This window comes from Oncorhynchus nerka, linkage group LG25 (genome assembly GCF_034236695.1).
Source record: "Oncorhynchus nerka isolate Pitt River linkage group LG25, Oner_Uvic_2.0, whole genome shotgun sequence".
In the NCBI taxonomy this organism is placed as follows: domain Eukaryota; kingdom Metazoa; phylum Chordata; class Actinopteri; order Salmoniformes; family Salmonidae; genus Oncorhynchus; species Oncorhynchus nerka.
This window is the reverse complement of record NC_088420.1, coordinates 44786405-44930583: the sequence shown is the minus strand read 5'-3', so window position 1 is coordinate 44930583 and position 144179 is coordinate 44786405. Positions and strand designations below refer to the sequence as shown.

Sequence of the window (144179 nt, the reverse complement as noted above, 5' to 3'; positions counted from 1 at the left end):
CATTTGAAAATGAGTGGTTAAACATATCACGCAATGGCTCAAGGATCAGTCCATGGAATTCTTTATAGAACTCACTACAAAACCCGTCTGGTCCTGGGGCCTTACCATTTTGCAGATTCTTAATTGCGAACATTATCTCTTCCTTGGTAATAGGGGTATTAAGGAGAGACCTCTGTTCTTCGGAGATAGTAGGGAGCTCAATCTTACAAAATAAGTTATCCATTAATTTGGGTGCATCCTTTGGCAGTTCTGAGGCATAAAGGTTTGGTTATGATTGGGAAACCAGCTATACATTTTAAAACCTACATGGGAATTTGCATAGGAGGAACTACCATGTGGGTATAACATTTAAAATGACATAGAATAATTATATTTTAAAAAATGTAAAAGGAAGGAAGACGTTCCTAATTAAACACTGTTGTTTGTATGTTTGTGTTTGAGTGTGTGTGTATAGCGGAGTTTCACAATGGGAGCCATGAGCAGCAAGAGATAACCTTGCCTGCCCGATCCAGTAGCCAGACCAGTGAAGGTCATGGCGGATAAATGGGGCAGGGATATTCTGGAACAGGCACCACTGTGGCACAAAGTAGAAGATTTCCCATTGAGTGAAATTGTATTGGCAGAATATAGAAAGAAATTAGAAACGTTTGAGGAAACCAAGAAAGGCATGACATGTCTAATAGACTGAGAGTAAGTTTAGAAAGTGGGAGAGGGAAGCCAAAAGACAGTCAGACAGGAAAGTTAAAGGAATAATGGTGAAAGAAAGTTAGAAGGAGAAACAGGGATGATGATGACTTTCCACTCCCCTATTATACCCCTGTATCCACTGTACCAGCACCAGCCCTGGTTGTCCGAGAGCAGCTCGCTCAGCCGTCTACCATGAAATCTACCAGCAGACCCTCAAATGGTGGCCCATTGAGATCCCAAACTGCATGCAGCCCACATTGAGTGCCGTCTCTGGTGTTAATGGACTCTGGGAATATAGTCCACCATCAACGTAACCCCTACTACAGCTATCTTTGAACAGTCACGAACAGAACAGGTGAAAGATTTCTCCAGGCACCTCTGGTAATGTTCTCAAAAACCTAAGGTGAGCAGGACCTTGAGAATGGCACCCACTTGCCAACATCCAGAAGACTTGGAGACAGGACGAAATGAAGGACATTGCTAAAGAACTTCCAGATTCTACAAAGGACGCTGGTGATTTTACCACACAGCTACTTAAGAGAGCCGAGGTAGCCTGTACAAACTCACCACTCATAGGGAAAAAGTTACTGGGTGGTTGGGGCTTCTCAGAGGTGGCAGGCTACCTATGAGCTAACTCCCTGATTTGCTCCATAATAGCCTTAAACCCTTGGTCATGGCGTTCAGTCAGGGAACGCAGCCCTTCCAGAAGGTCCTGTAGTAGCTCCTCATGTCTCTCAATGGTGGCTCCCTGCAGGGAGACAGTGTGGCTGAGCTGGTCCAGGTCTGCTGGGTCTGTTATAGCCAGTTCGTACTATAAGGATACAAGGCCAGACCCAGATGCAGACATGGGAGGCAGATGGTTTGAGTCTTTGATATTTATTGTATTCCAAAAGGGTAGGCAGGGGAATGGTCGTGGACAGGCAAAAGGTCAAAACCAATTCAGAGTCCAGGAGGTACAGTGTGGCAGGCAGGCTCGAGTTCAGGCCATCAGAATGGTCAGGCAGGTGGGTACAGAGTCCAGAAACATGCAATGGTCAAAACCAGGAGGACAAGACGAACTGGCACAGAGAAACAGGAACTGGGAAAACTGGGAAAATAAGCGACACCTGGAGGCGGTGGAGACAATCACAAGAACAGGTGAAACAGATCAAGGCATGACACAAATAGGGTTCTGAGGCGTCTCCTTCGGGGGACAGTAATGGCATGGCAAGAATAGTCTCAATGTCTTTGCTGTACAATTTCTTAACACAAGTTATAATAAACACTATAGTAAAAAAAAAGCCATAAATCAACCAATGAAATATATTGTAGCTCCCATAGCACCAAATAATGACTGAACCCATCCAAACAGATTCCAATCATTGTCTAGTTGGTGTTTGTTTGCAAGATCACCGCTGAGCTCTTTCAGATGTTCCACTACCATAGTCAAGTTATCGTCACCCCTGGGTGTGAATGTATAGCAATGGTCACCTATCATTTTGCACGCTCCCCCCTCCCGTGCTAGCAACATGTCAAGCGCTACCCTAATCTGTATGGCCGTGTGGCTTGCTATTCTGTTTTATTATCGAAAATCCTCAAGTGGTTCAATTTACCAGTGATTCTAAATGATATCCTAATCGATCTAAACCATGGGCATTTTCCGATGCTCCATACCAAGGAATTAATATGCGCGTATCTGGAAACCACAGTGAGTCAATTCAGCTCTTCCTCATTAAGTCCTCCCACATACCTGATGTTTTGGGTTTTTCTTGGCTCCAAAAACACGACCCAGATAATGACTGGACTACGGGTTCCATTCTGGGTTGGAGCTCATTTTGCCATTCACACTGCCTAAAGGCGGCACAGCCATCTCCGAAACGTCTGTCTCCAGGATTAAGTATGGCCTCGGATCTCTCTGCCATGCCCGCAGAGTATCATGACCCCCTGGAGGTTTTCAGCAATACTCGTGCTACCTCCCTTCCTCCACACCGTCCTTACGATTGTGCTATTGATCACCACACCGCCTCGAGGCCAGCTATATTCCCTGTCCGGTCCTGAGACCAAGGCTGTTGGGAGCATTCGCCCCTTTGCCTCTCCTGCCGGCGCAGGATGCTTCTTTGTGGGGAAAAAGGACAATACCCTGCGTCCATGTATTGATTACCGGGTCCTCAATGATATTACGATTAAAAATCGGTACCCTCTACCACTCCTCTCCTCAGCTTTTGAACCTCTCCAGGGGGCTACTATCTTTTCAAAATTGGACCTTCGGAATGCCTACCACCTTGTGCAGATACGCGAAGGAGACAAGTGGAAGACAGCTTTCAACACTGCCAGTGGACACAATGAGTATCTGGTTATTCCATTTGGACTCACGCGCCTGCTGTCTTCCAGGCACTGGTCAATGATGTGCTCCGGGACATGTTGAATTGTTTTGTTTTTGTCTACCTCGACGACATTCTTCATTTTCTCTCGTTCTGCCCAGGAACACGTTGTCCATGTTCGACAGGTCATTCAGCGCCTCTTGGAGAGGCTGCGAAGTGCGAGTTCCACCACTCAACTATCTCCTTTCTGGGATACATTATTGCTGAGGGGAATGTACAGATGGATTCGGAGAAGGAGTGGTGGTGGATTGGCCCCAGCCCACGTCCAAGGTGCAGCTCCAATGGTTTCTGGGTTTTGCAAACTTCTACTGCTGTTTCATTCAGGGATCAGCAACCTGGCGGCTCCCCTCTCTGCACTCACCTCTCCTAAGGTACTGTTCACATGGTCCCGAGCAGCGGACAAGGCTTTTGGGGATCCAAAGCAGAGATTTACTACTACTCCCATCCTAATCCATCCGGACCCAACTCGTCAGTTTGTGGTGGAGGTTGATGCTTCCGACGTGGGAGTAGGGTCCGTTCTTTCCCAGTGATCCGTCCAGGACCAAAAGCTTCATCCCTGTGCTTTCATGTCCCATCGTCTCAACTCTGCTGAGAGGAATTATGATGTTGGGAACCGGGAATTCCTAGCAGTTAAGATGGCTCTGGAGGAGCGGAGACACTGGCTGAAAGGGGCGGAACATCCATTTCTGGTATGGACTGATCATAAGAATTTACAATACCTCCGCACTGCCAATTTCACCATCTCCTACGGCCCAGGGTAAAAAAAAAGTGAAGCCAGACGCTCTATCCCGTCTGTACAGTTCCACTGCCACTACCTCTGAATCTGAGACCATCCTCCCTACCTCTTGTTTGGTGGCTTCTGTTGTTTGGGAAATTGAGGCTCTGGTCTGCAAGGCACAGCATTCCCAGTTGGACCATGAGGTGGGGCCGGCTAACCAGCTGTTCGTTCCTGATTCGGTCCGGCCTCAGGTCCTGGAATGGGCTCACTCTTCCAGGCTTACCTCTCGTCCTGGCACTCGTCGAACTCTCGGGCTTTCCTTCGTCAATGCTTCTGGTGGCCCACCATGGTTCCTGACATCTCGGCCTTCGTCGCAGCCTGCATGGTGTGCGCACAAAGCAAGACTCCGTGGCAAGCTCCGTCTGGCCTCCTACAGTCACTCCCTGTCCCTCATCGCCCCTGGTCCCATATTTCCCTGGATTTTGTCACTGGGCTTCCTCCGTCAGATGGCAACACCACCATCCTGACGGTGGTAGATCGGTTCACCAGGCCACCCATTTCATCCCTCTTCCGTAGTTACCTTCAGCCAAGGAGATGGCCCAGCTTATGGAGAAGCACGTCTTCCGAATCCATGTACTCCCGGTTGACATTGTCTCGGATCGGGGGTCCTCCAGTTCTCGTCCCAATTCTGGAAGACTTTCTGCACTCTTATCGGGTCATCAGCCAGCCTGTCATCTGGGTTTCATCCCCAATTTAACGGCCAGTCAGTGCATGCCAATCAAGATATGGAGACGGCACTCCGGTGTCTTGTTGCTAGTAACCCCAACACCTGGAGTCAGCAACTGGTCTGGGTAGAATATGCCAGGAACACTCTCCCCTGCTCAGCTACTGGACTATCCCCCTTTGAATGCTCCATGGGGTATCAGCCCCCACACTTCCTGTGTCAGAGCAAGAAAACCCAATGTTGAGGTCAACCTTGCTGAACACCTTCAGTCCAGATGTTCTGCCTGCAGGTAGGCTAGAACAAAAAACATGCACACACGGTGGCCCATCCCTAGTACCCTAGAACGTAAATGCTGGAAAATAGAACTTGTGTTCTTCTCTCTACTCCACAGGGGTTTCTGAGATTTCTGGGAGCCTCACTCATACCTAGAATGACTCGACCAGATTGTGAGTCTCCCTAGTTAGACTCTAGCTGCAGTTTGGTGTAGATGCTTTGCTCCTATTGATCTTTCCATACCTACTTTCTTTCATGATTGATTCATTATATGAATGTTTTCTGATTTATTGCTTACTTTAGTGCTTTATTATTGTAAGACTGTATTGGCATGTCTGTTTATCAAAACGTCAGTTCACTTGCCACCACACTCAACTCAAACTGCTGTGCAATGTGGTTACACCTGAGTCCACATGAGGGCGCTGTCTGACTAAAATATGCCAACAGAATACAGATAATGCCAAGCTCTTCCACCTCTACCCTGTTCAGCCTTGTTCAATGCGTTGGTAGTGGAACCCACTTGTGCTACTCATTAAGACCTCATTTGATTATATAATATAAAAATGAGCAAATCTAATGTTTTAGCTAATTTCAGTATGTGAACATGCTGCATCTATTACCATTATATAACACTTGCTACTAATGTTTGAGCTGAATATTTGATTGGATTCATTCAAGCAACAGCAGAACACATTTTTTTTAAATCCCTACTTTCAGTGAGTTGTCTTAGCTTTCAGTCACCCTCTTCTGTTAAACATTTGGGCATCTTTATCACTCAATAAGGTTCATATCCTTGACACCTAGATTAAAATTGCTCTATTAACCTGTTGGCAGCAGTAGCATCGTTGATTTCCTCTTGGCCAGCCCTCTCCAAACATGTCCAATGTGGCTAGTAGAAAGAGGAGGAAGGGAAGTGCTACTAAGGTACACAATAGTACATTTTGGTAGATAGAAGGTGCTCTTTGGTAAAAGGGGTAAATTGGTCATCAAAAAGGAGGACCAAAGCACTCTTCATATAATTAATTAAAATGCCTTTATTAGTATGGCATGTTCAATAGAAACAACGTTTTTTTTTTTTACCGGCTGCATGGCCTTCGTCAGGGAGTACAAGAAAAGGAATACAAGGTCCTCTTTTTAACAGCTTTACAATTAGCCCTAATTAGAAGAGGGAGTGGTTACAAAATTGATTGGACACACCAAGTAAGCAATACTATACACATTAAAAGGTGAAATAATGTAGCTAAGTTATCATAAAAGTATCAGAAGACTAAAAGGTAGTTCTAACCTTAAATATGACTGGGAGAAGTGTCAAGAATAAGAAAGCAATATATTCCATAGTGCACTAGAACACAGCAAAACATGAACAACAACAGTCTAACCATAGCTGAGGTCAAATTAAGCAAAATGTCCACTGGATGACAGCAAATGGACCCATCACAACCCTACAGGAAGGGTGAGAAATCCATATCTTCATTTAAACCAGGGTATTTAGTGGCCTGTAGTTGTAAATCCATATCTTCATTTAAACCAGGGTATTTAGTGGCCTGTAGTTGTAAATCCATATCTTCATTTAAACCAGGGTACTTAGTGGCCTGTAGTTGTAAATCCATATCTTCATTTAAACCAGGGTACTTAGTGGCCTGTAGTTTGTAAATCCATATCTTCATTTAAACCAGGGTACTTAGTGGCCTGTAGTTTGTAAATCCATATCTTCATTTAAACCATTTTAGTGGCCTGTAAAATCCATATCTTCATTTAAACCAGGGTATTTAGTGGCCTGTAGTTGTAAATCCATATCTTCATTTAAACCAGGGTATTTAGTGGCCTGTAGTTGTAAATCCATATCTTCATTTAAACTTATCTTCATTTAAACCAGGGTACTTTAGTGGCATTTAAACCAGGGTATTTAGTGGCCTGTAGTTGTAAATCCATATCTTCATTTAAACCAGGGTACTTAGTGGCCTGTAGTTGTAAATCCATATCTTCATTTAAACCAGGGTACTTAGTGGGGTACTGTAGTTTGTAAATCCATATCTTCATTTAAACCAGGGTACTTAGTGGCCTGTAGTTTGTAAATCCATATCTTCATTTAAACCAGGGTATTTAGTGGCCTGTAGTTGTAAATCCATATCTTCATTTAAACCAGGGTATTTAGTGGCCTGTAGTTGTAAATCCATATCTTCATTTAAACCAGGGTACTTAGTGGCCTGTAGTTTGTAAATCCATATCTTCATTTAAACCATGGTACTTAGTGGCCTGTAGTTGTAAATCCATATCTTCATTTAAACCAGGGTATTTAGTGGCCTGTAGTTGTAAATCCATATCTTCATTTAAACCAGGGTATTTAGTGGCCTGTAGTTTGTAAATCCATATCTTCATTTAAACCAGGGTACTTAGTGGCCTGAAAAAGAAGGTCGAGCATCCGATCCTCGAGTTGCTGCTCACACTGCCCTACCCTTCTGAAAAATCTCGCGTCTTGTGACCTAACAACCTGCCCGACCCTATCCCCTCCGATGTCAACAACTATCAGACCAGTATCCCTTCTTTCTTTTCTCTCCAAAACTCTTGAACGTGCCGTCCTTGGCCAGCTCTCCCGCTATCTCTCTCAGAATGACCTTCTTGATCCAAATCAGTCAGGTTTCAAGACTAGTCATTCAACTGAGACTGCTCTTCTCTGTATCACGGAGGCGCTCCGCACTGCTAAAGCTAACTCTCTCTCCTCTGCTCTCATCCTTCTAGACCTATCGGCTGCCTTCGATACTGTGAACCATCAGATCCTCCTCTCCACCCTCTCCGAGTTGGGCATCTCCGGCGCGGCCCACGCTTGGATTGCGTCCTACCTGACAGGTCGCTCCTACCAGGTGGCGTGGCGAGAATCCGTCTCCTCACCACGTGCTCTCACCACTGGTGTCCCCAGGGCTCTGTTCTAGGCCCTCTCCTATTCTCGCTATACACCAAGTCACTTGGCTCTGTCATAACCTCACATGGTCTCTCCTATCATTGCTATGCAGACGACACACAATTAATCTTCTCCTTTCCCCCTTCTGACGACCAGGTGGCGAATCGCATCTCTGCATGTCTGGCAGACATATCAGTGTGGATGACGGATCATCACCTCAAGCTGAACCTCGGCAAGACGGAGCTGCTCTTCCTCCCGGGGAAGGACTGCCCGCTCCATGATCTCGCCATCACGGTTGACAACTCCATTGTGTCCTCGTCCCAGAGCGCTAAGAACCTTGGCGTGATCCTGGACAACACCCTGTCGTTCTCAAATAACATCAAGGCGGTGGCCCGTTCCTGTAGGTTCATGCTCTACAACATCCGCAGAGTACGACCCTGCCTCACACAGGAAGCGGCGCAGGTCCTAATCCAGGCACTTGTCATCTCCCGTCTGGATTACTGCAACTCGCTGTTGGCTGGGCTCCTGCCTGTGCCATTAAACCCCTACAACTCATCCAGAACGCCGCAGCCCGTCTGGTGTTCAACCTTCCCAAGTTCTCTCACGTCACCCCGCTCCTCCGCTCTCTCCACTGGCTTCCAGTTGAAGCTCGCATCCGCTACAAGACCATGGTGCTTGCCTACGGAGCTGTGAGGGGAACGGCACCTCAGTACCTCCAGGCTCTGATCAGGCCCTACACCCAAACAAGGGCACTGCGTTCATCCACCTCTGGCCTGCTCGCCTCCCTACCACTGAGGAAGTACAGTTCCCGCTCAGCCCAGTCAAAACTGTTCGCTGCTCTGGCCCCCCAATGGTGGAACAAACTCCCTCACGACGCCAGGACAGCGGAGTCAATCACCACCTTCCGGAGACACCTGAAACCCCACCTCTTTAAGGAATACCTAGGATAGGATAAAGTAATCCTTCTCACCTCCCCCCCCTTAAAAGACCTAGATGCACTATTGTAAAGTGGCTGTTCCACTGGATGTCATAAGGTGAAAGCACCAATTTGTAAGTCGCTCTGGATAAGAGCGTCTGCTAAATGACTTAAATGTAAATGTTAAATGTTCCGCTAAGCGGTCTTGAAGGCGTCTCTTTGTCCGTCCAATGTAGAACACCTTGCACTGTGGACATTCCAATCTATAGATGACATGAGTGGTTTTACAGTTAATGAAATGCTTGACGTAATACTCCATTTTGGAAGCTGTTTCAACAAAATACTTCTTCAGTGCAATATTACTGCAATGGTTGCAATGGGTACATTTAAAGGAGCCCTTGGGATTGTGGTCAAGCCAAGTTTTTTGAGAGTCACCCGGAAGATAACTGTGTCCAATGTGGCCTTGTAACATTTAGAGTAATCACCAGTGTGGAGTGTTGGCCGGCCTGGTTTGTTTGCTCTGCCTTCATGCATCCTGGGTGAATTCCTCCTGGCCCTCGCCGCACTCTGCAATGCTGCCAAGCAGCACGGCCCCAGATACATTATGGGCCAGCCAGCCCTGTTCCCACAGCTTCGCAATAGCATAAGCAAATGTCTGAGAACCTGCCTCACCTCTCCCTGACTTCTCTTGTCTGTACCTCTCCCTTTATCTTTTTTCTACCTTTCACTCCGTGTACACCCACACTGCCCCTTCCTCCACCCACTTCCTCACTTCTCCATCTCCTGCCAACCTCTCTTTTCTTCCGCCATCCACCTCTCCCATTCTCTTTGTCACATCACATCCTTTATACCTCTTTCTCCTCCACTTCATCATCATCCATTCACTTATACATCTCCACCATATGTCCTCACCCCTCCAAACTTCCCTGATACCTCCGTCATCCACCTCAATCCTTGCCTTTAAACCACCTCCTCCACGTTTCTCCTCTATTTTGCCCTTATACCTTCCCTCCATCCCTCCCACCCACGCGTAATCTCGCTCATACCGCACCCTCTAATAATGTCTTCCTGAGGACTAGGACTTTGACTGAAGAATAGAATGTATTCTAGCAAGAGGAGATGAGTCTTGCGTGTGGGACACAGCCTTTGTCTTGCCTAGTAATTAAAGAATAATCCTCCTCAAGTAATTTCTCAATAGGCCAACATGTCCTTTTTTGATATGTGTTGATGAATGCAATGCCCCAATTTGTCTGAATAAAGACCCTTATTCAGTAGGAGGAACCAGCAATGCATTGACGAGGGCCATATTAGCATCCTAGCAACGGCCGTTGGATCAGATTTGAATGCTTGTTGTTGATGCCTTTTCAGTGTTGTTCTCATTATACCTTTGATGTTTGATACGTCAAACTATGCCTCAGTAGACATAAACCCTTAAATAGATATTAGACAAGGGGTGGGCTCCTGGGTGGCGCAGCCGTCTATGGCACTGCATCTCAGTGCTAGAGGTGTCACTACAGACCCATAGAGAGTCGCACAATTGGCCCAGCGCCGTCCAGGTTAGGGTTTGGCCAGGGTAGACCGTCATTGTAAATAAGAATTTGTTCTTAATTGACTTGCCTAGTTAAATAAAGGTTCAATTGAAAAAAAAGTAAAAACTTGAGATTTAGAAATTCAACAGAGGGCGGAGGGCCGCACAGATTTTTTGGGGATTAATTTGTTGGGCCAGGAAAAGGGCATTTATTTAAACATATATAGGTCCATTAGAATTTGTACATAGTGCATTCAGAAAGTATTTACACCCCTTGACTTTTTCCACATTTGTTGTGACAAAATAGGATTCAAATGTATTTAATTGTAATTTTCTTGTCTACGAGCTACACAAAATACTCTCATGTTGAAGTGGAAGATTTTTTGTTTGTTTACATCCCTGTTAGTGAGCATTTCTGCTGTGCAAAGATAATCCATCCACCTGACAGGTCTGACATATCAAGAAACTGATTAAACAACATGGACATTGCACAGGTTCACCTTGTGCTGGGGACAGTTAAAGGCCATTGTGCAGTTTTGTCACACAACACTGCCACAGATGTCTCAAGTTTTGAGGGAGCATGCAATTGGCATGCTGAGTGCAGGAATGTCCACCAAAGCTGTTGCCAGAGAATTTAATGTTAATTGCTCTACCATAAGCTGCCTCATCGTTGTTTTTAGAGAATTTGGCAGTATGTTCAACTGGCCTCACAACTGTAAACCGCAGACCAACTGCAGCGTAAGCTACGAACAGCGAACACATATGCATTTTATCGATGGAAATTTGAATGCACAAAGATACTATGACAAGATCCTGAGGCCCATTGTCATGCCATTCATCCGCCTCCATCTGCCATCCATCATCTTTCAGCATGATAATGCCGCAAGGGTCTGTACACAATTCCTGGAAGCTGAATATGTCCCAGTTCTTCAATGGCCTGCATACTCATCAGCCATGTCACCCATTGAGCCCGTTTGGAATGCTCTGGATCGACGTGTACAACAGCATCCAGCAACTTCGCACAGAAATTCAAGAGGAGTGGGACAACATTCCACAGGCCACAATCAACAGCCTGATCAACTCTATGCGACAGAAATGTGTCGTGCTGCACGAGGAAAATAATATGAAATCCATAGATTAGGGCCCAATGAATTTAGTTAAATTGACTGATTTCCTTATATGAACTATAACTCATTAAAATCTTAGGAATTGTTGCATGTTGCGTTTATATTTTTTGTTTAGTTTCTGAAAAATAAAACACTAATATATCTTGATTAGATAAGTATTCAACCCGCTGAGTCAATACATGTTAGAATCATCTTTGGCAGCGATTACAGCTGTGAGCTTTCAGGGTAAGTCTGGATTGTGCAACATTTTCCCATTATTCTTTAAAAAATTATTCAAGCTCTGTCAAATTGGTAGTTGATCATTGCTAGACAACTATTTTCAGATCTTGCCATAGATATTCAAGCAGATATAATTCAAAACTGTAACCCAGCCACCACTACTATATACTGTAAGTATGTCTATTTAAATGGCAAATATGTTGTTTGTTGAAGCAAATAAGCTTTAGAAATGGCCATGTTCCATTGTACATGCATTTCATAAAGCTTACAAATGGACTTCACATTTACTGTTTTTACATTTGCCATTATTGTAGTGTAAAACACAGGACAGGACATAGTTGAATAGGCTGGCATGGTTGACTCTTCACTGGTCGTCCTCAGTAGCCAATGGTTATAGCCTGCAGGGTGGGTGGTCTGGGAGGACATGCTCAGTCTCACTGGCCATCTCTCTAGAGCTCGACACAGACTATTGCTGACTCAACTTTGATCCCTCAGAATGTTAACTTGTGTCCTTCTTTTCTTATCGTGATGGTAAACGTGCATCTCACATTTTCATTACTTTAGAATTATGCCTCCGGTTCGTTCTTTTAAAGTTTGTCACTTTGTGATCTGAGATACAGCTTGCCTGTTTTATATTGCTGGGCAGTTTCAGAGTTTGTACTCATATCCCTCTGCATGTGTGTGTTACCTAGGCTCTGAAATACATTGGGAATAAAGTGCGGCGACAGCGCGTGTGAGGAGGGCCCAAGAAGACCAAGATGGAGGACGCTAGAGAGCTTCCCTCATCCTCCCTCATGTACCTGTAAGTGCTATCAGATTGACCACACCAACAACAGCTTTATACACACCTGCGCTGCCCAGTGTGGCATGGGATTTACTATGGACTATCAGCAGTATCAATGAGATAGGTGTTGGTTAAAGCACTGTGCTTACCACACCATCAGATGATTTAGTTTTGTCACCTGTACCCTTACCTATTCTTTATTAATATGGCTATATGTGTGTTAACATAGAACCGATTCCATATCATTTAGCTAGCTGGATCAACCCTCATTATTTTGTATATTGCAGTCAAAAACGTTCCTCATTGGTCCACTTAGGTTTGATCGAGTGACTCCCTACTACTACCAGGGTTGGGGTCAATTCCATGCCAATTCAGGAAGTAAACTGAAGTACAAATTCCAATTTTCCCCATTGCTTATCTGAGAAATTGTAATTTCAGTTTACTTGCTGAATTGAATTTGAAATGGAATTGAGCCTCCCCCCCCAAACCTTTCTTTTATTCCACTTCCAGGTGAAGGAGTTTAAATTACGGGCCAAGTATATTTAGCTGGCGGTGATGGTGTGCAGGGTGATCCTGGCCCAAGGAGAGAACAAGGTGGACAACAGAGACTACTATGGCAACAAGTGTCAGTTGCCAACCCAGACAGGAAGATCACGTCAGTGACTCAACCCACTCAAGTGATGCACCCCTCCTAGGGACGGCATGAAAGAGCACCAGTAAGCCAGTGACTCAGCCCCTGTAATAGGTTTAGAGGCAGAGAATCCCAGTGGAGAGAGGGGAACTCGCCAGGCAGAGACAACAAGGGCGGTTCGTTGCTCCAGAGCCTTTCCGTTTACCTTCACACTCCTGGGCCAGACTACACTCAATCATATGACCCACTGAAGAGATGAGTCTTCAGTAAAGACTTAAAGGTTGAGACAGAGTCTGCGTCTCTCACATGGGTAGGCAGACCATTCCATAAAAATGGAGCTCTATAGGAGAAAGCCCTGCCTACAGCTGTTTGCTTAGAAATTCTAGGGCCTGCGTCTTGTGACCGTAGCGTATATGTAGGTATGTACGGCAGGACCAAATCAGAGAGATAGGTAGGAGCAAGCCCATGTAATGCTTTGTAGGTTAGCAGTAAAACCTTGAAATCAGCCCTTGCCTTAACAGGAAGCTAGTGTAGGGAGGCTAGCAGTAATATGATCACATATTTTGGTTCTAGTCAGGATTCTAGCAGCCGTATTTAGCACTAACTGAAGATTATTTAGTGCTTTATACGGGTAGCCGGAAAGTAAAGCATTGCAGTAGTCTAACCTAGAAGGGGCCACAGTGTCTCCTGACCCCCCCTGTCTCAGCCTCCAGTATTTATGCTGCAGTAGTTTGTGTCGGTGGGCTAGGGTCAGTTTGTTATATCTGGAGTACTTCTCCTGTCTTATCCGGTGTCCTGTGTGAATTTAAGTATGCTCTCTCTAATTTTCTCTTTCTCTCTTTCTTTCTCTCTCTTGGAGGACCTGAGCCCTATAGGACCATGCCTCAGGACAACCTGGCCTGATGACTCCTTGCTGTCCCCAGTCCACCTGGCCATGCTGCTGCTCCAGTTTCAACTGTTCTGCCTGCGGCTATGGAACCCTGACCTGTTCACCGGACGTGCTACCTGTCCCAGACCTGCTGTTTTCAACTCTCTAGAGACAGCAGGAGTGGTAGAGATACTCTTAATGATCGGCTATGAAAAGCCAAATGACATTTACTCCTGAGGTGCTGACTTGCTGCACCCTCGATAACCACTGTGATTATTATTATTTGACCATTTATGAACATTTGAACATCTTGGCCATGTTCTGCTATAATCTCCACCTGGCACAGCCAGAAGAGGACTGGCCATCCCTCATAGCCTGGTTGCTCTCTAGGTTTCTTCCTAGGCTTTGGCCTTTCTAGGGAGTTTTTCCTAACCACCGTGCTTCTACACCTGCATTGCTTGCTGTTTGGGGTTTTAGGCTGGGTTTCTGTACAGCACTTTGAGATATCAGCTGATGTAAGAAGGGCTATATATACCGTGGGGCAAAAAAGTATTTAGTCAGCCACCAATTGTGCAAGCTCTCCCACTTAAAAAGATGAGAGAGGCCTGTAATTTTCATCATAGGTACACTTCAACTATGACAGACAAAATGAGAAAAAAAATACAGAAAATCACATTGTAGGATTTTTTATGAATTTATTTGCAAATTCATGGTGGAAAATAAGTATTTGGTCACCTACAAACAAGCAAGATTTCTGGCTCTCACAGACCTGTAACTTCTTCTTTAAGAGGCTCCTCTGTCCTCCACTCGTTACCTGTATTAATGGCTCCTGTTTATCAGTATAAAAGACACCTGTCCACAACCACAAACAGTCACACTCCAAACAGAAATCCCAGAACCAAACGGGGGGACCTAGTGAATGACCTGCAGAGAGCTGGGACCAAAGTAACAAAGCCTACCATCATTAACACACTACGCCACCAGGGACTCAAATCCTGCAGTGCCAGACGTGTCCCCCTGCTTAAGTACATGTCCAGGCCCGTCTGAAGTTTGCTAGAGAGCATTTGGATGATCCAGAAGAAGATTGGGAGAATGTCATATGGTCAGATGAAACCAAAATATAACTTTTTGGTAAAAACTCAACTCGTCGTGTTTGGAGGACAAAGAATGCTGAGTTGCATCCAAAGAACACCATACCTACTGTGAAGCATGGGGGTGGAAACATCATGCTTTGGGGCTGTTTCTCTGCAAGGGGACCAGGACGACTGATCCGTGTAAAGGAAAGAATGAATGGGGCCATGTATTGTGAGATTTTGAGTGAAACCCTCCTTCCATCAGCAAGGGCATTGAAGATGAAACGTGGCTGGGTCTTTCAGCATGACAATGATCCCAAACACACCGCCCGGGCAACGAAGGAGTGGCTTCGTAAGAAGCATTTCAAGGTCCTGGAGTGGCCTAGCCAGTCTCCAGATCTCAACCCCATAGAAAATCTTTGGAGGGAGTTGAAAGTCCGTGTTGCCCAGCAACAGCCCCAAAACATCACTGCTCTAGAGGAGATCTGCATGGAGGAATGGGCCAAAATACCAGCAACAGTGTGTGAAAACCTTGTGAAGACTTACATAAAACCATAATTTGCTAAATAAATTCATTAAAAATCCTACAATGTGATTTTCTGGATGTTTTTTTCTCATTTGTCTGTCATAGTTGAAGTGTACCTATAATGAAAATTACAGGCCTCTCATCTTTTTAAGTGGGAGAACTTGCACAATTGGTGGCTGACTAAATACTTTTTTGCCCCACTATATAAATACATTTGATTTGAAGTGTCTGGAGTTGGCTGGACAGGTAGCTCCATCTATGGAATCAGGGTCTGTTTTTCTCTATCCTAACATAACCTCTCTATCCTAATATAACTTATCTATCCTAATAGTAAAATATTACTCTTGCAAAACTCCTCTGTGTATGTTTAGTTTACCCCCTCAGTTATTAGATTCCAGCACATTGTCTATGCAGACTGCACATTGGCCTATAGAGATGCACTTTAACACATTGGGATGCACAGACTTACACTATATATACACCCCTTCAAATGAGTGGATTTGGCTATTTCAGCCACACCTGTTGCTGACAGGTGCATACAATCGAGCACACCACCATGCAATCTCCATAGACAAACATTAGCAGTATAATGGCCTTACTGAAGAGTTCAGTGACATTCAACGTGGCACCCATCATAGGATGCCACCTTTCCAACAAGTCAGTTCGTCAAATTTCTGCCCTGTCAACTTTAAGTGCTGTTATTGTGAAGTGGAAACAACTAGGAGCAACAACGGCTCAGCCGCGAAGTGGTAGGCCACACAAGCTCACAGAATGGGACCTGCGAGTGCTGAAGCGCTCAGTGCATAACAATCTTCTGTCAGTTGCAACACTCATTACCAAGTTCCAACCTGCCTCTGGAAGCAACGTCAGCACAATAACTGTTGGTCAGGAGCTTCATGAAATGGGTTTCCATGGCCAAGCAGCCACACACAAGCCTAAGATCACCATGTGCAATGCCAAGCGTCGGTTGGAGGGGTGTAAAACTTGCCGCCATTGGACTCTGGAGCAGTGGAAACGCGTTCTCTGTAGTGATGAATCAAACTTCACAATCTGGGTTTGGCAGAACGCTACCTGCCCAAAAGCATAGTGCCAACTGTAAAGTTTGGTGGAGAAGGAATAATGGTTTGGGCTGTTTTTCATGGTTCAGGCAGGACCAATTAGTTCCAGTGAAGGGAAATCTTAATGCTACAGCATATAAATACATGCCCGATCTCCCTAATACCCTTGCGGCTGAATGGAAGCAAGTCCCCACAGCAATGTTCCTCTTCCCAGAAGAGTGGAGTAGCAAAGGTGGGACCAGCTCCATATTAATGCGCATGATTTTGGAATGAGATGTTCGACTAGCAGGTGTCCACATACTTTTGGTCATATAGTGTACCAGAGTACATTGGGCAGTGCAAACTTCCTTTTACACATTTCAATCAATCAATTAATCAAATGTATTTATAAAGCCCTTTTTACGTCAGCCGATGTCACAAAGTCCAAAACAGAAACCAACCCTAAAACCCCAAACAGCAAGCAATGCAGATGTAGAGCACGGTGCCTAGGAAAAACTCCCTAGAAAGGCAGGAACCTAGGAAGAAACCTAGAGAGGAACAAGGCTCTGAGGGTTGGCCAGTCCTCTTCTAACGGTGCATGGTGGAGATTATAACAGTACATGGCCAAGATGTTCAAACGTTCATAGATGACCAGCAGGGTCAAATAATAAAAATCACACTGGTTGTAGAGGGTGCAACAGGTCAGCACCTCAGGAGTAAATGTAAATGTCATGAGTAAATGTCAGGGTTAGAGACAGCAGGTGCGGTGGAAAGAGAGTTCTAAACAGCAGGTCTGGGACAGGTAGCACGTTTGGTGAACAGGTCAGGGTTCCATAGCAGCAGGCAGAACAGTTGAAGCTGGAGCAGCAGCACGACCAGGTGGACTGGGGACAGCAAGGAGTCATCAGGTCAGGTAGTCCTGAGGCATGGTCCCAGGGCTCAGGTCCTCCGGGAGGGGAGGGAGAGGGTGAGAGAAAGAATTAGAGGGGGCATACTTAAATTTGCCTGTACAGACTTCCTTTAACACATTTTCCTGTACAGCCTTCCTCCAGCACAGTGGTCTATAGTGTGCTGTTCCACAGTGTAGATAAGCAGAGCCTGCATGCTCTGGGTCTATCTGCGCAGCACGACTCACTCACTCTGTAATTCAATTAAGATGACTGTCAGCGTTTAATGCTAATGTTTTAAAGGGGCTGGTTGTGTGACAGTGCTGTACAGGCTCACTGCTGGTGCCCATGGGATGAATGGGTTTTAAAGCTCCCAGGTAGAAGTTGCCTGTATTCACAGATCTTGGTTATTTTACCATCCTCTAATCCCAACCTTAATCTTTAGCGGTGAAACCCCAAATTGACTTTAGATCATGACTTTTAATCTGCTCCTCCTCCCCAGTCAAAATGATGGTCTCTATACGCAGTGCTAAATCTCTACGTACTTATCTAAGAACTGATCCCAGGCCGCTGGTAGTTGAGACAGACTCTACACCTGCCTCCCCATGCCCTGATCCCAGGCCTGCGCTAGTGGATGCAGACTTTACACCAGCCTCCCCATGCCCTGATCCCAGGCCTGCGCTAGTGGATACATACTCTACACCAGCCTCCCCATGCCCTGATCCCAGGCCTGTGCTAGTGGATACAGACTCTACACCAGTCTCCCCATGCCCTGATCCCAGGCCTGCGCTAGTGGATACAGACTCTACACCAGTCTCCCCATGCCCTGATCCCAGGCCTGCGCTAGTGGATACAGACTCTACACCAGCCTCCCCATGCCCTGATCCCAGGCCTGTGCTAGTGGATACAGACTCTACACCAGTCTCCCCATGCCCTCACCTGCGTCTTTATTCTCTCCCTCCTTTATTAATACCTTCATTATTTTCTTCCCGCTTTGTTGTTGCTGTTTTGTTTTCCTCATCCTCCCCCCACCCTCATCCCTCCTTCCCCGCCTCGCTCTGTATTCCCGCCTTGACTGGCTTTGTCAGGGGGAGAGATACGCAGCAGCCGCACCAAAATCCCAGGGGAAGCGGAGGGATTTTTTCCACGCTATGACAAAAGAATGGCCGCCTTGACTGGAGCGATTGAGCTAATCCTGCAGGCCCCAGGTCTGATAATGTAATTATGGCTGTCTTAAGGCCTTTAATTTCCCCCCATCCCGACCTGCTCTGGCTGAGGAGTGGGGGCGAGGTGGGGGTGGAGGGGGGTACAGGGCCTCCTTTCAATAGGGGGCTTATGCACTTAGAACGCCCAGCAATCTCCTCTCTCTCCAATTATGATTCCCTGACATTCAACTAATTGGCCCGGCTGTGCAACGGAAGCTTAATTTCTTTATTATTAATTTTGCCGGTGCTGCTTGTTTGTTTTGATGTATGCAAATGTGTCAGGGGGGTTGGTGGGGGGTTGAGCGAAAGAGAAAGAGAAGAGAGAGGTTCCCCAGTGAAAGCCTTACTGGGTAGAGGAAAGGAGAGAAGAGAGACCTGGGAGAGAGGCCAGGTCAGGCTTATCTCAGGGTTGGCACACCTGGTTATTAAATCTGTCTCTTTGGTCATTTTCTCTGAGCTGATAACGGAGAGGAACAGAACAACTGGCAGAAGAAGCCAAGAGAACTGGGAGAACAGAGGATTTGATATGACTATCTCTTGGAGTATTGTTGTTTCACATCTAGTTCGTTGCATCAGATACTCGGTCTGTAACTTCCAGTATTGAGTTTTGATGTTTCAAATGTGTCAGTTTTGCCTTTTAGATCATAATTAATCGGATTGTTATGGACAGGGAGGACCTGATCCTAGATCAGCACTCTTTCTCGGAGACACTTAATAAATTTGGGCCCATAGGTTCTGACTGTACTAAGAGCTCAGACACAACAATAGCGTTTGCTGGCCGAGAGTATATAGTAACTTTGAGTGTAATGTGCGAACCAAGCATGCACCGATTTTACATGTAGAATCACATGAAAAATGTTGCCAGTCAGACATCGACAGTGGGTGGTCCCTGAAACATCGTGCTGAATGATCGGCAGACAAATGCTTGATCTACATTTGGTGCAAGCCTTAACACTCTCTCTCCCCCTCTGTTCATTTCAGAGCTGAAGAAGATATCAGACCAGATCATCCCCAAGCAGCCCAGTTCGACATAGTCAAATGCATGCGGAAGGACCAGATCACCAACGGCATGGTCAACGCCATCTCCGCCGTGAGTGCTGCCCCTGTATCAAGATCTGGTCCCTTATACCAGACAGAGGATGTGGTATCCAAATGGTTTGACATATGGCAAAAGGGGATTTGACCTGTCCCTCTCTCTGTGCCCCCATGGGAACTGGTCCCTGAAGAGGTTTAAGATGGACCATCAGGGTGTGACACAGGTGTTGTCCAGTCTCTCCTTCATCTCGGCTCTGGGCATGATGACCAGGACCTCCTCCCAGTTTAGAGAAGATCAGGAAGGTCAGGGGACCCCACTCCCTGCAGCCCTCCCAGTGGGGCATTCTGTGCCCCTCTGATGCCCCTGAGGGAGAGGTCAGTCAGTCAGCGAGAGAGGGAGACACACATGGACGGACAGATAGACAGGCACATATATACTGTATATATTGGAAAGCACATACACATAAATGAGCAAACACACACACCACACACACACACACACACACACAAAGTCAACACTTTGTAGAGCCATCTTTTGCAGCAATTACAGCAACAAGTCTCTTGAGGTATGTCTCTATAAGCTTGGCACTTCTAGCCACTGGGATTTTTGCCCATTCTTCAAAGCAAAACTGCTCCAGCTCTTTCAAACTCCAAACTGCTCCAGCTCCTTCAAGTTGGATGGGTTCTGCTGGTGTACAGCAATCTTTAAGTCATACCACAGATTCTCAATTGGATTAAGGTCTGAGCTTTGACTAGGCCATTCCAAGACATTTAAATGTTTCCCCTTAAACCACTTGAGTGTTGCTTTAGCAGTATGCTTAGGGTCATTGTCCTGCTGGAAGGTGAACCTCCATCCCAGTCTCAAATCACTGAAAGACTGAAACAGGTTTCCCTTGAGAATTTCCCTGTATTTAGCGCCATCCATCATTCCTTCAATTCTGACCAGTTTCCCAGTCCCTGCCAATGAAAAACATCCCCACAGCATGATGCTGCCACCACCATGCTTCACTGTAGGGAGGGTGTTCTCGGGGGGATGAGAGATGTTGGGTTTGCGCCAGACATAGCATTCTCCAAAAAGCTCAATTTTAGTCTAATCTGACCAGAGTACCTTCTTCCATATATTTGGGGAGTCTCCCACATTCCTTTTGGCGAACACCAAACATGTTTGCATATTTTTTTATTTTATGGCTTTTTTTATGGCCACTCTTCCATAAAGCCCAGCTCGGTGGAGTGGACAGCTTAAAGTGGTCCTATGGACAGATACTCCAGTCTCTGCTGTGGATGTGTTGCAGCTCCTTCAAGGTTATCTTTGGTCTCTTTGTTGCCTCTCTGATTAATGCCCTCCTTGCCTGGTCTGTGAGTTTTGGTGGTCAGCCCTCTCTTGGTAGGTTTGTTGTGGTGCCAAATTCTTTCCATTTTTTAATAATGAATTTAATGGTGCTCAGTTGGATGTTCAAAGTTTCTGGTATTTTTTATAACCCAACCCTGATCTGTACTTCTCCACAACTTTGTCCCTGACATGTTTGGAGAGCTACTTGGTCTTCATGGTCCCGCTTGCTTGGTGGTGCCCCTTGTTTAGTGGTGTTGCAGACTCTGGGGCCTTTCAGAACAGGTGTATACAGTTGAAGTCGGAAGTTTACATACACCTTAGCCAAATACATTTAAACTCAGTTTTTCACAATTACTGACATTTAATCCTAGTAAAAATGTATTAGGTCAGTTAGAATCAAATCAAATCAAAGTTTATTTGTCACGTGCGCCGAATACAACAGGTGTAGACCTTACAGTGAAATGCTTACTTACAGGCTCTAACCAATAGTGCGGGGAAAAAAGGTATGTGTGTGTGTGTGTGTCACCACTGTATTTTAAGAATGTGAAACGTCAGAATAATAGGAGAGAATTATTTATTTCAGCTATTATTTCTTTCATCACATTCCCAGTGGGTCAGAAGTTTACTAATTGGGTGTATTTGGTAACATAGCCTTTAAATTGTTTAACTTCGGTCAAATGTTTCGGGTGACTTCCCACAATAAGTCGGGTGAATTTTGGCCCATTCCTCCTGACAGGGCTGGTGTAACTGAGTCAGGTTTGTAGGCCTCCTTGCTCGCACATGGTTTTTCAGTTCTGCCCACAAATTCTCTATAGGATTGAGGTCAGGGCGATGGCCACTCCAATACCTTGACTTAAGCCATTTTGCCACAACTTTGGAAGTATGCTTGGGGTCATTGTCCATTTGGAAGACCCATTTGCGACCAAACTTTAACTTCCTGACTGATGTCTTGAGATGTTGCTTCAATATATCCACATCATTTTCCATCCTCATGATGCCATCTATTTTGTGAAGTGCACCAGTCCCTCCTGCAGCAAAGCACCCCCACAACACGGTGCTGCCACCCCCGTGCTTCACGGTTACGATGGTGTTCTTCGGCTTGCAAGCCTCCCCCTTTTTCCTCCAAACACAACGATGGTCATAATGGCCAAACAGTTCTATTTTTGTTTCATAAGACCAGAGGACATTTCTCCAAAAAGTACGATCTTTGTCCCCATGCGCAGTTGCAAACCGTAGTCTGGCTTTTTTTATGGCGGTTTTGGAGCAGTGGCTTCTTCCTTGCTGAGCGGCCTTTCAGGTTATGTTGATATAGGACTCGTTTTACTGTGGATATAGATACTTTTGTACCTGTTTCCTCCAGCATCTTCACAAGGTCCTTTGCTGTTGTTCTGGGATTGATTTGCACTTTTCGCACCAAAGTACGTTCATCTCTAGGAGACAGAACGCGTCTCCTTCTTGAGTGGTATGATTGCTGCATGGTCCCATGGTGTTTATACTTGTTTATACTCGTACTATTGTTTGTACAGATGAACGTGGTACCTTCAGGCATTTGGAAATTGCTCCCAAGGATGAACCAGACTTGAGGAGGTCTACAATTTTTGAGGCTGATTTCTTTTTGATTTTCCCATGATGTCAAGTAAAGAGGCACTGAGTTTGAAGGTAGGCTTTGAAATGCATCCACAGGTACACCTCCAATTGACTCAAATGATGTCAATTATCCTATCAGAAGCTTCTAAAGCCATGACATCATTTTCTGGAATTTTCCAAGTTGTTTAAAGGCACACTCAACTTAGTGTATGTAAACTTCTGACCCACTGGAATTGTAATACAGTGAATTATAAGTGAAATAATCTGTCTGTAAACAATTGTTGGAAACATTACTTGTGTCATGCACAAAGTAGACGTCCTAACCGACTTGCCAAAACTATAGTTTGTTAACAAGAAATTTGTGGAGTGGTTGAAAAACGAGTTCTAATGACTCCAACCTAAGTGTATGTAAACTTCCGACTTCAACTGTATATACTGAGATCATGTGACAGATCATGCGACACTTTGATTGCACACAGGTGGACTTTATATAACAAATGATGTGACTTCTGAAAGTAATTGGTGGCACCGGATCTTATTTAGGGGATTCATAGCAAAGGGGTGAATACATATGCATGCACCACTTTTCTGTTTTTTATATTTTAGAATTTTTTAAATGAGTTATTTTTCTCATTTCACTTCACCAATTTGGACTATTTTCTGTATGTCCGTCGGGGATGAATACTTTTGCAAGGAACTGTATGTGTGAATATTGAACTGCTTCTCAAACAAGTGCTATTTGTTTTTTGTCCTGGACAACCCTAACCCTAATTCCAGTTCTAGATGGTGTTGCCTTGGCCTGTGTATATCAGCTTCTGATCAGTGGTTTTGTCCTGTCGTGTCCTAGACCTGTGGTCTGGTGAAGAACCTGGCCCTGATGACCCACATCACCACAGACATGGAGGACGGCCCCGTCAAGCTGGCCTTCAACCTGGGAGAGGTGACCACACACAGGCACACAGGCACACAGGCACACATGCACGCCCAGACATCCAGAGGCATACGCATAAGCACTTGATACACACAACCAGCAGTAGGCTCTCAAGCCAGGATTGTTGCTGGTGGCTCTTCCTTTGTGTTTGATTACTTACAAACTGCTTCTCTTCTTAAAATCCGTCCTCTGCTTTTCAATACAATGCCACAAACATAAAGGTAAAGAACATGGAATGTCCAGTTTACAGAAACAATATGTTGTGCTTCATACAGTGTGTCTGATAAGCTATTCATTTAGTGCTACTAATGTGCCATGAAAAAGTCTGGACTGGGTTCATTAATTAGTCTATATTTTTCAAGCCACTGATAACTGTCAAATTATGTTGACTGTCTGCCACCAGGCTTAATTAATTAGTAACAGCAGGTGTCAAAGCGCCACAGAGAGCGTGCAAATCCTCCCACACACACACAGAGCCATTTCACTGTGGCTCCTCAATTTCCTCAAGTTCAATATGCACAGAACCCCTGCTGGAGTATGTGGCTCTGCGAACTGTGTGATAGATACAGTAGCCAGTTGGACTTTATGTTCTATGCATTATTTCTGTGCACGTTGATCAAACAACCCCTAATATAGTCACGACAGTAAGAATTGAGAGTAAGGAACTCTGCCTTATAGTCGGCCTCTCTGGGTGTGTCCATCCTGTCCACAGGTAACATCCTGGGTGTGATCTGGGACCACCAAAGGCTGGTGTACACCTTCAGACTGATGCGCAGGGCCGGCTTCATCAACGAGTTTGTGTCCATCTCCACCTTCCTGACCGACTGCTGTGTCTACATCTCCTTATGACTCAGCCCGGGTTCTGCACCAAAACGCTTTGAACACATTTTATTATACTAGTTCACTCCTCCATCTCTCGCTAGCACCCACCTTTTTTTAAATGGTGCTATTTCTCCTGGCAGACCGTACATCATTGTGAAGGTAGAGCAGCCAATCGTCAAGAACAAGCACATCAAGGAGTTGACCCAGGAGTTGACCCAGGTGGGCTCCAGATCATCAGCTCATACAGCTAAACGTTATTCAACACAAAGAAACTAGCGTCATCTACCGCCAATGAATTTAGCTCTGATATGAGCTATGAACTCAGCCAAGTGTACTTTTTTAAAGGGGGTCAAATGTTAACATTAGTGGTGGAAGTTGTGGATTTTTTCAATGTTTACGTGATGATGATCTTTTATTTCATTGCTGTCAGAACCTTTGAGGAGCCTGGTGGAATACCTGGATGTGAACGAGGAGAACGACTGTCAGATCACCCTCTATGAGCACATGATTAATATGTGAGTAAGCCATGGCTCACTACCATGTCTACCATGGCTCTCTACCATGGCTCTCTACCATGGCTCACTACCATGTCTACCATGGCTCTCTACCATGGCTCACTACCATGTCTACCATGGCTCTCTACCATGGCTCTCTACCATGGCTCACTACCATGTCTACCATGGCTCTCTACCATGGCTCACTACCATGTCTACCATGGCTCTCTACCATGGCTCACTACCATGTCTACCATGGCTCTCTACCATGGCTCTCTACCATGGCTCACTACCATGTCTACCATGGCTCTCTACCATGGCTCTCTACCATGGCTCACTACCATGTCTACCATGGCTCTCTACCATGGCTCTCTACCATGGCTCACTACCATGTCTACCATGGCTCAAAACCATGTCTACCATGGCTCACTAACATGTCTACCATGGCTCTCTGCCATGGCTCACTACCATGTCTACCATGGCTCTCTGCCATGACTCTCTGCCATGGCTCTCTACTGTCTGAAACGTTGGGCCCCTTTTGTCTTGCTGCGTAGTTTTTTTCTGTACTCAATATTCTCTGCTGATGGATATGATTCTTATCAGTCCTAATGCTCTTGTTTACAAGCATTTCGATACACTCGCATTAACATCTGCTAACCGTGTGTATGTGACCAATAAAACTTTAATTGATTTTGTACTACTAGGAGTCTGTGCTGGCCTGATCCTCTACCTCCATCACAACCAGTCCCTCAGGAATACATACCTGTGTGCTATGGGCAAGCAGGCCATGGGTGATACACCTCTCCAGTCCTGTGCTACTGTCTGTAAAGGGTGTCTGTTTTAAGCTGCACCTTTGAAGATCAGGCAACAGTACTCATCAAACATCCTCCACAGGAGCACTGTGTACCGCTGTGAACACACACACACATTTCTTGTCAGACTGCATTTTGTGTGTGTGTGTGATGGTGTGTTTGTGTGTGTGTCAGTGTGTGTACGCGCATGGACATCAAACATGGGGTGCTTGCGTAGGCCCTCCTTTGTGCCCTGTGTGTGTGGAGGCCCTTTCCCTGCCAGTCACCCAGAGTGTCATTAGCAATTCATTGTGTCTGCTGGTCGCTGTGCTCAGGGGGTCAGTGTGCTCAGCTGCTAGGGAGAGACCAGAGTGCACACCCAGGAGCTCCCTGGTAACCAAAAGTTCTCCAAAAGACACCACTAACATTCGCAAAGACCTAGTCAACCCCATCCTCCTCCCTGTCTCCATCCACCCCCTCCTCCCTTCCCCCATCTTTACACAAAAACACTGCTAGTGGCACTATATTTGGCCCAATATCCTCTGCCGTGTCTGTTTTGTGTGGCCATGCCTATACATGTGCAAATGTGGCTCTATGGGCGGGGGCCTATTATCACAGGGCTCTGTTTCTTGTAGCCTGATTGTGAAGTAATAGCATCTGACAAATGTCAAGGCCTCCAGGGAGGGCAGTCATTATGCCATAACTTGCCCTGCCCAGCTCCTCTCCCCTGTCTGTAGCACAGAGCTGGCCCTGTTGGCCCTGGCTCAACCCCAGCCCATGGAGATGCAAGATTAAAACAACTCAGCCACCCTAGGATATTCTCTGAGACACTGCTTGGTTAAGTGGCTCAAACATTGACATTGAGAACATTTGGTGTTTCTTGGTGAAAATGTGTTCTTATTTTTGCTTTGTCTGAACCGAATGAGTTTTGAAAGATTTCTCAGACAATTGATTAATCAAATACTTTGGAATGTTTTAAAGACTTGAATAGGTATGTCCATTCTAATTGTATTTCTATGGTTTCTCTTGTCAGGTACAATTGTCTACACCCAGAGGAAGCGTACAGACACTGATATACAGTTGAAGTCGGAAGTTTACATACCTTCGCCAAATACATTTAAACTCAGTTTTTCACAATTCCTGACATTTAATCTGTGTAAAAAATCCCTGTTTTAGGTCAGTTGGGATCACCACTTTATTTTAAGAATGTGAAATGTCAGAATAATAGTAGAGAGAATGATTTATTTCAGCTATTATTTCTTTCAATACATTCCCAGTGGGTCAGAAGTATACATACACTCAATTAGTATTTGGTAACATTGCCTTCAAATTGTTTAACTTGGGTCAAACGTTTTGGGTAGCCTTCCACAAGCTTCCCACAATAAATTGGGTGAATTTTGGCCCATTCCTCCTGACAGAGCTGGTGTAACTGGGTCAGGTTTGTAGGCCTCCTTGCTCACACGTGTTCTTTTCAGTTCTGCCAACAAATTCTCCATAGGATTGAGGTCAGGGCTTTGTGATGGCCACTCCAATACCTTGACTTTGTTGTCCTTAAGCCATTTTGCCACGACATTGGAAGCATGCTTGGGGTCATTGTCTATTTGGAAGACCCATTTGCGACCAAGCTTTAACTTCCTGACTGATGTCTTGAGATGTTGCTTCAATATATCCACATCATTGTCCATCCTCATGATGCCATCCATTTTGTGAAGTGCAGCAGTCCCTCCTGCAGCAAAGCACCCCCACAACATGATGCTGCCACCCCCGTGCTTCACGGTTGGGATGGTATTCTTTGGCTTGCAAGCCTCCCTTCTTTTTCCTCCAAACATAACAATGGTCATTATGGCCAAACAGTTCTATTTTTGTTTCATAAGACCAGAGGACATTTCTCCAAAAAGTACGATCTTTGTCCCCATGTGCAGTTGCAAACCGTAGTCTGGCTTTTTTTATGGCGGTTCTTGAGTAGTGACTTCTTCCTTGCTGAGCGGCCTTTCAGGTTATGTCAATATAGGACTCGTTTTCCTGTGGATATAGATACTTTTGTACCTGTTTCCTCCAGCATCTTCACAAGGTCCTTTGCTGTTCTGGGATTGATTTGCACTTTTCGTACCAAAGTACGTTCATCTCTAGGAGACAGAATGCGTCTCCATTCTGAGCGGTATGACGGCTGCGTTGTCCCATGGTGTTTATACTTGCGTACTATTGTTTGTACAGGTGAACGTGGTACCTTCAGGCGTTTGGAAATTGCTCCCAAGGATGAACCAGAGTGGTTGAATAAAGAGTTTTAATGACTCCAACCTAAGAGTATGTGAACTTCTGACTTCAACTGTATCTGCTGGGTTAACTCCTGAAACCCATGGTCAAGACTAAGACCATAGAGCTGATAGACTTTGAGAAGCTGCCTGCAGGACAGAACGCCACAGTGGCTGTGATGAGATACAGTGCTTATGACAGAGGATGCTCTTATCCTCAACAAGGCCTCTCTAGACAGAGGTGAATTACTGATCTACGTTAATGTATGTCTATGAGCTGAGCAGGCAAATTGTATTGTATTCCGCAGGGGTTAAAGTCTCAATTCAGTTTGTACACTTGTTTACATGGATATGCTTCTTCATAAAAACATATTTGAAACGAGCCATTACGTTTTGTTACTATCATGTAATTTCCTTATTATTATTCCGTTTATTACTTCTACATATAAATCAACAAATTAAGAAATGGCAGTTTGGAGAGGATCTGTCGCATGTTTGTATTGACACAACATTAAAAGAGTCAAAATAAAGATATGCCTAAATTGGCTTTGTCTGTTGGCTTTTCTGCATATAATTGATCCTATTTCGACACCAAAAACATTCAAACAAAGTTCAATGGGTTTTCTCCCCCTTTCCCCGAAATATATGCATATAGTCACAAACCCTGCTGCGGTCATTCGATCGTTCTTCAAAGAGAGGACGCCGTAATGAGAGAAATAATGTAGCCTAAACTATAGAAAATTGTCCTTTTACAAGATTAAGTAGTGACAGGAGTGACCGATTCTTATTAAAGAGATGGCGTCCAGATAGGCTACTTTAGGAAGCTTTCTCGATGGACATAATATAGGCCTACTGAGAGAATCAACAAACTCACACGCACACCCCCATAAAAGCACCTGCCAATCAAAGCACCATTAGCATATGTCGGACACAAGGAAATATTTATTCTTTCCTTTAAAACGTATGAAAAAACCTAACCTACCTTAGGCTTTGCGAAAGTAGGCTATAAATATAGTGAGTTGACAAGGAAATTATGAAGGGGACAGCTATGCTATAGTATGAAGATGAAATTGACAATCATTAAAATAGAAACAAATAAATAGCCTATTTATCAGCAACGCTGATTATCGATGGGGAGAGTGTTGGAAAGATTTTTCAAATACTGTGATGAACTATTATAATTAGAATGATGTTAAAAACAAAACTGACTTCATTGACTTACTGTGAGGTGAAGAAAAATTACTAAGAAACCCAGCTGGGCACTTCCCTACATTTTACATTTGCAAGAATCAAGCCAGGAGAGCGTGAATGATGGTATGAAACCATTTTCTTACTGAAGTGGCATAGCCTATAGCGCTCTACAGCCCGCACATATTCAGTTGTAAAGGGAAGAAGATGTAGAACCTTTAATAGACAGACTAAGTTAGCAAAACAATTCCTGATTATCATTAGCAAACACTCCCGCTAATAGTTGAAGTTTATATACATGAAAACAAAATCTAACAAAAAGGTTTTTTAGACAGTCATTTTATTTTCATGACCATCAGTTACACGGTTATTCAATTACCGTCACAGCCCTACTCACCGACTTCTGAACATAATCACTCATTCATTTCAGATGTAGTGTTCTTGTTACTCTATTTAAATACAGAGTTCACTCTTCTGGTTAACTTTTTAGTGGCAGTCTAATGCCATCAGACGGATACTTATTTGCAATACTGAACTCTGTCCCTCTTCTTCCATTCATTCCTCCCCAGGGTTCGGGAAGGTGCCTGGTCTACAAAAAAGCCAAGTGCACATTGAGGCTCTACACCAATCAGACCTTTGACAAGGTGATGTGTCCCGTGCTGGACTCGGCCACACACAAGCCCATCTGGAGGCACAGTATCCTGGACACTGACAGCATCTTCTGCCCAGGTGAGTAACCAACCAACTCTATTACAAGAACCCCACTGTCTCCCATTTTATTGTTTACAACCTGTTGTTGTCTCTATCTCCCTATAGAAACACGTTGAAGGATGTATTTGTGTTTTATGCAACCTAAAATGTGTATAATATATCTGAGATTTGACATTCATACATAAAGAACTAGCAAATATGGAAATAATGTGAGAGATATGTAAGTGATTGTGTGTCCCAGGTGAGAAGGTGGAGAACAAGCAGGTGCTGGTGAACAAGTCCATGTCCACCGTCACCCAGACACCACTGGAGGGCAGTGCCCAGCCAGGACAGCCCCAGTACAGACACATGCCCATCAGGTGGGTCAGCCAGCCTCCTCCCTTCACCACTCATACACCCCTGCCTGCCCCCACACAGAACTATTATTATAAACTGAGTGGTTCGAGCCCTGAATGCTGATTGGCTGACGGCCGTGGTATATTGGAAATATACCACACCTCCACTGGCCATATTGCTTAAATATAACGTTCGTTCCTCATCTACTATCTCTTCTGACCTTTGAGCAAAACACTTAGTGTCCACTATATGACGTCAAACAACCCAGTCCTTTCACGTCTCTTTCAGCGATTCAGCCTTGTCAGATCAGGTCAGGTGTTTATCTCCTCCAACGCAGACGATGCTTTCCTCATCAAGATCCTGCTGAGACAGACCAGGAGACCAGAGATAGGAGAGTTCAGCAGTCGGCACTGAGAGAAAGGTACTACTGACCCTCCCTTATCTGCCCTCTCAGGGCCATATGATGCTTATGACCGGGAAAGCAACTGATCTGTCACAGGCCTGATGTGTCTGCATGAACTGCAGAGTCTCAGTGCCCCATGTCAACATTTAGTGATGGGAGAATATACAGATGTAATCTAACGCAGTGTTGACCAACTGAAATGGTAGATTCCTTTGCAAGACTTTGTGTGTGTGTGTGTGTGTGTGGGAGTGTGTGCGCGCATTAGTGTGTGTGCACGTGTGCATGTGTGTGTGTTGAGTCAGGCCCCAGTGTTGCCAGTAGTTCCAGTGAGGGCCTCTCTCCTCGTCTTTCGAGGGGCTCTGCTTTTCAATTAATTGGCTCTTTGTCCTGCGCCAGACTATGCAAATGTATTACACCCCAGCAGTACACTGCCGCTCCTGGGAAAAGGGTTTACAACCGCCATTGTTTTGCTGCTGCACCTCCCTCTAGAAGAGAGGGCCTGTATGATGTTTTAATCGGAAAGCTAACTGGCGCCATGCATAATTTACTCACTTCATTAAACGGGGTCGCTGCTGGGGCTGGCCGGTCAGTATAGTCATGGGACAATATCCTCTGTCTCTTACAGGAGTGAGGGGTCACCAAGGGGTTAGGCATAGCAGGAGAGGGGGAATGCTAGAACTGGGGAAAGGCCCGGGATGGAGCTACAAGTGACCAACCTGAGAGTGGTGATGTACTGTAGCAATGCTGGAGTGTGTTCTTGGGTTGTTTCATGTTGGTGCACTAAAGACTTATCTGGATTTTCGTCCCGCTGCCATCCTCACAAGGATTTTGTACGGAGTGACGGACTGTTAGTACTGTTGAATATACTGTAGGAGTGGTATAAGTGTTGCAAATGACTTTCGTTTTTTGTGAAGCAAGCTATAGATTTATTATATGAAATGCAGAGAATCCACTTTCAAAAAGCAATGCTGTATTAGCTGAAGAAATGTGTTTAGCTGAGTCTTGGCAAATTTATTAAATTCTACGTCTAGCTGGTCATAAGTAGTCTCATAAGTTATTGTAATCAGAGCAGAATAAGTTTGGGCAGTAGGTAGCCTAGTGGTTAGAGCATTGGGCCAGTATTTCGGTTACTGGCCCAAATCCCTGAGCTGACAAGGTAAAAATCTGTCGTTCTGCCCCTGAACAAGGCAGTTAACCCACTGTTCCCCGGTAAACCGTCATTGTAAATAAGAATTTGTTCTTAACTGACTTGCCTAGTTAAATAAAATAAAATAAGTAAATGATTTAGCGCATACGCACGCACGCACACACACACACACACACACACACACACACACACACACACACACAGCTGCAGGCCAGGGGTGGCGGCGGGGGTTGGTGTGTGTGGTTGTGAGGGCTGTGGGCCCATTGTCCTTGCCGTCAGTGTGGAGCTGTATAGGGCGTGATGGAGGGCTCTGGACCCTCGCTGTTGTCTTGGCTTTCTCTGCCGATTTCATGCCTCTTTTATCATGCACTTTCACACAAAACAAACAACACAGAGGACGCCTGCTATGGGAACTAGTGTCTCTCTCTCTCTCTCTCTCTCTCTCTCTCTCTCTCTCTCTCTCTCTATCCCTCTCTCTCTTGCCTGCTCCTTCTCTCTCTCCATTTTCCCTCTCTCATTTTATGCCTCTCTCTCCTTTTCCCTCTGGTCTATTTTTTCCTGTTGCTCTGCCCTTTCCCTCCCTCACACTTCCCTCCACTCCTGTTTTTCCCTCCAATATCCTCTCTCTCTCGGTCTCTCTCTCTTTCTCCCTCTGTATAGCCTATTAGACGTTTGCCCTTTCTTGGTTTTCACTCTTCCTGTCCTCTCCTTCCTGCTGTTGGATGGGGCTCACTCTCAATCAGGCATGGACCTCCTTAGTCCTTAGAAAAGCACTGTTCTTGTTCCCAATCAAAACATTTTACATTTACATTTTAGTCATTTAGCAGACGCTCTTATCCAGAGATAGCTAAGAGGTACAACCACATATCCCAGTCATAGTAAGTCAATTCGTCCTCAATAAAGTAGCTATCAGCAAAGTCAGTGCTAGTAGGGGGGAATAGTCAAGTGCGAGTGTTAGTTCACGAAAGGCATGCTTTTTTTTGGGGGTGTTATTTAAGATACTGTTTAAAGAGGTAAGGTTTCTGATGTGGGAAGCTGGTTCCACCATTGGAGTGCCAGGACAGAGAAGAGCTTTGACTGGGCTGAGCAGGAGCTGCCCTCTTGCAGGGGTCTATGGCACTAATGGACCACTAAGTGTGGCTAACACTAACAGATCTGCCTGAACTTTGCTCATGACTATCTGTAGAACAGTGACATCAGCAGAGGTAACAACCATAGAAATAGAATGTAGACCTATGGAATACACATTTTTACTCTATGATGAAACCCCATCATAAACAAGTGAATGACTGATACCACGTTCAGAAATACTACTACCCATCATCTTACTGGTATATGTCATAGCAGGGAAATGGGTTAAAGGGTCCATCCATTTGAATTCAATCGCTTTTTGACGGCATTTACCCGTTTTGCATACCCCACAAAACGACCATGAGAAATCCCTGTCTTCATCACTGGAAAAGATAAACGATTAAGTTCGATACCATTAAAAAGTTTACAAAAAGGGTTGTCAAACTATTTTATAATTTCTTGGTAAAAAGCTTTTAATAAAAGTGTACATTTTTTTACCTTACCCATTTTTAGATAATTGATGTTATGTTGTACATTAGCTTAGACATTATATAATCTGACTTTTTTGTGTTGCGCTCGCCATCGGTTGAGACACACCATGCTCCACAGGGTGGGTGTCATTTCAATCATAGAAACACAATTTACAGAATGGATCTATCCCTTCAGACCACTGCAATGTAGCAAGTACACCATTGAAATTCAAATTGAATTGAGAAATGTTTTCTTCTACTTACCACCACCAAGATGGCTGCTGGTCCACCCACCATTGAATGTCAACTTAAATGGTCATGTCTATTCTGTTATCTACATTTCTATGATTTCAATAGGTTTCCTATGGAGGATCGACATTATTATTTAGAACAGATATTCCCATTCAAGTCAACATTCTCTGATGTCTGGACCTCCAACCATCTTTGTGGTACCATTTGTAAGTTGACCTTTAAATTTGATTCCCATTTTGGACCATTTGATTTAGTACATTTATCAGCCAAAACATCCACCTTTTATTCAAGAGCATGTTGTGTCTCAGCCGATGGCGAGCACAACACAAAAACCTCAGATAGTGATGATATGGTGGGGTATGCAAGATAGGTCAACTTTGAGCACCTTTATCTCTTGAATGCTTTGTCATTCAGGTCTAAAAAGTTACTTTTTGAGCGCTTCCAATATGGACAAATATGAATGAAGGTTCTGTTCAAATCAAAGGGGTGGTGTCAAAAAGTGATTGAATTCAAATGGATTTACCTTGAAGGCATTTCTATTATGTCAAATTGGAACTTTATTTTATTATCCTCACATATAGTATACACAAAACTACAGGAACATTTGTTTGGGTGATGTTAGGCACAGCTTATTTAGGGTGTATCGTTTAGCGTTCCCCATCTAGTGGCCAACAGGTCCTACAGTTACAGTGCATTGTTAGACAGAATTTTCCCACATGCACTGATTTGATTTCCCCTCTCGAGTTGAGTTGATCCCCCTTCACTTCCTCTCTGGGCTGGACTGACTGAAAGTCATGTGTGTGTAATCCTGTTCTCACTGTCAGGTTAAGCACCTCTCTCCACTTCCTGCTCCCTTTCTTTTCACTTCTCTCCATCTCTTTTTTGGTTTGCAAATGGGCCTACAATCTGTTTGCTCTAGCCAGGGATGGAAGAGTGCCTCAGCCCCTGGGCAAACATTTGCCCTCACACTTAAGGCCTCCAGTCCCAGGCAGCTACCGGAGGCCCGGGGCCCTTGCCTCTCACATCATGTGAATCTAAAGAGGGCCCCACCAGACAACAGCAGCATGGCAGTGTATGCTGCACTGGGGGTAACTTAGTGTGGAACATGCAAGCGTCACGTTTTCCTTCAGTTAGTGTTGTTTTTTAGCATGCTCCACCAGAAGCAGCAAACTGAGGCAGAAATCAAAAGCTCAAGCTACTATCAATTGATAACGCTTCAGAGACGTGCATAGAAACTCTTGAAATAAACTTGAAATGTATAAAGACTTCACTCACTCGCAGCTGTAGCATGGCTCATTGATTACAGTGGGTCCTTTTCATCCCCATGTCCAGTATATAATTTGTATCTGCACTTGGACCACTTTAACTCAATCTCCCTCTCTGTGGTGTGTGACAGGTGTGTGTGGCCTGATCGTTCCTCAGGAGGACATGCCTTTCTGTGACTCGGGCATCTGCCATGTTATCATCAAGAACCCTCACGACTACCACGCCAGAATGACGATACAGTACCTTCACACAATTCAACATGACCTTTTCTTTGCTTTGGGGGGTACAAAGTCCCACTCAAGGGAACTGGTAGCTAGCAGATTTTAACAGGCTAATGTGGACGAAGATGGTGTCGGCAAGCTAAGGTTGGTCGAAAATTCTCTGCTACTCCATACAGTACCTATCCTGTAACGGCTAACTAGCTAGGGAACTGGATGTGGAAGATCAAAGTATCCCAAGCTTTCACGTGGCTTCTTCTAACTCACGGGGAAAATTAATTCACTTTTGTTTTGATACAGTTTGAAACCTAGTCCCCTGAACCACTTATGGAGAAAATGAATCAACTTTAGTTTTGTTTCGGGTTGATAATTTGATACCTACCCTCCAAATCCTTCGACAATTCTCCCTCACTTTCTCCATTTTGCTCTCTCTGATATCCAACAGAAGCAGAAGCCCAATAAGACTGCTGTGTTGACCCTCACTCTTCACAGGTTTGAATTAGCCCTTCTGAGACAAAGCGCTCATTATCCCCCCTACTCCATTGGTTGGGTTATCATGGGCTTCCAGAACACACGTCCATTGACAACACTAAGCAGTCAATGTTATTGTTCACGAACAGATATCTGTTGCTGTGGAAACCGCTGTTAAGGAAGTCGCTAGCTTCGTAGCTACTGGTATTCCCACTTTTTTCTTTCTGAGTTTAGAATAGAAAACTCGATTTTACAATGGACCTAAAATGCTGAATGACACACGATGAAACCTTTGTCATATGTTGCAATGGTATTTATTTGATATAAAGGTGTGAACTGTTCAGCAGCATTACACATGTCCCATCCTTTGATCTGTCGGTGTACTCACAGTCTCTGTTACACATACGTTGTTTTAGATACAGTTCAATTTGATTCGTCTTTTTGAGAGAGTGGTTCCTTATTATTGGCTAGTGTTGTCTGAGGTTGTCATGGACAGGACACAGCAATGTTTGGCCAGAGAGGATGATCATGTGTGCTAAAGTCAGAGGTCTTCCTTCCTGTGACCTTAGTGATGGCTACTGCTTTTCAGTGGAATGGTCTAGAGTAGGGGTTGCACCGTACATTACCCTCAACAGCAAAACTCATGCTGAATTTCTTTTTCTATCTGGCACTTAATTGATCAATCACTGTTATTGATTATCTAGAAAATGCACACTGGTTAGCCTGTTATAAATTTGTCTCATTAATACAAGGGCATAAACCACTGAACCAGTAGGCCTGTTGACTGTTTAGCGAGTTGTGTTATAGAGCAGTTAACATTACCACCACTGATTGTAATTGCTGCTGTACATTCATCTCATCTTACACATCAAGGTTTAGTTCATTATCATCCCATTTTGTACACAGCATGTACAGTACCAGTCAAAAGTTTGGACACACCTACTCATTCCAGGGGTTTTCTTTATTTGTACTATTTTCTACATTGTAGAATAGTAGTGAAGACATCAAAACTATGAAATAACACATATGGAATCATGTAGTAACCAACAAAGTGTTAAACAAATCAAAATATATTTTATATTTCTTGCCTAGTCAAATAAAAAAATTCAAAGTAAAACAAATTCAAAGTAGCCACCCTTTGCCTTGATCTTCCTGTCCGGGTTAGTGCCTCCCCTTGGGTTGTGCCGTGGCGGAGATCTTTGTAGGCTATACTCGGCATTGGGTGGTAAGTTGGTGGTTGAAGATATCCCTTTAGTGGTTGGGGGCTGTGCTTTGGCAAAGTGAGTGGGGTTATATTCTGCCTGTTTGGCCCTGGCCGGTGGTATCGTCGAACGGGGCCATAGTGTCTCCCGACCCCTCCTGTCTCAGCCCACAGTATTTATGCTGCAGTAGTTTATGTGTCGGGGGGCTAGGGTCAGTTTGTTATATCTGGAGTACTTATCCTGTCTTATCCGGTGTCCTGTGTGAATTTAAGTATGCTCTCTCTAATTATCTCTCTCTTTCTCTCTCTCGGAGGGCCTGAGCCCTAGGACCATGCCTCAGGACTACCTGACATGATGACTCCTTGCTGTCCCCAGTCCATCTGGCCACGCTGCTGCTCCAGTTTAATCTGTTCTGCCTGTGGCTATGGAACCCTGACCTGTTTACCGGATGTGCTGCCTGTCCCAGACCTGCTGTTTTCAACTCTCTAGAGACAGCAGGAGTGGTAGAGATACTCTGAATGATCGGCTATGAAAAGTCAACTGACATTTACTCCTGAGGTGCTGACCTGTTGCACCCTCAACAACCACTGTGATTATTCTTATTTGACCCTGCTGGTCATCTATGAACGTTTGAACATCTTGGCCATGTTCTGTTATAATCTCCACCCGGCACAGCCAGAAGAGGACTGGCCGCCTCTCATAGCCTGGTTCCTCTCTAGGTTTCTTCCTAGGTTTTGGCCTTTCTAGGGAGTTTTTCCTAGCCACCGTGCTTCTACACCTGCATTGCTTGCTGTTTGGGGTTTTAGGCTGGGTTTCTGTACAGCACTTTGTGACATCAGCTGATGTAAGAAGGGCTTTATAAATAAATGTGATTTATTGATTAATGACAGCTTTGCACACTTTTGTTATTCTCTCAACCAGCTTCATGAGCTAGTCACCTGGAATACATTTCAATTAACAGGTATGCCTTGTTAAAAGTTCATTTGTGGAATTTCTTTCTTTCTTATTGCGTTCGAACCAATCAGTTGTGTTGTGACAAGATAGGGGTGGTACACAGAGGACAGAGGAAAGTCCATATTATGGAAATAACAGCTCAAATAAGCAAAGAGAAACGACAATCCATCATTACTTTAAGATATGAAGGTCAGTCAATGCGGAACATTTCTTGAAGTACAGTCGCAAAAACCATCAAATGTCATGATAAAACTGGCTCTCATGAGGACGGCCACAGGAAAGGCAGACCCAGAGTTACCTCTGCTGCAGAGGATAAGTTCAGTAGAGTTACCAGCCTCAGAAATTGCAGCCAAATAAATGTTTCACGGAGTTCAAGTAACAGACACATCTCAACATCAACTGTTCAGAGGAGACTGTGTGAATCAGGCCTTCATGGTCGAAATTGAAAGAAGAAGCCACTACTAAAGGACAACAATAAGAAGAAGAGATTTGCTCGGGCCAAGAAACACAAGCAATGGACATCAGACCGGCGGAAATCTGTCTTTTGGTCTGATGAGTCCAAATTTGAGATTTTTGGTTCCAACCGCTGTGTTTGTGAGACGCAGAGTAGGTGATGAACTGATGATCTCTGCATGTGTGGTTTCCACTATGAAGCATGAAGGAGGAGGTGTGATGGTGTGGAGGTGTTTTGATGGTGACACTGTCAGTGATTTATTTAGAATTCAAGGCACACTTAACAAGCATGGCTACCACAGCATTCTGCAGCGATACGCCACCCCATCTGGTTTGTGCATAGTGGGACTATCATTTGTTTTTCATCAGGACAATGACCCAACACACCTTCTGGCTGTGTAAGGGCTATTTGACTAAGAAGGAGAGTGATGGAGTGCTGCATCAGATAACCTGGCCTCCACAATCACCCGACCTCAACCCAATTGAGATGGTTTGGGATGAGTTGGACCGCAGAGTGAAAGAAAGGCAGGCAACAAGTGCTCAGCATGTGTGGGAACTCCTTCAAGACTGTTGGAAAAGCATTCCAGGTGAAGCTGGTTGAGAATTCCAAGAGTGTGCAAAGCTGTCATCAAGGCAAAGGGTGGCTACATTGAAGAAAAACCCTTGAATAAGTAGGTGTGTCAACTTTTGTATTGTTTTGAAATGGATTGTGATGAGTTGAAGGATGGCGTGACCTGTCTCCTGGGAGATATTCATTAGGGCACACTATTGCAAAACATTTTGCAAACAACAATTTATTGATGGATTTTATTCAGGTTGTCCCTCCCTATTTCAGTCAGTGTTTTGTCCAGTTTGGTGCCTATTGAATAGCATGTCTCCTCCACCAGGTGGGGAAGCTGATCAAGCTGCTGGCTGGGAAAGCAGGGGTGCTGAATGGAAGGTTCCACTACCGCACCGCCTTCGGTGGCAGCAAGGTGAAGGCTGTGTGTGAGGACCTGATCCGCTTAGGGGTACAACTACCAGGGCAAGGACTACATCACCTCGAGCATCACTTTGTAAACACATTTTGAATTAAAGACATAGAATGGAGGAGTGTTGTATGTCAGCCTGGTTAAACCAGACTGTTTGATAAGTGAAACATTGGTGAGCACATTGTTCAGTCCGATTGAACCTGCTAGTTGTATTTCAGAATGTATATGTCACGTATGAGCACTACACTATGGCTACGGACATGACTTCTGTGGCCACTAATTTAACAGTATTATACAGTATTATAGCCATTCTCTTGCTCAGTGTTTCTCAGTTCTGGTCCTGGGGACCCAGAACTAACACAGTTGATTAAAGTAATCAACTCAACATCAGGCCTTTAATTTGAATCAGGTGAGTTCTAGGGCAAAAATATATATATATTTACCCCTTTGTGTCTCCAGTTCCAGCATTGACAAACATTGATCTAGCTGTAAGCCCTAGAATTTGATGGTCTTGTGTTCTCTCCTTCAGAGAGTCAATTGAGGCCTATATTTGGACCAGTGTATTATCAGAAGTTGAAGCACATGCATGCCAGATGCATGCCAGAGCCCGCAGCCCCAGAGCTGTGATCACCAGGTCAGATAAACCCAGGAATGTTATGTGCAGAACCATATACAGAGTTTGGCCAACTTTTACACAGAACGCCATGTTAGCACCTTTTCTCAAGCTGTTGGTGATGTAACAATACTAGAGCTCCTTAAAGGTCTACATGGCTGTGGTTGTATGATACCTCCCCTATCCAATATTACAGTATTGTACTCCATTGAGTCATATTGACACTTCAATTTAATATTTTTCCGTTAAGTACAGAAAGTCATCCTCAAGCCATACCTGACCTGACCCCCCCCCCCCCCCCCCCCCCATCTTACCTGCCTGCTGCTGTCCTGTTCGTGTCGGCACCCCATCCCAGGCAGCCCACGGAGGGGCGCTCTAGAGACAGAGGGGAGAGATTGAGCGCGACTGTCTGATTGGCTACGGGGCCAGCATGCTGCCGCTGGAGTGCCTCATGATCTCCAGTGATGCCTTCGAGGTGGATGTGTGCGGCCAGTGTGGCCTGTTGGGATATTCTGGGTGGTGAGTGTCCTTTTAGTCCATCTGTAATACCGGAGAATGGTAGTTAGAATCGAACTTGATACCCAAGGTTCAGTTTCCTGGTATTGCAGCTGTAGATTTTTACTGTGCTTACAACCAACAAAGTATGTGATGTGTGTGTGTCTGCTCTGAATGTGATTAGCATAACCAGTTGACTTAAATGGATACTTCGGGATTTTGGCAACATTTTTATGTATCTGTGTCTAGTATGAAGGAAGTTAGAGGTAGTTTTGTGAGCCAATGCTAACTAGCATTAGCGCAATGACTGGAAGTCTATGGGTATCTGCTAGCGTTCTAGTAGATACCCATAGACTTCCAGTCATTGCGCTAACGCTAGTTAGCATTGGCTCACAAAACTACCTTCATCCTGGACACAGAGACCTAAAAATGGTATCCATGAGTTCATCTGACTCTGGGGAAGTAGATAAAGGGCCTCAATGCCAAAATCCTGATGTTTCCCTTTAATCAGATGTAAAGGTTGTTTATGCAAAGACCAGTAGACTGAACTAAGCACCTTTTCTATCCTCTGTTAAACAGTATTATAGAGGCCCCTCACTCCCCTGTCTCTCTCCCTCTCTCTATTCCAGGTGCCACTACTGTAAGTCCTCTTGTCACATGTCCTCGTTGCGGATCCCCTACGCCTGCAAACAGCCCAGGAGCTGCAGTCCATGAACATTGCCCCCCGCCTTAAACTAGCATGCTACGAGTAACCTCATGCCCAGGCTAATCGCTACCACATATAGGGCTCGACTGAGAGGGAAAGCCGGCTGGTGGACAAGAGTATAAAAAAGGTGAGATGGAGATGAACTGACAGAGGGTGGAGCTAGAAATGTGAGAGGGACAACAAGCAACATTGAATACTCAAATTGACAACTGTCAATATAATGTTTCAGGAAATACTATAGCACTGTTACAATAATGGAATGGCTATAGTTTATCAGAAAATGATACAATTTTCAGACAGGTTTCTAATCACGCCTTCCTCTGCGAGAGAGTGGAATCATGAATGATTGATTCATTTGCCTTGTTAGCAGCGCAATCATTCACCACTCTGTCCAGCAGGAAACATGAAGGATGAAGTTAGAAGCTAACGTTGAACGGAGCCTGACCTCAGCAGGAGCAGATTGAAATTAAGCTAGCTATAATCAAAAGAAGGCTTATAAGTTCTCATAACAAAATACATTTTCTTTTTAGAGAGTAGTGAGACAGACAGTGGTGAGTCAGGCTGCAATGAAGGAGGCAAAGGAGCTACACATAGAGAGGAAGCATTGAAGCAAGCAGGGAGAGAGGTACAGTGGTTCCCGAACTTGGGGTCCGGAACCCATGTGGGGTCCCCTAAATTTTTTATAGGGTCCCCTGACAGAGTCTAATCTTTTCAAACACATTAATAATGTGTTGGGACAGTCTGTGGGACCTAAAATTTAGTGAAATGTAAAGACAATTTTAGTATAAAGACAATTTAATATTATGTAAACTGAACAAAACTGTTTTTACTTAGTTTCAGTTCATATATGTAGTTACAGTTCATATATGGGAATCAGTCAACATCTGTCCTGACTTACCAGTCATGTATGTAGGAAATAAGTAGTGAAACATGTATTATTGAGTAGAACTTAGAATAGTAAGTTAGTGTTTTTTTCATGAGGTTGTGACTGCCATCTGTTGGCGACTAGAAACAATTGCATAATAGGAACTATTACAAATAGATGGTCTTTGAAAATAAATATTAGTGCTGGAAAAGGTACTTGAAAGTCCTTGAATTTGACTTTCCACTCTATGTACGAACCCTGATGATAATGAGTTAAATGCCAAAGCATACAAAAAGCAGTTGTTTGCAAAAATAGCAAAATGAAGGCTACTGCAAGTGGGATACTAGTATACAATTTTTGGTTGGCTTTTGTTTAAAAAATATATATATTATTTTTATATTTCTAAAACATTTCCAAGAGTTTTGAATGTATGTTTAGCTACATTTGTGCTTTTCACCTTTTTTTGTGTACATAATAAACAACACATATTATTTAATGTTTATTTATTTATTATTTATTTGTTTTTGTTGTGGACCTGAGAACGACTTCTGAAATAGTTGATCGAGAAATTGTTGAAAAATACATCAACAAAACTAATCTTTAATGTATATTGGAAATTACATTTCAATTTTCTTTGTAATTACAGGAAGATTTGGACACTAAAATATGGCCATGATTCATCAATAAAAGCTACAGTAGAAATGAGAATTGGATAATGTCATTTAGCAGTCTTTTTTTTACTGATGTCAACAGAACAGTGAAGACAAATCCATTTACATTTCAGAGACACACGATGACCCAACATGTGTGGGTAGATAAGTTGGACACTTCACACTGAATACCAAACACTGCTGAAGACGTGTTCAGTGTATGAACGCTAAAGAAAGGTATTATCCTTCTCTGATTGTGTTACTGCAACACAGTAATACATTGACAGCAGAAAAAAGGCTATTTTGTGTCATCCTCTTTCCCCTTTCACTCCAAAGCTTTAACACCACCAATACACAGCTCAAAGCATGCCCCCACCCACAAAGCTGAATTGGAGCTCTTTGATTGGACAAAAGCAGCGCACATCAGTAGGACGACGTGGAGGGTAGAGTGGGCTCTTTTGGGGCGGCTGCACCTGTCCTAGCTAATGAGGCTCTAATGAGCCAGTGACGGGCAGGATGGGAAAAGGATGTCTGCGGAGGGAGAGACAAGACCCCGCATCCTCGTTTCTTTTTTAAACTCAAATGAATTAGATCCTCATTTGGGGCCGTAGCTTCCCGCGACCCATTCTCTGGGCCCGTTTGATGTGGATGTGTTAGGCTGTCCTAGGATGTTCTGACAATGCTGCAGCCTTGTACGGGCTCTTGTAGACACCTTAATTAGGAGTTACTTATTGCTAATGGGTTATTTACGATTTATTGGGGATCCAGTTCCTATTCTCACATCAGAACAGACTGCTGACCGAGCAGAAATTCACTCAATGGCTGTGAATGAATGCAGACTATAAGTACATACATTGATTAGACAATGGGTTTCTATAGTCCTTATACTGTCCTGTGGATTACTTGGAGATCTGTGATCCCATAGATTGTCTGTACATACATAGTGGTTTTGCTTCATATACTATTGTGTTGTAACTCACGTATAGAGTGTCTGGGATCCATACACATCCTGAGCTGTGTGTTCTGTAGAGCTATTTGTACAGTGCATTCGGAAAGTATTCAGACCCCTTGACTTTTTCCACATTTTGTTACGCTACAGCCTTATTCTAAAATGTATTAAATAAAAAAATATCCTCATCAATCTGCACACAATACCCCATAATGACAAAGCAAAAACAGGGTTTGAGGATTTTTTTTACAAATGTACACAAAAATTAAAAACAGAAATAACTTATTTACATACATATTCAAACCCTTTGCTATGAGACTCAGGTTTCCATTGATCATCCTTGAGATGTTTCTACAACTTGATTGGAGTTCACCTGTGCTAAATTCAATTGATTGAACATGATTTGGAAAGGCAAACACCTGTCTAATGTATATAAGGTCTCACAGTTGACAGTGCATGTCAGAGCAAAAACCAAGCCATGAGGTTGAAGGAATTGTCCGTAGAGCTCCGAGATAGGATTGTGTCGAGACACAGATCTGGGGAAGGTACCAAAAAGATTCTGCAGCATTGAAGGTCCCCAAGAACACAGTGTCCTCCATCATTCTTAAATGGAAGAAGTTTGGAACCACCGAGACTCTTCCTAGAGCTGGCCGCCCAACCAAACTGAGCAATTGGGGGAGAAGGGCCTTGGTCAGGGAGGTGATCAAGAACCCGATGGACACTCTGACAGAGCTCCAGAGTTCCACTGTGGAGATGGGGGAACCGTCCAGAAGGACAACCATCTCTGCAGCACTCCACCAATCAGGCCTTTCTGGTAGAGTGGCCAGACGGAAGCCACTCCTCTGTAAAGGGCACATGACAGAGTTTACCAAAAGGCAAGATTCTCTGGTCTGATGAAACCTAGATTAAACTCTTTGGCCTGAATACCAAGCGTCACGTCTGGAGGAAACCTGGCACCATCTCTACGGTGAAGCATGGTGGTGGCAGCATGTGGAGATGTTTAAACACATATAATATATTTAGTATATTTAGTATTTTCCAATTAAAAAAAGAAGACAGAGATACAAACATTGACATTCATTGTAGTGTTGAAATGGATGGCAAATTTAGAGTACAAAACCATTTTTAACTCACACACAATAATAAACAAAATCCTATTAGGTGGTACATTTTATAAGAGGACAGCGTATAGTCATTACAAGCAGTGTAGTTAAACCACAAATAAGTGTTGAGTGGAGTACAGCACAGAGTAGCAGCAGATCATCAACCCAGTTATGAAGGGGGAATAGACCATCTATCCAGTATCGGCTGCCATATTTTGTAAAACATTGGACTTCTATTGGAGGTATTGTATCAAATCTGTTCCATATCAATGACATTCCCTAAATCCCGTAACCTCATTTCAAAGCCAGTTGTAATATGAGTCTTTTGGCTAATAGACTACAAAGAGAGACAGCTGTACTCCACTTCCTGATTATTCCCATCAAATGTACCAAACAGAGTGATCAATTGGTCTGGGGCTATAACTTTATCAAAGGCTTTAGATAAGTCATCAAAAATGAAAGCCCAGAAGGCATGTAATTTAGGACATGTCCAAAATAAGTGGTTCAAAATTTCCCTCATCCTGCTTGTACCTCTCACACAGTGGTGAGGTGTCTAGGAATATTTTATGCAGTTTAACTTTTGAGTAATGTAACCTGTGTATCACCTTAAACTGAACAAGGTTGTGTCTGGCATTCACTGAACTGTGGTTTATATTCCTGAGAGCTTCTACCCAGTCCTCATCTAAGATTTCTGAACTAAGTTCCTGATCCCAAGCCCTTTTAATAGGGTCTGTGGATACGTCTATGTGGGCCTGTAGCACATCATACAGTCTAGGGACTGACCCTTTTGAATGGGTTTTGACAGGGATCAGGCTATCTAATGTAGGATTATTTGGCTTATTCCGATACTGTGGGATATGTGTCCTTAAGAAATTCCTGATTTTGAGGTATTTTAAAAAATGTGTTGCTGCCATGTTAAACTTACCCTGTAATTGTTGAAATGAAGCTAAATGACCATCCATGTATGAGTTACTGATTGTTGTGAGCCCCTCTCCCTCCACTGTGAAAACACCACATCATCCAATGCAGGGTGGAAAGCATGATTCAGGCAAATTGGGCTGTCAATGTAAACAGTGGGTATGTTAAGAAAATACCTAATCTGTTTCCAGATCCTAATAATGTGACAAATTACTGGGTTAGAGTCGTAAGTGTCTTTCTTCGTGGGGATGTTTTTCAGTGACAGGGACTGTGAGACTAGTCAGGATTGAGAGAAAGATGAACGGAGCAAAGTGCAGAGACCCTTGATGAAAACCTGCTCCAACAGAACAATGACCCTAAGTACACAGCCAAGACAAACCAGGAGTGGCTTCAGGACAAGTTTCCTTGAGTGGCCCAGCCAGAGCCCGGACTTGAACCCGATTTAACATCTCTGGAGAGACCTGAAAGTAGCTGTCTAACGACGCTCCCCTTCCAAACGGACAGAGCTTGAGAGGATCTACAGAGAAGAATGGGAGAAACTCCCCAAATACAGGTGTGCCAAGCTTGTAGCGTCATACCCAAGAAGACTCAAGGCTGTAATTGCTGCCAAAGGTCCTTCAACAAAGTACTGAGTAAAGGGTCTGAATGATTATGTAAATGAGATATTTCCATAATTTTGGTTGTTTGTAAATTAGCAAAACTTTCGAAAACTGTTTTTGCTTTGTCATTATGGGGTATTGTGTGCAGATTAATTGATTTTAGAATAAGGCTGTAATGTAACAAAGTGGGGGTCTGAATACTTTCCGAATGCACTGTATAGTGTTGTGCTGCATGTCAGTCAGTGTCTCATGTATGACCTGTACTCTCATGGACACCACGTGTTCTTTCCCAACTGTCCCCACGCCTGTGCACTGGCAACTCTGAAGAAGAGCAGTGTGGTGGGGAGTAATTCAGCCATAATCCCCCTTTCTCCTCACTCCCCCTCTCCCCCTCCTGTGGTTCTATTCATATTCTAATCACAGCTTTCCCTTCTCCAGCTCACAGGCACTCCATCAGAGCCCTCCCAACTTCCTCCCTTTGTGGCCAGTGCTCTCCTCCGAGGCACACTAAAATAAGGTTGCCTCAAGGAGAGGGGGAGATGGGGGAAATTACCCCCCCCCCTACAAAGTTCGCACTTGTGCCATTTTAGACTAGGCAACATTGTGATTTTTTTTTTATAAAGGCATCATAGTAAAGAGGGTGTTTTGAAATAAGAAAGTGATTGGAATGTGTGGAAAAAAATAAATATAGTAGCACTCTCTGTAAGTAGTTTCCTAAAAACTTGCTCCAATGGTCATGTTGCAGTTCCCATGGCCAATGGAGGAAGACAGACATCAAAAAAGTTCTGAAACGGGCCAACAAGTGTTCATGGGATCTCGGACTTTAAATAAGAGGGGTGCAGGAGGCGGTGGGTTTGTGTGTGTGTGTAGGACCGGGGTGGGGGGGTATAAAAACGTATTAAATGCTATAATGGAAGACGGGGAGGCCACAGTGCTAGGATTGCATAGATCTAAGCCTCTTTTTTTTCTTGGGGAGGGAGCCTTTCTTATTCAAAGCAGCCCCACAAAAGACTTCCAGTGAGCCTTGCCACATCCCCATCTGACTTGAGGCCATTCATCAGCCTTCTGAGCCTATCAATGACATGTCCCCATCAGGGCTCCTATAAAATCAGACCCTTTCCCATGAAACATCAGCAAACATTTTGACGGGTCTGGCTTTCCCCCCGCTGGATTTCTGGAGTCCCCCCCCCCCCCCCACCACCACCTCCCCTCACCACCAACACCACCCCTCTCTCAGCAGAGCCCAGAGCCTCACCATCTCCTGCCACGGATAGGCAGTGGTCACGGAGACACGGAGCTAGACAAGAGGAAACCTACTGAGGAGGGGGAGACGTGCACAGAGCCATTTTCTTGGAGGAGCCAGTGTGCCGTTGATGGGAAGAGGATGCATTGTGGGCTGCTGGAGGAGCCTGATATGGATTCCACAGGTTGGTCATCCTGTCCTGCAACACTGCAGACTTGCCTTATCAGGATGCATGGGGAACCACTTTCTGTTGTGGATCACTATAGCCACTGGGCCCCTGGGAATTTGTGACTTTCTAAACAGCCAGTTTAGAGCCATGTGTTAGATTTTAGTTTCTTTAAGACGTCAACAAAAGATAAATTGTGGTTTTGTGCCATTAACTCATGACAAATATATACCAACAAAAAGCATGTTTTAGGGGTGGTTTGATTATGGAATGACATTAGGACATTTATTTTGTGCCTAAACGTTGATTAAGGAGCATGAATGAAACGTCAACTATTAGACTACATTCAGCAACTTACAGCAGGATTCCTAAAAGTTTTCAATTTCTTTGGGAAAAAAGTATCTTCCAAGCCTTCGAGGCGCTTGTAGCCTGTGATGCACCTGCTTCTTGTAAACAACTTCTGAAATAAGCGGCCAGTCGCCCGCAGCAGGATAAAGTCGCACGGCATGACCCAAGAAGTAAATTCGATGTAATATCAAAAACGAAATATTTATGGTAAACGTATTGTATCGCAAAAGTAACAGAAATAGCCTTCTTCTGAAAAGTGGGCTCTTAAAATGTTAAAATAAGGCGATTATAAGTAACAGCCATAATATTCAGATGTAGGCTATAATTAGTTAGAATGAATGTTGCGGCTTTAGCTATGCGTTTTTCTAATTGTGCTCTTAATCTAACGTCATCCTTAATTTTATTCGACTCGTTTATTTACTTTACTTTATAATCGTCGGGGAGTTTTTCCCCCTGCTGTTTATGGTAATTCGCTGTCTGGTGGGGAGTTGGTTAACATGAAAGAGTGTGCCTATAAAATTATCAGAGATCCGTTTAGCCCGTTGATCGAATTTAATCCAATTATTTAGAGCTCTACTTTATCTGTGCTCATGGCAAATGATTCAATTACAACCCAAGGATCAGTGCTACAATGGAGAATTATTTTCACCTCAGTGGACTAACTTCATCAATGATTGGGGAAACATTTTAAAGTATCAGCTAGTCTAGTGCACAATACATTTAAATAAGTTACACGGCAGCCTAATAATGTACTGGTATTAATTGTAATGATGTAATGTAATGTGATGTAATGATGGTGATATTATTATAAATAATTATGATGATGACAATAATGATTATTTTTGTTTATTAATTTGATCATTCCTTTAAACTTGATGGACCTGATGACAGCACGTGTTCTCATTGTAAACAATGTCAGGCAGCCTTATCATGCTGTTCTGTTCTTACAATTAAAAACGAATGCCTGGCCTAAGGCTATAGAATATGAGGGCATTGCAAAGATCAAAGATAAATTAGGCATAGCCTACACGTTTGATTTTATTCATGAGATAAACCATTCTAGCTCATGTCTTAGGCTATTTATTGTAACAGCGCGTGCCACTCATCAACCAAATGTTCATTTATCCTTTTAGTTCGGAGTCTCTAACTTTTCTATTTCCATGACCTCTTCTCCAACCCCTTCTGATGGGATGGAACAGGTTGCCTTGCCAACAGTCAAACCTGGCAACTGCTACTATGGTGATTGTTGTCATGCGGGCAACAGGATCTACAGGACTACGAGAAATATTAGAAGTGTTTCTGTCCCAAGAAAGGACACCAGTTGAGCTATTTCTAAGTAGAAATTAGAATGGGACAAAGGCCTCTGTGTCGCGAGGCTGCTCTAGCAATGAGCGCGGACTCAATTGGGCAAGTGTGCGCGCTTGTAGTCCCCTCAAGAACAATGAATGATTCCTGCAGTGTTGGTGAAAACATTTCAAATAGAAGCACAACTGCGCTAGGCCCCAACAATAGATTGTAGTCGAATTGCTCTGTCACATTAGGTTACCATATGAGTGTGTGTAGGCAGTGATATGCAACTGGTTGTGCACTGTTTAGACGTGAGCTAGACTGAGTCTTTGGTCTTTTTTTTTGCATTTGGCAAAATGTGACTTAAAATTAAGGTATAAAAAGGCCACCTGTTGCAGCTGCAGCTTTAAGCAAAGTCAACTTTTGATAAACAAACCCGATTTTTAGATTGTGATTTATTGAGATAACTTTTTTTGTGAACCACATTTTGAAATAGGCCCGATATTGATTAGAGACAATAGAGTAGGCTAACAAAATATTGGACAAATCTGACCACCCAATTGTTGCCACATTTTGATGGGCCATAGCGCAAATTAATAAATAATTAATCCTCACGTGGGCTACTGAAAGAAACCTACAATTGTACATTTCTGTAGGCTTTCCCCTGATCTGTGGGCCATCTTGCCTTTTTCTAGAGAGCTGGATTGAAAGATGCCTCAACGAGAACGAGAGCAAGCGGTGTTCCAGCCACACGTCCCTGGGGAATACGTCCAATGACGAAAGTAAGCAGTGACTGTATAACGCTTTAATGTTGTATTTATTACTCCAACTCATAAAGCAATGGATACATATCTCTTGAAATAATCTATTGTCATGGGGCTAAATTAAGAGTGCTATTGATTAAATTGATATTTGCTATAAAAAGGTGCGCAATAATAAGATACGCAAAATATGGCAAAAGTCAGTGCACTTGTAGGATTGGAATTTGTTCAAATAAAGCACACAAATTTATTCACAAAACGTGCCAATAACAAATGTCCGTGATAATCCACTGATTATCATAATCATAATATTGGTGATTGTTGCAGAGTAGAATAGTTGGATAAAGAGAGAAACTATCACTTTTTTAGTTGTAGTGTACTGCATCAAGCATCAACCTTTTGTCTGGCCTTGATCAGTTTAGATTGAATTTAAAATTTTACCATTTTTATTCACAGCAACTGGTTATTTATGAAAAATGTATATTGCGCTGGCTAGGTACTAAATTGAAGAGGTGTGATGGTTGAAAATAGTTGACACATTCCTTTTTTGTCTGTGAAAGATGAGGAGAAAGAAAACAACAGGGCATCTAAACCACATTCAACACCAGCTACCCTACAATGGTAAGTGTTCCTATATCCACCTTTTTCCTGACCTGTTTATTTCATTCATTCTACTTTTTGGTGAAAGTATGGAACTTGGTCCAACAAAATCCAATCAGATTTGCATAATGTTGTTTTGTCCTAAAGCTGTAATTCTAGAGATGTAATGTTAATTCAATGTTCTCCACACATGAACTATTCTGCACATTTATTTTGTATTATTTGATGCATTTACAATTTAGTTTTTTGTTTGTTGATCCAATTAACAAGTGCATTTCCCTATTTTGTTCTTATATTGTTTGCAAAAATATGTTTGAGGATATATACAGTATACAGTCTTCTCATGTAGTGGCCTATAAAATGTAATCATGTAAAGATGAAGGACATAATTGTAACATCAAACAGCACCTTTTAAGAAGCGAACTATCAATTCATCAGCTTTGGTGAGCATTGTAAGGGTGCTTACAGTTTACATTTACAATATGACATGGATGCCGCTGTTGGGCTGGAAGGATGGTTTAATTAGTATAATGGCTTTTTCACAAAAATATAAATATTTTCATGCATTCATAGGACCAGAGACCTGTGTAGTTGCACCTTTTATGATCAGAAGGGAATAGTATTCATTAGACACAATTAAAACAGTAAGCTGGCTATGTCAAGACATTCTCCTTCGTTTAATTATTTGTTGTCTGTACCTGATATTTCATTCCTTCTGGTGAAAACAACAATGGTGAAAACACCTGATTGGTCTGTTTGTTGGAGATGTCATTTTTTGAAGGGTGGTGAATATGTGTTTATCAGTCATTTTCATGCCACTGTAGTTGAAGCAGGTTGGTTTGTGTAGTGTTCAATCAATCAATCAATCAAATGTATTTATAAAGCCCTTTTTACATCAGCAAATGTCATAAGGTGCCATACAGAAACCTAGCCTAAAACCCCAAACAGCAAGCAATACAGATGTAGGTAGAAGCACGGTGGCTAGGAAAAACTCCCTAGAAAGGCAGAACCCTAGGAAGAAACCTAGAGAGGAACCAGGCTCTGAGAGGTGGCCAGTCCTCTTCTTGCTGTGCCAGATGGAGATTATAAGAGTACATGGCCAATAAGGCCAGATTGTTCTTCAAGATGTTCAAACGTTCATAGTGTTGTTGTCATACACATAGATTCCTATTTAGATAGATATACCTGGTCTATGGGAATATAGAGGAGTGTTGTAAATCCCCAGGGATTACACAGTCATTCACATTTCAACAGCAGTGAGGGAATTTCCCATTTTCATCTCACTCCTAAAATTGTCCTTTTTGTTTTGGTTTATCGCTTGAGGGAGGTGTTCATGAGACATAATATTGAGTATTCCTGTGAAATGTTCTTATTTAACACTTCTCTGTAATAGGACAGAAAAAATAATAGTTGTTGCTTTCTTTTGCACTTAAAATACAGGTGTACATAGCCTCTTGATACTTGTGAGTAATAGCAGACATCACAGTTCATTTTATGTTCATGAGAAGTTCAAAATAACTTTTTTTATCATCCTGAATTGTATTACATGTATGCTACTAAGAGTGATTGATCACAACCGATAAGTGTATTATAGCACTTTGAAGCTCTTCACGCATGTTTTAATGCTTAGTTTTGTTAAGTATTTATGCTATACAGTAGAGATATTATGCTATACAGTAGAGATATTATGCTATACAGTGGAGATATTATGCTATACAGTAGAGATATTATGCTATACAGTAGAGTATTTATGCTATACAGTAGAGATAATATATCCACTGTATAGCATAATATGTTATACAGTAGAGTATTTATGCTATACAGTAGAGATATTATGCTATACAGTAGAGATATTATGCTATACAGTGGAGATATTATGCTATACAGTAGAGATATTATGCTATACAGTAGAGATATTATGCTATACAGTGGAGATATTATGCTATACAGTAGAGATATTATGCTATACAGTAGAGATATTATGCTATACAGTAGAGATATTATGCTATACAGTAGAGTATTTATGCTATACAGTAGAGATAATATATCCACTGTATAGCATAATATGTTATATAGTAGAGTATTTATGCTATACAGTAGAGATATTATGCTATACAGTAGAGTATATATGCTATACAGTAGAGATATTATGCTATACAGTGGAGATATTATGCTATACAGTAGAGATATTATGCTATACAGTAGAGTATCTATGCTATACAGTAGAGATATTATGCTATACAGTAGAGATATTATGCTATACAGTAGAGTATCTATGCTATACAGTAGAGATATTATGCTATACAGTAGAGCTATTATGCTATACAGTGGAGATATTATGCTATACAGTAGAGTATCTATGCTATACAGTAGAGATATTATGCTATACAGTAGATATATTATGCTATACAGTAGAGTATTTCTGCTATACAGTAGAGATATTATGCTATACAGTGGATATATTATGTTATACAGTAGAGATATTATGCTATACAGTAGAGTATATATGCTATACAGTAGAGATATTATGCTATACAGTGGATATATTATGTTATACAGTAGAGTATTTATGCTATACAGTAGAGATATTATGTTATACAGTATAGATATTATGCTATACAGTGGAGATATTATGCTATACAGTAGAGTATTTATGCTATACAGTAGAGATATTATGCTATACAGTAGAGATATTATGCTATACAGTAGAGTATTTATGCTATACAGTAGAGATATTATGCTATACAGTAGAGATATTATGCTATACAGTAGAGTATTTATGCTATTCAGTAGAGATATTATGCTATACAGTAGAGTATTTATGCTATACAGTAGAGATAATATGTTATACAGTAGAGATGTTATGCTATACAGTAGAGATATTATGCTATACAGTGGATATATTATGTTATACAGTAGAGTATTTATGCTATACAGTAGAGATATTATGCTTTGAAATTATGGTTGTAGTTCCATCTTTCCCAGATGTTAAAAAATAAATCCACATGTAATTTCGCAAAGTAGCTCCTAATTTAGGTTAGATTATTAATCTAATATGGTCCACTAGAAAATAACTTTCCCTTGACTGAAGAGTAAACTGGGTAACACTTTATTTGGATGCCGGTAAATACGGTAGATGCCAGACTAAAGATGTCTTTGAGGTCGGTAAGAAGTCCATGGTATTCAGGGGGGATTGACTGACAGGTCTGCTTTTCACCTACAGGCTGGAGGAGAACTATGAGATTGCAGAAGGGGTTTGTATCCCCCGCAGTGCTCTCTACATGCACTACCTGGACTTCTGTGAGAAGCACGACACACAGCCTGTCAACGCCGCCAGCTTTGGGAAGGTAGGACACAGCACTCTGACCCATCACTGACCAGTTTAACAGTAAATTTAGGAGGGCCTGCTTGGTTTAGCCCAAACTAATGTTGTGAACATAATACTTCACAGAAAGAGAAAGTGAAATAGCCCCATTGGTGCAGTAGGCTATACCTGCGTAGGAAGGTTACCTTTTTCAGAACTATCTTCTTCATAGACAATAGTAAAACATGAAGGGGGAAATAAATAGCATTGAATAGCATGCTTACTGATTGTGTATGTAAATCAGTCTCATGGCTTGTAACGGTATATTTGCAAAGTAATATCGACATGTACAGTGCCTTCGGGAAGTATTCAGACCCCTTGACTTTTTCCACATTTTGTTACGTTACGGTCTTATTCTAAAATAGATTCAATAAATAAAAATCCTCAAAAATCTACACACAATATCCCATAATGACAAAACAAAAACAAGTTTTTTAGACATTGTTGCTAATTTATTAAAAACTAAAAACTAAAATACCACATTTACATACATTTTCAGACCTTTTGCTATGAGACTGAAAATTGAGCTCAGATGCATCCTGTTTCCATTGGTCATCCTTGAGATGTTTCTACAACTTGAATGGAGTCCACCTGTGGAAAATTCAATTGATTGGACATGATTTGGAAAGGCAAACACCTGTATATATAAGGTCCCACAGTTGACAGTGCATGTCAGAGGAAAAACCAAGCCATGAGGTCAAAGGAATTGTCCGTAGAGCTCCGAGATAGGATTGTGTCGAGGCACAGATCTGGGGAAGGGTACCAAAAAATGTCTGCAGCATTGAAGGTCCCCAAAAACACAGTGGCTTCCAACATTCTTAAATGGAAGAAGTTTGGAAATACCAAGACTCTTCCTAGAGCTGGCCACCTGGCCAAACGGAGCAATCGGGGGAGAAGGGCCTTGGTCAGGGAGGTGACCAAGAACCCGATGGTCACTCTGACAGAGCACCAGAGTTCCTCTGTGGAGATGGGAGAACATTCCAGAAGGACAGCCATCTCTGCAGCACTCCACCAATCAGGCCTTTATGGTATAGTGGCCAGATGGAAGCCACGCCTTAGTAAAAGGCACATGACAGCCCACTTGGAGTTTGCCAAAAGGCACCTAAAGACTCTCAGAACATGTGAAACAAGATTATCTTGTCTGATGAAACCAAGATTGAACTCTTTAGCCTGTATGCCAAGCGTCACATCTGGAGGAAACCTTCCAACAGGACAACGACTCTAAGCACACAGCCAAGACAACGCAGGAGTGGCTTCAGGACAAGTCTCTGAGTGGCCCTGTCAGAGCCCGGACTTTAACTCGATCAAACATCTCTGGAGAGATCTGAAAATAGCTGTGCAGCAATGCTCCCCATCCACCCTGACAGAGCTTGAGAGGATCTGCAGAGAAGAATGGGAGAAACTCCCCAAATACACACACGTGTGCCAAGCTTGTAGCGTCATACCCAAGAAGACTCGAGGCTGTAATCGATGCCAAAGGTGCTTCAACAAAGTACTGAGTAAAGGGTCTGAATACTTTTGTAAATGTAATGTTTTTTTTAATATATATAATTTAGCAACAATTTCTTAAAACCTGTTTTTGCTTTGTTGTTATTAGGTATTGTGTGTAGATGTTGAGGGGGGAAAAACAATTGAATGAATTTTATAATAACAACCTAACCTAACAAAATGTGGAAAAAGTCAAGGGGTCTGAATACTTTCTGAAAGTACTGTAGTTATTGAGAGCCAACGGAACAGCCCACTGATGGTTCCTCTGAAAACCACTGGACTGATTACCCAGCTAGAGCAAACATGCTCGCCTCTGTTCCCGAAACCCAGAGACGCCCGTTTACCCAACTACTCCCAGCCACCCCGAACACCCGGACCCTGACCCCCAGCCCCATCCTCATCCCACTCCCCCACCCCATCCCTCCCCAGCTCCTGTCGGAGGATATTGAAAAAGAGAAGGGGCCTGGATTAATGTGTAATTAAAGGAAATTTGGAAGGGTGAGATGTTGCGGAATGTTAGATCAGTGGCTGGAGCAGTGTGGGGTGTCCTTTAGGAAGGCTTCATTGATTCGGGACAAAAAAACGAGCAAGGGCCTGGGCTGCCTCCCTGTCTGCTCATTTATCAAGCGGGGCTTGACAGAAACTTCACAGCTTGGCCTCTTTTTTCACCCCACACAATGGAAAGCTCCACTGTTTGCTAAAGTTTCTGCACCAGGAGCTTGAACCAAGGAGCCAATCTCATGGACAAAAAGAAAAAGGGGGAGGGGAGAGATTTTGTAGAGGTTTTTAATATATATAAAAAATAATACCCCTGAACATGTAAAAAAAAAAAAATGGTTCCCAAAGCCTTTTTCTCCAATACAGACCTCCCTGGGGTTAAGGCTCTGGGAACTTCACAGCTCTTCACATCTAGAACAGACCTCATTAAACAGATACTAAACCCAAAACATTTGAGATACTTTCACTTGATTCATTGATATGTTCAATATGGATTTTCCTGTCATTCTTTGAGCTGTACAAGAATATCAATAATTCTGGATGGGGTTGTTACTTCAGCCTCTAGCTGAGGAAATTGTGGACTTTTTTCTTGAGTTGTCCTTTTAGTGTATCTCTTCCTTTACATCTACAGTGTGATATCCTGTCAAGAGTGATAATGCATTTTTAATAGGTGCTTTACATGGAGGATATACACATGAAAAAGCATGAAGAATCTCACAGAGGAAAAATAATTGATACACTTCAAAATTCTCTGATTCTAACAGATTATTAGACAACAGTTTCCACAACTAACCACAAGAAGACTGGGGACCAGGGGACAGTCAAAGTAAGTCAACGTTGTTTTCTACTTTTAAGATCAAAATTCCTCAATGCATGAGCTGTCATGTCCTTCTTTGTGCACATTGGTTTTCATATTTTTTTCTTTAATTCAAGAGAAACACCATTGTTTCGTATGATGAAAGTTAAAAGTTCAACCTTTCAATGAAAAAATACTCCGTATCGGAGAATGATAGTTGGATGGAGATAGTGAAGAGTGAGAGCCTGCTTTTAAGGATTCTTCAAGCCAGTACTCTTCACTATTTGAGGATGCAACCCCTCAAAATCCTATGATGACCTGCCACACCCTCACACCCAGATTAAGGCTCTTTAGTGGAAATGTTGGTCAAATAAATCCACAGCAAGAAAAGATGACTGTGAAAACTTTATTTTCCATTTATACACATCTCTAACAACTATTCTCTAAAGGTACCACTACTATGGCATCGCTGTGAAGGAGAGTTCCCAGTACTACGATGTGATGTATTCCAAGAAGGGGGCGGCGTGGGTGAACGAGACTGGCAAGAAGGAGGTCACCAAGCAAACAGTGGCGTATTCACCACGCTCCAAACTGGGGACGCTCCTGCCAGACTTTCCAAATGTCAAAGACCTAAATCTGCCCGCCAGTCTGTCAGAAGAGAAGGTAAACAGGACTCTAAAACGTCCCACAACCCCCTCCTCTTTCGTCCCTCTCGCACCCTCTGGCTCTCTCCTTTTATCTGCCCCGGACCTTCACTGAGTCTGGGTTAAGAGAAGAAGGACCTTGAGGATTTATATGTTTCTGGCTTCTCACTAACTCTTAATCTTGTGGGGAGATAATAAGATCCAGTGCGGGACAAAGGACAAGCTCTAGCTGTCCTGCTTTTAAAAGAGGGGGTCATCATTTTCAATGGTTTGTGAGTTGCTGATCTCTAAAGCTGGTTTTATGTAACATAGTTTTGGCGTGGGACCTGTTGCAGGTATTTATTGCTGCTGAGGCTCTTGGAAGGGATTTATTGTCTTGTTTTTTGTATCAATCTCTTCGTGTATTATATCACTTGAAAACACTAGCTGCCGTATAAATATTGTAGTTGAATCCAGTTCCCCGATTAGAATATATCCTAACTGAAGCAGCATCCTGGTCATTCACTAAGAAAGTCACTAAGAAACAGTATGTCCCTTTGATAAGTAGAAGTGTGTTACCGACTTGGACCACGTTATTGCCATGCATTTAGAGTACATTAAGAAAGCATTCAAGCCTCTTGACTTTTTCACATTTTATTACGTTACTGACTTATTCTAAAATTGATTAAATAATTTCCCCCCCTCAATCTACACACAATACCTCATAACGACAAAGCAAAAACATTTAGACAACATTTTTAAAAGAAATACCTTATTTACATAAGTATTCAGACCCTTTGATGTCTCGAAATTGAGCTCAGGTGCATCCTGAATCTATTGCTCATCCTTGAGATGCTTCTACAACTTGATTGGAGTCCTCCTGTGGTAAATTCAATTGATTGGACATGATTTGGAAAGGCACACACCTGTCTGTATATGGTCCCACAGTTGACAATGCATGTCAGAGCAAAAACCAAGCCATGAGGTTCAAAGGAATTGTCCGGTGAGCTCCGACACAGATCTGGGGAAGGGTATCAAAACATTTCTGTGGATTGAAGGTCCCCAAGAACACAGTGGCCTCCATCATTCTTAAATGGAAGACATTTGAAACCACCAAGACTCTTCTGAGAGCTGGCCCCCCGGCCAAACTGAGCTATCGGGGGAGAAAGGTCTTGGTCAGGGAGGTGACGAAGAACACGATGGTCACTCTAACAGAGCTGAGAGATGGGAGAACCTTCCAGAAAGACAACTATCTCGGCAGCACTCCACCACTCAGGCCTTTATGGTAGAGTGGCCAGACGGAAGGCACATGAAAGCCCGCTTAGAGTTTGCAAAAAGGCACCTAAAGCACTCTGAGACCATGAGAAACAAAACTCTCTGGAGTGACGAAACCAAGATTGAACTCTTTGGCCTGAATGCCAAATGTTACGTCTGGAGGAAACTTGGCACCATCCCTACGGTGAAGCATGGTGGTGGCAGCATCATGCTGTGGGGATGTGTTTCAGCGGCAGGGACTGGGATACTAGTCAGGATCAAGGGAAAGATGACTGGAGAAAAGTACAGAGAGATCCTTGATGAAAACCTGCTCCAGAGTGTTCAGAACCTCAGACTGAGGCGAAGGTTCACCTTCCAACAGGGCAACGACCCTAAGCACACAGCCAAGACAACACAGGAGTGGCTTCAGGACAAGTCTCTGAATGTCCTTGAGTGGCCCTGCCTGAGCCCGGACTTGAACCTGATTGAACATCTCTGGATAAACCTGAAAATAGCTGTGCATCGATGCTCCCCATACAACCTGATAGAGCTTGTGCCAAGCCTGTAGCATCATACCCAATAAGATTCAAGGCTGTAATCGCTGCCAAAAGTTCTTCAACAAAGTACTGAGTAAAGGGTCTGAATACTTATGTATATGTAATTTCAGTTAAACAATGTTTATACATTTGCAAATATTTCTAAAAACCTGTTTTTGCTTTGTCATTATGAGGTATTGTGTGTAGATTGATGAGGGAAAAAACAATTTAATACATTTTTGAATAAGGTTGTTACGTAACAAAATGTGGAAAAAGTCAAGGGGTCTGAATACTTTCCGAATGCACTGTGTAACTCAGTGTTCTCTGCATTTTCCTACAGGTGTCAACGTTCATCATGATGTACAGAACTCACTGCCAGAGGATACTGGATACAGTAATACGCGCAAACTTTGACGAGGCAAGCCACTTTTCACATCTGTCCATCTCAATATCTCTCTCATCGTCACTCAATGCATAGTTTTACCTCAACTGTATTCACATCCTAGAATACCTTTGTCTGTACATTATGCCTTGAATCTATTCTATCACGCCCAGAAACCTGCTCCTTCTACTCTCTGTTCCAAACGTACTAGACGGACAGTTCTTATAACCGTACCCTTATCCTACTCCTCCTCTGTTCCTCTGTTGCCCTAGACACCATATGTGAATTGATTGCCCCCCATCTATCTTCAGAGCGCGTGCTGTTAGGTGACCTAAACTGGGACATGCTTAACAATCCTACAATCTAAGCTTGATGCTCTCAATTTCACACAAATGATCAATGAACCTACCAGGTACAAACCCAAATCTGTAAACACGGGCAACCTTATAGATATCATCCTAACCAACCTGCCCTCCAAATAAACCTCTGCTGTCTTCAATGAGGACCTCAGCGATCACTGCCTCATTGCCTGTGTCCGTAATGGGTCTGCAGTCAAACGACCACCCCTCATCACTGTCAAACGCTCCCTAAAACACTTCAGCTAGCAGGCCTTTCTAATCAACCTGGCCCGGGTATCCTGGAAGGATATTGACCTCATTCCGTCAGTAGAGGATGCCTGGTTATTCGTTAAAAGTGCCTTCCTCACCATCTTAAAATAAGCATGCCCCATTTAAAAAATTTAGAACCAGGAACAAATAATATTTTCCACCATAATTTGCAAATAAATTCATAAAAAATCCTACAATGTGATTTTCTGGATTTTTTCTCTCATTTTGTCTGTCATAGTTGAAGTGTACGTACCTGTGATGAAAATTACAGGCCTCTCTCATCTTTTTAAGTGGGAGAACTTGCACAATTTGTGGCTGACTAAATACTTTTTGCCCCACTGTAGCCCTTGGTTCACTCCAGACTTGACTGCCCTTGACCAGCACAAAAACATCCTGTGGCGTACTGCATTAGTATCAAATAGTCCCCGCGATATGCAACTTTTCAGGGAAGTTAGGAACCAATATACATAGGCAGTTAGGAAAGCAAAGGCTAGCTTTTTCAAACAGAAATGTGCATCCTGTAGCACAAACTCCAAAAGGTTCTGGGACACTGTAAAGTCCATGGAGAATAAGGTTGCCCGTGTTCCCACCGTACCTTCTCCGCTGTGCAATCTGGTTTCCGAGCCGGTCACGGGTGCACCTCAGCCACGCTCAAGGTACTAAACGATATCATAACCGCCATCGATAAAAGACAGTACTGTGCAGCAGTCTTCATCGACCTCGCCAAGGCTTTCGACTCTGTCAATCATCATATTCTTATCGGCAGACTCAATAGCCTCGGTTTCTCGGATGACTGCCTTGCCTGGTTCACCAATTACTTTGCAGACAGAGTTCAGTGTGTCAAATCGGAGGGCATGCTGTCCGGTCCTCTGGCAGTCTCTAAACTCTCCTTCCAGACTCACATCAAACATCTCCAATCGAAAATCAAATCAAGAGTCGGCTTTCTATTCCGCAACAAAGCCTCCTTCACTCACGCTGCCAAGCTTACCCTAGTAAAACTGACTATACTACCGATCCTCGATTTCGGCGATGTCATCTACAAAATGGCTTCCAACACTCTACTCAGCAAACTGGATGCAGTCTATCATAGTGCCATCCGTTTTGTCACCAAAGCACCTTATACCACCCACCACTGCGACTTGTATGCTCTAGTCGGCTGGCCCTCGCTACATATTCGTCGCCAGACCCACTGGCTCCAGGTCATCTACAAGTCCATGCTAGGTAAAGCTCCGCCTTATCTCAGTTCACTGGTCACGATGACAACACCCATCCGTAGCACACGGTCCAGCAGGTGTATCTCACTGATCATCCCTAAAGCCAACACCTCATTTGGCTGCCTTTCGTTCCAGTACTCTGCTGCCTGTGACTGGAACGAACTGCAAAATCGCTGAAGTTGAGACTTTTATCTCCCTCACCAACTTCAAACATCAGCTATCCGAGCAGCTAACCAATCGCTGCAGCTGTACATAGTCTATTGGTAAATAGCCCACCCATTTTCACCTACCTCATTCCCATACTGTTTTTATACTGTTTTTTTTATTTATTTATTTACTTTTCTGCTCTTTTGCACACCAATATCTCTACCTGTACATGACCATCTGATCATTTATCACCCCAGTGTTAATCTGCAAAATTGTATTATTCGCCTACCTCCTCATGCCTTTTGCACACATTGTATATAGACTGCCCATTTTTTTTTCTACTGTGTTATTGACTTGTTAATTGTTTACTCCATGTGTAACTCTGTGTTGTCTGTTCACACTGCTATGCTTTATCTTGGCCAGGTCGCAGTTGCAAATGAGAACTTGTTCTCAACTAGCCTACCTGGTTAAATAAAGGTGAAATAAATAAATAAAATAAAATAAGAGCACCTCCTCCCAGCTGCCCACTGCACTGAGGCTAGGAAACACTGTCACCACCAATAAATCTGCGCTAATTGAGAATTTCAATAAGAATTTTTCTACGGCTGGCCATGCTTTTCACCTGGCTACCCCGACCCCGGTCAAGAGCCATGCGACCCCCACAGCAACTTGCCCAAGCCTCCCCATTTCTCCTTCACCCAAATCCAGATAGCTGGTGTTCTGAAAGATCTGCAAAATCTGGACCCCTACAAATCAACCGGGCTAGACAATCTGGACCCTCTCTTTCTAAAATTATCCGCCAAAATTGTTGCAACCCCTATTACTAGCCTGTTCAACCTCTCTTTCATATCGTCTGATATCCTCAAAGATTGGAAAGCTGCCATGGTCATCACCCTCTTCAAAGGGGGAGACATTCTAGACCCAAACTGCTACAGACCTATATCTATCATTCCCTGCCTTTCTAAGGTCTTCGAAAGCCAAGTTAACACACAGATCACCGACCATTTCGAATCCCACCGTACCTTCTCCGCTATGCAAACTGGTTTCCGAGCTGGTCATGGGTGCACCTCAGCCACGCTCAAGGTCCTTAATGATATCATAACCGCCATCGATAAGAGACAATACTGTGCAGCTGTATTCATCGACCTGGCCAAGGCTTTCGACTCTGTCAATTACCACATTCTTATCGGCAGACTCAACAGCCTTGGTTTCTCAAATGACTGCCTCGCCTGGTTCACCAACTACTTCTCAGACAAGAGTTCAGTGCGTCAAATCGGAGGGCCTGTTGTGCGGACCTCTGGCAGTCTCTATGGCGATGCCAAAGAGTTCAATCCTCGGGCAGACTCTTTTCTCTGTATACATCAATGATGTCCCTGATCCACCTCTACGCAGATGACACCATTCTGTATACTTCTGGCCCCTCCTTGGACACTGTGTTAACTAACCTCCAGAAGAGATTCAATGCTATACAACTCTCCTTCCTTGGCCTCCAACTGCTCTTAAATGCAAGTAAAACTAAATGCATGTTCTTCAACCGATCGCTGCCCACACCTGCCCGCCCATCCAGCATCACTACTCTGGACGGTTCTGACTTAGAATATGTGGACAACTACAAATACCTAGGTGTCTGGTTAGACTGTAATCTCTCCTTCCAGACTCACATTAAACATCTCCAATCCAAAGTTAAATCTAGAATCGGCTTCCTATTTCACAACAAAGCCTCCTTCACTCATGCTGCCAAACATACCCTCGTAAAACTGACTATCCTACCGATCTTTGACTTCGGCGATGTCATTTACAAAATAGCCTCCAGCACTCTACTCAATAAATTGGATGCAGTCTATCACAGTGTCATCCGTTTTGTCACCAAAGCCCCATACTGTATACTACCCATCACTGCGATCTGTATGCTCTCGTTGGCTGGCCCTCGCTTCATATTCGTCGTCAAACCCACTGGCTCCAAGTCATCTATAAGTCTTTGCTAGGTAAAGCTCCGCCTTATTTCAGCTCACTGGTCACCATAGCAGCACCCACCCGTAGCACGCGCCCCAGCAGGTATATTTCACTGGTCACCCCCAAAGCCAATTCCTCTATCGGCTGGCTTTCCTTCCAGTTCTCTGCAGCCAATGACTGGAACGAACTGCAAAAATCACTGAAGCTGGAGACTCACATCTCCCTCACTAGCTTTAAGCACCAGCTGTCAGAGCAGCTCACAGATCACTGCACCTGTACATAGCTCATCTGTAAATAGCCCATCCAACTACCTCATCCCCATACTGTTATTTTCTGTTATCTCTACTTGCACACTCATCTTCTGCACATCTATCACTCCAGTGTTTAATTGCTATATTGTAATTATTTAGCCACTATGGCCTATTTATTGCCTTACCTCCCTGATCCTACCTCATTTGCACACACTGTATATAAACTTTTTCAATTGTATTATTGACTGTATATTTGTTTACTCCATGTGTAACTCTGTGTTGTTGTTTGCGTTGCACTGCTTTGCTTTACTATGGCCAGGTCACAGTTGTAAATGAGAACTTGTTCTCAACTAGCCTACCTGGTTAAATAAAGGTGAAATAAATAAATAAAATAAAAGATGCCCCTTTATTTACCAGTCCCACTAAATGGATCAGGCCTTTGTGGTTATTTTTTTGTGGACTTTTTTTATTCTCTTTTTGAAATTTGTTCAAAAAAAGAAAAGATTATGATTCCAAATTAAAACCTGCTACAAGTCTATCACAAGAAACTGCTTCTAACTTGAATTCACAATATTGTTCATCAATATTGTTTAAGTCTCTCTAGTCTCTTTAGTTGTATTGTACATGATGTTAAGACAATAACCCTCCTATAACCCTCCTCTCTTGGGTGTCTCCAGGTCCAGAGCTTCCTGCTGCACTTTTGGCAGGGCATGCCCCCGCACATGCTCCCTGTCCTGGGCTCCTCCACTGTGGTCAACATTGTGGGCGTCTGTGACTCCATCCTCTATAAGGCAATCTCTGGGGTTCTCATGCCCACAGTCCTTCAAGCACTGCCTGATAGGTGAATGAGTGTGCACTGTCGCTCCTATCCACTCCCCAGGGATGAGTAATACTACAATCCTGTGTTTCAGCCCAACATTTCAAATTCATAGACAGATCTATGAATGCAAAGACTGACAGTCCATGAGATCCACACAGTTTTAAACATACTTTGACCTGTATATTGTTTGTTTAAAAGACTGGCTTGGCAAACTTGCCATTTTGAGAGCTTCCCACTGGGCACACACTGGTTGAATCAATGTTGTTTCCACGTTATACAATTACGTTGACCCAATGTGGAATAGATGTTGAAATGACATCTGTGCCCAGTGGGTTGGGACTATAAGGTTCTATCTGCCTAAATGTGATTCTGAGACAATTGGCTTTAAAGTTCTGAACCCTCATTGGTTTGAATGGTGTCAGCAATTTTGATCTTCTTTTTAACTTAACAACATGAATTGGGGTATTTAGAGTATATGGGTAAAGAACATTGAACAGAACAAGGCTATGTCAATGACAATTTGTTTGGCAAAACTGCAGATAGAGCCTTATAGCCTCGTTTTGCCTCGTTATTTGTGATGTAATTTAGATGTACTCTATGTGTGTTGATCCAGTTTGACCCAGGTTATCCGGAAGTTTGCCAAACAGCTGGATGAGTGGCTTAAAGTAGCACTTCACGACCTGCCTGAAAACCTGAGGAATATCAAGTTCGAATGTAGGTGTCTGCATTGAAAAATAACATTGTTACTCTTACTCCTATTATGACAACAATGATGATATACTGAGTCTTAGAATAAGAAGAAAGCGCCGATTTTAGAATACTGGTTCCGATAGCTAAATGGTATTCTGTATAAAGCACAACAGTTCATATTTCCTCTCCATTTCATCCACAGTATCTAGAAGATTTTCTCAGGTTCTCAAGCGGCAGACATCTTTGAACCATCTATGTCAGGTAGCTATATCCCTGTATCAATGTAATGAAATCCACATGATGATATGACTGATAAAGATATATGCAGTGTGTATCACCATCTAATAATGCACTATCTAATAATGTGTGTTTTGATGCGTCTCTGGGAAGGCGTCGCGGACGGTGATCCACAGTGCAGACATCACCTTTCAGATGATGGAGGACTGGAGGAACGTGGACCTGAACAGCATCACCAAGCAGACACTTTACACCATGGAGGACACACGGGAGGAGCAACGGCGGCTCATCATCCACTGTAAGGGCAAGACAAGCCCACACGTAGGAACGCAGACACAGACTTATGTGCACAAACACACACACACACACACACACACACACACACACACACACACACACACACACACACACACACACACACACACACACACACACACACACACATATACACAATCCCTGTAACAGCATTCACATGAAGTTACGTTTAGTCCCAAAGTCTAGAAACCACATTCTAAACAACCCTCTTGAGCTCCAATACACTTTACTTAAATTGCTTGCTCTCCTTCATGCATTGTAGGAGAGAAATGCACTTCATTCCCACACACCCACAACTGCCAATAACACACAGTAGATGTCACCCATTGGACAATCATTCCCACGGCCAGGAAAGTCAAGCCGTAATGATGGAGGCTGAAAGGTTAAGCAAGTTGACTCTGCTCTGAAACACCCCGTGGAGCATCTCAAATTCATTTCAGCAGTATCCCTCTGAAATGGCCGTGATAGGGTCAGAGGTCACAGATTGGCTGGTGTCGCATAAAAAACTCTAATTCTGTTCTATTAGACAAAGAGAAATTATGCACAATAGCAACAAATAAGATACATAGCCACATACAATACATACTGTATATGCTGCTGGTTTTGGTAGTTTGATTGATTTAAGTAATGGTTATTTAGGTCCACACACTACAATTTTTCCACTTCTTAATTTGATCCAAATTGTTATCTGTTGCTATGTGTTGACAAACTGTGGCTAGATGCAGCTCTCGTCTCCTTCCTCTCTCAGTGTACCAGGAGTTTGACCGTCTTTTGGAGGAGCAGTCTCCTATAGAGGGCTACATAGAGTGGCTGGACTCCATGGTGGACCGCTGTGTTGTCAAGGTCAGTTAAAGAACTCATGACTTCATATTTCCACAAAAACATATTTTTTTATGCCCTGTTAAGATCTAGGATATATCATCAGAAAACATCCAGACATCTTCTTGAGGCATGTGCTTTCTACTATTGCTACAGCATGGCGTATGCTGTTTGTAGGGGGAAAGTATAGAAATAACCTCTTCAATTGTCCCCCTAAAAATGTCCACAGTGACGTATGTGTTACATTTACCAAGGCCATTCTGGACGACAATGTGTTATTTTATTGTTGAAGTATATTTATACAGCAAATCAGTAAGGATTATGGCCCTTTAAAAATAAACTATGCATTTGAATGACATCCGTTTCCCCATGCTGATGCAGAGCCACTCTCCTAGTTAATGATGTCTTCATGGCTCCCATTTGCGGCCATTATGCTCCAGATATGGGCTTGTAAAATGTTGTTGCCCTGGCAACGTCCTGGACTCCCCAGACAATGGTTCAATGGGAAGGCCTGTCCCCAGGGGCAAATTAAATAGTTAACTTGTTGACATGTTTTTCGTTCCTGAGGGTTAAGCCCCAATACGATCCCAGGGGTTAATTCTCTCCCTCCCCAACCCTCCCCTTCTTTTCTCATGGAAATGTCCCCTTTAGGTGGCAGGGAAGAGGCCTGGGTGCCTGAAGAAGGTGGCCCAGCAGTTCCTGCTCATGTGGTCGTGTTTCGGGACACGAGTCATCCGGGATATGACCCTCCACAGTGCGCCTAGCTTTGGTGAGTGGTTGGATCTAGCATTGGGCTGGGGCATGTATTAGCCGACACAGGAAAACAGTTTGTTATAGGGGGGTTATGTAATGTTATTGGAGCATGTTGCTGGTGTCACTAGTGTCAGACAGTAGTTGACTAGAAAATACTTTGAAGAACACAAACAGATTACCCAGGGCATTGTCCCAAAACGTGCTGAACTGAGATATGAATATGCTACTATGCACAGGTCCAAAAGTAGTTTAAGCCCCTCACCCATTTTTGGGAAATGATCATAAGAAAAGCAGAGAATCCCCTTCGATTGTTCTCCCAATCCAAAACAGAGGGAAAGCGTGGTCGTAAGATGGCTGCCTTGTTGGCATGGCACCCCTAGCCTTTACTTTACTAGCTAGCGGTGCATGACCAAGGCACTGAAATATATAGGGGCTGTAAAATGTTTAAAAAATGACTCCCCTTCCCTCTCCTCTCCCCTTCAGGCCTGTCTGTTAATATCAAAGCCACAGCTGGTTGCAGTGTTTTGATAAAACAGCTCTCTGTGCAAAAACAGTTAATTAACAATGGCTACCCCCCTCCCCCCCATGTGTTTGCCTATCTTTTCAATTTTATGACCAAGCAGTATTGCATTACTCCATTCCGTGAATAGCTGCTGGTGTTTATTATGCGCACGATGGCTGGAGTGACCAGCACAATGTCACAATTGTGTCACGCTCCTTTCCTTCCCCAGCGACAGTCTCAGTCATTTCCCATACCAGACCCAGGGGTCAGCTGTCATATTTGGGGCAGTGACTTTGTACCAGGAAACAAGAAACAGCCCCCCGTCTCTTTTGATGACAATGACTGCCCAGTTGTTCTGCTCCCTCACATGCTATAATAATCAATGGTGTAACGCAGTTTTGCGAAGCCTGCCCGAAAGGTTAGAGCAAAGGTGTGTTTAGTAGTAGTTATATAGGATGAACCATGACTAGAATACAGTATATACATATAAAGTGGGTAAAACAGTATTCAAGTGACCAGTGTTCAATAACTCTATATACAGTTGAAGTCGGAAGTTTACATACACTTAGGTTGGAGTCATTAAAACTCGTTTTTCAACCACTCCACATATTTCTTGTTAACAAACTATAGTTTTGGCAAGTCGGTTAGGACATCTACTTTGTGCATGACACAAGTCATTTTTTCCAACAATTGTTTACAGACAGATTATTTCACTTATAATTCTCTGTATCACAATTCCAGTGGGTCAGAAGTTCACATACGCTAAGTTGACTGTACCTTTAAACAGCTTGGAAAATTCCAGGAAAATTAAGCAGCCGTCATACCGCTCAGGAAGGAGATGAGTTCTGTCTCCTAGAGATGAACGTACTTTGGTGCAAAAAGTGCAAATCAATCCCAAAACAGCAGCAAAGGACCTTGTGAAGATGCTGGAGGAAACCGGTACAAAAGTATCTATATCCACAGTAAAATGAGTCCTATATCGACATAAACTGAAAGGCCAATCAGCAAGGAAGAAGCCACTGCTCCAAAACCGCCATAAAAAAAGTCAGACTATGGTTTGCAACTGCACATGGGGACAAAGATCGTACTTTTTGGAGAAATATCCTCTGGTCTGATGAAACAAAAATATAACTGTTTGGCCATAATGATCATCGTTATGTTTGGAGGAAAAAGGGGGAGGCTTGCAAGCCAAAGAATGCCATCCCAACCACGGGGGTGAAGCACGGGGGTGGCAGCATCATGTTGTGGGGGTGGTTTGTTGCAGAAAGGACTGGTGCACTTCACAAAATAGATGGAATCATTAGGTAGGAAAATTATGTGGATATATTGAAGCAACATCTCAAGACATCAGTCAGGAATTTAAAGCTTGGTCGCAAATGGGTCTTCCAAATGGACAATGACCCCGAGCATACTTCCAAAGTTGTGGCAAAATGGATTAAGGACAACAAAGTCAAAGCCCTGATCTCAATCCCATAGAGAATTTGTGGGCAGAACCGAAAACGTGTGTGTAAGCAAGGAGGCCTACAAACCTGACTCAGTTACACCAGCTCTGTCTGTAGGAATGGGCCAAAATTCACCCAACTTATTGTGGGAAGCTTGTGGAAGGCAACCCGAAACGTTTGACCCAAGTTAAACAATTTAAAGGCAATGCTACCAAATACTAATTGAGTGTATGTAAACTTCTGACCCACTGGGAATGTAATGAAAGAAATAAAAGCTGAAATAAATCATTCTCTCTACTATTATTCAGACATTTCACATTCTTAAAATAAAGTGGTGATCCTAACTGACCTAAGACAGGGAATTTTTACTAGGATTAAATATCAGGAATTGTGAAAAACTGAGTTTAAATGTATTTGGCTCAGGTATATGTAAACCTCCGTACTGTACATAGGGCAAAGCAGTCTCTAAGGTACAGGGTAGAGTACCAGGTGGTAGCTGGCTAGTAACAGTAACGAAAGTTCACGATAGTGTCCTTGGTGGAGGCTGGCCAGTGGCGACTGTTTAACAGCCTGATGGCCTGGAGATAGAAGCTGTTAATCCGTCTCTCGGTCCCAGCTTTGATGCATCTGTACTGTCTCCGCCTTCTAGATGATAAAAGCGAATCATTTAAATGTGCCCTTGAAACTAGCTTTGTTAACGTGCGTATGTCAATATAAAGAAACTTTCATCTCACCTCTCTCTCTGTCTGTCTGTGTGTAGGCTCGTTCCACCTGATCCACCTGATGTTTGATGACTATGTGCTGTACCTACTGGAGTCCCTGCACTGCCAGGAGAGGGCTAACGAGCTCATGAGGTCCATGAAGGCAGAGGGCAACACAGGTCAGACCCCCACTCTGTCAACAACTACTAAGGGAACTGCTTCCAATTCTACTACAGCACTGCTTTGCCACTGCAACTATTAGTATTACTACAATCACAATTACTAGTACTACAATTTCTACTACTTTTACATTTTACTCCTACTATTACTAATAATATTACTAATACTTCTGTATAGGACTTTGGGAATGACCTGTCATACTATCATCAGTATTGCTGCTGCTACAAAAACAACGAGAAATGCATTTTAACAACAACAACAAAAAACGACATGTATTTTGACAGTACTGATATTGAATGCTGTATGAAGTACACTGACTCTTGAGGACATAAGAACCTGCTGTCTCTCGAGTAGTTTATTGACCTCTGACCCCTTCTTATAGCTGAGCAAGAGGAAGAGATGATGCTGACGGAGACCACGCCCACATCCACGTCCCCAGGGCCTTTCTCCCCGGCCAAGTCTGTCACCTCAGTGGGGGTCCCAGCCGCCAGCTCCCCCCCTGCTGCCCAGTCCCCAGAGTACACAGGGGCCACAGCCACCACAGGTGAGAGAGACAGACAGCAACACTGGGGTACTGGGGAGGGAATCTGTTAGTGGGGAGTGTTGCTTGGATATTGAGCTAATACTAGACTGGAGCTACAATACTATAGAAGCAATCCCATTTCCACCATGTTCTGTAGGTAATGTTACGATTATGTCCAACAAAGTACATAATGTCAGATTAATTCATTAATACATAGCAGTTGAATTAAATGATTTATTATAATGGGCATATCCTGCCTGTGCTCATGCATTGGGTTGGTTTCTAAGGGTCACGGCAAGGTAGATTCCTCTGTGCCAATCCCTTTGTCTCTGTGTGTGTATGTGTTACGTGTGTGTGCCAGGAGCTGTTCAGTCATATACCTGGTCCCTTACGTACACAGTGACAACGTCAAGCGGCACCCCTTCTGAGGGCGGACAGCAGCAGCCTTGCATGCGCAGTGGTGCCCCAGTGCCCCCTCCCTCCTCCGCCCATCGACTGCCAGTCTACGCACACCGGGATGAGCACGGGTGAGCTGTCATAGAGGGATTATGAGCTCTCATAGATGGCTGTTATGAGCTGTCATAGAGGGGTAGTGAGCTCTCATAGGGGGGTTATGAGCTGCCATAGAGGGGTTATGAGCTCTCATAGGGTGGTTATAATGTCTTATAGGGGCATTATGAGCTCTCATAGAGGGGTTATAAGCTCTCAAAGAGGGGTTATCTGATTTCTTACAAACAAATGTATGGAAAACATTTAAAGTACTACATTGAATACATGATGTTGACCTGTTTTTGTGCGCACTCTCCAGGTTCACTGGGAGCTATAACTACGGAAGCTACTCCAACCAGCACCCCCATTCCATCCAGAGCCAGTACCCCAGTCTGGCCCATGAACCGGGCATTCCTGCCCCCCTCCATTATCCCGCCTACCACCGCACTTCTGCACAGGTCAGTCCAAACTTGGACTCCCAAATTACAAATCAGACCATATCACCTACATTCACCTGAGAATCTGCTAACGGTGTATACTGGATGGAATCACAGTGGAGAAAATTCTGTAACTTTATACTGGACTACGCACATCCAGTCGAAAAGCATTAGCTTACATTAGCTTGATATTAGCCTCTCAGAGCACACACAACATTTGGTTCTGGTTGCTGAGATTGACTTTATATTTGCTTTTTTGTCATTGAACATATATGTTTCTGGCCTGTTTTATAATACTGAAATGTAGCCACAGAGTCAACAATTCCAACTTTTCACACAGTTCACCACACCTGCAAGACTTTGTTGGTGACAATAGTTGTTCTTGGCTTGGGTCCTGGAGTAGTCTCCATTGTATTTCATTGACGTCAGAGCAGAGAGGGAAGAAAGCCAGTGAAACACTGTATCAAATCCATTACAAAGAGAAAAATTAGACAGTCTGCTGGGTTATTTGACAGAGAAAAGCTGTGAAATCACCTAATAACCATAGTCCATCATTACAGAGGCGCTAGACCCACTGACATATGTGACATTGAATCAGGCAGAATGACGCAGAAGGCATACTTGTTTATTTTTCTTTAACGTGCCACTAAAGACCTCCCTCTGATATCTATTCACATCCCCATGTAATATAGATGTGATATTCCTGGTTGGGTTGTAGGCGAGGCGTCAATTCTATCCTAGCTTTTGTAAGGTTGAATTTTACACAAGGCGGTAAATCAGAGAGGAATGTTAATATGAACAGGATGTGTAAATGAGAATGGGGCTCGTTAGTATGCAAAACACACTCTATAGCATGGCATGCCGGGGGGTATACAAGAGTGAGTGTGAAAGGAGAGAGAGAGAAGAATCCAACAAGAACAAGAGCAGGCGAGAGGAGGAGGGTGCAGCAGCCTTGTGGTGGTGTCGGTGTCGGTGGAGCTCATTCACTGTTATGGCGTCCGCATGCTTCCCAGCTGAAACAGTTCGGAAGAGTTTGTGCATATATTATAATGACAGTTTGTGGGTTTTTGTTCATTTTGGACTTCAGTGAGGGTTTTTTCGGATGTTCGGGCACACACATTTTTTTCTAGAAGTAAACCGAAATCGTTAGCCGAAGTCTACACCCCTTCATCGGTGATTGGTCAACAGTAGGGTTTCTTCAATAAAGTCTTTGTTGTCCTTCAATGAGAGACGACTCATTTTCATGCACATTGTTTCTTTGAAAAATACTGCACCAAACCTCTTAGTTAGATGTAAAACTGTGCGACTAAGAACTCCTCTGCAAAAAAACGTTAAAATGTTGGTCCATTTTCTTGAGTTATTTTAGATTAATTCTGACGAAGTGGTTATGGCATCTCAATATGGACAAACAGTACTATTGCCACTTTTTTCTCATATTTCCAGCGAATGTCTTTTAAGGGATTATGAGAGCACGCTTGCTCAGTTCTGCTAGCCGATTTCAGCAAGGCACCAGCCGAATTGAAGCATACTGATGCCTTTAGCCATAGCAGCGAGTGGTGTGAGTTGACCCTTCTGATGGTAATTTCCTGTCAAGGGTCCTCCAGCCTCCCCCGTCTTTGTAGTGGGAGGAGATCAGATGGTCGTCAGTAGTCTGAATCCCCCTCTCCTCTCTTATCCAGAGAGACTTAAGGCGTCCGCATGCTTCTAAGCCCAAACAGTTCGGAAGAGTTCATGCATATATTATGAAAACATTTTGTGACATTTCTGTTAGTTTTGGACATAGGTAATGTTTTTTTTGGCTGTTCAGGCACACAAGAAGTGGTAGCCGAAGTCTACGCCCCTTCGTCGGTGATTGGTCAACAATAGGGATTCTTCAATAAAGTCTTGTCATTCAACAAGCGACGACTCGTTTTCATGCAAATTTTTTCATTGAGAAATACTGCACCAAACATCTTACTTAGATGTAAAATTGCGTGACTAAGATCTCCTCTGCAGAAACGTCATAATTAATGACAGATTTCTTGAGTTATCTTAGATTAATTTGGACTATTTCGAAGAAGTGGCTACTGGCTACGGTGTCTCAAAATAGACAAACAGTACTATTGCCGCTTTTTTTCTAATTTTCCAATGGTCTGTTAAGGGATTATGCAAGCACACTTGTTTGGTTCGCCTAGCCAAACTGAAGAATGCTGACACCTTTACAGAAGCATTTGGGGTTAAGTGCCTTGCTCGAAGGCACAGACAGATTTTTCACCAAGTCGGCTTGGCGATTCGAACCTGCCGCCCCTGCCCTCTCCTCTCCTCTACTCCACACCAGCGGAAGCAGCAGACAGTGAAAGGTGGTCTAGCCAGTGGCCCGGGTCCCTGTTCTCTGCCTCCCCCTCCCACCACTCAATAGTATCCCAGGGGGGTATTTATTAAAATATTGTTATTCAATGGTCTCTTTTCAGCATGAACAAGAGGTTGCTGAGCCACCCTGACCCGTGATGACAGCCTTTTTCCGTTCCACCATCCCTCATAATCAAACCGACTGTTGCCTGTGTGTTTATATTTAGTGGGATAAAGAGGAAAGACTTTTACTTCCACTTTTGTCCGCCCTGCTCTGAACTTAAATCGGGCACAATGTGTGCGCTTTGTCTGAGTGTGTCTGAGAGGATCTCTCAAGAGGAAGGGAAGGAGAAGACACAAATGGGACACTTTGTTGGATTTCTTGACCAGTCCCAAATATTTTGTAAGAGGAGCTGATTCTGTCCGCGCTGTTAGTCGTCAGTCACCCTGGGCAACGAAAATACTACCGGCTGACCACTTATCCTAGTCCAACGCTCATCTCAGTTTCAGGAAGTGACTTATTTATGTCCATCATTTACAACGTTTTGGTGTGCATAGGGGTTCTACTGTTGATGTTCATTATGAATTATAAACCTCATAGTGTTACAGAGAAATCAAAGATTTGTGTTATGTTACATATCATTTATTACATAAGGGCCAGTAGTTTTGCCCAGTAATATTACGTGACCAGGAAAAACTCTGGAGTCCAGCTATAGCCTCATTAGGGGCAGGGGGTTTCTTCGGTCAGGTCATGTGTTCAGGGAAAAACCCAGCCCTAGATATGATACATACAGTGAGGGGGAAAAGTATTTGATCCCCTGCTGATTTTGTACGTTTGCCCACTGACAAAGAAATGATCAGTCTATAATTTTAATGGTAGGTTTATTTGAACAGTGAGAGACAGAATAACAACAAAAAAATCTAGAAAAACGCATGTCAAAAATGTTATAAATTGATTTGCATTTTAATGAGGGAAATAAGTATTTGACCCCTCTGCAAAACATGACTTAGTACTTGGTGGCAAAATCCTTGTTGGCAATCACAGAGGTCAGACGTTTCTTGTAGTTGGCCACCAGGTTTGCACACATCTCAGGAGGGATTTTGTCCCTCTCCTCTTTGCAGATTTTCTCCAAGTCATTAAGGTTTCGAGGCTGACATTTGGCCACTCGAACCTTCAGCTCCCTCCACAGATTTTCTATGGGATTAAGGTCTGGAGACTGGCTAGGCCACTCCAGGACCTTAATGTGCTTCTTCTTGAGCCACTCCTTTGTGGCCTTGGCCGTGTGTTTTGGGTCATTGTCATGCTGGAATACCAATCCACGACCCATTTTCAATGCCCTGGCTGAGGGAAGGAGGTTCTCACCCAAGATTTGACGGTACATGGCCCCGTCCATCGTCCCTTTGATGCGGTGAAGTTGTCCTGTCCCCTTAGCAGAAAAACACCCCCAAAGCATAATGTTTCCACCTCCATGTTTGACGGTGGGGATGGTGTTCTTGGGGTCATAGGCAGCATTCCTCCTCCTCCAAACACGGCGAGTTGAGTTGATGCCAAAGAGCTCCATTTTGGTCTCATCTGACCACAACACTTTCACACAGTTGTCCTCTGAATCATTCAGATGTTCATTGTCAAACTTCAGACGGGCATGTATATGTGCTTTCTTGAGCAGGGGGACCTTGCGGGCGCTGCAGGATTTCAGTCCTTCATGGCGTAGTGTGTTACCAATTGTTTTCTTGGTGACTATGGTCCCAGCTACCTTGCGATCATTGACAAGATCCTCCCGTGTAGTTCTGGGCTGATTCCTCACCGTTCTCATGATCATTGCAACTCCACGAGGTGAGATCTTGCATGGAGCCCCAGGCCGAGGGAGATTGACAGTTATTTTGTGTTTCTTCCATTTGCGAATAATCACACCAACTGTTGTCACCTTCTCACCAAGCTGCTTGGCGATGGTCTTGTAGCCCATTCCAGCCTTGTGTAGGTCTACAATCGTGTCCCTGACATCCTTGGAGAGCTCTTTGGTCTTGGCCATGGTGGAGAGTTTGGAATCTGATTGATTGATTGCTTCCGTGGACAGGTGTCTTTTATACAGGTAACAAACTGAGATTAGGAGCACTCCCTTTAAGAGTGTGCTCCTAATCTCAGCTCGTTACCTGTATAAAAGACACCTGGGAGCCAGAAATCTTTCTGATTAAGAGGGGGTCAAATACTTATTTCCCTCATTAAAATGCAAATCAATTTATAACATTTTTGACATGCGTTTTTCTGGTATTTTGTTTGGTTATTCTGTCTCTCACTGTTCAAATAAACCTACCATTAAAATTATAGACCGATCATTTCTTTGTCAGTGGGCAAACGTTCAAAATCAGCAGGGGATCAAATACTATTCCCCCTCACTGTACATGTTACATACAGTATAATACCATAAACCTAACACCCAAGATTATCTTCTGTTTGGCAGTACCCACTCAACAGCCAGATGTCACGGATGGAGCCCTGCTTGATGGGAGGTACACCTCGGCTGCACCCTACGCCTGTGACCCCCCGGTGGGCGGATGTCTCACCGGCCAACAGCTGTTACACCAGTCCCCCTATACACTCCTCCCGCTACGCCGCCTCTGGAGACATGTACTCCCCCCTGGCCCCTCGCAGGAACTCTGAGTATGAACACTCTCAACACTTTCCCGGTTTCGCCTACATCAACGGAGAGGCCACTACAGGCTGGGCCAAGTAGGCTTTCAATTCAGCCCTCAGAGAGGAGCTCCCCTTGGCACAGTCATCCCCATGCAGCCTGCCTGCCAAGCCTATGGATGCAAACGTCCCACTGCCTTTCCCCAACACGACCCAGAGGCACCTAATCAGGAGTATCAGTGTAATGGTAAGGGAGAGAGGCTGCAGAGTAGCAACACTGGGTTACCTGAGCCACAGGCCACAGCACAGAGAACCAAGCTAAGATTCAGGACTTCTTCTCACATTACACAATCAGAATATTGTGGTGTATGCCTAGTCTGTTCAGGGCAGCAATCATCTCAATGGTGGAGCTGTTTGCAGAAAATGGCAGTGCAAACGGAGGCAGTCGGAATAATCTCACATATGGAAGTGTGCAGTGTGGCCTACACAGCTGTGCCTTTGCAATCGATAAACACCCATCCCTGCAGTCGACCAACAGATGTAGGATCTTAGTTTTATCACCCTGTTGTTGCAGGAAATATCCTGCACAGTAGTAAATGCAAATTTGTAGTGTATTAAAAGGTTTTAAAAGGCTTCTAGAATTTGTCATTTCCACTTCAAAATGATTTGCCTTAACAAAAAATGTTTCAAACCCTACAAAAATGCTGGAGGATTATTTTTCTGCAGTGAGAAATGTATCAAATTAAGATCCTACATCTGTACCGAGTCAAAAAACACTCATCACCCCTCCCTCCCTGTACTCAGCCACTAATGTACGCAACCAATGTAACTCTGTTAACGTTGTCCACTGTGGCTGACGTCAGTATGGCCTCTTAACGACGTACGCTGTTTTCACTTGGTCAGCACCACCGCATTGCCTGTGTGGGCTCAGAGCAGGCCTCTCAGATGCTGTTCAGAAGACAAGCTTCAGCCTGCTGCAGAACCAGGGTCGTATTCATTACGGCACAACAGAGCAATACATTTTGCAACGGAAAATTACTATAGTATTTCTTATTGGGTTCAGGTTGTCATTCCCTATTTCAGTCTGTTTTCTTCAGTTTGGTGACTAATGAATACAACCCAGGATGGATTGCCTTATTGTTTCACCGCTGGAGTGCTGTGCCTCAGCCAGATTATTTGTGTGCTTTGTCACAAGCTCTGTTGCTGTATTTGTGAGAGGAGGAGGAGATACTATAGATGTATTTTCTGTAACTTTGTAACATGGTGTTCTTTTTTTGTTTGGTTTTCTGTGTTACGGTTGGTATTTTGTTCATTTTTGTATGGATAGTGAAGGAAACATTAACCTAGGTTTGTGTGTTTCATAATGCACTCAAAGCTACTGTGGACCTATTACCCTATGGGTAGGAATAAAAAGGAACAAATATCAAAGTGTAACATATATGAACTCTAGTCACTTTTTTTCTGTAAATAAAAGCACTCGACAACTTCTGTGGTGACAACTGTTCCAGTTTAAACTGATATGTATGTGGAATTATTTGCTGCCACATAAATCATTTTGAAAACCCCAATCAAAATGTGGACCGTGTTCTTATTTCTTCATTCTTCTCTTCTCTCAAACACATACCATTGGTAATAAACATGTCACTGTTCTGCAGTCTGTTTGTGTATAGCCTAGAAACCTTGTTCCATCTCATAGTTTTGGCCAGGGTAGTTTCTTTCCACTGGAGTTCTCCAAACTAACTTGTCTGACTGACAAAAAAATGTTGCTATTATTTCTTGATATTGATGATACACTGATCGTGCTTTGGAAACGTTGATCAATACATTTTCAGAGGAGCGTTCAGTATTACAATGCAATGACACCACACATCTTAATTTACTTGCAGTTTGGCGTGAAAGTATCACCACATAGTAGCTCTTGGTTCAATATTTGGTGTAGCATGTCATTGCACAACTGCCCCTGCCTTAAAGTGGAAATCAGCAGTTGAAACAATAACAAAGCGTTCTCCACGCCCATGTTTCGGTAAAAAGCTGAGGGATGGGGCTGGAGAAATGGAACTACTCTCAAATTCATAAACATATCTATGGATGCAAAGACTGACCATGCATGATATTACAATTATAGTTTTAACCATGTTTTGAGGCTATTTAGTGTTGGCTTATATTTACTTTAACTTTGGAGTAAAACAAGATTATATTTTGTGTTCTAATGATGTATGACAGTTAAACTGAGATAATGACGCATTTATAAGTTATATTCTTCAAAAATCAAGGGGTACATATCATTAATTTATAAGTCCAAAAATGGATGTAGAAATGCAGATTGCCCCTTTAAACCTCCATTTTGAGTTTGATGTCAACAAAGGAGCCCAAATCTTTTCAAATCCTCTGAGCTGATTTTTACTCCAATCACTTGCTAGCAGTGGGAAGACTGGGAACACAGTGGGGGCTGGGCGAGAAGTGAGAGGGACACTGCGGAAAGAATTACATTTCTATAGAGAGCAGATCCTGCTGGGGTCATCGCACCTCTGTCCCTTAACCTTTGACCTCTGACCCTTTCAAGGTTTCTTTTATTTATTTGAACGCAGATCCCCTGTGCTGTGAGCCCATTTTCCAGCACACCATAAAAGTTCACAACCAAGGCTTTGCATGCTGTAGGCTCGTTTGATACAAAGGATACAAATGCAAAGAACACGGGGAAACCACACAGTCCTGAAAGACTATAAGCCTGATCAAAAACACTTGATACCAGCTTAGACCATTTGGGAAGTGTCAGAATGCAGAGGAGCATCAGAAGTATAATATCATACCCCCTTGGCCTATGCCCACCATATCTAATATCCCTTCCCCTTTTGTCCCGTCAGGGATTAGTTCATTTTGAAAATTGTAATTCCAAGTTCAAGATTTAATGTAGATATTAGAGCTGTGAGAATCTATATTTCCAGTTCCAGAATTCAGTTTCCAGTGCTTGGAATGATTCATGGCTGACTATACATCTTGCCAATAGACAAGGCAAGGAAAGGATTAAGGCATCACTTAACTTGAGCCAGAGGTGGCACCACAGGTCCCAGAGTGGTGTGGCGAAAACAACATCCTGGGGCCTGTAGTTTTTCCTGATCTGGAACTTATAGGGTTTGACGTGATTCATATTTAGTAAAAAGGTTTATTATGGGCTATGATGGGACCAGTGATTTTCTAGTCAGGTCACATGGTTTTACAAAAACTAATTGAAAAACTCCTGGCCTTGCGGAGGATGAAAACCCTGTCAAACTGCACCAACCTTGTATTTGTTCATATGAATTATATTTTTAAGTACTAGGGGGGTTTCCTATACACAGACACAGAGAAAGCAACATGATTGGACAATAAAACACAGGGCTGAGCTTGCTTTATGCAGGTTTGCATTGTGTAGTCCACTCCTGCCCTATGCAACTGTTGGTCTAATGAAAAAATAACTCACAGTCTATGTATGCTATTTTGTTTATTGCTAAATTCCAGTTAATCACTTTGGATTGAAAAAGTCTAGGTACTCTAGTCAGCCCAAGTTTTAATATAAACCACATTTTCTCACAAACAAATTGGCTACAAATTAGGGCTCCGAGTGGCGCAGCCAGACCCTGGTTCAAATCCAGGCTGTATCACATCCGGCCGTGATTGGGAGTCCCATAGGGCGCCGCACAATTGGTCCAATGTCGTCCGGGTTTGGCCGGGGTAGGCCGTCAATATAAATAAGAACATGTTCTTAACTGACTTACCTAGATAAATAAAGTTAAATAAATAAAAAAACACATTACTGAGAACCACTCGCCATGTTATCAAGCATAGTGGTGGCTGCATCATGTTATGGGTGTTTTCATAATCATTAAGAACTGATTAGGTTTTCAGGATAAGAAAGAAATGGAATGTAGCTAAGCACAGGCAAAATCCTAGAGGAAAACCTGGTTCAGTATGCTTTCCACCAGACACTGGAAGACAAATTCATCTTTCAGCAGGACAATAACCTAAAACACAAGGCCAAATGTACACTCGAGTTGTTTACCAAGAAGACAGTGAATGTTTCTGAGTTAAAGTTTTGACATAAAGCTGCTTTAAAATCTATGGCAAGACCTGAAAATGGTTGTCTAGCAATGATCAACAAGTAATTTGACAGAGCTTGAAGAATTTTGAAAATAATAAATGGGCAAATGTTGCACAATCCAGGTGTGGAAAGCTCTTAGAGACTTACCCAGAAAGACTCACAGCTGGAATCGCTGCCGAAGGTGATTCTAACATGTATTGACTCAGGGGGTTGAATACTTATGTAACCAATATATTAGGGGATATATTAGGGGTTTATTTCCATGATTTATTTTTTACAAATGTTAGAATTTGTCTTCCACTTTGACATTACAGAGTATTTTCTGTAGAAAACACAACAAAATGTGGAAAAAGTCAAGGGGTGTGAATACTTTCTGAAGGATCTGTAGCTAGCTAACTAGCTAATGTTGGACACTACCGTTAGCTAGCAGACGATCGTTATCTTTGTTAATTCAGGAATTTGTCCATTTTGAAGAACCACTCAGTTTTATTATCCTGAATTGGTGATCTGGCTAGCCAGCTAATGAGAAGTGTTGCAAATCATATTTTTCAATCTGTTTTTCTTTCAGACACTAAACAAAGCAATTGATGCTTTGGCAGGACAGAGCACTCTTTCCCAACTGGTGTGGCGTAAGAAATTGTAACCTTATCTTATTGAAAATGTTAGAAATTCAGCTAGCTGTTTTCTGTTCCATTGCTAGCTAGACAAGTCATTTGTTGTGAATCCTTAGCTACATTTGTTTCCTAGTCAATGCATGCATTCCGTGTATGATTACTGTCAGTTCCCTCCCTCTCTCTGTATTGTGTTGCACCATTAGGTTGACGGGCTGGGCAATGTTACCAGTTAAAAAAAGTGCAAAGTTATACTATAAAGATCATTAATCTGACTATAATAACATGAGGGTTTAATTGTGTAATAGTGCACAGGCCATGTTATGATGATGTTTCAAGATAATCTGATCATTATTATGAAGAAAATATTTTAAAGTATGAAAGTAAACCTGTGACAACTTGATCAAGCTTATGAATATGTAAAACTGCATAATGATGGGATATTGGTCAGAAACACTACATGCACTTCACACACATTGACACTCTGTCATCCATTCACACACACACAAGGCGTTAACAAGTCATCAGGAACAAAAACCGTGTGCTATTAGCTTGGGTTCCAGCATTTAGTCCTTTTGCCTCCTTTTACTGTGTGACTCCTGTTTATAAGCTTGATGAAATAGCTTAACAACATGCCATTTTAAATGTCTTGTGCTGTGTAACAAGTGGTTTGGGCAGCCCAGTTGACATCTAACTCAATATTGTTATTATATTCCTACTGTTCCCACAGAGTTGTCCATTCTGAGTCAATCTAAGACAACCCTGCTTGTCCTGTTCTACCACTGACCAGCTGCTTTTGGACCCAACTGCAACTCCCCACTAGTCAAGCACCTGTATCTTTCAGGACCTTCCTGAGTTGTTTGATTGGACTGCTGACTCGGCTAAGGACCTATAGCCGCGTTTCCCAAACTCGACCTGGGGACCCCAAGTGGTGGACATGTTGGGGTTTTGCACAAGCACAACTACGTAGCTGATTCAAATAATCAACTAATAATCAAGCTTTGATCATTTGAATCAGGTGTGTAATCAGATCACTAATGTTTAGGTGTGTAGGTGGCTACATTTACATAAGGGTGAACGCTTGTGTCTGTCAGGTGATGTGTTATCATTCACGCTTGCTAAATAAATACCGGATGAAAGTGGAAAGAGTGCCTTGAGCTTTGTGCATTTTGCCACGTCTGCGCAACCTGCGATTTCCGTGAATCTGGTTGGTCAAGATTCCCAAAGAGCCTGCAGCAGCACTCTGACGTGAAGGACAGAGAAAGTGTGCACAAGTTGACAAATGGGTCATTCCTCCCACTATGCAGTGCCTTTCGGACATCAGATAAGTCCGTGGATCAGTATGTTTCTCCGCGATTGTATCGTTGGGCCAGCTGAACACAGGCTACTGCAATGACTCGTGGAAGAAGAACAGCTGCTCCATGAAAACTCCTAATAAAGTAAGCATTAGCACTCCTAATAAAGTAAGCATTAGCACTACTAGCTACAGTAGCTTACTAGCTTCTGTTGAAAGATTCAGCATTGTGTGTGCAGCCTTAAATAGGTACAGTGAATTGCGAAAGTATTCACCCTACTTGGCATTTTTCCTATTGTTTTGTCTTACAACCTGGAATGAAAATAGATTTTTGTGGGTTTTGTATCATTTTACTTACACAACATGCCTAACACTTTGAAGATGCAAAATATTTTTTCTTGTGACACAAACAAGAAATAAGACAAAAAACTGAAAACTTGAGCGTGCATAACTATTCACCCTCCCAAGGTGAATACTTTGTAGAAACACCTTTTGCAGCAATTACAGCAGCAAGTTTCTTGGGGTATGTCTCTATACTATAAGCTTGGTACATCTAGCCACTGGGATTTTTGCCTATTCTGTTGAAAACTATGTTTATTAAGTTTTACACACAGCAATCTAAATAATATACTCAACTAGAAAAAATACAAATAATACATAAAAAATAGCTTTTTATGTATACGTTAGACAAGTTAAACACACCAGGCAGAAGGCTACGAAGGTTAAAGGGCAATCTATTTTGTACAGGGACAGAGCAAACACCTCACCATTGTTCCTGTAAACAGTCAAGAGATAGGGGTGGAGAAATGCAACCACTCACAGACCGACCACAGACCGACCTTCCACTGGACCAAAAATAAAAAGTTTACATTGCTTTAAAATTCAAATAAAAGAATAATAATAATTTTATGTAGAAGTGAACAAAATGTAAAAATAAAAATAAAGAAAACTGGGCAAAACAAGCTCACGTTTTAGTCTCTGACCGTTTTGCCCATTCTTTAAGGCAAAACTGCTCGAGCTCCTTCAAGTTGGATGGGTTTCCCTGGTATACAGCAATCTGTAAGTCACACCAAAAATTCTCAATTGGATTGATGTCTGGGCTTTGACTAGGCCACTCCAATACATTTAAATGTTTCTCCTTAAACCACTCGACTGTTGCTTTAGCAGTATGCTTAGAGGTCATTGTCCTGTTGGAAGGTGAATCTCAAATCTCTGGGAGACTGAAACAGGTTTCCCCCAAGAATTTCCCTGTATATAGCTTCATCCATTATTCCTTCAATTATGACCATTTTCCCAGTCCCTGCCAATGAAAAACATCCCCACAGCATGATGCTGCCACCACGCTTCACTGTGGGGATGGTGTTCTCGGGGTGATGAGAGGTGTTGGGTTTGCGCCAGACAGCATTTTCCTTGATGGCCTAAAAGCTCAATTTTAGTCTCATCTGACCAGAGTACCTTCTTCCATATGTTTGGGGAGTCTCCCACATGCCTTTTGGCGAACACCAAACATGTTGCTTATTTTGTTTATAGAAGCAATGGCTTTTATTCTGGCCACTCTTCCGTAAAGCCCAGCTGTGCGGTGTGTACGGCTTCAAGTGGTGTCCTATGGATAAATAATCCAATCTCTGCTGTGTAGCGTTGCAGCTGCATCCGGGTTATCGTTGGTCTCTTTGTTGCCTCTTTGATTAATGCCCTCCTTGCCTGATCTGTGAGTTTTGGTGGGCGGCCCTCTCTTGGCAGGTTTGTTGTGGTGCGAAATTCTTTCAATTTTTTAATAAAGGATTTAATGTTGCTCCGTGGGATGTTCAAAGTTTCAGATATTTTATAACCCAACCCTGATCTTTACTTCTCCACAACTTTGTCCCTGACCTGTTTGGAGAGCTCCTTGGTCTTCATGGTGCAGCTTGCTTGGTGGTTCCCCTTGCTTAGTGCCTTTCAGAACAGGTGTATATATACTGAGATCGTGTGACAGATCATGTGACACTTGCACACAGGTGGACTTTATATAACTAATTATGTGACTTCTGAAGGTAATTGGTCAAACCAGATCTTATTTAGGGGCTTCATAGCTAAGGGGGTGAATACATATGCACGCACCACTTGTTTTTTATGACATTTTTTAATCAAGCTTTTTTTATAATTCACTTCCCCAATTTGGACCATTTTGTGTATGTCCATTACATGAAATCCAGATTAAAAATCAATTTACATTACAGGTTGTAATGCAACAAAATAGGAAAAACACCAAGGGGGATGAATACTTTTGCAAGGCACTGTTGCTGGTTGGTGAGCAGGATTGTTTCAGTCAAAGATGATTTCAGTGATTGGCTCAGCTGCTGGACAGATTTGTACTAGCTTTCTGTGCCCAACCTAGTCAGGACCCGGTTACGAACCCGGGTCTCCGGTGTGAGAAACAGTCACTTAGCAAACTGAACCACGATTAGTCGGAAGAACCCAGAAGATGAGGTAGACACAGCAGTACTTGAGACGGTGTTTTAATAAAGTAAAAGGAAAGTTCTTCAGGCAAAGATATAAATCCACAACGTCAAAAGTAATTCCAAGAGAACAAAGGTAATCCTCCAAGTCAAAAAGGTAAATCCACAAGGTGGTAGGTACAGCAGAAAAAAGCCTCAAAAGATAATAAAAAATAAATAAACAAGAACAAAAACAGAGTACCACAAGAGAGTCCAACTGGAGCAACAAATGTTCACAGCATCACTGGGGCTGTGTGGCAACATTCAAACACAGAGCAAAGAACTGAGGAAAACTAAGGGTTTAAATGCAATCAAGGGAAACGAGGCACAGGTGCAAATAATAACTGGGAACAAGGGAAAACAAAAGGGTCAAAAAGCACAATGGGGGCATCTAGTGACCAAAACCGGAACAACCCTGGCCAAATCCTGACAAACCTCAATAATACTGCTAATTGAAGCCCAACAATCAAATCAAATAAAGTGTTCAATCAAGCAAGCAAATGAATTTATAAAGCCCTTTTTACATCAGCAGCTGTCACAAAGTGTTATACAGAAACCCAGCCTAAAGCCCCAAATAGTAAGCAATGCAGATATAGAAGCATGTAGCAGCATCCTTAGCTAGATGTGAAATGAGGCAACTAAGGCTTCCTCACCAAAAAAACCATCAACATTATTGACATATGTATTTTTTAGCGTAGATTAATTCGGACAGCTTTGAGGCAGAAATGAGGTTCAGCAGACAATGTCACCTAGGTTATATTTTCAGAATGCTATGGCAGCCCATTGTAGCCGGACTACTTTTGATCTCTCCCATTACTTTGCGAGACATGAGACAGATCAGGGCAGGCGGAATCAACACACTATCTGATGTAAGATAATGGGTGGAACCCATGGGGCCAGGGTTCCAGTCTGGAAGCACAGTTTTGACTGCACCTACAGTATTGATTCTGTACTGCAGTTTAACTGAATCACGTCCGAGAAAGACAATTCCCATTGACAACCCCATAGAGAAGTCAAATTTGATAATTCCTAGTAACACTTTAGTCATCAACTTTGTGTACAAAACATCCCTTGAATTATTCAACTTATTGTCACCGAGGCCAATTTTGTTCTTCTTCTATCACTCACAGACGAAGATATTAACATTTTAAATTCATGAAGTCATGACCTCAGCTAGCCAGGGGAAGTGCTGGTTGGCTTGTTAATCTATCCACATGTTCTGACAGAGTTCCCAGAGCACATTAGCAAGATACTGCTGTCTGTCCAATGCGCACTGAGAGCTAGTGTGTAGGCAGATTAATCACAGTAAGAAAGATGGCAGCAACCACGAAATGGCGTATGCCAATTTGAGTAAATTATGTCGAAAACAAAGGTTGGCCATCTTGGAGGCAGTCTCTAGTTCTTATTATACCTCAGTGGGGGAACATAACAAAGTGGAAATGGGGAGCCTAAATTAGCCATAGCTCTGTTAGTGAGCAAGATTGAGCTAGCATAAATTAAATTGTTTAGATTGTGTTAATTTTCTCTATAATTTAGCTCACGAGTGGGACATACAGACTAACAACATGAAACATGGACAAATATATACAAATGGGGTGTTTATATTTATTTAGCTTTGCATCATTGTTTTCCCACCAAGAAAACAAAGACAGTTCCTGAATGTGGTGTCATTGTAGGAAGGTGTTGTTTTCTTAAATGGAGCATTACAACAAACTAAAAAAGGTGAAAAGTGATAATAGGGACTATTAATGACGACAATAATCATGAAAAAAAGGTATATTTTTGTTTTTAAAGTAAAAGACACCTGCCCTTATATCTAAAGCCTTTTGGAAGTGTCCAGTGATTGGGTCTCAATACAATATATACAGTTGAAATCGGAAGTTTACATATACCTTAGCCAAATACATTTAAACTCAGTTTTTCACAAATCCTGACATTTATTCCTAGTAAAAGTTCCCTGTCTTAGGTCAGTTAGGTTCCCAACTTTATTTTAAGAATGTGAAATGTCAGAATAATAGTAGAGAGAATGATTTACTTCAGCTTTTATTTCTTTTATCACATTCCCAGTGGGTCAGAAGTTTACATACACTCAAATAGTATGATGCAATCTCTATTGCACTCCACACTGCCCTTTCCCACCTGGACAAAAGGAACACTTATGTGAGAATGCTATTCATTGACTACAGCTCAGCGTTCAACACCATAGTACCCACAAAGCTCATCACTAAGCTAAGGATCCTGGGACTAAACACCTCCCTCTGCAACTGGATCCTGGACTTCCTGACGTGCCGCCCCCAGGTGGTGAGGGTAGGTAGCAACACATCTGCCACGCTGATCCTCAACACTGGAGCTCCACAGGGATGTGTGCTCAGTCCCCTCCTGTACTTCCTGTTCAACCACGACTGCATGGCCAGGCACGACTCCAAAACCATCATTAAGTTTGCAGACGACACAACAGTGGTAGGCCTGATCACAGACAACGACGCGACAGCCTATAGGGAGGAGGTCAGAGACCTGGCCTTGTGGTGCCAGAATAACAACCTATCCCTCAATGTAACCAAGACTAAGGAGGTAATTGTGGATTACAGGAAAAGAAGGACCGAGCACTCCCCAATTCTCATCGACGGGGCTGTAGTGGAGCAGGTTGAGAGCTTCAAGTTCCTAGGTGTCCACATCAACAACAAACTAGAATGGTCCAAACACACCAAGACAGTCATGAAGAGGGCACGACAAAGCCTATTCCCTCTCAGGAAACTCAAAAGATTTGGCATGGGTCCTGAGATCCTCAAAAGGTTCTACATCTGCAACATCGAGAGCATCCTGACTGGTTGCATCACTGCCCGGTACGGCAATTGCTCGGCCCAGTACATCACTGGGGCTAAGCAGCCTGCCATCCAGGACCTCTACACCAGGCAGTGTCAGAGGAATGCCCTAAAAATGGTCAAAGACCCCAGCCACCCCAGTCATAGACTGTTCTCTCTACTACCGCATGGCAAGCAGTACCGGAGTGCCAAGTCTAGGATAAAAAGGTTTCTCAACAGTTTTAACCCCCAAGCCATAAGACTCCTAAACAGGTAATCAAATGGCTACCCAGACTATTTGCAATGTGTCCCCCCCCCAAACTCTCTTTTTACGCTGCTGCTACTCTCTGTTTATCATATATGCATAGTCACTTTAACTATACATTCATGTACATACTACCTCAATTGGGCCGACCAACCAGTGCTCCCGCACATTGGCTGACCGGGCTATCTGCATTGTGACCCACCACCCACCAACCCCTCTTTTACGCTACTGCTACTCTGTTCCTCATATATGCATAGTCACTTTAACCATTTCTACATGTACAGTGGGGCAAAAAAGTATTTAGTCAGCCACCAATTGTGCAAGTTCTCCCACTTAAAAAGATGAGAGAGGCCTGTAATTTTCATCATAGGTACACTTCAACTATGACAGACAAAATGAAAAAAAAAATCCAGAAAATCACATTGTAGGATTTTTAATGAATTTATTTGCAAATTATGGTGGAAAATAAGTATTTGCTCACCTACAAACAAGCAAGATTTCTGGCTCTCACAGACCTGTAACTTCTTCTTTAAGAGGCTCCTCTGTCCTCCACTCGTTACCTGTATTAATGGCACCTGTTTGAACTTGTTATCAGTATAAAAGACACATGTCCACAATCTCAAACAGTCACACTCCAAACTCCACTATGGCCAAGACCAAAGAGCTGTCAAAGGACACCAGAAACAAAATTGTAGACCTGCACCAGGCTGGGAAGACTGAATCTGCAATAGGTAAGCAGCTTGGTTTAAATAAATCAACTGTGGGAGCAATTATTAGGAAATGGAAGACATACAAGACCACTGATAATCTCCCTCGATCTGGGGCTCCACGCAAGATCTCACCCCGTGGGGTCAAAACGATCACAAGAATGGTGAGCAAAAATCCCAGAACCACATGGGGGGACCTAGTGAATGACCTGCAGAGAGCTGGGACCAAAGTAACAAAGCCTACCATCAGTAACACACTACGCCGCAGGGACTCAAATCCTGACTTGATTACACACAGGTGGATTGTATTTATCATCATTAGTCATTTAGGTCAACATTGGATCATTCAGAGATTCCTCCAAATTTCAACTTGTTACTGGCTAAACACAATCCATTAAGATCCCAGGGACTCGAACGAGGAAGCGGCTGCAAAGAGGAGGCAGGCAAGGCGGCCTCTTAACAAGATTATGTCGGCGAACAAATAGACTGTCATTGCCCTCTGTTCTGTTGGCGAATGTGCAGTCACTGAAGAACAAACTGGATGTACTCCGTTCTAGACTATCCTATCAACGGGACATAAAGAACTGTAATATTCTATGTTTCTCTGAGTCTTGGCTGAACATGGACAATATATACAGTTGAAGTTGTAAGTTTACATACACTTAGATTGTAGTCATTAATATTCATTTTTCAACCACTCCACAAATTTCTTGTTAACAGACTATAATTTTGGCAAGTCAGGTTAGGACATCTCCTTCGTGCATGACACAAGTCATTTTTACAACAATTGTTTACAGACAGATTATTTCATTTATAATCCACTGTATCACAATTCCAATGTGTCAGAAGTATACAAACACTAAGTTGACTCTGCCTTTAAACAGCTTGGAAAATTCCAGGAAAATTATGAGGATCATGCGGATGGAAAACAATGTGGATGTCTTGAGATGTTGCTTCAATATATCAGTCAGGAAGTTAAAGCTTGGTTGCAAATGGGTCTTCCAAATGGACAATGACCCCAACAATAATTCCAGATTTGTGGCAAAATGGCTTAAGGACAACAAAGTCAAGGTATTGGAGTGGCCATCACAAAGCCCTGATCTCAATCCTATAGAGAATTTGTGGGCAGAACTGATAAAGCTGAAATAAATAATTCTCTCTACTATTATTCTGACATTTCACATTCTTAAAATAAAGTGGTGATCCTAACTGATCTAAGACAGGGAATTTTTACTAGGATTAAATGTCAGGAATTGTGAAAAACGGAGTTTAAATGTATTTGGCTAAGGTGTATGTAAACTTCCGACTTCAACTGTATCTTGAGGGTTTCTCAATGTATTGTCTAGTCCGGACAGCAGCCTTGGGTAAGACAAACGGAGGAGGGGTATGTCTCCTTGTTAACAGCAGCTGGTGCCCAATTTCTAATGTTAAGGAAGACTCAAGTTTTTGCTCGCCTGAGTTAGAATACCTCATGATAAGCTGCAGATCATACTATCTACCAAGAGAGTTTTCATCTATATATTTCCGTAGCTGTCTATGTATCACTACAAACCGATGCTGGCACTAAGACAGCACCCAACGAGCTGTACATGGCCATAAGTAAACAACAAAAATACACATCCAGAAGCGGCACTTCTCGTGGTCGGTGATTTTAATGCAAGGACACTGAAATCTGTTAGTACCTAATTTTTTACAAGCATGTCCCCTGTGCAACTAGAGGCGACAAAACTCTTGATCACCTTTATTCCAAACACAGAAACGCATACAAGGGTCTACCTCGCCCTCCCTTTGGCAAATCTGACCATAACTCTATCCTTCTGATTCCTGTTTACAAGCAAAAACTCAAACAAGAAGTACCAGTGACATGCTCAATAATTTATATCATAGGTACACTTCAACTGTGAGAGACGGAATCTAAAACAAAAATCCAGAAAATCACATTGTATGATTTTTGAGTAATTAATTAATAAAATGCAAATGAATTACTTAAAAATCATACAATGTTATTTTCTGGATTTTTGTTTTAGATTCCGTCGAAGTGTAGCTATGATATAAATTACAGAACTTTACATGCTTTGTAAGTAGGCAAAACCTGCAAAATAGGCAATGTATCAAATACTTGTTCTCCCCACTGTACATATCCCAACCAGAAGCCATGGATTACAGGCAACATCCTCACTGAGCTAAAGGGTAGAGCTGCCACCTTCAAGGAGCGGGACACAAATCCAGCTGCTTAAAATAAATCCCACTTTGACCTCGGACAGGCAAACAAACATAATATGATCGAATCCTACTATGCCGGCTCTGATGCATGTCGGATGTGGTAGTGCTTGCAAACTATCACGGATTACAAAGGGAAGCCCAGCCGCGAGTTTCCCAGTGATGCGAGCCAACCAGAAGAGGTAAATGCCTTCTATACTCGCGTCAAGGCAAGCAACACTGAAGCATGCATGAGAGCACCAGCTGTTCCGGATGACTTTGTGATCTCGCTGTCCATAGCCGATGAGTATGATCTTTTTAAATAGGTTAACATTCACTGTAATAATATCATGTTTCAAGCAGACCCCCATAGTCCCTGTGCCCAAGAACGTCAAGGTAACCTGTCTAAATGACTATCGCCCCGTAGCACTCACATCTGTAGCCATGACATATTTTGAAAGGCTGGTCATGGCTCACATCATGACCTAGATAGCTTGTGTGTATGCATTGATATGTAGGCTACGTGTGCCTTTTTAAAAATGTTATGTAGTTCTGTCCTTGTCTATTGATGTTCTGTATTATGTATTATGTTTCATGTGGACCCCAGGAAGAGTAGCTGCTGCTTTTGCAACAGCAAGTGTTTTAATTTTTTATTTTATTTTTATTTAACTAGGCAAGTCAGTTAAGAACAAACTCTTATTTTCAATGATGGCCTAGGAACAGTGGGTTAACTGTCTTGTTCAGGGGCAGAACAACAGATTTTTACCTTGTCAGCTCGGGGATTCGATCTTGCAACCTTTCGGTTACTAGTCCAACACTCTAACCACTAAGCTACCTGCCGCCCTAATGAGGATCCTAATGAAATACCAAAATTACCAAAACACCATAATCCCAGACACCGTGGACCCACTCCAATTCGCATACCGCCCCAAAAGATCCACAGGTGATGCAATCTCTATTGCACTCCACACTGCCCTTTTCCACCTGAATAAGACGAATAGCTATGTGAGAATGTTGTTCCCTCTAAGCTCATCACTAAGCTCAGGACCCTAGGACTGAATACCTCTCTCTGTATCTAGATCCTGGACTTCTTGACGGGCCACCCCCAGGTGGTGAGGGTAGACAACAACACATCTGCCACACTGACCATCAACATAGGGGCCCCTCAGGGGTGCGTACTTAGTCCCCATCTGTACTCCCTGTTCACACACGACTGTGTGGCTGCACACAACCCCAATACCATCATTAAGTTTGCTGATGACACGATGTGGTAGGCCTGATCACCAATGACGATGTCAGCAAGACAAAGGAGCTGATTGTGGACTACAGAAAATGGAGGGCCGAGTACGCCTCCATCCACATCGACAGCTGTAGTGGAGAGGGTCAAGAGCTTTAAGTTCCTCTGTGTCAACATCACTGAGGAATTAACATAGTCCATTTTTACCAACACAGTCGTGAAGAAGGCACGACAACACCTCTTCCCCCTCAGGAGGCTGAGACTATTTGTCTCAAGCCCTCAGACACTTAAAAAGTGATACAGATGCACAATTGAGAGCATCTTGACTGGCTGCATTACCACTTGGTATGGCAACTGCTTGGCATCCGACTGCAAGCGCTACAGGAGGGTAGTGGTACGGCGCAGTATATCACTGGGGTCGAGCTACCTGTCATCCAGGACTTCTAAACCAGGTAGTGGAAGTATAAATGGTCAAAGACTCCAACCACCCAGGTCATACTGTTCTCTCTGCTACTGGACCCTGAACAGCCCCTGTGCACTTAACCTTTTGACTCATCACATACGTTGCTGCTACTGCGTATTATCTATCCTATTGCCAAGCCACTTTACCCCTACCTACAGTGCATTCGGAAAGTTCAGACCCCTTGTCTATTTCAAATTTTGTTACGTTACTGACTTATTCTAAAATGGATTAAATAATTTCCCCCCTCAATCTACACACAATACCTCATAATGACAAAGCAAAAACAGGATTTGACATTTTTGTAAATTTAGACAACATTTTTAAATGAAATACCTTATTTACATAAGTATTCAGACCCTTTGCTATGAGACTCGAAATTGATCTCAGGTGCATCCTGTTTCCATTGATCATCCTTGAGATGTTTCTACAACTTGATTGGAGTCCACCTGTGGTAAATTCAATTGATTGGACATGATTTGGAAAGGCACACACCTGTCTATTTAACCTCTAGCGTCGAGCAATCCCGTATCCGGGAGCGTAATCATAGCCTCAAGCTCATTACCATAACGCAACATTTCCTATTCATGAAAATCACAAATGAAATGAAATAAATATATTCAAACACAAGCTTAGCCTTTTGTTAACAACACTGTCATCTCAGATTTTCAAAATATGCTTTTCAACCAAAGCTACACAAGCATTTGTGTAAGAGTATTGATAGCTTAGCATAGCATTAAGCCTAGCATTCAGCAGGCAACATTTTCACAAAAACAAGAAAAGCATTCAAGTAAAATAATTTACCTTTGAAGAACTTTGGATGTTTTCAATGACGAGACTCTTAGTTAGATAGGAAATGTTCATTTTTTCCAAAAAGATTATTTGTGTAGACGAAATAGCTCCGTTTTGTTCATCACGTTTGGCTAAGAAAAAGACTGGAAAATGCAGTCACTTACAACGCCAAACTTTTTTCCAAATTAGCTCCATAATATCGACAGAAACATGGAAAACGTTGTTTAGAATCAATCCTCAAGGTCAAGGTGTTTTTCACATATCTATTCGATAATCTATCAGTGGTGGCAGTTGGCTTCTCATCAGAAGCAAACGGAAAAATACTGCAGCTGGAGATTACGCAATAATTGCGACGGAGGACACCAAGCGACCACCTGGTAGATGTAGTCTCTTATGGTCAATCTTCCAATGATATGCCTACAAATACGTCACAATGCTGCACACACCTTGGGGAAAACGTGGAAAACGTAAGCTGACTCCTAGCTCCTTCACAGCCATATAAGGAGTCATTGGCATGAGGCGATTTTAAAAAATGCGGCACTTCCTGATTGGATTTTTATCTGGGTTTTTTCTGTAACATCAGTTCTGTGGCACTCACAGACAATATCTTTGCAGTTTTGGAAACGTCAGAGTGTTTTCTTTCCAAAGCTGTCAATTATATGCATAGTCGAGCATCTTTTCGTGACAAAATATCTTGTTTAAAACGGGAACGTTTTTCATCCAAAAATTAAAATAGCGCCCCTTATATCCAAGAAGATAAGGTCCCACAGTTGACAGTGCATGTCAAAGCAAAAACCAAGCCATGAGGTAGAAGGAATAGTCAGTAGAGCTCCAAGACAGGATTGTGTCGAGGCACAAAAAACGTCGGCAGCATTGAATGTTTGGAACCACCAAGATTCTTCCTAGAGCTGGCGACCCGGCCAAACTGAGCAATTGGGGGAGAAGGGCCTTGGTCTGGGAGGTAACTAAAAACCCGATGGTCACTCTGACAGAGCTCCAGATTTCCTCTACGGAGATGGGAGAACCTTCCAGAAGGACAACCGTCTCTGCAGCACTCCACCAATCAGGCCTTTATGGTAGAGTGGCCAGACAGAAGCCACTCCTCAGTAAAAGGCAAGGACCATGAGAAACAAGATACTCTGGTCAGGGATATATATATATATTTTTACTTATCTATTTTTTACTCAACACTTATTTCTCTTAAAACTGCATTGTTGCTTAATTGCTTGTAAGTAAGCATTTCACTTTAAGGTCTACACCTGATCGAACATCTCTAGAGAGACCTGAAAATAGCTGTGCAGCGACACTCCACATCCAACCTGCCAATGGTGCTACAAAAAAGTACTGAGTAAAGGGTCTGAATACTTATGTAAATTTAATTCTTCCATAATTCTTTGTTTATGTGCAAACATTTTGATAAACCTGTTTTTGCTTTGTCATTATGGGGTATTTTGTGTAGATTAATGAGGGGGGAAAAACTATTCAATTAATTTCAGAATAAGGCTGTAACTTAACAAAATGTGGAAAAAGTCAAGGGGTCTGAGAACTTAATGAATGGACTGTATATGCACGTAACTATGTCAATTACCATTGTACCCCTGCACATAAACAAATAGCTACCTGGCATTGACCCATTTTGCACTCTATGCACACACACCGGACTCTACCCACACACTCACACATACACTACATAACCCCTTCAAATTTGTGGATTTGACTATTTCAGCCACACCCGATGCTGACAGGTGTATTAAATTGAGGACACAGCCATGCAATCTCCATAGGCATCTCCATTGGCAGTAGAATGGCCTTACTGAAGAGCTCAGTGACTTTCAACGTGGCACCGTCATAGGATGCAACCTTTCCAACAAGTAATTTAGTCAAATTTCTGCCCAGCTAGAGCTTCCCCGGTCAACTGTAAGTGATGTTATTGTGAAGTGGAAACGTACAGGAGCAATGGCTCAGCTGCAAAGCGGTAGGCCACACAAGCTCAAAGAACAGGACGGCCGAGTGCTGAAGAGCGCAGTGTGTAAAAATCGCCTGTCCTCGGTTGCAACACTCACTATCGGGTTCCAAACTGCCTCTGGAAGCAACGTCAGCACAAAAACTGTTTGTCGGGAGCTTCATGAAGTGTGTTTCTGGGTTTGGTGGCTGCCAGGATAACGATACCTGTCTGAATGCATAGTGCCAACTGTAAAGTTTGGTGGAGGAGGAATAACAATCTGTGGCAGTTTTTCATGGTTCGGGCTAGGCAACCTAGTTCCAGTGGAGGGAAATCTTAACACTACAGCATACAATAACATTCAATACGATTCTGTGCTTCCAACTTTGTGGCAAGTTTGGGAAGGCCCTTTCCTTTCAGCATGACAATGCCCCTCTGCACAAAGCGAGATTCATTCAGAAATGGTTTGTCGATATCTGTGTTAGAACTTGACTAGTCTGCACAGAACCCTCCCCTCAACCCCATTGAACAACTTTGGGATGAATTGGAATGCAGACTGCGAACCAGGCCTGATCGCCCAACATCAGTGCCGATCTCCAGTGCTTAATTTGAGCCGGATCCTGCTGGTACCTCTCGTGGCATGAAAAATAATTGTTACCTTTTGCAATGTAAAAATTCTAACAAACGCGATCAAGTTCATTCGAGTTGCCTCTTAGTTAATTATCCTGTCACAGAGGGTTATTTTTCCACAGAGGATGAATAGCTTATTTTAAAAATAGCCTAGCTGTGGAGTGTAGCCCACTCCAGTCGGGAACTTGCGGTAAATTTGTCAGTGAACAAACAGCATGCAGACAAAACTGGCCTTTTGCAATGTTTAAAATAGCTTACAATTGCGGGAAAACACAGATTGGAAAGCAAATGTCTCCTTTTGAAAAGAGAAGACTAATATGTCAGCTGTAGGCTACCAAAATATTTGATCAACTTCCAAATATTGTAACAAGAAAGAGGGTTTTGGCAAGAGTGCATAGTTCAACACCAGTGAGTGAGCTGCGCATCATTGGGTGAGTCAGTGAAACTGGAAAGCCTTTTTAGGACTATAATTTCCTCATATTGTAGCATACAATATGTGTCTCCACACACCTAAGCCTAGGCTATTGATGGGTTTAAGACAAGGTTGTTGTAATTGATCTCAGATCCTCAGTTTGTCAGTGTCAAAGCTGCCTGTCATTTCCATCATTTTTTAGGGATTATGGTGCTTTCAAGACAACTGGGAACTCGGATTTCCCAGTTGTCTTGAACACACTGAAGTCCCAGCTCCGAGTTCCCAGTTGTTTTGAACAAGGCATTAAAAAAGATTATGCCCAAGTCTCGAGTCATGTAAAATTATGTAGAATTGCATGAAATTTGTTCATAAAAGGCCAACCATTTTCTGGACCCTAGGCCCCACCCCAAAAATGTCCCATGTGTTCAACATTTGTAAGTGCCTCTACTCAACTGCTCTATGCCACTACACAATTTGTAAGTCGCTCTGGATAAGAGCGTCTGCTAAATGACTTAAATGTAATGTAAATGTAAATGTGATGATATACATGCAACACTTTATTAAAAAGGTGATTTTATTCCATATATGTTCCGCTACCTCAGAGCTCCCCAGGTCACCCTGCTCACTTTTTTGTTCCGGACCCTCTGATTTACCAATGAAGCACTGCTGACCTCATTAATGCTCTTGTAGCTGAATGGAAGTCCCCGCAGCAATGTTCCAACATCTAGTGGAAAGCATTCCCAACAGAGTGGAGGCTGTTATAGCAGCAAAGGGGGACCAACTCCATATTAATACCCATGATTTTGGAATGAGATGTTCGACGAGAAGGTGCCACATACTTTTAGCCATGTAGTGTACTTACACTGACACTCCAACACATAACACATACAAACAGGCACACATTTGCCACACACACACATTATCACACTCATCACATATGCTGCTGCTACTGTCTATTATCTATCCGGTAGCCTAGTCACTTTACCCCTACCTATATGTACTGTATCTACCTCAATTTCCTTATACCCCTGCACATCAACTCGGTACTGGTATCCCACGTACTGTATATAGCCAAGCTATCGTTGCTCATTGTCTATTTATTACGAAGCATGTGACAAATATACTTGTATTTTATTTGACATATGGAACAAAAATCAACAATATGCATGCCAGTCTTCACTGGTTGAGGGTTGACAAGAGATTAACTGCTTCTCTTCGAGTTATGAGAAATATTACTGTGATGGAAATTCCAGATTTTCTAGATAATCAAATAACATACAGCTCAGACAAACATACATACCCCACAAGATATGCCACCAGGGGTCTCTTCACAGTCCAAGGCCAAAACAAATTCACTGCAACGTACAGTTTTATACAGTGACATGATCGCTTGGAACTCCCTTCCATCTCCAATTACTTAAGCAAACAGAAAAATGACCTTTTTTTTAATAAAACAACATCGAATGCAAAATATGGACTGTGAAATGAAACACACACATACACAATCACACTCGAACACACACAATCTACACAAATTATTATTTGGTTGTATTGTTTGTATATCGTTGTATTTTCAATTTCTACCAGCGCATCAGTGTTTTGTTGCTTGTTGTGTTTTATGATTTTGTGTGGACCTAGGGAAGAATAACTGCAGCTTCGGCAAAAGCTAAGGGAGTGAAAGTTTTTTAAAATAAGTGTTACATGGATAAAATAGGATCTCTGAAATGAAAATGGATGGCACTCCCTTCAGCAAAATATATTTTACCTAAACTATCCCTGAACACTTAAAAAAAACGAAACAAGTGGCCCTCCCCTACACCCAAAATAATAATTAAAACAGTGGTTAGCAGAGAACATGTCTACCGTTTACCCTCACTTCTTGGAGAGACCAGAGCCTTAGATATGCAGTTTTAGAAACTGTTCTTCGTCCTGTAAGAATTACATGGCAATGTGGGAATTTTGGTAGCGCACAGGGCTGCAGGCCAGAAGGTTGTGGGTTCGCAGACCACCTTGGACAAGAATAGGGGTGAAAAGATCTCCTTCATAGTAAAAGCATTGCATGAATCTATCATCATATTTGCAGGTCTGAGAAAAAAATAGCCTTTATTAAACATTTCATGCAATTCTACGTAATTTTACTTATTATCTGAATCTTTTTTTAATATCACACAAAATAGTGAAATTACAGGCTAGGAATGGACAGAGCGATAGGCCTATGTGTCAGTGCGTCTTGTTTGCAATGAAACTATCCCTATTTGAATATAATTAAATTTGAGACATCATTAGGAATCTGAGCATGGTACTTTCAAAAGTTAAACCTAGAAAATGTATGCTTTAAATGCTGGCTACTCTTCTTCCATGGCTTAACCCAAGAGAAGGTCAAGAGTGTTTCCCTTAAAGCTATCTGGTTTTAAACATCTTCTATTGCAAAGAAAGTTAATAGCTTAATCAATTTGATAGTGACAGAATTAGATTATTTCCCAAGAAAAGTCAGCCTCAATGTCAAAGAAATTAAACAATGATATCCCAATATCCATTGGAGTCACGTCTTTCCCAGGGTATCATAGAGCTTGTTTCTAGCATAAAGCATTGCGGACCAAAGCGCTATTATAGATCAATTTATATAACTAAATCAACACCCCCTCCAGGTGTCGCCCATCTTCCCCACTTATCCTCTGAGTATTTCTGCCTGTGTTTTCTGTCTGTCTGTGCCAGTTTGTCAAGTTTACCAGCGTTTGTTCTGTCAGCGCATGTCTTTTCCCAGCCTCTTTTTTTCTCTCGTCCTCCTGGTTTTTGACCCTTGCTTGTACTGACTCTGTACCCACCCGCCTGACCACTCTGCCTGTCCCTGAGCCAGCCTGCCGTCCTGTACCTTTGCTCCACCTCTGGATTACTGAACTCTGCCTGTCTCTGACCCTGCCTGCCATCCTGTACCTTAACTCCACATCTGTATTACTGAAATTTGCCTGTCCCTGACCTGAGAATGCCTGCTGTCCGGTACCTTGGCCTCTACTCTGGATCTTCAACCCTTGCCTGCCTTGACCTGTCGTTCGCCTGCCCCTGTTGTTAGAATAAACATGGTTACTTCACACAATCTGCACTTACCTTTAAAAAAAAAAAAAACTTCCCCCCCAATTTCGTAGTATCCAATTGTTAGTAGCTACTATCTTGTCTCATCGCTACAACTCCCGTACAGGCTCGGGAGAGACGAAGGTTGAAAGTCATGCGTCCTCCGATGCACAACCCAACCAAGCCGCACTGCTTCTTAACACAGCGCGCATCCAACCCGGAAGCCAGCCGCACCAATGTGTCGGAGGAAACACTGTGCACCTGGCAACCTTGGTTAGCGTGAACTGCGCCCGGCCCGCCTCTGGAGTCACTGGTGCGCGATGAGACAAGGACATCCCTACCAACCAAGCCCTCCCTAACCCGGACGACGCTAGGCCAATTGTGCGTCGCCCCATGGACCTCCCGGTCGCGGCCGGTTACGACAGAGCCTGGGCGCAAACCCAGAGTCAGCTGTGATGGCACAGTACAGCGCCCTTAACCACTGCGCCACCCGGGAGGCCACTCATTATCATTCTTGAATATTTGGAACATTACAACGACTTCGTTGCCTACTTTGCCAAGTGGAGGGTTGAGGTGCTGTCACTTGAGGATCAAGTGTTTATGGCACTTATGAAGCTGTGTCACAGTTACACCAACTTGCACCTTCTCAACTATTCCATTATAGTGCAAGCACTGTCAGAAATATTAGCATCACTTTCAGTCACGTGATCCACAAGCATTTTTTCCTTAGCATCATGAAGACTGTTCCATGTCAGGAGATTAACCAAATGTGCTTGACTGCATCTTTTCATGGGCCCAGCAGAAACTGCAGGATGGTCATTGACTGTACTGACATAGATGTTTCTACTCCAAGTCAGATGGATCTGCAGAAGCAATCCTACTCTATGTATCATTCAATGCCCTCCTTCACGCTACCCCTCAGAGTTGCAACTAATGTGGTTGTAACATACTGCAGCGATCTGTATCCAGGATCTGTGTCGGACAAAGCCATTGTCCAGAAGTAGGGGTTTGAGAAGATCACGTTTGGATACATGGTATCACAGACAAAGGCTTATTGATCCAGAGCTTGATGTCTGCACGAGTCACTGTGAACATTTCTCCATTTACAAGCGTTATGATAGTAATGTGCCGGTGCAGACTTGCTGTGCACTTGTAAACCTGCAAGACCCACTCATCAGTGAAGTAGCTGTTGATTGGAAAACAAGAACAAACAATTGCCCAAGATGGATTTGTGTTCTGATAAAGATGACATTTTCTGTCCAGATAAAGATGATGATACGGCATTGGAAAAAAACACCACTAATCCAAATGTCTCTTTGCTTTTCAGTCCAACAGGAGTCCCTCAGGCCGTCCGGGACATGGACATCCTGTGCCAGTGTGATCTGAGCACAAGCATCCAGTTGTGAAACTACAGCACATCGAGCCTGAGTTTTAGACATGGGGTGTGACATGCGGAACATCAGGCTCACCCCACGAGAAGCAGTGCATGATCAACACCACCCTCAGCAAGGAGATCTGCTGGAAGTGATGGCTATCGTTAGATGCTTGCTCTCTCTCTCTCTCATAACTTTAGTTGTCCGCTTTGAGCAAAACTTGTATGTAATATGACCTATTCTAGGAGCCTATTGTTTGTGTATGTGTATCATTGTTCACTTGTTTTTCAACAATGTCAGGTACAGGCAGGGATAACTGGGGCTTTCAGCAAATAAGGGGTAAGAAATTATATACATATAATTCCCACTGCGCCCATGATGAAGTTAACTACATTACGATAGTTGGCTGCTTTGCGCAAAACATGTATGTAATATAACCTATTCTGGGAGCCTAGTGTGTGTGTGTGTGTATGAACTATTTTTGGACCATTGGCTTCCCTGGAAACAAGAACTGCCAGGAGGCATGATGAGAACGCTGATCCATTGCCAGTGAATGGAATGATTAACTAATCATATTTCTAATAATATTTGAACTGAGAATAGGTCTCTGATCACACTGATGAACGGTAGATGACAGTGTCAGCTAGATGTCTCCAACAAGCTTTCTCTGTCCTTAACCTTGTTCTGAACACCTCAAAAACAAAGGTCATGTGGTTTGGTAAGAAGAATGCCCCTCTCCCCACCAGTGTGATTACTACCGCTGAGGGTTTAGAGCTTGAGGTAGTCACCTCATACAAGTACTTGGGAGTATGGCTAGACGGCACACTGTCCTTCTCTCAGTACATATCAAAGCTGCAGGCTAAGGTTAAATCTAGACTTGGCTTCCTCTAAGGTAATTGCTCTTCTTTCACCCCAGCTGCCAAACTGATCCTGATTCAGATGACCATCCTACCCATGCTAGATTACAGAGACGTAATCTATAGTTTGGCAGGTAAGGGTGCTCTCGAACGGCTAGATGTTCTTTAGATGCGCTAGATGTGTCTCCTGACCCCTCCTGTCTCAGCCTCCAGTATTTATGCTGCAGTAGTTTATGTGTCGGGGGGCTAGGGTCAGTTTGTTATATCTGGAGTACTTCTCCTGTCCTATCCGGTGTCCTGTGTGAATTTAAGTATGCTCTCTCTAATTCTCTCTTTCTTTCTTTCTCTCTCTCGGAGGACCTGAGCCATAGGACCATGCCTCAGGACTACCTGACATGATGACTCCTTGCTGTCCCCAGTCCACCTGGCCGTGCTGCTGCTCCAGTTTCAACTGTTCTGCCTGTGATTATTATTATTTGACCATGCTGGTCATTTATGAACATTTCAACATCTTGGCCATGTTCTGTTATAATCTCCACCCGGCACAGCCAGAAGAGGACTGGCCACCCCACATAGCCTGGTTCCTCTCTAGGTTTCTTCCTAGGTTTTGGCCTTTCCAGGGAGTTTTTCCTAGCCACCATGCTTCTACACCCGCATTGCTTGCTGTTTGGGGTTTTAGGCTGGGTTTCTGTACAGCACTTTGAGATATCAGCTGATGTACGAAGGGCTATATAAATAAATTTGATTTGATTTGATACCATTCGGCCATCAGATTTGCCACCAATGCTCCTTGTAGGACACTTCACTGCACTCTATACTCCTCTGTAAACTGGTCATCTCTGTATACCTATCGCAGGACCCACTGGTTGATGGTTATTTATAAAACTCTCTTAGGCCTCACTCCCCCTGAGATACCTACTGCAGCCCTCATCCTCCACATACAACAGCCGTTCTGCCAGTCACCTTCTGTTAAAGGTCCCAAAAGCACACACATCCTTGGTTCACTCCTCTTTTCAGTTCGCTGCAGCTAGTGACCAGAACGAGCTGCAAAAATCTCTTCATTAAAAGACTCAATCATGGACAGTCTTACTGACAGTTGTGGCTGCTTCGTGTGATGTATTGTTGTTTCTACCTTCTTGCCTTTGTGCGGTTGTCTGTGCCCAATAATGTTTGTACAATGTTTTGTGCTGCTACCATGTTGCGTTACTGCCATGTTGTTGTCATGTGGTGTTGCTACCATGCTATGTTGTCATGTGTTGCTGCCATGCTATGTTGTTGTCTTAGGTCTCTCTTTATGTAGTGTTGTGGTGTCTCCTTGTGATGTGTGTTTTGTCCTATAATTTTATTTGTAATACCCGTCCCCACAGGAGGCCTTTTGGCTTTTGGCGTCATTGTAAATAAGAATTTGTTCCAGCTTCCTGCTGGCATTTGTAGTCTTGCTGAGGTTTTCTCTGTTGCAAATTAGCATTTAGGATTTTTAAGAGTAAATTGAGGCGTATATATATTGGTAAATCTTACCTTGTCTGAGAGAGAATTAAACGCCTAGCAAAACGTAACGCCAAGGTAAGACTACTAAACACATAATGAATTTGACAAATACTTCAAATAAAGTATGTGGGGGAAAAAATTATGTTGGAAAGACGATTGGAACCAATTCTGTTTGAATGCTAGGTTGTATAGATATTATAACGAGTCCACTGTGGGGGACTATAGGCGGATCACCGACCTTGCACGCTGTGCTCGCACGGTTTCGATGAGATCGTGACGTTAACCGGTGATAAGTTGAAACAAGGAAGAAGGGTGTATGTAGCCTTCTGTATGTAACTGAATGTCAGACGAATAAAAAAATAGGGTGCTGCAAATTATTCAGAAACGTACTCTTATAACGTTACAATTCTTGAATTGTCATCGAAATATTTTAAGAATGGATTTAAACAGTATCCTGTCAAAGCTCGAGACTAACAACGAAGAGGAAATTAAAAGGCTTTTGCACCAGTACAACGTAGAGGTGGGTGTAATTCTCCTCGATTTGACGTCAACCAAAACAAAGTTATTAGCTAGCTCGCCAGCCATCTAAAAACGTTTACATAATCATAGCTGCTAAAATTAGTACTAAAACTATGTCTATCTAGAACTTGCATTTCCCCTTTTATTTTGAAAGGAATCAACGAGTTTAAAACCTATTGCTGTGTTGTAGGAAGCATATTCATATTCATCCTGGCTAGCTGGGTTGCTAGCTAGCTAACGTTAGCTAGTGTTGTGGCCAAACATTGTATGGTATAACGTTCTAATCATAGCATGTAGCTAGCTAAGCATACAATGACAGCATGCGTATATAATGAACAATTCTAGCTAGCTCCCATTTGGTGATAGCTATTGCTGCACTTCCTGCTGTAACTTGAGCTATCTAGCTAGGTAAGTTTGCTAGCTAACGTCGTTAGCCGCTGTCACTGATAACCTAGAGCCTAATGGCGATATACTTTGCATCACACTCGTATATCCTATCTAATGCAGTCATACGTATAATCTGTCTGCACAAGCTATTTACTGTATCATAGAAACAAATTACTTCTAGATAACATTTCTGAGAATCATGCACAGATGAAGGTGACAAAGCACATTTAGCATATGCATTTGACTTTTCTCTCATTAGTACTTAACCTTGCTGACGTAACTCACATGGTACACAGCGAGGGAGAACTGCCGGGAACACTGAGTTTGTTTCAGCAAGACTAATGTATACTGTCTTTTTCAGAATAGTCGCACATTCACCTTTGACCCAAAAGAGGAGGACCTACGAAGTGTAAGTAAACAGTAAACACTCTGCCTTGTCTGGTGCTTCACTTTTACTTATAGCCTAGATAATGCTTCTGCCCCCTGTGTGTTTTATGATGAACCAACCTTCTCTCACTGTGCAGAGGCTGTGTCAGGGTCTGCTGACTGTGCTGGGGAGGCAGGTTGGGTCTTGCTGCCAGAGCACCTGCCTGGAGACCCTTCGCATCCTGTCCCGGGACAAGCGGGTCCTGGGCCCTGTGGGCACCCGGGAGGGCATGCTGGTCCTGGCCGGGCTGGCTCGGCTGCAGGCGGGAGAGGAGGGAGGTGACAGTCTGCAAGAGGATGCCCAGACAGAGGAGGAAGAGAGGGTGGTGGTGGAGGCCCTTAAGTGCCTGTGTAACGTGGTGTTTAACAGCGTGGCGGCACAGCAGGTGGGTGCCGACGTGCAGCTGGCACGTGGTCTGTGTGCCCGCCTGCACGCCGCCCGTGCCGGGTGTCACGAGGTGGGCCTGTTCTCCCTGCGCCTGCTCTTCCTGCTCTCGGCTCTGCGGCCAGACGTCCGGGGGGGGCTCCAGAGGGAGCTGCATGCCGTGGGGCTCCTCACAGAGGTGCTGGAGCGTACCCTGGACCTACGCTGGGTGGGACCCTACGAGGTGGCCCATCCAGGCCTCCAGGCCTTGCCTATCCCTGCTGAAGACAACGAAGGGCCATGGAGGCCCTGAAAGCCTTGTTCAACCTTACGCTGTCTGACACTAGCGATGAGGTGAGTTGCACTGTTACACCCTCTGTCTGTTACAGAATGTTGTTCTCCTTTTGGAGTTTTTTTTCATTTTTAAAGAAGATATGTACGCTGTACTTGTAACATGGCAGTCACATGGTCCTGTATTGCTCAGTTGAAGGTATGCACACGACTGTAAGTCGCTTTGGATAAAAGCATCTGCTAAATGGCATTTATTATTATTGTTATTATTCAGAGCTCAAAGAGGGCTAGACGCTGCAGCCATGAGCACAGCCTATAGTGTCACAGCATCACACAGCATTTAGAGTTGCTGCATAAACATAAATTCTTTGCATCTCACTGGCTGTGGATGGACACATCTCCTTGTATATTTTGAATTCAGCATTGAAGTCACCAAACTTTGCATGCTTTGGTTGAAGGATATTATTTACAGATAGTTTTACAGCAAGACACTTGCCTTTATTCAGTGACATCCCTTAAATAGAAAGCCCTAACTAAGCCTGTGCAGCAATAAGAGGTTTATCAGCTATCTGACCTCGCTTAAGCTCCTTTGGCACCTTTACAGCTTTCTTGATTAGCCAGGGGGAGTTAGTGAAATAATCGTATGGCTTATTAATCGAATAGAAATCTAGTAATGCCTAGGTTGTTACGAGTGTACTGATATAAGTAGGAACACGTGACATCCCGGCAACATTGAGAAAAAATGTGTACCTGTTGTTCACACACGTATCTGCCCTCTCATTGGCTAGAATGGCCCCACCTGATCTTGCCTCCCAACTAACTTCCATTTCTTTTCATTGTCAAAGCGGCCACTTGAGTATATGGTCAATATAATGGATAATCTGTGGCGTTGATCAGAAAAGCCCTTTGTTCATCTCATGAGTCAATCCCACATGGTCATTTGCATGGAATGGAAAGCCTGTGCTCAGTGACTCACAGCTCTTAGGTCTGACTTCCACGTCCGGAAATCCCTAATTCCTCTCATTTTCCTCAATCTCTCCATAGTTACAGTCCCTCCCTTTCTCCTTTCTCTCGCTCGCTCTCTCTGTTCATGTTTTTTTATTTAAAAAACAACAACATTTTACCCCTGTATTGGCATAATAAATGTTACCTAAATGATACAGGTTATGAGCTATGACCAATATCTTCCTATGTTTTCTTTTTTACATGACCTCCTCCCCTTTCCGGTTCATCCATAGCTAATTTTATCCTTTTTACCCCTACCTGCTTAGACCCTCCCCTCCTTTTGTTTGAAGCAATGAAATGCTTCCATAAGGATCAGTCTGTTGTACGTGGCCAATGTCAGACATTAAAGCGTGTTAACCCTGGCAAAGGCTGCCGGCCCAGACGGCATCCCTAGCCGCGTCCTCAGAGCATGCGCAGACCAGCTGGCTGGTGTGTTTACGGACATATTCGATCTCTCCCTATCCCAGTCTGCTGTCTCCACTTGCTTCAAGATGTCCACCATTGTTCCTCCACCCAAGAAAGCAAAGGTAACTGAACTAAATGACTATCGCCCCAAGGCACTCACTTCTGTCATCATGATGTGCTTTGAGAGGCTAGTCAAGGATCATATCACCTATCTACCTAACCTGACACCCTAGACCCACTTCAATTTGCTTACCGCCCCAATAGATCCACAGACGATGCAATTGCCATTGCACTGCACACTGCCTTATCCCATCTGGACAAGAGGAATACCTATATCAGAATGCTGTTCATTGACTATAGCTCACCCTTCAACACCATAGTACCCTCCAAGCTCATCATTAAGCTCGGGGCCCTGGGTCTGAACCCCGCCCTGTGTAACTGGGTCCTGGACTTCCTGACGGGCCTCTCCCAGGTGGCGAAGGTAGGAAACAACACCTTCACTTTGCTGATCCTCAACACAGGGTCCCCACAAGTATGCGTGCTCAGCCCCCTCCTGTACTCCCTGTTCACCCATGACTGTGTGGCCAGGCACGCCTCCAACTCAATCATCAAGTTTGCAGACGACACAACAGTAGTAGGCCTGATTACCAACAATGACAAGACAGTCTACAAGTAGGAGGTGAGGGAGCTGGCAAAGTGGGGCCAGGAAAATAACCTCTCTCTCAACGTCAACAAAACAAATGAGCTGATGGTGGAGTTCAGGAAACAGCAGAGGGAGCACTCCCCTATCCACATCGACATGACCGCAGTGGAGAAGGTGGAAAGCTTCAAGTTCCTCGGCATACACATCACTGACAATCTGAAATGGTCCACCCACACAGACAATGTGGTGAAGAAGGCGCAACAGCGCCTCTTTAACCTCAGGAGGCTGAGTAAATTTGGCTTGGCCACTAAGACCCTCAGAAACTTTTACAGATGCACAATTGAGAGTATCCTGTTGGGCTGTTTCACCACCTGGTACGGCAACTGCACTACCCGCAACTGCAGAGCTCTCCAGAGGGTGGTACGGTCTACCGAACGCATCACTGGGGGCACCCTGCCTGCACTCCAGGACACCTACAGCACCCAACGTCACAGGAATGCCAAAAAGATCATCAAGGACATCAACCACCTGATCCACAGCCTGTTCACCCTGCTATCATTCAGAAGGCGAGGTCAGTACAGGTGCATCAAAGCTGGGGCCGAGAGACTGAAAAACAGCCATTATGTTAAGGCCATCAAACTGTTAAATAGCCATCACTTGCTGGGTACCACCCGGCTGCTCAACCTTTAGAGGCTACTGCCCTATATACACTGCTCAAAAAAATAAAGGGAACACTAAAATAACACATCCTAGATCTGAATGAATGAAATATTCTTATTAAATAGTTTTTTCTTTACATAGTTGAATGTTGAACAAAATCACACAAAAATGATCAATGGAAATCAAATTTATCAACCCATGGAGGTCTGGATTTGGAGTCACACTCAAAATTAAAGTGGAAAACCACACTACAGGCTGATCCAACTTTGATGTAATGTCCTTAAAACAAGTCATAATGAGGCTCAGTAGTGTGTGTGGCCTCCACGTGCCTGTATGACCTCCCTACAACGCATGGGCATGCTCCTGATGAGGTGGCGAATGGTCTCCTGAGGGATCTCCTCCCAGACCTGGACTAAAGCATCCGCCAACTCCTGGACAGTCTGTGGTGCAACGTGGCATTGGTGGATGGAGCGAGACACAATGTCCCAGATGTGCTCAATTGGATTCAGGTCTGGGGAACGGGCGGCCAGTCCATAGCATCAATGCCTTCCTCTTGCAGGAACTGCTGACACACTCCAGCCACATGAGGTCTAGCATTGTCTTGCATTAGGAGGAACCCAGGGCCAACCGCACCTGCATATGGTCTCACAAGGCGTCTGAGGATCTCATCTCGGTACCTAATGGCAGTCAGGCTACCTCTGGCGAGCACATGGAGGGCTGTGCGGCACCCCAAAGAAATGCCACCCCACACCATGACTGACCCACCGCCAAACCGGTCATGTTGGAGGATGTTGCAGGCAGCAGAACGTTCTCCACGGAGTCTCCAGACTCTGTCACGTCTGTCACATGTGCTCAGTGTGAACCTGCTTTCATCTGTGAAGAGCACAGGGCGCCAGTGGTGAATTTGCCAATCTTGGTGTTCTCTGGCAAATGCCAAACGTCCTGCACGGTGTTGGGCTGTAAGCACAACCCCCACCTGTGGACGTCGGGCCCTCGTACCACCCTCTAGGAGTCTGTTTTTGACCGTTTGAGCAGACACATGCACATTTGTGGCCTGCTGGAGGTCATTTTGCAGGGCTCTGGCAGTGCTCCTCCTGCTCCTCCTTGCACAAAGGCGGAGGTAGCGGTCCTGCTGCTGGGTTGTTGCCCTCCTACGGCCTCCTCCACGTCTCCTGATGTACTGGCCTGTCTCCTGGTAGCGCCTCCATGCTCTGGACACTACGCTGACAGACACAGCAAACCTTGCCACAGCTCGCATTGATGTTCCATCCTGGATGAGCTGCACTACCTGAGCCACTTGTGTGGGTTGTAGACTCTGTCTCATGCTACCACTAGAGTGAAAGCACCGCCAGCATTCAAAAGTGACCAAAACATCAGCCAGGAAGCATAGGAACTGAGAAGTGGTCTGTGGTCACCACCTGTAGAACCACTCCTTTATTGGGGGTGTCTTGCTAATTGCCTGTAATTTCCACCTGTTGTCTATTCCATTTGCACAGCAGCATGTGACATTTATTGTCAATCAGTGTTGCTTCCTAAGTGGACCGTTTGATTTCACAGAAGTGTGATTGACTTGGAGTTACATTGTGTTGTACAAAGTGTTCCCTTTATTTTTTTGAGCAGTGTACATAGACAATTAATCACTGGCCACTTTAATAATTTTTACAAACTGCTTTACTCACCCCCACCCCCACCCCTAACCTGCTACTCTCTGTTTATCATATATGCATAGTCACTTTAACTATACATTCATGTACATATTACCTCAATCAGCCTGACTAACCGGTGTCTGTATGTAGCCTCGCAACTTTTATAGCCTCACTACTGTATATAGCCTGTCTTTTTACTCATTTTATTTCTTTACTTACCTATTGTTCACCAAATACCTTTTTTTGCACTATTGGTTAGAGTCTGTAAGTAAGCATTTCACTGTAAGGTGAAATGTTGTATTCTGCGCACGTGACAAATAAACTTTGATTTGATACTGTATTCTATTCTACTGTATTTAGTCAATGCTACTCCGACATTGCTCGTCCTAATATTTATATATTTCTTAATTCCATTCTTTTACTTTTAGATTTGTGTATTTTTGTGAATTGTTAGATACTACTGCATTGTTGGAGCTAGGAACACAAGCATTTTGCTTCACCCGCAATAACGTCTGCTAAATATGTGTATGTGACCAATAAAATTTGATTTGATTTCCATCCTTCATTTGATAGGGTGGTGACCACCAGCTCCGCCTTGTCACCGCCATCATGCGCCATCTATTGATGCTTAAGACTCAGGCAGAGGACAAAACAGAGGAAGCACACAGGTTGGCAACCCTTCTCCTCACTGCTCTCCACACAACAGGGCAAAACTGTACACATTCATCGTTTGGTTTATGCTAATTAATCACCATCCAATAATCACTCTAGTCAACAGTGACAGCATCCAGCTCATGAGAAAGTTCAAACTTTAAGCCAAGACTGTTTTTAGAAGTCATACGACAGTATGTCTTTTCTGGACATCTCATTGATGTGAATTAACTACAAAGCTTTCTTTTGAAGGACATGCGAGAATGTAAAGAATGTGTCATGTAAAAGTGATTGATAATGCTCCCTGTGGTCCTATGGATTATGTTGTTGTGTCCCTCTGGTCACGGGGTTAGCCCATTGTCCAAAATCCAAAGTTGACCTTAGGTCCTTGTCTGTTTAGACTGATGGAATGCCTTGTGGTCTTGACGCAAACACAACAATAAGAGGGATAACTACCCAACGTATCTTCATGCTAGATGAAAGTGCTTTTAACAAACAAGTAGTCTTTAAAAAGTCTCATGATTGGTAGAAAACAATGACATGCATGTAGCCTATTCTTAAGAACGAAACCATATTTATTATGTGTTAATCCTTCCTACATGCTATAACCAATGACTTAACCACTGTCCTTTCTCCTTCTTTTTCCTCATGTCTTCCTTCTTCTCCTCCAGCCATGCCATCAACCTGCTGAGTAACCTGCCAGTGTCATGTCTGGATGTGCTGATTGACTTGCCAGTCCAGGGGGGCCAGGAGGAGTACAGCGGGAAGAACATGGACGCTGTGCAGGTGCTACTGGACTTTATGGAGAAGAGGATAGACAAGGTAAGAACTAGTGGACCAGAGACATTGGGCGAATCCTTCCACTTAAGTCAAATGTTTACTTAAAGTCACTTACATTTTCACTGAGGCGGCAGGTAGCCTAGCGGTTAAGAGCATTGGGCCAGTAACCGAAAGGTTGCTGGTTCAAATTCCAGAGCTGACTTGGTAAAAAATCTGTCTGTGCCCTTGTGCAAATCACTTAACCCTAATTGCTCCTGTAAGCCGCTCTGGAAAAGAGCGTCTGTTAAATAACTTACATGTCTCTCGCTGATATCAATGCACATGTAAGTGAAAATTTGACTTCAGTGGAAGTTAGGATTCACCCCATTGTGTGTGTTTGAGATATTGGACTGCACAGAATCACTTATCTACAAACCAAGACTTGCCGATTCTGCATCTTTCTTCAAACTGATTGCTTGATCTCCGTGGCTGCTATTACAAACCATGCCAACACTTTTGCATTTTCTCTTGACCAACAAGTTAAATAAAACAATGTTTCAAGTCAACGTAGAATTAACCTCAACGATGCAGTCCACCAGTGACTTCTCACCCGCCATTTAAGGAACTGACTATCTAACTGTTAGAGGCCATTCAGAAATTCATATGGCTGTTTATGTAGTAACGTCAGTCTCTACTGAACAAGCCAATGAAATGATGCGTAAATCCTGGCCATCCTATTAGAAGCTGTCCACACAACATAGACATTGAATTACTAATACATTCCTGAATAGTTATTTTGCTAATGATCCACAAACCAACTGCTGCAGTGCCTCTGTGGGCATGCCTGTCGTCACTCGCCTCATGTGTGTCTCATTCCAAGCAGGGTGCCAACTACAAAGAGGGGCTGACCCCAGTGCTCAGCCTGCTGACGGAGGGTTCCAGGTACCACAGGGAGATCCGCAGATACATCAAGACACAGGTAGTGGGATGGAGCTAGAGGGGGCTTGAGCTTGAACATACACTTTAATGGCATGTTCTAATCTATCCTATTCTTATACATAAAAAGTTATGCAAAATTAAGATCTTCAAAATTAGTGAAACTACTTAATCAGTGTGAAATACATATATACAGAACAAAAATCTAAATGCAACATGTAAAGTGTTGGTTTCATGTTTCATGAGCTGAAATAAAAGATCCCAGAAATGTTCCATACACACAAAAAGCAGATTTCTCTCAGATATTTTGCACAAATTTGTGTACATGCCTGTTAGTGAGCACCTCTCCTTTGCCAAGATAATCCATCCACCTGACAGGTGTAGCATATCAAGAAGCTATCAAGAAACAGCATGATCATTACACAGGTACACCTTGTGCTGAGTGCAATAAAAGGACACTCTAAAATGTGCACTTTAGTCACACAACTCAATGCCATAGATGTCTAAAGTTGAGGGAGTGTGCAATTGGCATGGTGACTGAAGGAATGTCCAACAGAGCTGTTGCCAGAGAATGTAATGTCATTTCTCTACCATCCATAAGCCGCCTCCAACGTTGTTTTATAGCAGTGGTTCCCAAACTTTTTATAGTCCCGTACCCCTTCAAACATACAACCTCCATCGCACTCTCAAATGTTTTTTTTATTGCCATCATTGTAAGTCTGCCACACACACACGATACCTTTATTAAACATAAGAATGAGTGTGAATTTTTGTCACAACCCGGCTCGTGGGAAGTGACAAGGAGCTCTTAAAGGACCAGGGCACAAATAATAATAATCAATAATTTTGCTCTTTATTTAGCCATCTTATATATAAAACCTTATTTGTTCATCAGAAATTGTGAATAACTCACTACAGGTTAAATAGAAGGGTGTACTTGAAAGGGTGCACATAACTCTGCAATGTTGTACTGGAGAGAGTCTCAGCCTTAAATCATTTTCCACACACAGTCTGTGCCTGTATTTAGTTTTCATGCTAGTGAGGGCTGAGAATCCACTCTCACATAGGTACAGTTGAAGTAAGAAGTTTACATACACTTAGGTTGGAGTCATTAACACAAGTTTTTCTACCACTCCACATATTTCTTGTTAACAAACTATAGTTTTGGCAAGTCGGTAAGAACATCTACTTTGTGCATATGACACAAGTAATTTTTCCAACAATTGTTTACAGACAGATTATTTCACTTATAATTCACTGTATCACAATTCCAGTGGGTCAGAAGTTTACATACACTAAATTGACTGTGCCTTTAAACAGCTTGGAACATTTCAGAAAATGTCATGGTTTTAAAAGCTTCTGAAAAGCTAATTGACATCATTTGAGTCAATTGGAGGTGTACCTGTGGATGTATTTCAAGGCCTACCTTCAAACTCAGTGCCTCTTTGCTTGACATCATGGGAAAATCTAAAGAAATCAGCCAAGACCTCAGAAAATAAATTGTAGACCTCCACAAGTCAGGTTCATCCTTGGTACCACGTTCATCTGTACAAACAATAGAATGCAAGTATAAACACCATAGGACCACGTAGCCGTCATACCGCTCAGGAAGGAGACACGTTCTGTCTCCTAGAGATGAACGTACGTTGGTGCAAAAAGTGCAAATCAATCCCAGAACAACAAACAGCAAAGGACCTTGTGAAGATGCTGGAGGGAACGGGTACAAAAGTATCTATATCCACAGTAAAACGAGTCCTATATCGACAAAACCTGAAAGGCCGCTCAGCAAGGAAGAAGCCACTGTTCCAAAACCGCCATAAAAATCCAGAGTACGGTTTGCAACTGCACATGGGGACAAAGATTGTACTTTTTTTGGGAGAAATGTCCTCTGGTCTGATGAAACAAAAATAGAACTGTTTGGCCATAATAACCATCGTTATGTTTTGAGGGAAAAGGGGGAGACTGGCAAGCCGCAGGACACCATCCCAACCTTGAAGCACAGGGGTGGCAGCATCATGTTGTGGGGGAGCTTTGCTGCAGGAGGAACTGGTGCACTTCACAAAATAGAAAATTATGTGGATATATTGAAGCAACATCTCAAGACATCATTCAGGAAGTTAAAGCTGGAGCAAGGAGACCTACAAACCTGACTCAGTTACACCAGCTCTGTCAGGAGGAATGGGACAAAATTCACCCAACTTATTGTGGAAGGCTACCCAAAACGTTTGGCCCAAGTTAAACAATCTATAGGCAATGCTACCAAATACTAATTGAGTGTATGTAAACTTCTGACCCACTGGGAATGTGATGAAAGAAAATAAAAGCTGAAAGAAATAATTCTCTACTATTATTCTGACATTTCACATTCTTAAAATAAAGTGGTGATCCTAACTGACCTAAGATAGGGAATTTTTAGGATTAAATGTCAGGAATTGTGTAAAAACTGAGCTTAAATGTATTTGGCTAAGGTGTATGTAAACTTCCGACTTCAACTGTACCAGGAGCTGTGCCCGTCTGTTGACTCATCCAGCTGTAACGCATAGAATTCACTGGCTTGTATGCAAAGCAGTAATTGTTTTAAAACATCTCCTGCTATGTCACTGATGTGCTGTGAAACAGTGTTGTTTGATGAAGTCATTGTCTGTATAGTTTTTTTTTGTGCCTTTTCCCCCAGCATTGTCCCAGCCATATTCGCGGCAGCAGGAAGAATTAAGTCCTTCACAATAGTATGGGGCTTGCCTGTCATAGCAACTCAGTAGCTAACCAAAAAGATGCTTCTAGCCCCTTCTTATTAATGGTATGTGTTGCTTTTATACATGTCTTACTACTCGATAGTCGTCTTAATTCTCGCTCAAACTCGTGGCTTATTTTTCAAATTGACATGTTTTGCTTCTAAATGTCTGAGCAAGAGTGAAGGTGTCATTGTTGTGTGAGAGTACTTTTGCACATATAACACACTGTGGCTGAGGCAAGGCACTACTCCCAATATAAGTGAACCCCAAATCAATGTAGTTCTCATCATATTTGCGCCTCCTCAACGTCTCTGTCTGTTTGGTGCTTTCCCGGGTAAGGGGGCAGTAGCTCTTCAGATGCATCAGATTCACAACTGTCAGTGTCCATGCTAGCTGGGCTAGCAACAAATGTAGAATTACTGATGCTAGCATTGGATGTGCTCGTGGAAGCAGAACAACTTGTGTCGTCGACAGGTGTAGTACTGCTGGTAGTAGCAGTACTACCAGTAGAGCTGGTATGTGTCTCTATGGACGGGGGCCTTACTTTTTTCTCTATTTTCGAGCAAACGGAATGAGTAGCAGCTCCGTTTGGCTACATACTTACAGTTAGGGGATTTACTGCGAGAGAGTAACGGTTACTGTGATTGGATGTTAATTATTTGACTAGGCTACCTGTATTTGACATTGTTGTTATTTCGCTGAACACTATATGGTTTCATTTTATTTTTGGCAGTGAAACGTGGCTGCTCGAGAAAAAAAAAACATCACTTAAATGTATAGGCCCATTGGAAAATCTAAATGGACTATTTGAAAATGTGAATCACATTTTTATTTGGCATACCCCCGAAGGCATTGCGCATACCCCAGTTTGGGAATAGCGGTTTTATAGAATTTGGCAGTACGTCCAACCTCACATCCGCAGACCAAGCATAACCAAGCCAGGCCAGGACCTCCACATCCGGCTTCTTCACCTGCGGGATCGTCTGAGACCAGCCACCCGGACAGCTGATTAAAAAGTGGGTTTGCACAACCGAATCATTTCTGCACAAACTTTCAGAAACTGTCTCAGGGAAGCTCATCTGTCTGCTCGTCGTCCTCACCAGGGTCTTGACCTGACTGTAGTTTGGCATCGTAACTGACTTCAAAGGGCAACAAATGCTCACCTTCAATGACCACTGGCATGCTGGTGAAGTGTGCTTTTCTTGGATGAATCCCGTTTTCAACTGTACCGGGCAGATGGTAGACAGTGTGTTTGGTGTCATGTGGGCGAGTTGTTTGCTGATATCAATATTGTGAACAGAGAGCGCCCCATGGTGGAGGTGGGGTTATAGTATGGGCAGGCATAAGCTATGGACAACAAACACAATTGCATTTTATCAATGGCAAATTGAATGCACAGTGATACAAGATCCTGAGGCCATTGTTGTGCCATTCATCTACTGCCTTCACCTCATACAGTATTTCAGTATGATAATGCACAGCCCCATGTCACAAGGATTTGTACTTAATTCCTGGAAACTGTAAATGTCCTAGTTCTTCCATGGCCTGCATATTCATCAGACATATCACCCATTGAGCCTGTTTGGAATGCTCTGGATCGACGTGTATGACATCGTGTTCCAGTTCCCTCCAATATCCAGCAACTTCGCACAGCCTTTGAAGAGAAATGTGACAACATTCCATGGGCCACAATCAACAGACTGATCAACTTTATGCGAAAGAGATGCGTCACGCTGCATGAGGCAAATGTTGGTCACACCCCAGAAACTGACTGGTTTCCTGATCCATGTCCCTACCTTTTTTAAAAAGGTATATGTGACCAACATATGCATATCTGTATTCCCAGTCATGTGAAATCCATAAATTAGGGCCTAATGAATTTATTTCAATTAATTGATATCCTTATATGAACTGTAGCTCAGTGAAATGGTTGCATTTATATTTTTGTTCTGTGTATTTATTTCACATATCTTACAACATATCTTATAAAATCTGTCTAGATTACTTTTCTTCTAACATATCCTCCAGCAGTGGCAGATGGATCATTAGCTGGCCTGATCACTCAGTTCACTAGTCTAGTATACTACAGTGTTAATTTTCACTGTGGCTCTGCCCCCGTTGGCTGTATTTGTTTCCAGGTGCTGCCCCCGCTGAAGGAGGTCAAGGTCAGGCCGGAGATAGGGTCCACCGTTAGGAACAAGCTGGTGCGCCTCATGACCCACGTGGACATGGGCGTGAAGCAGAGCGCTGCAGAGTTCCTCTTCGTCCTCTGCAAAGAGAGTGGTGAGAGAGAGAGACACTGGGAAGTGTGTATGATAGGGATATGCACGGTTATTCGAATAGCCGAACGGACGTTAGTATTCGAATACTTGTGTGTGTTCATTTTTGCAGTATAAAGAATATATAATTAGGATTTACCTATTTTAACACTGAAAAGGTTTTTTCTAAATTAAAATATTCATGTTACATACAGGGATATACCATGACATTTTAAAATGAATAATTTAAGAAAACGACAAATGTCATAGTTTTATGACTTGCGCACCGTAAATGTGTAGCTTGTTGTTTATGTTGGCCAATCAAAGCGGCAAAGATGCTTAATGCGTAGCAAGTGGAGTGACTGTTCACTTAATGCAATGCATGATGGAATAAAATAACGGAATTAAAAGTTTAGCAAAAATGAGAAGGAGTAGGCTACTACAATTAACCAACTGTTGTTTTAACTGAATGGGGTGGCGGAGAAAGTGCAGCATGTGGCCTCAATTATCCTGGCTAGCGATAGTTGGCTATCCTGGCTAGCTATAGCTGGCTATCCTGGCTAGCAATAGCTGGCTATCCTGGCTAGCAATAGGTGGCTGGCTAGCTATAGCTGGCTATCAATAGCTGGCTGGCTAGCTATAGCTGGGTGGCTGGCTAGCTATAGCTGGCTATCAATAGCTGGCTGGCTAGCTATAGCTGGCTGGCTGGCTAGCTATAGCTGGCTATCCTGGCTAGCAATAGTTGGCTGGCTAGCTATAGCTGCCTATCCTGGCTAGCTATAGCTGGCTGGCTAGCTAAAAATATCTTCTTCACCTCCCAAGTTTGATGTCTGTGCCCCTGCGGAAATATAATTAGCATAATAAAAGAAAAATGCAAATCTGTCAGTTTAAGCTAGAGATGTTTATGTTTTTACATCTGATGTGGTGTCTGTCAGACCATGGACATCCCACAAATTGGTCTTCTCACAAAATTGTATGTAGGGTCCGAACGGTTTGGCCTATAAACTATTATGATGACTCTATGCGAAGGTGAGACGTACATGTCAGTTGTTATGCTCTAGGACGCCTACAGGCCACATCTGAATGTCCCCTGGTACCAGTTGAAAAAATGAATGGAAGTATACAGTACCAGTCAAAAGTTTGGACACACTTACTCATTAAAGGGTTTTCTTTATTTTTACTATTTTCTACATTGTAGAATAATAGTGAAGACATCAAAACTATGAAATATCACATGGAATCATGTAGTAACCAAAAAAGTGTTAAACAAATCCAAATATATTTGAGATTGTTCAAAGTAGCCACAGTTTTCCTTTGGCCGCTTTGCACACTCTTGGCATTCTTTCAAGCAGCTTCATAAGGTAGTCACCTGGAATGCATTTCAATTAACAGATGCGCCTTGTTAATTTGTGGAATTTCTTTCCTTAATGCATTTGAACCAATCAGTTGTGTTGTGACAAGGTAGGGGTGTATACAGAAGATAGAACTATTTGGTAAAAGACCAAGTCCATATTATGGCAAGAACAGCTCAAATGTGATCCGTTTCAGGAAACTATGTATATGTCGTGGGTTACTATTTAAGTCGCTCTGGATAAGAGCGTCTGCTAAATGACTTAAATGTAAATGTTAACAGGAGAGTTGTTTGAATGTAATTTTGTAATTTTTTTTAATCAAAATGCATTTTTTTTGTGCCAGAAATGCCTTTTCGAACTTGTGAACTTTCATGTGCCTTAATAACAAACATGTATGCCATCTGTAAATACTAATACAATTGTTAATTTACGAGCCTAGTTGGTTTAGCCAAAGAAAAAGTGAGCAACCTTCCCACTAGCCATGATTGGCTGAGATGAGTGGGCTGGACATGCCGAGAGATGCGTTTGGATTGGTCTGCCATATAGCATGTTTTTATCTATTTGAGCTGGTCAGTATGTCTAGATAATCCTGTCTAACACGGCTTTAAAAAAACAACATGTATCTTGTATTAAAACTGCATAAGTGTTGCTCACCACTTTCTGGAGGACTGAAGTCAGTGGAATTTGAGTATGATAGCTAAGGAGATGGAGAAAATACCTGTCTCCGGATTACATCTTAAAACGAAGGGCAACGATGGCATCTGACAGTAGACGCGTCCAACCATGAATGATAAGATAGTCTAGCTAGCTACGTTTTCAGACATTACACGTTTCTAATTTTAACAGACATTTTTCTGGCTAGCTATAGCCTAATGTTAGCTAGCATTGAACCTGGTTGGTTAGCTACCTACAGATTCATGCAGGGTAGTGATGCCATGAGTTGCGATTAGGGTTCATTGTTTACCTAGCTAGCTATGTAATGTTAGCTGGCTGGCTAGATAGCTAGCTAATGTTACGTGTATGACCTTATTATTCATATCTCAGAGCCATTTACTTAGCTAGCTATAGACTAATGTTAGCTAGCTAACATTGAACCTGGTTGGTTAGCTACCTGCAGATTCATGCAGGGTAATAACGTCATGAGTAGGGATTATGGTTCATTGTTTACCAAGCTAGCTTTCTAGCTACACGTCTTAATAAAAGACTTCACTATGCAAGTAACTATTTCGGGTGTGTTCGTAAATTCAGTCTGGCCATCTACTTCGATTTCAGAGCACTCTAGTCTGAGTGTGGCAGAGAGTGCTGAATATCTGATGAATTTACAAATGCTCAACACCCGTTGAAATTGGCCGGTGTCAGTAAACGTCAGCAAAAAAGTGTAGTTAAATTGTTGCCAGCAGTACAGTGACAGTCACCAGTGCTCTGGATAACATGAAAACAGCCTAACCAGCTCTGCTAGGGCGAGTAAATGGTCAGAGTGTGGTGTTCTCTCGTTATGTGTCTGGAAGTAGCTCGCAAGCTAGCCAATGTTAGCCAGTTCGCTTGGGTGCTTGACCTCTGTTGTGAGGTCAGAATGTCCGGATCAACGCGAAACGGTCTGAATTTAAGAACGGACAATCTGACAGCACAGTTGTAGTCACCAACACTCTGGATAACATAACAGCCTAACCATCTCTGCTAGGGTGAATAATGTTCAGTGAGCTGTTCTCTCTCACTTAGATGTCTGGAAGTAACTAGCAAGTTAGCTTGGATGCTTGACTGCTGTTGTTAGTACATTCGGATCCACCCTTAAAGAGATGGGTGAGGAAAAAGCTAAAGAGGGTGTGAACGATGCTAAATGGTTGTAGACAAAGAAGGGTTCTCCAATAGTAGGACCAAAATATTCAAAGGCCATTTTCTCAAAAGTGAATTGAAAAGTTAATCAACTTTCAAAGCAGAATAACTTTCCCATTGTTCCTCAGCTGTAGTGTATGATTAGAGGTTGACCGATTATGATTTTTCAACGCCGATACCGATTATTGGAGGACCAAAGAAAAGCCGATACCGATTATTTTTTTATTTGTAATAATGACAATTACAACAATACTGAATTAACACTTATTTTAGCTTAATATAATACATCAATAAAAATCCATTTAGCCTCAAATAAATTATGAAACATGTTCAATTTGGTTTAAATAATGCAAAAACAAAGTGTTGGAGAAGTAAAAGTGCAATACTGGATAAGAGCGTCTGCTAAATGACTTAAATGTAATGTAATGTAATGTAATATGTGCCATGAGTTCCTTGCTCAGAACATGAGAACATATGAAAGTTGGTGGTTCCTTTTAACATGAGACTTCAATATTCCAAGGTAAGAGGTTTTAGGTTGGATTTAATATAGGACTATTTCTCTCTATACCATTTGTATTTCATTAACCTTTGACTATTGGATGTTCTTATAGGCACTTTAATATTGCCAGTGTAACAGTATAGCTTCTGTCCCTCTCCTCGCGCCTACCTGGGCTCGAACCAGGAACACATCGACAACAGCCACACTCGAAGCAGCGTTACGCATCGCTCCACAAAAGCCGCGGCCCTTGCAGAGCAAGGGGAATAACTAGTCCAAGTCTCAGAGCGAGTGACGTTTGAAACGCTATTAGCGCGCACCCCGCTAACTAGCTAGCCATTTGACATCAGTTACACCAGCCATTAGGCTGATAGGCTTGAAGTCATAAACAGTGCTGTGCTTGCGAAGAGCTGCTGTCAAAACGCACGAAAGTGCTGTTTGAATGAATGCTTACAAGCCTGCTGCTGCCTACCATCGCTCAGTCAGACTGCTCTATCAAATATCAAATCATATACTTAATTATAACATAATAACACCCAGAAATACGAGCCTTTGGTCATTAATATGGTCGAATCCGGGAACTATCATTTCGAAAACAAAACGTTTATTATTTCAGTGAAATACGGAACCGTTCGGTATTTTATCTAACGGGTGGCATCCCTAAGTCTAAATATTCTTGTTACATTGTACAACCTTCAATGTTATGTCATAATTACGTAAAACTCTGGCAAATTAGTTCGCAATGAGCCAGGCGGCACAAACTGTTGCATATACCCTGACTGCGTGCAATGAACGCAAGAGAAGTGACACAATTTCACCTGGTTAATATTGCCTACTAACCTGGATTTCTTTTAGCTAAATATGCAGGTTTAAAAAAATATACTTCTGTGTATTGATTTTAAGAAAGGCATTGGTGTTTATGGTTAGGTACAGTTGTGCAATGATTATGCTTTTTTCGCAAATGTGCTTTTGTTAAATCATCCCCCATCGTTGCATCGATTTATATGGGGCGGCAGGGTAGCCTAGTGGTTAGAGCGTTGGACTAGTAACCGAAAGGTTGCAAGTTCGAATCCCCGAGCTGACAAGGTACAAATCTGTCGTTCTGCCCCTGAACAGGCAGTTAACCCACTGTTCCTAGGCCGTCATTGAAAATAAGAATTTGTTCTTAACTGACTTGCCTAGTAAAATAAAGGTAAAATAAAAAAAATATGCAATGCAGGACACGCTAGATAAACTAGTAATATCATCAACCATGTGTAGTTAACTAGTGATTATGATGTTTAATGCTAGCTAGCAACTTACCTTGGTTTCTACTGCATTTGCGTAACAGGCAGCCTCCTCGTGGTGTGCAATGAGAGGCAGGTGGTTAGAGCGTTGGACTAGTTGCAAGATTGGTTGCAAGATTGAATCCCAGAGCTGACAAGGTAAAAATCTGTCGTTCTGCCCCTGAACAAGGCAGTTGGCCGTCATTGAAAATAGGATTGTGTTCTTAACTGACTTGCCTAGGTGTAAAAGAAAAAGACAAATCGGCAAAATCGGTGTCCAAAAATACAGATTTCCGATTGTTATGAAAAGTTAATTAATTGGCCATTCCGATTAATCGGTCGACCTCTATGTATGATATACCATTTTGTAGCTCTGAGTCTCTACTTTTATCCAATGTAAAAAAATTAAAAAAATCTAATTAACCGATTTTTGAGCCGGTCGTGCACAAATAAGCAAAGAAAAATGACAGTCCATCATTACTTTAAGACATGAAGGTCAGTCAATACGGAAAATTTCAAGAACTTTGTGTTTCTTCAAGTGCAGTTGCAAAAACCATCAAGTGCTATGATGAAACTGGCTCTCATGAGGACCGCCACAGGAAAGGAAGACCCAGAGTTACCTCTGCTGCAGAGGATAAGTTCATTAGAGTGTCCAGCCTCAGAAATTGCAGCCCAAATAAATGCTTTACAGAGTTCAAGTAACAGACACATCTCAACACCAACTGTTCAGAGGAGACTGTGTGAATCAGGCCTTCATGGTCAATTTGCTGCAAAGAAACCACTACTAAAGGACACCAATAAGAAGAAGTGACTTGCTTGGGCCAAGAAACACGAGCAATGGTCATTAGACCGGTGGAAATCTGTCCTTTTGGTCTGGAGTCAAAATTGTAGATTTTTGGTTCGAACCGCTGTCTCTTTGTGAGACTCAGAGTAGGTGAATGGATGATCTCCATGTGTGGTTCCCACCGTGAAGCATGGAGGAGTGATTGTGTAGAGGTGCTTTGCTGGTGACATTGTCTATGATTTATTTAGAATTCAATTCACACTTAACCAGCATTGCTACCACAGCATTCTGCAGCAAGATGCCATTCCATCTGGTTTGTGCTTAGTCCCACTCTCATTTGATTTTCAACAGGACAATGACCCGATAAGGGCTATTTGACCAAGAAGGGGAGGGATGGAGTGCTGTATCAGATGACCTGGCCTCCACAATCACCCGACCTCAACCCAATTGAGATGGTTTGGGATGAGTTGGACCGCAGAGTAAAGGAAAAGCAGCCAACAAGTGCTCAGCATATGTGGGAACTCCTTCAAAACTGTTGGAAAAGTGTTCCAGGTGAAGCTAGTTGAGAGAATGCCAAGAGTGTGCAAAGCTGTCATCAAGGCAACGAGTGGCTACTTTGAATAATCTCAAATCTAATCCAATATTTTTTGCTTACTACATTATTCCATATGTGTTTTTTCATTGTTTTAATGTCTTCAACATTATTCTACAATGTAAAAATAAAGAAAAACCCTTGAATGAGTAGGTGTTCTAACTTTTGACTGATACTGTGGAGACTGTTTAGTGCCAGAAATAAGGGGTTACAGACATGTAAAAAAAAACACAAAAAAAACTATAATTAATAACATTTTTCCTGATCTTTCTTATCTCTCAGATGTACAGGCAATTCAGAAAGTATTCAGACCCTTTGATTTTTCCCACATTTTGTTATGTTACAGCCTTATTCTAAAATGGATTAGATTGTTTTTTCCCCAGCTCAATCTACACACAATACCCCATAATGACAAAGCAAAAACAGATTTTTCTATTTTTTTGCAAATGTATTCAAAATCAAAACTGAAATATCACATTTGCATATGTATTCAGATCCTTTACTTTTTGTTGAAGCCCCTTTGGCATTGACCTTCTGTAAACAGTTGTGTGCCTTTCCAAATGATGTCCAATCAATTGAATTTACCACAGGTGGACTCCAATATGGTTGTAGAAACATCAAGGATAATCAATGGAAACAGGATGCACCTGAGCTCAATTTCGAGTCTCATTGCAAAGGATCTGAATACTTATATAAATACAGTATTTAAAAAAATATATATTTGTTTTAACTGGCAAAAAGTTTGAGGGTAAATTAAAAAAAAAATCTGTTTTAGAATAAGGCTGTAAGGCAAAAAAAAATGGGAAAAGGTGAGGGGTCCGAATCCACAGACACTTAAGTCCAACCCAAAAAAATCTAAAGGAATTTTGTTCTGTTGTTCCATGTAGTGAATGTGTTTCTATGGGCTAATGTCAGTAAGGCCAAGTAAAATGTTTGAAACTCTATTTTTATATACTTTAAGGGGTCTTAAATCAAATACCAAAATTATCCTTGTTATGTCTGTCTTTAAACTGTTTTTCGAATATCCAACAAAAATGTATGATACTATTCGAATAGTGAAATGATTTCAAACCCCCATCCCTACATAAAGTACAGTTGTCCATGGTGTTGTACTGATTTCTCCCCCTCTAATCCTCCAGTGGACCACCTGTTGAAGTACACTGGGTATGGTAATGCAGCAGGACTCCTGGTGGCTCGAGGCCTGCTGGCAGGGGGGCGAGGAGAGACTCTGTACTCAGACGACGAAGACTCTGACACCGAAGAGTACAAATCGGCTAAACCTTTGTGAGTAGGCAGAAGCTTTGAATACATGACCATAGACACACATGCCTTGCTTTGAATGACTAAATGTTTGGATTAAATGTTGTGTTGGCTTTAGGGTGTATCATGGGAGTGCCACAACATTTATTTAACTACAACAGAATCCATTGGGCCAAGGGGTGTTTCATCAATCACTTTTACGTGACACCACTTAAGTGCCACTCTAGTGGCCAGGGCTGTTCGATGTTGGTTCTGGAGTGCCAAAACACTTCTGGCTTTCACCCTCTCCTTCTTAAAAGGGACTTAATTCAGACCTGGGACAAGGGTCTTATTCAGACCTGGGACACCAGGTGAGTGCCATTATCTACCAGGTATTAACAAAAAACAGAAGTGTTTTGGCCTTCTAGCACCAGAATTGAACAGCCCTGCGTTCTAGCCAAACATTCAGGACAGTCAAGCATTGGGTCATTTTCACCATCATTATTAGACTGTCATTGTAAATAAGAATTTGTTCTTAACTGACTTCCCTAGTTAAATAAATGTTACACACATTACGTCTTCTCTCTGTCCTATCTCTGTCTGTCTCAGCATCAACCCCATCACGGGTCACGTGGAGGAGCCCATGCCTAACCCCATCGAAGACATGACTGAGGAGCAGAAAGAGTACGAGGCCCAGAAATTGGTCAACATGTTTGACAAGTTGTCAAGGTAAACCAACCACCACACAGCCTCATCATGTATGAATGCAACAACAACTGTGTTTGCCAGCAGTGTTTCTATTCATTGTAACCCTCAATGCCAGATTATTAACCTTTCTGAATTATATAGCTTTGTATCCTGTTTGAATGATTCCCTATGGCTTATTATTTGTCCCCCTGAACCTGAACGTCTGATGTCTTCATTCATACTGGCCTTTCCTTAGCAAGCAGAACCTAGCGCTACTCAGAGAATGATGTGGATGCGAGGCTGAGTGACACTGAGCGCGCTCCCTGCCAACCAGTTCATTTGAGGAAGAATCTCCTGCCGTTAGCCCCGGTGCTCAATTAGGCCCCGGCCATACCACCTCGGCTGCCGCTGCATTCAGCTGGAGTCAATGGAAGCCGCCGCTGTTGGCGTGCCGCTGCTGCATCATTACCAGAACGCCATTAATTAGCGTCCTAATTGGCCCACACAGTGGGGTCGGAAGCCCTCGGCTCCTTTCTACTCCTTTATGTGGTACTTTATGTCAGGGTTTTTAATAACATGTCTACTTCCCTTTATTCACCTTTCTCTTCATTCAGCCCACGAGCCAAACATTGTACGCTAACTGACAGGGGAGTAGGACTGAGACATAGGCACAATTAGAAAGAAGAGGCATTGGTTTTGGGGTGACTATGTTTACAGACACAAGAAAAGCTGACGTTGTCATTGTTCAGCCACAGAGAGGGGGTTGAGTCGTAATGAGACGCGTGTGCCTGTCTACAAGAGGTTGATTCCTTTCCTCTGAAGCCAGATCCTCCTCCTCCTCCTGTATCCCTCCAGCTCTCTATTCTGCTGTGTCGGTCAGTGTCAAGTAGACATGGCGAAAGGGAGAGGGTGATGACACAGGTTTTTATCCCAAATGGCACCCTATTCCCTACATAGTGCAGTACTTTTCACCAGAGCTGGGACTATATAGGGAATAGGGTGCCATTTGTGATGCAACCACAGTCACCAGCTGCTGCAACCACAGTCACCAGCTGCTGCAACCACAGTCACCAGCTGCTGCCTTTCCTATCCAACATGCCACGATGGGCTCTCAGGAGATGGCTCAGGGCCCTGCAAGAATGTGCTTCCCCTCGCAGCTTACCTGCTCCTCCAATTAGCACATGCTCTGAATCTGACCCCCTACACAAACCATATCTGATTGCCTGGGTCCTCAGATCCTGCAGAGTGGGGAACAGGACAGGATGCACCATGGGATTAATTGGTAGAACGGACTACAATGTAGGAGTGTTGTCAGTGAGTGGGTGTTTTTTTTCTTTTCTTCTTTCTCCTTTCTCCTCTCATTATCTTGTTTTTCACCCTGTTAGAACTTATTATATCTTTATAAAGCCCATCTCTGGTTGATGTGATTGGGATTGGCTTGGGACAGGTGGATGGCTGAATGGCACTCTCTGTCTGGAGATACTGAAGTGTCCTGAAGGAGGCTAAACCTCAAAAACGTATCTTTCAACAACACTGACCCCATAACCGTTAACCTGCCATCTTTCCGCCATAGCCTGTCATATACAGTACACAATCAATGTCTCACTAAAAATCCTTCTTTAACCTGTTTCCTCCCCTTCATCTACATTGATTGAAGTGGATTTGGCAGGTGATTTAACATAGCATTCACCTGGTCAGTCTATGTCACGGAAAGAGCAAGTGTTTCTAATATTTTTTGGTCTTTGTAAGTCGCTCTGGATAAGAGCGTCTGCTAAATGACTTAAATGTAATGTAAAATGTCTTGGTTATTGTTGATGGTTTCATTACACATTTAATAGAGGATGTGGCACCGTGAAACAGGGTTGTGCGTAGTCGTCAGAACTCACCCCAGCTTACGTATCTTTTTTTTTTTTATAAAACAAATGATTTAGTGCTTTCCACTGAAAGGACATGAGATAAGATCTTCAAATTTCCTTTGTGCCGTATTCATACCACACAATCATATTACATGGCTCACCTCCAAGTCTTCTTTATCATAGTCCTCCTCCAGAGCTTTACTCTGTTTTTTGGGGGGAGGAACCAGGAATGAGGAGTTATATGTTAATTTGTGTTTGAATTGCGCAAATGAATGCAAATGTAGCCATGGTTTTAAGACTTTGATTGGCTAATTCTGTGATAACACATCTGAGAGGGAGCTGGTGGCACACAGTGCAGATATAATTGGATTAGGATAGAGGGCCTGGTGTGGCTTTGAGGAGATTACACAGAGCACTGATCCTGTAATTAAACTGACCCACAGAGGAGAGGAGAGCGTGGAAGGGGAGATGACCAACAATAAGAGTTTGTGTGTGTGTTCACATGTGTTTGAGTGAATGAAGGGGGGGACGGGTCGTCAGCCAGGGTTCTTGAGCGCCAGATGTAAGAAAAAAAAGAAGTGCCACCACCACTCAACAACGGTCCTCTTTAGAAGGTGTAGAATGCATGACACAAAGGGTTTTGAGGTTCAAAGCAGCGCATGTGGATTGTGGCAGCAACAGATTTGTCTACCAAATGAAACATGTGGGCGTTGTACACTATTGTGTCATGTTGAAGGGGAAGATTTCTGAATCCATACACTGGGACTAAGCATCTGCTTAAATAACAAATGTTCTATATGCTTCTTGTTCGGTTCCATTACAGGTTGTTATCAATAAAACGTTACAATACAGTGTAGAGTGTTCGGTTTGGCTGCTGTGGGGCAAGGAGACCCCCAGCTCCGCTAAAACCATTGACCACTGCATGCCGTTTTTAAGAGATTTTTAAATAAATGTTATAACTGTTTGGTTTTAATATCAACACCTCTTGAAGAGCACAGTCAGAACTACGCATTTTCTATTATTCCACATGTATCTCTACCATCATTTATACAGCAAGTAACTGAATGCTCTTCATGATCAGTAAACATCAATTGATCAATTATTTTTCAGATACGTGAGGGTAGCCTATCCATTTGGCATGGAGCTCGCTAGCTAAGCAAACGTGCCATTTAGCTTGTTTTATAAGAGATCTGACCTTTCGGAAAGACCCTGACATCGACAAGTCCTCATCCTGGTAGTTGTCAGTCAAGACTACTGTCAGCACCACTATAGATGGCAAGCTAAAATAGACATCTAGTTTATCCCCTGAAAGTTAGCATGTTAACTAGCCATATTGACATGATCAGTTATTAGCTAGATAGACAATTTGTGATTAAACACTCTTAAAAACATTGAAATGGGATAATGTTAGCTAACTTCGCTTGGTAGGCCTATGCTGGTTGGAGAAAAAATTATATTAGTTCTACTTACCACTATGTTTAGCCAACTTTACTACATTTCTACCGGTAGCAAAGTAAACATTATAAGCTAACAGTACATCGGCAAATGCGCCCTTCTACTGCTTGACAAGCATCCTTCTGGGGTGCATCCTCTTCTCAACCTTGAGTGACTGAGACATCTTCTGGTTTGTATAACATGTTTGTTTTCCTCTGTACTCCCCCTAGTCTTTGTTGGTGAATATTTGTTTTCTCCTGCTGTGATTTCCAAACTTGTGAATATCACAAAGTCATATTCTTGTTTCTAACGGGTTGTGCTCAATTTGAATAGAATATAGTAAATTCAGGAAGTGATTTGAATTTAAAATGTAAAATGTTTTGAAATAGCTTCTGCTTTTCAGTTTATTGAGAAGTCATTGAAAATAAATGACCTTTCATTTATTGAATTCTAATTTTTGTTTACTTCTGTTTCAGTTTGTTGCCTAGTGAATACGACCCAGTTGTGATGTTGTTTGTGTCTGTTTTTGTGCTCCACAGGCAGCAGCTGATCAGACCAATGGGGGTGAGGAGGGACGGCACACTGGCACCCCTAGAGGAGGCTCTTAGACAGCCCACGGCTGACAGCTCAGACTCCGACTAGAGCCACTACGACACAGATCAGACCACCCTACACAGTGCCCTCAGAAAGTATTCATACCCTTTTACTTATTCAACATTTAGTTGTTACAGCCTGAATTCAAAATGGATTGAATATCATTTATTTTTCAACCAGCTACACACAAAACCTCATTAATGACAAAGTGAAATAAAGGTTCTTAACATTTTTGCAAATTTATTGAAAATACAGAAATATCTCATTTACATAAGTATTCACACCCCGGAGTCAATAGATGTTATAATCACCTTTGGCAGCAATTACAGCTGTCTCTAAGAGTTTTGCACACCTGGATTGCGCAACATTTTCCCATTATCCTTTTCAAAATGGTTCAAGCTCAGTCAAATTGGTTGTTGATCATTACTAAACCATTTTCAAGTCATGCCATAGATTTTCAAGCAGCTTTAAGTCAAAACTGTAACTCTGCTACTCAGGAACATTCACTGTCTTCTTGGTAAGCAACTCCAGTGTAGATTTGGCCTTGTGTTTTAGGTTATTGTGGAAAGCAGACTGAACCAGGTTTTTCTCTAGGATTTTGCCTGTGCTTAGTGCCATTCTGTTTCTTTTTATCATGAACAACTCCCCAGTCCTTAACGATTACAAACATACCCATAACATGATGCAGCCACCACTCTGCTTGAAAATATGGAGTGTTACTCAGTAATGTGTTGTATTGGATTTGCCCCAGATAAACAGTTAATTGCTTTGCCACATTTTTTTGCAGTTATACTTTAGTGCCTTGTTAAGCACATTTGACTTCTGAACTGGTTAATGCTTGCCATAACATAGGGGTTGAATACTTATTGACTCAAGACATTTCAGCTTTTCATATTTATTTAATTTCTAAGAATTCAGGAAAACATAATTCCACTTTGACATTATGGAGTATTGTATGTATGCCATTGACCAAAAAAATCTAAATGTAATCCATTTTAAATTCAGACTCTAACAAAGAAAAAGTGGTGTGAATACTTTCTGAAGGCACTGTACCTACAGTAGGTTGTGTCCAGCACAGAGGTTCCCTCCCTCCCCTCACTTGCTGTCTGTCTTCCTCTGTCTGTCAGAGACTGAAGGGGTCTCACCCTTTCTCCATAGGCTGTTCTGTTCTCTAAAGCTGACTTGAGCCTGACTTGATACAACAAAAAAGCTGATTTTTAAGCCTGACTTGATACGACACAGGAAAAGATAGGATTACGGTTGAGCACATCCTCCCGACCACAGCATTGTTACTACTTTAATGTTTAGTTTGAATTTTTTTAATGAACCATTTCTCCGCTCATGCCTCTCAAATTTGATAGAATGAAAGATAGTTCTTAATCAAATTGCTGTATAGATGTGTATCACTAAAAGCATGGTTGACAGGGTGGGGTTTGGCCAAATTGTAATTGAATTTGGATAGGAAATCATTCCTTAGATATATAAATATGTTGATTTTTTTTCTTTATATGTTGAACGTGTGACTATTTATTAGGATGGGTGCTCACAGAATAAGTCGTAAAAGAACGCGTGCGTGTGTGTGTATATACAATACCAGTCAAAAGTTTGGACACACCTACTCATTCAATGGTTTTACTTTTATTTTTACTATTTTCTAGATTGTTTAATAATAGTGAAGACATAACTATGAAATAACACATATGGAATCATGTAGTAACCAAAAGTTATCTCAAATATATTTGAGATTCTTCAAAATAGCCATCCTTTGCTTTGACTAAGGCTTTGCAAACTCTTGGAATTCTCTCAACCAGATTCACCTGGAATGCTTTTCCAACATTCTTGAAGGAGTTCCCACATATGCTGAGCACTTGTTGGCTGCTTTTCCTTCACTCTGCAGTCCAACTCATCCCAAACCATTTCAGTTGGGTTGAGGTCGGGTGATTACGACATGATTCCATATGTGTTATTTCATAGTTTTGAGGTCTTCACTATTGTTCTACAATGTAGAAAATAGTAAAAACCCTTGAACGAGTAAGTGTGTCCAAACTTTTGACTGGTAGTGTCTTTTTGTGTGTATGTGTATACATACACTACAGTTCAAAAGTTTGGGGTCACTTAGAAATGTCCTTGTTTTTGAAGGAAAAGCACATTCTTGTCCATTAAAATAACATCAAATTGATCAGAAATACAGTGTAGACATTGTTAATGTTGTAAATGACTGTTGTAGCTGGAAACAGCTGAGTTTTAATGGAATATCTACATAGGCGTACAGAGGCCCATTATCAGCAACCATCACTCCTGTGTTCCAATGGCACGTTGTGTTAGCTTTATCACGTTGAGTCTGGTGTTTTGCGGGTACTATTTAATGAAGCTGCCAGTTGAGGACTTGTGAGGCGTCTGTTTCTCAAACTAGACATTCTAATGTACTTCTTCTCTTGCTCAGTTGTGCACTGTGCCCTTCCACTACTCTTTCTATTCTAGTTAGAGCCAGTTAGCGCTGTTCTATGAAGGGAGTAGTACATAGCGTTTTATGAGATCTTCAGTTTCTTGGCAATTTCTCTCATGGAATAGCCATCATTTCTCAGAACAAGAATAGACTGACGAGTTTCAGAAGAAGGTCTTTGTTTCTGGAAATGTTGATCCTGTAATCGGACCCATAAATGCTGATGCTCCAGATACTCAACTAGTCTAAAGTTTTTTTGCTTCTTTAATCCGGACAACAGTTTTCAGCTGTGCTAACATAATTGCAAAAGGCTTTTAAAATTATAAACTTGGATTAGCTAACACAATGTACCATTGGAATACAGGAGTAATGATTGCTGACAATGGGCCTCTATATGCCTTCCATAAAAAATCTGCCGTTTCCAGCTACAATAGTCACTTACAACATTAACAATGTCTACAGTATATTTCTTATCAATTTGATGTTATAATAAATGCTTTTCTTTAAAAAACAAGGACATTTCGAAGTGACCCCAAACTTTTGAACGGTTGTGTGTGTATATATACAGTGGGGCAAAAAAGTATTTAGTCAGCCACCAATTGTGCAAGTTCTCCCACTTAAAAAGATGAGAGAGGCCTGTAATTTTCATCATAGGTACACTTCAACTATGACAGACAAAAAGAGAAAAAAAATCCAGAAAATCACATTGTAGGATTTTTTATGAATTTATTTGCAAATTATGGTGGAAAATGAGTATTTGGTCAATAACAAAAGTTTATCTCAATACTTTGTTATATACCCTTTGTTGGCAATGACAGAGGTCAAACGTTTTCTGTAAGTCTTCACAAGGTTTTCACACACTGTTGCTGGTATTTTGGCCCATTCCTCCATGCAGATCTCCTCTAGAGCAGTGACGTTTTGGGGCTGTTGCTGGGCAACACGGACTTTCAACTCCCTCCAAAGATTTTCTATGGGGTTGAGATCTGGAGACTGGCTAGGCCACTCAAGGACCTTGAAATGCTTCTTACGAAGCCACTCCTTCGTTGCCCGGGCGGTGTGTTTGGAATAATTTTCATGCTGCAAGACCCAGCCACGTTTCATCTTCAATGCCCTTGCTGATGGAAGGAGGTTTTCACTCAAAATCTCACGATACATGCCCCATTCATTCTTTCCTTTACACAGATCAGTCATCCTGGACCCTTTGCAGAAAAGCAGCCCCAAAGCATGATGTTTCCACCCCCATGCTTCACAGTAGGTATGGTGTTCTTTGGATGCAACTCAGCATTCTTTGTCCTCCAAACACGACGAGTTGAGTTTTTACCAAAAAGTTATATTTTGGTTTCATCTGACCATATGACATTCTCCCAATCTTCTTCTGGATCATCCAAATGCTCTCTAGCAAACTTCAGACGGGCCTGGACATGTACTGGCTTAAGCAGGGGGACACGTCTGGCACTGCAGGATTTGAGTCCCTGGCGGCGTAGTGTGTTACTGATGGTAGGCTTTGTTACTTTGGTCCCAGCTCTCTGCAGGTCATTCACTAGGTCCCCCCGTGTGGTTCTGGGATTTTTGCTCACCGTTCTTGTGATCATTTTGACCCCACGGGGAGATCTTGCGTGGAGCCCCAGATCGAGGGAGATAAATGTTCCCACAGTTGATTTCTTCAAAAAAAACAAGCTGCTTACCTATTGCAGATTCAGTCTTCCCAGCCTGGTGCAGGTCTACAATTTTGTTTCTGGTGTCCTTTGACAGCTCTTTGGTCTTGGCCATAGTGGAGTTTGGAGTGTGGCTGTTTGAGGTTGTGGACAGGTGTCTTTTATACTGATAACAAGTTCAAACAGGTGCCATTAATACAGGTAACGAGTGGAGGACAGAGGAGCCTCTTAAATAATAAGTTACAGGACTGTGAGAGCCAGAAATCTTGCTTGTTTGTAGGTGAGCAAATACTTATTTTCCACCTTAACTTGCAAATAAATTCATAAAAAAATCCTACAATGTGAATTTCTGGAATTTCTTTTCTAATTTTGTCTGCCATAGTGTACCTATGATGAAAATTACAGGCCTCATCTTTTTAAGTGGGAGAACTTGCACAATTGGTGGCTGACTAAATACTTTTTTGCCCCACTGTATATGCATACATGCATACGTGTGTGGTGTGTGTGTGTGTGTGTATATATATATATCTGCAAAAAAAGAAATGTCCTCACTGTCAACTGCGTTTATTTTCAGCAAACTTAACATGTGTAAATATTTGTATGAACGTAAGATTCAACAACTGAGACAAACTGAACAACTTCCACAGACATGTGACTAACAAAAATTGAATAATGTGTCCCTGAACAAAGGGGGGGTCAAAATCAAAAGTAACAGTCAGTATCTGGTGTGGCCACCAGCTGCATTAAGTACTGCACTGCATCTTCTCCTCATTGACTGCACCATATTTGCCCGTTCTTGCTCTGAGATGTTAACCCACTCTTCCACCAAGGCACCTGCAAGTTCCAGGACATTTCTGGAGGGAATGGCCCTAGCCCTCACCCTCTGATCCAACAGGTCCTAGGTGTGCTCAATGGGATTGAGATCCGGGCTCTTTGCTGGCCATGGCAGAACACTGAAATTCTTGTCTTGCGGGAAATCACGCACAGAACGAGCAGTATGGCTGGTGGCATTGTCATGCTGGAGGGTATTGTCAGGATGAGCCTGCAGGAAGGGTACCACACGAGGGAGGAGGATGTCTTCCCTGTAATGCACAGCTTTGAGATTGCCTAAATGACAAGAAGCTCAGTCCGATGATGCTGTGACACACCGCTCCAGAGTACAGGCCTCTGTGTTAACACTCATTCCTTCGACGGTAAACGCGATTCCGACCATCACCCCTGGTGAGACAAAACCGTGACACGTCAGTGAAGAGCACTTTCTTTCCAGTCCTGTCTGGTCCAGCGATGTTGGGTTTGTGCCCATAGGCGACGTTGTTGCCGGTGATGTCTGGTGAGGACCTGCCTTACAACAGGCCTACAAGCCCTCAGTCCAGCCTCTCTCAGCCTATTGCGGACAGTCTGAGCACTGATGGAGGGATTGTGTTCCTGGTGTAACTCGGGCAGTTGCTGTTGCCATCCTGTACTTGTCCCGCAGGTGTGATGGTCGGATGTACCGATCCTCTGCAGGTGTTGTTACACGTGGTCTGCCACTGTGAGGACGATCAGCTGTCCGTCCTGTCTCCCAGTAGCTCTGTCTTAGGCATCTCACAGTACGGACATTGCAATTTATTGCCCTGGCCACATCTGCAGTCCTCATGCCTCCTTGCATCATGCCTAAGGCACGTTCACGCAGATGATCAGGGACCCTGGGCATCTTTCTTTTGGTGTTTTTCAGAGTCAGTAGAAAGGCCTCTAGTGTCCTAAGTTTTCATATCTTAAAAAGACAGGGTCCTGAAAAGGGGACGTTTCTTTTTTTGCTGAGTTCATCTATACACACGTGCGTGCGTATGTATGTGTGTGTATATATATATATATATATATGTGTGTATATATAGTATATATATATATATATATACACATATGGAAAATATTCAGACCTCTTGACTTTTTTCACATTTTGTTACATTACAGCCTTATTCTAGAATTCTTTAAATTTTTTATTCCCTCTTCAATCTACACACAATACCCCATAATGACAAAGCAAAAACAGGTTTTTAGAAATGTTTGCAAATGTATAAAGAAAACGGAAATATCACATTTACTATTTACACATTTAGTATTCAGGCCCTTCACTCAGCACCTTTGGCAGCGATTACAACGTTGAGTCTTCTTGGGTATGACGCTACAAGCTTGGTACACCTGTATTTGGGGAGTTTCTGCCATTGTTCTCTGCAGATCCTCTCAAGCTCTGTCAGGTTGGATGTGGAGTGTTGCTACATAGCTATTTTCGGGTTCAAGTCCGGGCTCTGGCTGGGCCACTCAAGGACATTCAGAAACTTGTTCCAAAGCCACTCGTGCATTGTCTTGGCTGTGTGCTTAGGGTCGTTGTCCTCTTGGAAGGTGAACCTTTGCTCCAGTCTGAAGTTCTGAGCACTCTGGAGCAGGTTTTCATCAAGGATCTCTCTGTACTTTGCTCCAGTCATTTTTGCCTTGATCCTGACTAGTCTCCGAGTCCCTTCCGCTGAAAAACATCCCCACAGCATGATGCTGCCACCACCATGCTTCACCGTAGGGATGGTGCCAGGTTTCCTCCAGATGTGACACTTGTTGGTATTCAAGCCAAAGAGTTTTATCTTGGTTTCATCAGACCAGAGAATCTTGTTTCTCATGGTCTGAGGTGCCTTTTGGCAAACTCCAAGTGGGCTGTCATGCCATTTACTGAAAAGCGGCTTCCATCTGGCCACTCTACCATAAAGGCCAGATTGGTGGAGGGCTGCAACGATGGTTGTCCTTCCGGAAGGTTCCACAGAGGAACTATGGAGCTCTGTCAGAGTGACCATCAGGTTCTTGGTCACCTCACTGACCAAGGCCCTTCTCCCCCGATTGCTCAGTTTTGCCGGGAGGCCAGCTCTAGGAAGGGTCTTGGTGGTTTCAAACTTCTTACATTTAGGAATGATGGAGACCACTGTGTCCTTGGCTCTTCAATGCTGCAGACATTTTTCGGTACCCTTCCCCAGATCTGTGCCTCAACACAATCCTGTCTCGGAGCTCTACGGACAATTCTTTCGACCTCATCTGTTGTTTTTTTCTCTGACATGCACTGTCAACTGTGGGACCTTATATAGATCGGTGTGTGTCCATCATGTCTAATCAGTTAAATTTACAACAGGTGGACTCCCAAGTCATGGAAACAGAATGCACCTGAGCTCAATTTCGAGTCTCATAGCAAAGGGTTTGAAAACTTATGTAAATAAGATATCTGTATTTAATTTTTTTTAAATGTGCCAAAATGTCTTAAAACATGTTTTCACTTTGTCATTAAGGGGTATTTTGCGTAGATAGGTGACAATTGTAAAAGTTGTATCCATTTTGAATTCCACAACAAAATGTGGAATAAGTCCAGGGGTAGGAATACTTTCTGTATACAGTGCATTTGGAACGAGTTCAGCCTCTTCACTTTTTCCACATTTTGTTACATTACAGCCTTATTCTAAAATTGATTACATATTTTTTAAATCCTCAATCTACACACAATACCCCGTAATGAAAAGGGGAAAACATGTTTTTAGAATATTTTTGCAAATTTAAAGATTTAAAAAACAGAAATACCTTATTTACATAAGTATTCACACCCCTGAGTCAATACATGTTACAATCACTTTTGGCAGCAATTACATCTGTGAGTCTTTCAGTGTAAGTCTAAGAGCTTTGCACACCTGGATTGTGTGCAAATCACACAAATCACACAAATTTGCACATTATTCTTCGAGCTCTGTCAAGTTGGTTGTTGATAATTGCTAGACATACATTTCCAACCCGACTTATGTCAAACTAACTAGGCCACTCAGGAACATTCAATGTCGTCTTGGTAAGCAACTCCAGTGTATATTTGGCCTTTGTGATTTAGGTTATTGTCCCGCTGAAAGGTGAATTCATCTCTGTCTTTTGGAAAGCAGACGTAACCAGGTTTTACATTAGGATTTTGCCTGTGCTTAGCTCCATTCCATCATATTTTTTTAATCCTCTTAAACATCCCAGTCCTTAACGATTACAACCATACCCATAACATGATGTAGCAGGATTTGCCCCAAACAACACTTTATATTCAGGACAAAAAGTGAATTGCTTAGCCACATGTTTTGAAGTATTACTTTCGTGCCTTGTTGCACACAGGATGCATGTTTTGAAGTATTACTTTCGTGCCTTGTTGCAAACAGGATGCATGTTTTGGAATATTACTTTCGTGCCTTGTTGCAAACAGGATGCATGTTTTGGAATATTACTTTCGTGCCTTGTTGCAAACAGGATGCATGTTTTGGAATATTACTTTCGTGCCTTGTTGCAAACAGGATGCATGTTTTGGAATATTACTTTCGTGCCTTGTTGCAAACAGGATGCATGTTTTGGAATATTACTTTCGTGCCTTGTTGCAAACAGGATGCATGTTTTGGAATATTACTTTCGTGCCTTGTTGCAAACAGGATGCATGTTTTGGAATATTACTTTCGTGCCTTGTTGCAAACAGGATGCATGTTTTGGAATATTTTTTTATCCTCTTCAGGCTTCCTTTTCACTCTGTCAATTAGGTCACTACAATGTTGTTGATCCGTCCTCAGTTTTCTTCTATCACAGCCATTAAACTGTAACTGTTTTAAAGTCACCATTTACCTCATGGTGAAATCCCTGAGTGGTTTCCTTCCTCTCTAGCGACAGAGTTAGGAAGAACGCCTGTATCTTTGCAGTGACTGGGTGTATTGATACACCATCCAAAGTGTATTTAATAACTTCACCATGCACAAAGGGATATTCCATATCTGCTTTTCTTTTTTGTTACCCATCTACCAATATGTGCCCTTCATTGCGAGCCACTGGAAACCTCCCTGGTCTTTGTGGTTGAATATGTGTTTGAAATTCACTGCTCGACTGGGGGCCTCACAGATAATTGTATGTGTGGGGTACAGGGATGAGGTAGTCATTCAACAATCATATTAAACACTATTATTGCACACAGAATGCGTCCATTCATATTATGTGACTTGTTAAGCACATTTTTACTCCTGAACTTACTTAGGCTTGCCATAACATAGGGGTTGAATACTTATTGACTCAAGACGTTTCAGCTTTATTTTTTAATTACATTTCTAAAATATTCTAAAAACATAATTCCACTGACAATATGGGGTATTGTGTGTGGTAGGCCAGTGACACAAAATCTCAATGTAATCCATTTTAAATTCAGGCTGTAACACAGCAAAATGTGTGAAAAGGTCAAGGGGTATGAATACTTTCTGAAGGCACTGTATATTCCTCTGGTGGGCGATAAGTATTTGGATGGTTTCTGCCTTACCCATTGGGGAATCTTGACATTCAGAAATGTTTATTAAAAAGCCTTTTCTAAATGTAACTTTCATTAGCCGATTCCGCATGGCATTAAAACGATAGAAAAAATATATATTTTGGAGACGCAATGTATTTTATATATGTGTAATCTACTGATGTATAGATACTGAGTTACATTGCTGCATATTGAATAGATGCATAGGTCTTCTGTATAGGTCGTGGAGTTTATAATATTGTTGACCATCACTCCATTTGAAGAAAATGGCATGGTTGAGGTTTGGTTCTTTGGTTAGTACACAGCAGCACTGTCTCTAGTGTGTCCCATAGAATATTATTTCTGGCAATCGTGGCATGTGTGAAGGAGAGTATTCCTTTAGCTCTGTATATACAGTACCTGGTGCTAACATGTATCTTGTGTTCTGATTTAACCTTGAACAGATAGTGATTGATCACCTTGATTAGATCACGACAACCACATGTTATGCAGTTGGGCACCAGATTGCTGTATCATAAGATATGTGGTTTGCTGATATATTAAACACGTATCCACGTGTTGTGATATCTGGAAGGTGTTTGCAATGTAGTCAGGCAGGAACACCACCAAAGACATCCGCAGAGCGGTTGTTTTGGCGGTGTCGGGGGTGACACTGTAATAGAGCTGTCAAATCCACAAGCGGCTGTTGGCATTACCTAAAGTGGGGGAATTGCCATTGGCTGTTGAGAGTATAATTAAGATAAATCTCATGCAGCCTTGTTTACAAGTTCAAACACTGGAATGTGAGATGTAATCTACAGCTTGATTAGGCTGATAGAAATCCTAACTTTGTTGAATGATTTTCAATTTGAACCTCATTATTTCTATGTAGCCTACACTTTCTTGTTCTGAACTTCTAACGCTGGAGTGGGATGGGAGTGGCTTCCTGACAATGATCAAGAGCAGCTGCTCGACGATTTGACAGCTCCAATGCAGTTACACCTTGGACACCTCCAAAACATCAGCTATGCAAGTGTCAGCTATCACCGGTTAATTAACTCTTGATGTGACTGAATCTAGGCCTAGTAGTTTTCCTTGGTAAATGACCACTACCTGCTCATGCCCTAGCTAGAACAACAGAAGTAACTTGTAAAATAATACATTTTGAACTACATACTCTTGTCAGTCGCCTCCACAAAAAAAAAAAACTTGAGCGCTTTGAGTTCCAGTTTGGAAGGAAGAATGTATATTCAAGGGGTGTATTCTTTTCATGTGAGTGTTCTTTTTGTACATTTGTTCTGACAGAAAATGTAACCACACTGTAAACAAAGGATTTTATAGGATTTTATATGTATACTGAACAACAATATAAACGCAACCATTTCAAATATTTTACTGAGTTACAGTTCATATAAGGAAACGTAAATAAATAAATTAGGCTCTAATCTATGGATTTCACATGACTGGGAATACAGATATGCATCTGTCGGTCACAGATACCTTAAAATAAAAAGTAGGGGCATGGATCAGCAAACCAGTCAGTATCTGGTGTGACCACCATTTGCCTCATGCAGCCCGACACATCTCCTTCGCATAGAGTTGATCAGGCTGTTGATTGTGGCCTGTGGAATGTTGTCCCACTCCTTTTTAATGGCTGAACATGCTGTCATACACTTCGATCCAGAGCATCCCAAACTTGCTCAATGGCTAACTTGTCTGGTGAGTATGCGGGCCATGGAAGAACTGGGACATTTTCAGCATCGAGGAATTGTGTACAGATCCTTGCAACATGGGGCAGTGCATCATCATGCTGAAACATCTGGTGATGGCGGCGGATGAATGGCAGTCTGATGGCCTTGAGATTGAAAAATAGCTTCTGTCTCTCAGTCCCAGCTTTAATGCACCTGTACTGACCTCGCCTTCTGGATGGTAGCGGGGTGAACAGGCCGTGGCTCGGGTGGTTGTTGTCCTTGATGATCTTTCTGGCCTTCCTGTGACATAGGGTGCTGTAGGTGTCCTGTGGGGCAGGTAGTTTAATCATAATGAAAGACAAACACACACACTGTCCTGCCAGTCACAGTGTTGGGTGCGAGATGCAACTGAAATTTTGCGGGTGAGGAGAGCGCAAGAGAGGATAATGGAAGCGCTGGGCATCTTGTTATGACATGCATTATCTGAATTAGGCCCACAGAATTATATGGAGGAGCTTCTATGAAAGAATCGATGTCTTTGAACTCCCGAGTTGGTTTAACATTGGACCAGAGAAAACATTAGCTAGTTAACAACTTGTGTGTGCAGAGCAGCACTAGAATTAAAAACATGTATTTCTGTAGTTAATCAATCCAATGTGAAACGTGATAACTATAGTATCCTGACCTAGCATTGAAAAAGTTAATCCATTAATTTAAACATATCTCCCTAATTTCTGAATCATGCTTGTAACGCTGTCAGTAGACTACAGCAACCTATGCTTCAGAGGGGAAAGGCAGGTAAGCCTGCATACCCTCTGGCAGGCAAACTCTGGAATATGTTTGAGTGACAGAGGGCTTTGCATAGGCGCTTTGTTGCGTTTTTTGTGGGACTGAATAAAATGCCCGGAATGTAAAATGTTATTAACCAGTTCCCATGCTTTTAAATGAACGATTCTGTTCCGGAACAGTATAGATCATTTTCGTTTCTGGTTCGGGTTCTACTCCTCAAATAATTTAGTTATTTTCTGGTTTTCGGTTCAGTTCCCTGAACTGGTTCCAACCCTTGATGCAGACTCTCGACCTATTGTTCACCCGTCTTGGAATACCTGATGGTCAAATGCCGAAACCTTCTACCTACCCAGAGAGTTTTCCTGTGTTTTCGTGACTGCTGTATACATTCCACCTCAGGACAACAACAAGCTGGCACTTAGTGAATTGTATGAGACTAAAAACGAGCTGGAAACCATACACCCGGACGCTGCTTTTCTTGTTGCTGGCAATTTGAATTCCACGTCACTAAGACACGTGATGCCCAATTTATCAACACATCTCCTTCTCCACTAGGGGTGATAAAGTCCTAGGCCACTGTTACTCAACCCAAAAGAAAGCATAAAAGACCCTCCCCCATCCCCCCCTTCAGCAAGTCCGATCATTTCCTGACACTCCTGTTTCCTGTTTACAGAGAAATGGTGCTACATAGGCGAATGCGATGGATTGCGAGGCATCCAATGCAAAAACACAGATACCATATCTCTAGCTTAGACTGACATATTTGTATGGGGATTTTTATGTTATGCTAATTAGATTCCCCAGGGGCATGGACATCGACCTTAGGGGATTAAAGCACAACCCTTATACTGTAGTTGAAAAAATAACAACCTGTAGCTGCGTTGAAATTGTAAACTTCTGAACCTTTCAAAAGAGCATGATGAAAAAGGAAAGTGCTCTACTAGACCATTCATGCAAGTCAAAACCTAACAAATATTTCTAAACTATCATTAGGTCATCTGATAACATTGTCATAAATTCAAGTGCTCAACAGACTTTAAATGTACAATGTGAAGTGTTGAACCCCAGAGTAGTAGTGCGTAGACGGGTGTACAAATGACCTGTGGACAATCGTGTATGGAGTCTGTGCAAAATAGAATACTTTCATTTGACCAACATTGACAAACTGCACGTTTCTCCTCTTCCATACAAACAACAACACGATCACACACAGAAACAGATATTGGCTCCTTTGTTGAGGGGCAAAGACATTTATGAGAGTTTTGGATGGAGCCCCCCACTCTGTGGCAGCGATGCCTGTGAAAACACAGTGGGGCACTGCACACTCGGGGTTCACGCCATCCATGGTAATTTACCACTGTCCTGAGCTGGGCCCAAGCCCAAGTTCCTGTCCCCTCCCAAACCCTGAAAACCCTTCTACACCCACCTCATTTCAGACAACGAGGAAAGAAATGCCAACCTCTAATTTCTGAAAATGTGACTGCATGGCAACAAAAAAAAGTGCTACCAATTTGCATTGATATGAAACATACATACTGTACACCATGCACATACACATCCGATTGTAAAACCAGCTAAACACAAGCAGACACTGATAATTTTTTGCAGTACCAATAAAAGTGTATTTCTCAGACCCAGGGGACATGCTCAGTCTTAGTTACTTACTTGGGCTGGATGAAACTGTTAACCCATTGCGTCCTGGACCGTGGACCTCACTGTGTTCACCAGGATGGCAAAGGGCTCAATCTGGCAAGAACCATGTGATGTGAGACATGGCGAGTCAGATACATCAAAGAACGTTGTTGTTTTGACCATTAATAATGTTATGTTATTATGTTAATGTTATTATATAATGTAACTTATTTTCGACCTAGGGTGTAGTTGTTTCATCAAAACTAGGATTTGTGATCTGGTTAAGATCAGTAATTGTTTTTAAAAGTTTACCCCTGTTAAGCAACTGAACTCAAGTACAGTGCCTTCACTGTACTCTTTGACTTTTTGTGTTTCAAATAGTTTTTTCCCCTCATCAATCTACACACAATACCCCAGAATGACAAAGCAAAAACAGTTCAGAAATGTTTGCTAATTTATAAAAATAAAATAAATCACATTTACATAAGTGATTTGGCTTGAGTTCAATCTTTACTCAAGCCATGGTGCTAGGTTTCCTCCAGAAGTGATGCTTGGCATGCAGGCCAAAGAGTTCAATCTTGGTTTCATCAGAACAGAGATCTTGTTTCTCAGGGTCTGAGAGTCTTTAGGTGCGTTGTGGCAGACTCCAAGCCGTCGTCATGTGCCTTTTACTGAGGAGTGGCTTCCGTCTGGCCACTACCATGAAGGCCTGATTGGTGGAGTGCTGCAGAGATGGTTGTCCTTCTGGAAGGTTCTCCCATCTCCACAGAGGAACTTTAGAGCTCTGTAAGAGTGACCACCGGGTTCTTGGTCACCTCCCTGACCAAGGTCCTTATTCCCCGATTGCTCAGTTTGGCTGGGCGGCCAGCTCTAGGAAGAGTTGTTGGTTCCAAACTTCTTCCATTTAAAAATGATGGAGGCAACTGTGTTATTGGGGACCTTCAATGCTGCAGAAGGAGCTCGGAGCTCTATAGGCAATTCCTTCGACCTCATGGCTTGGTTTTTGCTCTGACATGCACTGTCAACTATAGACAGGTGTGTGCCTTTCCAAACCATGTCCAATCAATTCAATTTACCACAGGTGGAAGTTGTAGAAACATCTGCAGGATGTAAAGGCCACCAGACTTGTTTGTTGTTCAGCCACTTATTTTTTTTATGTGAATTTGTTCTTAATCCATTTGTCTATAACAAATGACTTACTCACTTGTTTTTGGCTCCAACAGGATTCACACAGCTTCTACCACTCTGAACCCCCTCCTGCTCTCTTGATAGCTTTTTGACCCATATTTAAAAAGCAGTTACAATAAAATCATAGTAGCGCTCCTTGTGCTCGCTCCCTGAAAGCTGAAATGTTTTAAAACTGTCACCGCTCAAACAAAAGGTAATGGCTGTGATATATTTAGCATCCCCCTCCTCCTCTTCAGCAGCTATGCTAATACAGTCCACAGCTGTGGCAGCTTTACTGTTCAGAGAGAGAGGAGGGGTGAGGTGGGGTGGGGGTGGCAAAGGCGAGGGTAAAAAGAGGGGTGGTGGACAGGGGTGAAAGAGAACCCTAGATTGACTGTGTCAACAAACTCAGCTGGAAGAAAAAGGAGGATGCCCCTTCAAAAGCCCCCTCAAATGGAGGAGAAAAGGGGGGGGGGGGTGCAGAGATAAATGATATGGAGGCAGGATTCAAAGAGGGAACGAAGGAGGAAGACAGCGGATTTGAGGGAGGGAAGGAGGGTGGGTGTCTTTTGCAAAGCTTTTCTGGGCCTTCAAACTTCCATGGGCAATGGGTGAGAGTGATCGGGGGGGGGACAAAAGAGCTAATACCCATAAAGCAGGGCCAGCGTCAGAGCATGAGGAGGAGATAAGACCCCGCTTTTCACTAGGGCTCCTTATCGGCCTCGGGAGGAGACATGGGGGGGCTTAATGAAAGCAGTTCACATGACAATGCTGCAATACACAACAAGGCCATAAAAACATTTAGGCTACTGACTGAGGGAAGGGGGAGATGAAAGCTCTGCTGCAAGTGCATCTATGGTGGGTAGCATTGACATGGTAGAAAATCTTGTAGCCAACGTACGGCTGG

The 144179-nt window shown here is 42.8% G+C and overlaps 2 protein-coding genes, 1 long non-coding RNA gene and 1 pseudogene across 3 annotated transcripts; all 4 read left to right on the top strand.

Moving 5' to 3' along the window:
• The first annotated feature begins 12697 nt into the window (after positions 1–12697).
• On the top strand, positions 12698–40980 carry LOC115109808 (DNA-directed RNA polymerase III subunit RPC2-like; annotated as a pseudogene).
• Positions 40981–47099: 6119 nt separating this feature from the next.
• Positions 47100–77658, top strand: LOC115109561 (transcription factor RFX4). The gene is made up of 18 exons (XM_029634575.2): positions 47100–47142; positions 49455–49541; positions 50081–50141; positions 53344–53467; positions 56235–56296; positions 56716–56929; positions 59020–59097; positions 63912–64075; positions 64668–64768; positions 64947–65005; positions 65135–65279; positions 66045–66139; positions 66767–66884; positions 69573–69692; positions 70076–70237; positions 70578–70743; positions 71025–71163; positions 75930–77658. The coding sequence occupies exons 1-18, from the start codon at positions 47100–47102 to the stop codon at positions 76200–76202; spliced, it is 2211 nt and encodes a 736-aa protein (XP_029490435.1). The 3' UTR covers positions 76203–77658.
• Positions 77659–82006: 4348 nt separating this feature from the next.
• LOC135564543 (uncharacterized) lies at positions 82007–102262 on the top strand. Its single transcript, XR_010461129.1, has 3 exons — positions 82007–82227; positions 100398–101434; positions 101658–102262. It is a non-coding gene; the product is annotated as an uncharacterized LOC135564543 (long non-coding RNA).
• A 43-nt stretch (positions 102263–102305) lies between these two features.
• Positions 102306–139383, top strand: ric8b (RIC8 guanine nucleotide exchange factor B). Its single transcript, XM_029634573.2, is given in 11 exon segments — positions 102306–103308; positions 104056–104103; positions 104219–104777; positions 104780–104838; positions 109708–109802; positions 110457–110607; positions 111428–111523; positions 116351–116495; positions 123932–124076; positions 124641–124760; positions 128548–139383. Coding segments are annotated over 11 exon segments (1605 nt in total). The 5' UTR covers positions 102306–103224; the 3' UTR covers positions 128651–139383.
• Positions 139384–144179: the final 4796 nt, after the last annotated feature.

Coding starts and splice junctions, on each gene's coding strand:
- LOC115109561 (XM_029634575.2), top strand. CDS start 47,100: ATGCATTGTGGGCTGCTGGAGGAGCCTGATATGGATTCCACAG. Junction 49,542..50,080: donor GAATACGTCCAATGACGAAA/GTAAGCAGTGAC, acceptor TGTCTGTGAAAG/ATGAGGAGAAAGAAAACAAC. Junction 66,140..66,766: donor TGGACCGCTGTGTTGTCAAG/GTCAGTTAAAGA, acceptor TGTCCCCTTTAG/GTGGCAGGGAAGAGGCCTGG.